This window comes from Metopolophium dirhodum, chromosome 6 (genome assembly GCF_019925205.1).
Source record: "Metopolophium dirhodum isolate CAU chromosome 6, ASM1992520v1, whole genome shotgun sequence".
Classification (NCBI taxonomy): Eukaryota; Metazoa; Arthropoda; class Insecta; order Hemiptera; family Aphididae; genus Metopolophium; species Metopolophium dirhodum.
The window spans coordinates 10,886,694-11,030,872 of NC_083565.1; the positions used below are offsets into that span (position 1 = coordinate 10,886,694).

The 144,179-nt window shown below is 35.2% G+C and overlaps 1 protein-coding gene across 1 annotated transcript; it reads left to right on the forward strand.

The window, feature by feature from the left end:
• The first annotated feature begins 1,514 nt into the window (after positions 1–1,514).
• Positions 1,515–59,566, forward strand: LOC132946795 (LIM and SH3 domain protein Lasp-like). The gene is made up of 4 exons (XM_061016872.1): positions 1,515–2,315; positions 19,832–19,917; positions 55,352–56,549; positions 56,901–59,566. Exons 3-4 carry the CDS (start codon positions 55,369–55,371, stop codon positions 57,595–57,597), a joined length of 1,878 nt encoding a protein of 625 aa, XP_060872855.1. The 5' UTR covers positions 1,515–2,315; positions 19,832–19,917; positions 55,352–55,368; the 3' UTR covers positions 57,598–59,566.
• Positions 59,567–144,179: the final 84,613 nt, after the last annotated feature.

The following is a 144,179-nucleotide window of genomic DNA, read 5'->3' on the forward strand; positions in this document are numbered from 1 at the left end:
TTCGAACTACCTATACAGTTATTGTATACAGCCAACTTCAGGTTAAATAGATAAAATAAAAATGATCATTGACTTCACTTTTCATTTATTTTCAACAACACTATATATAATTATTACGCGCAGTAAAACGATGAACAAATATGATGAGGTACTCGTACATTTTATTGTATAAGACCTATATGAATCCATGATAGCGAATATAGCAGTAGGACGTAGATATATATAATAATATAGGTATACACTATACAGACTATATTATATTTTATATATTTTAAAAGTTTAACCTACCTACTTATATATTAGGTATGGTATAATATTCAATAGAACACATTTTAATTTTTTGTTTTAATACACATTTTTTATAAATATATTAAGTATTGTAATATAACCTTCTAAAATAGGAAAAAAAAATCCTGGGGTTCTTTTAATGAATGGTCTCCTCTTCACGTAATTCATATTTGTATATATACTTGTCTATGTCATCCTTATTACTTATTGTTTTTATCGAAACGTGAGCAAAATACATAAGTATTCCTGAAAAAGAAAATTTTCATATAATAATACATGCTTTTGAATTCCATAAAATAGGTAAACTATTATTAAATGCTTATTATTTTTGAATATAGGTAATACCTATTAGGAGGTATATAATATTATGTTTGTTTATATATAGGTTACCTACAGGCGTATACTATACAGACATGTTGTATAAGAGAGCCATATGAAAACCCCACATACACAGAAGTTGCTGAATATATATATTCACGCTATTTGTGGCTTAGGAGTTAGAACAGTATAAAATATTATTATATGACGTTACATTATTAAGTGCGTCTCTCAGCAGCCAACGGCTCATCGTCGCACACCCAGGACGTATTTTATCAACAAGTGAGCATAATATACTACAGTAGCAATTATTATCCTAACAAGAAATAGGGGCCCACGCGAACGGCTAAATGACGCGAGCGCGCACCACCGGCGTCGGCGGCGCACTGCCGAGTGCCGACCGCGGGTTCGGAGCGTCGCGGTCGTCCTTCGGGGGCTTCCTCTCACCGGCACCACCGACACCGCCACCGCGGGCAGCACCGGCAGCACGCGGCCGTCGCGGATTTCGCGGGCGCTACGGCGTCGGCGCCGCGGCAACTCGCGCCGCGGCCAACCCGTCACCGTGCCCCACTGCCGGGCGATCCGGGCGCCGCCCCGTTTCGCCCCGCTCGCCGCGTGCCGGCCCCGCCCCGCTGCCTTCTCCCCCACCACGCGCCGAGACGACGGTGCACTCCTACGCCGCCGCCACCACCGGCCACTCTTCCGCAACGTCAGACACCGCGCCGCCGACTCCTCCGGCCACCGTAACTGGGCCACCGTGCGAGCGAGAGAGATGAGTCGCGTGTCAACCGGGCGGCGGAAAGCAAAAGTGTACGGCGCGGCGGCGGCGGCGGTGGCGGTACCTCGGCCGTTTGTTGCGGTTTATACCGCGTGCGTGTGCGCGCTCTCGCTCGCGTATACTATTATTATTATTATTGTAATACTGTAACTGACCGCGCGCGCGCCGCTAACGTTATTTTTTCGCGCTACTCGGCCCGAGTGGGATCGCTGCGGACGGACGGACGGACCGACGGACGGACGAACGAACGGGCGGCCGGTGGGGGGAACTCGTCGGTAACGGTGGCGGCGGCGGCGGTCGACGAAGACGCGCCGGGCGAAACTGGGTTGTCCTCCGGCCCGGCAGTGGAACAGACGCATCCGATACGCGAACAACACTCTCTCGACGTCGCGGCACACTACGCACACGACGCGCGACGACGACGATCATAATAGTTGTATAGGCAGTAATCGCGAATAATATCGATCGTCGCCGGATCGTTAGAATATCGGACCGCGCAGTGATCGTGTAAACCTCACACGGGTGTAATATTTCGTTCGTGTAAATTGTATAAGAAATAATAATAATAATAATAATCAATAATATCATTATTATTATTTATTATTTTACCGTCGGTTTATCGTTGTACAGCTGCAGTAGTCGTTATCGATAATATCGTTTTCGTGTGATTTCGTTTGTTTGTTTGTTCGTTCGTATTCTCTTTATCACATCTCTTGTTTTTACATTTTTGTCGATCGATCGGCGAACAAAAAAAACGTTTCGTGTTTTTGTGCCGTCCACTGCGACATGGCCACGCAAATGCTAATATTAAATATTCGTTACGTGACGGCCGTTTAAGATTTTGAAGTGTCCAAGTGTGTTCCGCGTGAGGATAACAACGACGTCACCGCCGCTGTATCCGCTGCCCAGCCGACACTCCACCGACCATCGGGTAAGAATATTTTTCTGTTTGCCGTTAGGTTATAATTTGTAATTATATTGTATAGATATTATTATTTGGAAACGCGCTGCTAGGCATCGATAATATAACTATAGACTAAATATTAAAAAATATTATTTTATTTGAAAATATAAAAAAATTTAAAAAATAAAAATTCACAAAAATCCATAAGTTTTCTCTTTTTTTTTAGAAAATATGAAATAAATATGTGAAAAAAATAAATTTTTTTAAGTAAGTAATTAGGTAAAATTAGTTAAAGTTAAAACCCACAGGAAAATAATCATACACGTACATACCTATTTTAAATAAAATATTAATTTGAAAAAAAAATCATTATTTTCCTAATAAATATTTACGTATATAATGTTATTATTGTTATATTATTTTTATAGGTAGGTACCTATTATTATACAAAATTGTAAATATAACTAAAATGCGATAAACTTTTTTATCAAATTGTTTACAATGAATTATATAGGTAGATCTATTATAGTTCTTATTGTCTTCTGAATATTTCCGAGGAATATAATATATTACCTACCTATTTAATTAATTAAATTTTAACGTCATACCTTTTTATAATTGTACCTATACCACGAATAATATATAATTTTGTGTTATGCATCATAATCCTATGATTTGGATCCTAATTAGATGTAGGTACTTCTAACTCACTGTTTATTTGTTGAGTACAAAATTCTCTAATAAATTATAAAATAGTACTTTATGATTATAAAACGTATGTTATATTTCTATTTCAAACCGTAGGTACCTATATCTATATATAAATCGTGATTTGAAGTTATCTGTCACAAGAAATATAGCAGACTGTCCCTCATTGCCATGAGCATCATATTCGGTTCACAAAAATTGTTTCCGCGGGCCACGAGACCCACACATTGATGCACAACCAATTTCTAAATTAAGATTGATCATTCTGCTTGATGGTCGTAATAAAATAAACCGATTACTTACTCAAAATCAGCGTGGCAACCAAAAACCTAATTTATATTTTTTTTGCGTGGCGTCAGCGGAAAGTCATGTGAACACCTCATATGATGCTCATGGCAGTCAACTTGTTAATATATCAACTAATAAAATAATAAATAGTAAAATATATTTTTAAATACTATTTAAATAATTTAAATGTATTAAATAAAATATATAATATAGGTCCTATTTCACTATAATTTATTAAATGTAGATAATATATTACAATCAGATCGAAGCTGGTATATATTGTAATTTATCGTTTCTATAATTACTATTTTATGCAGACTGTGAGGTAATAAAAAACAGAAAATACCCATGTGTATTCAATGTAATATACCAATAAATTCAACACCTTTAAAATAATACATTACAAACACCTAATGATAAAGATGCCTGAGAGCCAACGCTATAAGTATACCTACGCGCAGGTACCTATTAAAATTCAGATGAGCAATTTAATTTGATAGGATGTTATATATATAATGTAAAAGTGTAGAGCCAATATCACTCATCACTGCGTATAATATATAATAGGTACATTCATCGAGTTGTATATTTAATTAAGAAAATCAATTTGTAATTTAGATTAAGTATAGGTGTAGAGAACCTATATAACGATAGCCTCTGTATGTACTTAAAATAACGTCAATCTATTTAGGTAATCATAATATTATATGATACTATTTTTGAGGAAAACGCGCGTAATCGGTAAGTACATTATTATTATACATTGTCGAGGTTTTTCTCTCACTCCCCATCACTTTTTGTTTCGTTGACCGAGTTTTCTCATCCGAATTCACTTTTCCCAATCGTTATTGTTCCCCGTTGTCTCCGTTCTTATTCACGCGGTTCTTTTGTGTCACGAATGATTGATTACTTTTTTTCGTTACACATCTCGCAGGAAAAAATAAAAAATAAAAACAAGAATAAGAATAAAAACCACAAGCGTATTGAAGAAGCCGAGAAAAAAAAGAGCAAACTCTGTTTCGTAATATGCGCGTATAATCCACCGCGCGACTATTATATTATATACGTCGTTGCGCACAAAGAACAATACCGATTTACCGCGACATTTTCGGTCACATTTATAAATTCTTCACGAAAATATTGTTCTCCTCGCATTGTACAAAAATATATATACCTGCATAGTGTATTGTGTATAACACGCGATATCTCCCGTGGTTGTGCAACAGGACTCGATTTTTTCCGCACGGCCGCTCCCAAACGGCACGTTTCTTGTTCGACTTTGCGAGATCGGCTAGCGCGTGGCATTGTTTATACTCTATGTAAAATGCCGACGAGTCCATCTGCGCGCGTATACATAATATACATACGACGCGGAAAGAGACGAAACGTATACCTAGCTATGGGTTAGGTCAGGTTAGCCTCGTAGGTATACAGTGAGAAATAAAATGATACATTATTATTTAAAAAAAACATTAGCACACGCAGGGGGGGGAGGGGGTCATTGTTGGACGTACAGTGTATGTACGAGTTGTACCATACCGTGACCGGATCGGGTTTCACGATTTACGCGAGCCAAACTTTTATATGATACAATATTCCCTGAATGTTATAAAATGAATGGAAGAAAAAAATAAACACTTAATGAATAACACGACGATCCGTCGCGTGCCTATAATATAATATACTACTATAGACGATAATATTATGATAATATTATTATGTCGCTTTACTATAACATTCATTGAATAAAGCCATTATAGTTTATTTTACTGTACAAGTGTAAACAAATAAACAATAATCAAACAGTAATAAATATTAAGATATTACAATTAATATGGGTCTATACGTGTCTATACGTCTACATAAACGAGGCATTGTTCTTGGTTGCCGTCTCGGTGTGCCCCTATCGTAGTACAGACCGATCGGGGTTAATGATCGCCCGTTAATAATACGTCGCGTACCCAACCGTAAGCAACAAGTAGTGTATTATAATAATATTATTATTATGACGTCTCTCTCGGGGGAACATTTTTGCCAGTAGTCATTGTGCGGTTGCCCAACCGATTTCTCGTCCCGTGCCCACTCGGCTGGCCACCGTTTCGAAATTCGTCAAAATAATAGTACCGACAACAGTAATTCGCGCAATAATCATTTCGCGTCGATTCGGAACAAATACCCGACACCAATAGGTATAATACACTATGTATAATATTGTCATCATGTTAATAGTGATAATAATGTTGTTATTATTATTGCCACGCGCAAACAATTGGAACGTTTTTCGACATTTTCTCCGAGTGGAGAGAAAAACATTGTGTAGGCATATAAATATAATGTACCTTATACCTATTTGATGATATTATAGAAAATTACCAGCCACGCGATGGTTATCGCGAGTTCCGATTGTACACGTATATATATATATAAATAATACCTCCGGGGCGACGCACGAAACAATGGTTAATCCGATACCCGCGCCCACCCCCGCCTGCGACGTCGGAAGCTCTTCTTTTACGTCGTGTACTTGTAATTACGACATTATTTATTCTCCCGCGATGTGTGGCGAGTGGATAATTTCCACGCAGAGTCCCCGTGGTTGTCTCGCAAATGTTATTAACAATAATAATAATAGGTAGATATATATGAATATATATTGTATACACTATATTTTTTCTACTTTTTGAATATTGTTCGCGGATTGCGCGGCGCATGTGAATCAAAGTCGTCAAAAAGTAAAAACGATATTCTGAAATACTCCAGTAAACGCGTATTATCAATCGACGTTGCATATAGTTGTACATAATAATAGACAATACAGTACATAATATTACATCATATTTCGTGTGTTTTCTCACTAATAATACTGTATAGCAGGTTGCCTGCAATCTGTATAGTGCATACAATATATATATATATTCTATATATATACACGGTATATATACATATACTTTTCAGCGGATGAGAACTAATTTTAATACCAACAATGAATTAGGTACGCGTAAAGACTAAAATTAAGGTTAAATCATAAAACATTATAATAATATCATCGTGAGACGGTGTATAAGATTATAGTGTATAATATTATTTTTGTAGCAAATCGTCACTTACACCACCGTTAAAATATTACTATAACGTCCGCATTAGGTCAAGTTATTAGTATAATGTTACATAAATAATAGCCGGTAACAAAAATAATATTTATTGTGGAACCTACCTAATGATTTTTAATAATGATGAAAAAAAAAAAAGAAATTATCGAGTCAATGCGTAACTGAGTTTTGCGAACGTTATAATCTTCGGGTAGTACAAACAACGAAGTAATAATAAAGTAATTGTAAAAGTTTATAGAATCTCAACTCCGAGTACCTATAATATGTATGTCCAAAGTGAAATAATATAAACGCGATGAATCCGTGTCCACAAAAGAGCTGTCAGTCCAGCTAGTATAGAATATGATGCTTAAGACAATAACGAGTATAACAATCTAATTCTTTTGTCAGGATCTATTCATATTTTGGGACACGGTATACTTAGCTAGAATAATAATAATAATAATATATATGTCAAGTCATTATGTCATATACTAGGAAAATACTAGTTTATTCATACGATATGTATACGGCCAGATGTAGGTATAATACGTGCCGCTGAATATTTCCAATATAGGTACAATTTATATATGTGTAATAGGCGTCAGGCACATACTGGAAAATAAAAAAAAATAAGACATCCAAGACGGTGACCGACAGAGTAACCGAAAGAGAGGAATAATAATAATAATAATAATAATAATAATAATAATAACAGTATGATATTCGATTCTAATACGAGATAATATTCTATTTTCAAAAGCACATTACCAATTCACGGGATGGTAATTTTTAGGTCACAGACTACGAGTAGGCACCAATATATATATATATATATATATAAGTGCCACAATGCGTATTATTTTTTCCGATATTATAATAATATATACACACACGCGACCGATCGATTGCTCGGATTGGCATTATAAAAACTAAACCTATATATATATATATGTATAGTTATATATACACGAGTATCTGGCTCGCATGCAGATGATAATTTTGACAGTGGGCGGCCGTTGCATTATTGTCGTAACCGTACAATGCGATGCCTGAAAGTTAAATCGTTTACATAGACGAAAAACGTAAAAAAATAAAAGAAATCGGTAGTTATAGCATATACCACCTACCTATATGTATACCTCCTATACGTATCATAGTATAAATGAATTCAAGCCATTCCGAAACAACAGTTAAAGCCAGTACTCTAACCACACGTGCAATAACCACGTGATTTTCGGGATAGGTATACGGTATTATGGACGCATATTTAGGTACTTCATAAATTTTTTTTCGCATTACCCCAAATCGTAATTATAGGTACACCGTGCAGATTTGAAATACATATAGATACATGTACACACAATGATATTGCCGTGTTACCTGTGACGTCACATCGACTTGTATGAAATTAGATGAAAATTAGTGTGAAAAGGTATATATAGATACCGCTAAACGTTATATACACATATATATATATATATATATAAGTATATAAAGCATAATATATAATGTATGTAATATGTAATTTGGTATGCGCGTATTATATATTGTAATGTCAGTGGTAAGAGGTAGGGCGCGCGGAGGAAATAAAATGTGTTAAAAAAAATTGAAATCGACGAAATCGAAAGTGTTACAGATTGGCTCCGTTACGTCATCACGTCTATTATATATTATTATGTATATATATTGTTTGCCCATCGCGGTCGTTTAGCTACGGCACAAAACGAATGAAAAACGAGGGTTTTCCGGGTTACGAATAGCACTTCTGTTATATTATATATGTATAGGTAGTATTCGCGAACGTTAATAATTTCGTAATAGTTATTATTGACAAAAAAAAGTAAAAAGTAAAAATAATAGGTATATAGATACCTTAAATAATCTATTGCCAATATAGTACATAAGAATATTGTATGTGATTCTCAATTATTGTCGTCACCGTGTGCACTTTAGCTATACATATTGTATACAAGGCGATTAATTTAATTGTATTGGCTACACTATACTCATCTAATTCAACAAGTTTATATTAAGTTTGAACTTTTAAATATGTAGGACACTATAACACTATACATACACGTTAATTATAATAACAATAAATTAATTTTACACTTATTTTTATTATCTTATTATTTTTTTATTACCTACCTTTACCTATCTAACAATCTCTATTTTTGATTTTTCATAATCGGCAGCAAATAATTTTTTGATAATAATTGGTTTCTTTTTATATTAATATAATAGCGTTTAAAGTTTAAATTAGTGTTAAGTATATATAGTAGGTACTTAACCTTTAATTTTTTGATCCAGGCCAAATTAATTTTAATAAAAAAAAAAAATTATTGAAACCAGGTATTATAACATCTGCATGCGTTATGAGAAAAGTATATTCTTGCAGATAATGCTTTTTTATATAATATATTATATTTAGCATTTGCAGATTAAAAACAAAAGAACTATCAAAAGTAAATTAAAAACCCAAGAAAATGACTAGTATCACATTTTGTTGTAACATAATAAACTATTATATAAAAAAGTATTGACTTTTTTATTTTTCAATGAATATAATTCCTATAGAAACTAAAAAAAAACAAATAATATTTTTTTTAAAAAATTGATAGTTGAATAGATTTATAGATATCAGTAGTATTGAAAACTTAAAACATCAATTTTCCAGTTTTTTATGCTAATATTTTATATATTATAATACTATTACTATTCTGCTGAATCATAAAACAAAATGTCTCAATTATAAAATGTAATTTTTGTCGGTACTTTTATTGATATATATAGTTACCTATAAAGAAGTCAGCGAGTTTATTATAATGGATGTAAATGACACTTATCAGTTAAAACCGGTGGTTGGTGGGCAAGACTAGTGGGAATTATTATAGACTATAAGAGGTAGGTATATATACTATATAATAGCTGGTTATAAACTATATTATGACATTATGTTTTATTATACGCTTCAAATCATACGAACGAATTTTTGTTCCGAAAACACAAAATATGGCTATTGTTACATTTTAAATTTGCCTACAGTTAAATGGATCACTCGCAAGCATACTGCATAAATTGTGTAAAGCTATACACACAATGATATATTCTTTACGAAATCGCATCATATAATATTAATGATATGCTATACAACGCGTAGTGTATTGTAATATGTACAGATATAGGTAAACGTTCATTCGACGTACGATATCACGATATATAGGTAGGTACATCGATTAGTTACAGCGGTATAGGTATATAATATATATGATACAGATCATAATATTATATATATATGTATATATATCACGTAAACATATATAGTGATTTTATTTTGTAAAAACCTCGTAAACCGACTATAGACGGTTGCAAATTATTTCGCTTTCGCCTTAATTGGACGAAAGGAATGTTTCGCAAACTGTATCAAATCGAATAGCGTGGACGTTTTGCACTTGTGTTATTATTGCTATTATCGTTATCATTATCAGACGTGTCGAAAGTTTCGCGTTCCCGTATTATATGCATACGGTGCTCGTTCGCGATGCTGATGATAATAATAATAATAATAATAACAACGGCAACAATATTATTATCGTAATTATTATGGGTTTATAGTCGGATAACATATTATAATAATATTTGAATTTTTTTAAATAATGGTATATTGCCGTTTTGTTCGTGTAATGACTAATGAGTGTTCGGCACTGCAGCAATATAATACACCTAATACGTATATTATGATATTTACGCCGCGCAATATCAATAATGATGTGGTGTGCATACATCGCACATGTCCGACGAGCACTACTCTAATGGATATTATACTATTATATGTGTGTATAATATATGTACGTCTGCAAGCCGTCACTGTTGTCTTTACGCGCATTATTGCATATTATTATTATTATTATTATTATAACACACATACTTTTGTATCGGTGGTACGCGTTTATATTATACTGCACATTATAGCCATAAACGTGTACGTACTTGACTGTAACGCACGTGGACACGTGCACCGTAGCGCAATCTCGGCATTACAATAATAATAATAATAATAATATTATTATATGTGCCTACTATGTTACATAGTACCTATATATTCGTAAATTTATTTACACACTACACTTCGGCTGATGGTTACACGCATTGTGTTTATCGTGTTGATCCCGCCGGCAGTCGTAATTTCACAGCCAATTAGAGTTAAAAAAAATAATAAATAAATAAATAAATAATAAAATAACAGCAAAATTATTGTTGTCATTGATATTCAAATGAGATTCCCGAAAACTGGTCCTGACCGGGCGCACGCAATTATACTTCGCGTATAATATGTATAATATACTTACTCGCGTTGATTGATATATATATATTATATTACTTATATTTCTCTACAGTTTCCTCTGCGCGATATATATTAAACCAATAAAAATAAGTAAGATATTATAACAATCATTATGATATTATTATCGATGTCACGATGCTATAATTATAATTATTTGGCAGCGGCGGTTGTCGCGAAAAATATTATAATACATTTATATCACATTAGATATAAATATATAATACATTACACTGGACTTAGCACGCGCTAGTCCACGACCGAATGGAACATTAAAATAATCATTATATATTTTATGATTTATGACAAATGACAATAATAACGCCGTATATAGGTACACATATTAGTATCATACCACGCCCGATTTCCTCATTAACACCGAATCGTGTATAAGTATAATAATGTACAGACGTATAGTATATTGTGTATTATAAATTATAATATACCTACTATATTATGTTTTGCTGTTTTCTTAAAAATTTTTATTCAACAATTTAAAATCAGTAATTATAATAAGTAATAACTCAATAAATAAATACGATGATATAATATAGTATATACACAACATAAAACAGTAGATTTAATTTTGATGAGGGAAACTATCCATTGATAGCACCCTCCAGAACATGATTTTTATTAAATTAATAAATCAAGACACCATGGACACTGCAGCGTCGTTTGAGACGACGTGATGGATGTTTTGTGGTCAGAACAAATTCTTTGCATATCATATAATTATTATTGTTATTATAATTTTAGTATTCGTACGATAAGCACACGTGTATAATATATCAATAAATATCCTGTGCCCTATGGTGTTTACCGGATATCGGTTATAATATACCAATATAATATATCCTATGCCCTACATGGTGTTTACCGGATATGGGTTATAATATATATATTATGCGTATATATATACAGGTAGATACACGTCAGTTTTTGCCAGGGACTGGTTTTCACTGTATTTTGACAGGGGCGTAGGTATTCGAGATGTAAATCGAGCTACCGGTATTAAAATATTTATTATAAATGTGATTATACGAACATCAGGCATCGAACAGAAAAATATTAGCATAAAACGGCCGATTGATCAGCAACGCGACTTTCAGTTTCACCAGGTTTGATCGATCGATGTCCGGTCCATTCATCTTTGATCCAATTTACTTATTCCGAATAGGTGCCGAGCAGATAGAGAGAGACAGATAGAGAGAGAAAAGAGATAATCGTATGTAAAAATATATACATTTACGCCGAACCCGTGCTTTTGTTCATATTTGTTGCTGGTCGTTGGCCCCTTTATATTGTGATATAGAGTTAGATCATAATAGGATCGACCCGGGCGCTATATGTAGGTATATACACTATTATGCTAATGGTCGACTAATAGAACGAACGCGTATATACTTATACGTTATTCAAACTCTTACCTATATATATAATAAAAATATATATATACCTATATATTATAATATTATGCGCCAGGAACGAGTCTTATTATATGTCAAACATATCATAAATTATTGTTGTAAAATAGAATTTATAAAAACTGAGGTCCAATACAAGTCATGTCCAATACACATAATATATCATGTATACCTATACAATATTATTATTTAGGCATTGATTCTACTGCAGCGGGCAATAATATTATAATACGAGTACGTGCTTCAGCCTCTGTCACAACCCTGTCCACCTCTCCTTCCTATTAGCTATTAAAAATACTGCCGTTATATTATGCATGATGTATCATTCATATTTATAATGGGTACTACATAATGTAGCATGTACAATAATAGGTACTAGATACGATTACCTATATTATCTGTAGGGGGCGAATCTCTTCACTATTGTAATTTCTTTATACACTTACGTCGATATTAAAATGTAGTATCCTACTACAATTTTTTTTTTCGTATTCTTACATCATGATATTTATGAACAGCTTATAGCGAACGCTGGATGTCTCAAATACGAATTTTTTTCAGAATTAAACTCTTCAAGTCCGTTAAATAATATATTATAAATATTAATTATTTTTTATATTTTCAAATATTGATAGATACGTACACCTACCTACATAGATACCTATAATGTTTATTAATAACTATATTATACTTAAAAGTTTAATGAATATAAAAATAGAAAATAAACCTATTGTATACTCCATATAATATATAATATTATAATTCAACTTAGCTTGATGTTTTTGTACTATATATTATTATAATTTTTATGACATACGATTTGTGCACCATATATATAAGCCATATTTATAACAAATATAATTATATATGCATAGGTATATCTATAATAGGAACTCGAGATGTGGTTAAGTAATGGGTCACACGTGATATTATACATTTATTAAACAACTGCAGTACTAATAATTAATAAACAGTGCAAGACATTATTGAGTCTTTACAAATTTGATACAGTTTTGTGTAACTACTACAAACAGGTATACACATTATTATATACCTGTCATGCGTGGATGTTGTGTACATTGACTCGCTGAAGGTAAACACATTATTATGATTTTGTATATTAATTTTTTTTTATAAACACTATTATGCTATCAGATGTTTATATAACCAGTGATCCGGTAAAAATATAAACTGTTTCAAATGTATGTTCCACTGCACCGTCGTCCGTCAGTATATTGGAGATATTTATAGTTATACTTATAGGTACCTATAAGTTATAAATGTTTATAATTTATATTATATTATTATTATATATATATAGAAACGTATAACGACAGGATTTTAAGTTTTAACCGCACAAATATAAAACAATAAATCTATAAATTACTTTATTATTCAATTGAATTTAAGTTATAAAAGAAAACTTACAAATTATTATTTTTATAGCAAATGGTATGTATATTATATATTTTTAAATGTAGGTGAGTATACAATATACATATATATACCTACCTATCTAAGTGTGCGTTTTTTTATAACCATTTACATTATAATATAATATATTATATATGCATTTAAACGATCTAAAAATTCTTCGCACTGCAGTGCAGTATTATACATCAACACACTTAACTTTATTTTGCAGAATTTAAAGTATTATATAAAATTACAAAAAAAAATTAAGTACTTAATTATTATAAATTTTAACAGTGCTTTTTAACTCTGCAATCGTTCAGCGTTGCGGGCGTTAAAGTCTCCAGCACCTCTCCCTTTTATAACTGGTGCAGCTTAAAACTGGACTAAGCGTTATACATGTAATAGGTACTATAACGTAAAACGAATATTCTAACACGTCTTGTCGCGTTACGTAACAGTAATTACATATTAAATATATATATATGTACCCAGCAGTAACGAAAAAAAATGACACCGGTGACCGGTCGCCCCTCAAAATATTTCGTATATTGGAATAAACATTTGGCTCGATCACGGCCTTGGGAACGATGACGTATCTACGCATTACCTTAAACGAACGAAAGATGTTGTCTTAATAATATTTATGCACCGTTGATTGAAAATCGATATCAAAAAATAAAATGTTTTTTTACATTTTTACCATTACCTATATTATGTGTCATTAACCGTTTACAGATAATAGGTACATATGACGAGCAATAATAACGTGTGCGATGATTGTGTAAATATTTTTCTTTTATCGTCGTGTACGATCGCATAATAGGAATATGTAGGTATTAAATGATTAATTATAATTTCTCAATGATATCTTTAATTAAAACAAAAAAAATACACACACACACACAAGTACACGCGCGTGCGCAAAACGTAAATTTATGATCGTTATCGGAGAAAAACGTGTGTTGTACCTATACATAGTGCATACATAGGTATACATATTTATACGTTATATTCTGCCTGCAGTTGTGTTTTAAAGAAAGTCGTCCGTTTTCGCTTGCAGTACCAATATAATATATATCTATTTGAAAACGTTTACTTTTAAGAGGTACTTATATATATATTATATAATACTACAGTGATACAATTATTATACCTATACATACCATCTTTCATTCGTCGCTATTTAGATATATAGATTTATATTATTATCGATCAATTATCGTGCCCATCACTAATCAACTATGCCTACACGTCGACGGTTATATTACCTATAATTTCGTTCCAGTCCGCGTGATGCTGCAGCAGTTATAAAAATATTTATATAATTTTATGCATCATGTACATAAAGCCGTGCAGCTGCAGTTACACGTGCAGTACACGCCACGCATAAGGTGTACCCATACCTATATTATATTGTACCGTGCATTGCAGGACCTTCCGCATTGCGGTCTTCGAGCGGTAATTGATTTTCCGACCACCATACCATATGTACAATATAATATATATATGTATATAGCGTGTGACTATATTAACAGCGTATATTGCCGTGGTTCGACTGCCGAGAAAATGCGCGTATTGTAGGATATATTTATTGTAGGTATATACACAAAGTATGTAGTTATTAATTATGATTATAAACATTGCGCGCGCGGGACCACAAATCACAATAATACGGTTTAGCGACAAAATATTGTATTCGGCAGATATATAGGTAGGCACGGTATATATACTTTTAATGTTGACGGCGCTGGTCGATTAGGCTCGGTCAGTCCGTTTTACGCCAATAAATCTAACCGCTGGAAGAAAAAAAAAATAAATGAAACCCGATGGGGCCCCGTCAACATCAATTAGCTTTAAGTCGTATATACGTATAGATATTATACCGGCCTGCCGCATCACGCACGTTATACACAGGCACCTATACCACACGTATACGGCTGGCATTTTTTATTTATTTATTATTATTATTATTTTTTTTCTTTTTACTACCGCGTGATGGCGACCGATAGCATATAATATAATATATTATGATGCGTATAATGTAATGAGCAGCAGCGGCAGCAGCAACAGCAGCACTATCAACGGCAGCGAATTCGTATTATATATTATATTGGATCACGTACGCGGACACGAACGGTTAACATTCACGCGCGCTCGCACACACATCATGCGCATATATTCGGATCACGGGCCCGCGAGAGTAATGGAAAAATACATTAGCATCGGCGGTGGATTGCACGTCATCATGCTATATGTGTATTATAATAATAATAATAATAATAATAATATAATATGTGTATGCGAAACGTGTTATTACGCGGATTTCGGTATACAGATATACATATATATAAAATATTATTATAATATAATATATATTTTTTTATCTCGTGACCCATATAACGTGCGTGGTATTGGATTACGAGAAATACGATAGCGCGCGACGCAAGATTTACGCGGCGGTAGCGGCGGCGGCGGCGGTGGTTTTTTTTTTTATTTAATAAAAAAACAAAATGTTAATTTTTTTCATACCTACCGATCTTTCGCCGACCGCCACCCAGCGCGAATGCAATTAAGCCGTGGTAAGACTGCAGTCTTCCATCGCGGCATGCGACGGCAGGGCGTCATATTATATAGATATCATATATATAGGTTAGGTTAGGTATACCTGGTATATAGGTATACCTGCACACCGCGACTATTAAACATATATATATATGTATATGTATGTAGGTAGGTACTATACCTATTTATTGAGATGAAGTCTTTTGGCTAAGGGTCCAAATGAAACATATAAGACGCTTTTACTATTACACTTGACGGTGTTATCCGTTGGTGTGTGGTGACTATATTATAACATTATATATATATGTGTTTATTTAACATTATTTATTTACAACATTTATTTAATCTCACAATTCATACTAGTACAATTTTCGTACAGAACTTATGTAAAGGAGCAAGAATCTACTCTTAGCAATTCAGCTATTTGAATAATATGAGTGTATATATTACATTACATTACTATACTACACTATATTACAATATGAGATACTTTTATAAATTATAATTAAAAAACTCGTTACACTTACACTTTACACCGATAGTGGAGGTTCGCTGTAATATTTTATATAAGCAACTATACCTGAATCGTATTGCTACAATAGTGGACATACAAGTCAAATTGTAATTAACTATTGGTTTGCGATCTGTAATACCTTCGTATTTATTTGCCAAATTTGTATAATATTATTATGACGTAAGAATTGCCGGAATGGAATATCAGTGTAAATTTGGTCCAACGGTCAACGATATAACGAATATAATTATTATATATGACTATATTTGCATAAAACAGGAAACACATATAAAACCTATTCCTATACCTATCAATCAATTAGATAAATTCATTATAAAATAATCTTATATACGTATGGTATACAAATCTCGGCGATCTGCAACTATTCACGGCAATGTAATATCACTAGAGAAATAAAAACTGTACAACAATAATATATCGGAAAACCCGCGAGTCTCCGTTTAAATATAAAATGCGACCTGTAGGAATGTATGCAGTAATATCATGCCGAGCGCGCAACAGTTTTTTACGACAAATATTTTGTCGTCGGCCTGCCCGAGGCGAGAAAAACAGATTTTTTCTCGAAACCAGTTACGATCGCCTTAAACTAATATAGTTTAAAAGTAATAATAATATACAATAGGTATTTTCATATTGAAATAATATCGTCGGCGAAGCCGGTCAAATAAAAAGTAAAAAATCCAAAAAAGTTGTGTCTTCTATGTGTGCCGTGTGTTGTATTATAGCGGGTGTGATTCGTATTACAAATAATATACATTTTTCCACAATATATATATATATCGAAAGTCCTTACATATCATATAATTTTATACGCGTACTCGCGCGTATCATAATATAATTATAGTGGCTGTACTATCTCGACGGGCGGCGACGTGTTGACGTCGTAATATTAATGTCGCCGCCGCGGACGTTTTCTTCTCACGACAAGCATAATAATGTAATATACATAGGTAACGCGAACCGCGTTAATGACAATAATAATAATAATAATAACCGCGATATTGTGAAAAAAAAAATAATAATAATAATAATAAAACTGTGCCACCGAAACGTCATCCGCTGCTGGTACGACGCGCGCGTTAATAACCAATTAATACGTCGGTCTTTGCGTTCTTCGCCGTCTCCGCGGTCATCGAACGTGTTCATTAATCTCCGACGACGACGACGGTCGACGACCGAAGTGCTCGCGATTGTCTCTGCTGTCGGTTTGTAATAATATCGTTATCATACATAAACATGATAATAATATTATATTATGATATTATATACCACGGATGTCGCGTCGTCGATCTCGTATGATAATATTATGCACACTCGTCCACTGCAGTCCAAACAGCAACAGCGATAATATTATTATTATATCCGCGTGGGAAATGTTCAAAAATTATAATTATTTCAAGATTACCGTGTCGCCGCGCCGTTCGGACCACCGACGTTTCGTCAATCCGATTTTTGTTCGATTATTTTGTTATTATTTCGTTAACGTCTACTTTCTATGCAAAGTGAAATTCTTCGCGGTCGCCGTCGTAGCGGTGTCCAAAATTGGATCGATTAAACGGTCAAGCGAATTATAACGACGCGCGTGCGGCGAAAGCAGATTCTCCGAGAGACGACACACACACACGCGCACACACACACGCGCATGTGCGAGCGTATAATATTATATCGAACGGTTTCACCGATCTTATTATTATTATCGATCGCTATTATTATTGTTTTGCGCGCGTTTTTATATTATTTTTTTTTTTCCCATTCTTTTATCGTTATTATTTTTCTTTTTAATCTAATTAAAACCGATAATATTATCGCCGTCGTTACGCGTCGTCGGATCCACTTTCGACCCGGTCGATTTGCGCGTGGCGAACACATTCCTTTTGTCATAACACCGGCCACCGAATCGGGTCACAAATCAATATACAACAATAATATAAGAGAGCATGGTACTCTTATTGTACGATTACAAATCAGCCCGCCGCCGATGTGCCCATCGGCGAAACTTCGAGCGACAGCGCTGCAGTTTTGCGAATATCTATACAATACATGCCTATATATTATATTTTGTTTATATATATATATAGCCATATAGGTGTATATGTGTGTGTATTATCCCAGAGTATATGGTAGAGAGGACATCGCGCGGCCGAGTAATTAAACAATGTAATGGTTATCTGTCTCACAAGCATATTATAATAATATAGTAATATACCATAATATAATTGTACTGTATATTATGTAGAAAGATGCTAGGTATTATATTATTATTATGGCAAAGATCTCGGGAACTTCATGCGTCAACTGTACATTATATGCCGATGACGATGGTTTGAGATTTCAACGTTTCAAATCTAACTGATTTCAAAAAATCATAGTCACGGTATTTGATTTTGCTTTACGCCTCATACTGTGGCAGTGTGGCGTAGCCAGAATTATGAAATGGGGAGGGGGGATTAAATCCCCGAAACCCCCCTCGTTACGCTGCTGACCTCATAAAATAAGCATATAGGTACTCGGGAGGTTAAGTTCTATTAGTCATTAGTGCGTGGACTTCGTACATTATATTATTATGTTGTAGGTATGTGTTATAGTAAATAATGTGTGTATATTTAATTGTTTACGATGACAAATTGTTGATGGATCATTGCTTTATTAACAAAGTTATAAAAAGTAAATTTCTTTAAATTTCCAACAAACATTTTTCTCGTAATGTATCAAACGAATATTAGTGTTAAACGTAGGTATGGATCTTGAACTGTAAATCCGTTAAACAGTTATCAAAAGAAAATGAGATAAATACCAATAAATAACTGTTATTTAATTTAAGATTACTAATTATTACGGGGGTGAAATAATATAGACAAGTACTATATTGAAAAGATTAATGATATTTATTAGTCATTGTATTGGTGCATGCATTTTTTGCATCAGATGTAATATATGTAACACGATTTTAGTGTAAATAATTTCCGTGTGTGGTTGGTAGTCGTACCAGGTATGACATTCCCACGACGACGTTACGTAGGTAATCTCGTTTTCAATACTATACAATACACAGATTTTCAATTATTTGATTAGCTGGTATTATAATTTTGCTCTGTAGTGGTTTAATCGCTCAATATAAACCACGCGTTCGTATTTATATGGCCACCACTTGATTTTTATGTTTATGATTGCAGATAAACGCAGATATTTCGTATTTTTATTCGTTGCTGCGAAGACACAGCCCCAGACCACGGCGGTCTGTAGATGATCTACTAATCAGGTATGCAAAACACACAAAAACATAAAATCGATTTTATGTAGGTATATTATAATGTACGTTACGTACCTATATATAATACGCACGTATTATTATATATACCTATACAATATTATATAGGATACTGCAGGCTAAAAGAATTAACGATAAAATTATGGTCCTCCCGTAGTCATTATCATAATGCTGCTATTAAAATATTATCAATAACCTCGGGGCTCATCGGTCACACGTTATATTAGTGTATTATATAAATAAATTTCCTAAAAACACTGCGCGATCGTATCCTAGTTGTTTTTATTATTTTCTCCGCCACCGTAATTGCTTTACACCTCGTTGCCGAAACCCAACTTATTATATTGTAATGCGTACACACGCGTAGGTATATTATATTATACATATAGAGGTACACCCAAGTCCCTATGGTGCCGTAACGAATCGTTACGGCTAGTTTCTTCCTCCCGTTTATCATAATAATTTCGACGATACTTAATTTTCACATTATCGTTTGGAAAAAATGTAACCGATTCAATATCGGTCGTTACCTATAATATATTATGATTATTTATTTACTGCTCGTATTGTTTTTTTTTTTTTCATAATTTAATAAGACATAACTACAATACATACTATTATACATTACACACTCTCTAAGTTCATAACTTTATGGTTCGTTTGTATAAAAAAAAAACCGACCTATATTAAGTTGAAGAGCATAATATTTTCTTTGAAGTTCCTAAAAAAATGTGTGTTGCTACAGTATATATTATTAGCAAATACGTACCGAGACATTATAATATAGCCATATATACCCATAATATGTGTAAGTGCCTTATTACGATGCCAATACATTTTTATAATTTTGATAAATTATATCTTCTTCTTGAATGAAATAGATACGTTATTACTAATAATTATATAACCGTTGCACCTATGTGTGCCGATTGCCAGAAACGTCTGTATATAAATACCTACGAACTGAGTACACTTATAATATATTATAAACATACTTTTTATACATATATATATATCCCCAGAAGCCAATAGATACGATAAATTGTGGTAGGTACCTACTTGTAAAAATGTATATAGGTATTGAATTATGGTCTTTCGTCGTTCATTACTGGCCGCGAGAATATAGGTGTTATAATATTATTTTGATGTGAAAATTACGGCCGAAAAGTGGAAACACAACGCATTTTTATTCTTTTATATTATATACATTAAATGTAACACACACATATATACCTACTATAATCTATTATACATATTGTTATTATTATTATTATATGACTACGGACGGGCGCGGGCATACCGAGACTGGGATCGTGTTGCGTTAACGGGCTCGTGAAATATTACACCACAAACAGTGTCAAACCAGTATAATCGTTATTATACGTATTGCAGTACGTATCATGTACAAACCGTTTTTTAGGTTCATCTTGAAATACCTATAATATATAATAATATAATATATACATATATGTAATACGGTCTTTACGCGTGACGGACTGCAGTGCGGCACAAGACGCGGTTTTGCCCAGAGAGTCTTACGCCAGTCGCGTATTACAATAATATGATATCGCGTGCACACAGCATATTATGTAGGTATACATAGGTACGTATGATATATGCGCAATAATAAGCTCTGTATAAAAGTCGTATACGTGTGTGTGTGTGTATGTATATATATATATATTATGCTCACGGTTAAAAGGTAACGTCTGAATTTTAATAAGCTAATTATTATTACACGTCCTATGATTTACGCTATATTATATATATATATATAGGTATATAGATATATGCTCATCCCCGTTTGATATTTCGCCGACGACTGAGACGACGACGACCACTGTATATACAACGACTCGATTGCAGTGTTTCGGTATGTTAATGAACGCGAGCGCGGTAATTGCAGCCCGGCGATGCCGGTGCGGCACGAACGAATATTATTCGTGTGGCAAGTTCGGGTCGGAGGCAGAGCCGGTGTACACATACACATATATATTATCTTACACAAATATACATGTACATAACATTATGCACAAATTATAATAATATGTATATTACACGCGCTGCTCACACGGGCGCTCGCGTACCAATTGGCTCCCAATATAAAATATTATATATTACACTGTACGGACGTGGGTGGGAGATGCTGCTGCTGCTCCTGCTGCCGGGGCAGTGTATCCGCGCGAAACTAGGTTGCCCCCGAGCCATTCGAATACGCACACATACTAATATCAACCGGGCACGCCGGTCCGTGAAACCACGCGAAGATATCCTCAACGATAATAATATTATTATTATTTTTATTATTATAGGCAAGTATATGATATAAGCGCACTCGCGGTTTATTAGCGAAAAAAAATCAACTTTATTCCCCCCCCCCCCCCCCGACGAAATGTAAATCGGCGGGCGATTTCGCATCGTTTTTCACCGCGTGAAACGAAAAACCGACGACGATTTTCTTTTTGAATATCATGATAATGCGTGAGCGCCGTGCGACATCGTTGACATTACAGCTCGCGCGTGACACAGTATATATTACAAGCATATAGGTACGTACGATTTTCCATGCGTCGCGCGTCGTTTGAAATCGACCGAAAATGTTTAGCCTAAAAATCGCGTGAATTTCCGTTATCTCGGACGCATTTTTGTACATTTTATGTATCATCGCTTTTAACGCCGCGTCACGCAGACTGGTCATCCTGCTGCTGCTGTATAGTGACGACAATCGCACGGTATAATATAGTAGGCGTATATAATATACAGCATATTTTGTTACATATTATATTATTATATATTATATGCGCATCGTGTGCGTGTGTAGTTATTTGTCGGTCACTCTTCAAAACCTTCGGACGCATCAATCCATACGCATATACATATAAATATAGGTACTTTGCACTGCACCGCCGAGGCCGTCTACTATACATTATATAATATAATGATATCGGTTTAACGTCACGTTTAAAGTTGTCATCAACGTGACGTGATGACTATACAGTGCGCGCATAATGCTATACTTTATAGGACCTATATTATGGTATACAGGACGACCGGCGGTGCAGTAGCGAGGATTCGACGACTCACGAAGATACTGCAGATATAACAATATTATGTTACTATCAAATGTTCCCGTTTACTCGGTGTTTTGATTCGACCGCAAATGTCGTTGTTGTAATTATAAAATGAGAAAACGGAATTCCAACTCGACGTCGCAGCTGTTGCCGTGGAAAGCTGCGGCCCGCGGATAAACGTCCGTTGGCATTGAGCTCGCCGCGGTATAAGTACTCGTGTCGGGTATATATAGATAAAGTAAACACCGAACTGGGGCACGTCAACGTATTATATTATTATGCATATACACACATATATATATATATAGCGGCGATGGCAATAATAATAATAATCGCGCGCCGTCAACCCCTTCCGCCTATATTATATATACTGCACCGCCGTCGCCGGCCGGCCGCGGCTGCAGCGGCGGTGCAACGACATGCAAATGCACTTACCGCCGCCGGTCCAGTTACCGCACCGATGGGCGAGGATGCTGCGGCCGCTGCTGCACCGTTGCACATATTATTATGCGCCTCCGTTTAGGAATGCGCTCTGCACGCGCCTGGCAACGTTCCTGCAGCTCCGGACCAGGCTCGATTTATTTTTTATTTTTATTATTATCCGATATACACGTCGTACTTGCACACACACACACACACACACACACACACACGCACACACACGTGAACGCGTATTGTCATCATATATAAACGTATCGCGTAGTCGTGTGTAGGTATATACGTCGAAAGGAGGAAACGCGCTCAACACGACTGCAACATGCGTAAATGTTTCGAGAAGAAACTATATAGCGGTAGATCTCTCGCCAAAAAAAAAAAAAAAAATATATAATAATCACGTACATTTCGATTAACGACCTCTGGTCAGTAGGCGATATAAATATTATACACGCAGGTACACCATACGACCAATTGGAGCTCGTCCGCTGCGTTAGCTGCCGCGGTCGCGATAAACTTTTGAACCCGTCCGACGAATATTATACGAGTGTTATATTATTATTATTATCATCATCATCATCATCATATCGTTGTGTTACATTATAGTTTATATACACGAGTATGCGCTTTGGACGGTGTGGTTATAAAAAATAAAAATAAAATTTAATACACATCCAATCCAATTATAAACACTGATTAGATCGTCGCCAGTTTTAATTGAATAAAATGGATACATTTTACGTTTGCGACTATCTCTACTTTTGCTCGTACATAATATTATATTATACGTAAGTAGTTACGACCGAATATAAAATTGGGGGCGAAATCAAAAAATCAAAAAAATGCGCTCTGATTAACGAATTAAATACTTATGAAAATAAGATCGATTAACCAACGTTATATTATTACACTGCAGAATTCTGGATATTAAATAGTGTGATGCCGAGTGCGTATTTTTCGTCCGAACGCAGTCGTAAAATCCACGTCTTACCGAAAATGTTGTCGGGTTTCTGATCTAAATTAGTAGGTTTAATATCGGAGTATACGCAAACTCCTAGGTACGTGTTTCTTTTCACATTTCTATAATTATTCATAAGAATTATAATAACACACGCGCCCAGAAATATACAAACACGCACTCTCGCGTTGCTGCAGATAATATACACACAATGTTATATTATTATATTTTATTATACTATTCCCATCGGATTGAACTGTTGCCCGAGAATGCGATTGTACATCCGATTCGATTGTAGGTATATAATAATGATGCAATTGTGCATCTTGTTAAACATTTTTAATTAAATTAGCATTGAATGCCACTATGAGAAAACGTTATTCGTGTTTGTTATATTATAATTTCGCGTGTATGCTTATAATATATTATTTATTATATTATTATAATACTATCGTAGTGTTGTTACATATACAGCAACCAAGCTGCAAATGTGTCGACGGTAGAACACTCTCTCCTCGTAGATATTCGAATTCAACTTGCACAGTTGCACCGCGACAGTAATCTATTATTAATAGTCTACTCTGCGATCAAAAAACGACCATCGTTTCGTTCTGGTACCTACTAGTTTATATAATAATATTTTATTGTATTTCTTGGTAGTTTGAGAGTATACCTATGTCCGGGGCCACGTCTTTTGCGGTTGTTGGTATATACGCATTTCGTACCAAAAAATGGTCATCAGCCCTGATTTTGCGAAATCCTTTCAAAAGCCTTCGAAATACCTAACAATAACAGTAAATTATCATTGACATTTACCGCTACATATGCCATGATTGCCATCGCGTCACTGACGTCTAAACATGTAGGTATATATTATATACCTATATAATCACGAGCAATGCGCAGCATGGATTTTCTTCGACTCCGCACAGCAACAATAATAACATAACGACGATATTGCATTCATAAGTCTTGTGAAAACCTATCCTTCACCAGACGCGCACAAGACGAACACGACGGATGACAAACCGCACACCCACGCCAATATAACCGTCGCTCGGTGTTTTATTCGTTTTTACGTCGTTTTCATCGTTCCTGTCGTCGTCGGATCGATCGGTCTTTGATCGATGGACAACGTGCGTAGTTCCTATATATAATATAACACTTACCTATACACAGTATTTACAACGGCTGCGTGGGCATACTCGAATGCAGGTTATACTATACAATATATACGAGTTACATACTATTGCGAACTAATTGGACTGCACCGAGTGCGCGCGTCACGTCGCATATTATACACAATAATTACGCCGTGCGTACATTGTAGAAACGTTTCGCAGCTTTCGTGTGAAAAATCCGAATAGACGAGTCCGGACCGCGTTGTTCGTCGGGAAGAGATGGTAAAATAATAGTTCCTTTTTATGATTGATTTACGTTCGGACGACGCACGACGGAATCGAACTATATACAATACACTGCAGCCCGCAGGAGAGATGATGATGGCGGAGAGAGAGAGAGATTGCATCGTTTGCGCGACAACAATATTTTTACTATTATTATTATTATTATTATTATTACTATTATATTATTATTGACTTTGTTCGCGCGCTGCTGGTTAGGTAACACGCACGACAGGAGCACTGCATGCAAAACGGAATACGGTAGACGTCCACGCCGCCCGTCTCGCGGACTTTATTTATTTATGATGTTATTTTGCCCCGGTGAAAGTCGTCGAAAATTATTATTCCTTCTCCGCCGTTGACGTAGGTACATATATATACATAATTTATAATATTATATTATATATATACCTACCTTAACACAATGTTCGCGAGCAGCGGCGGTGTCGGCCGAGAGATCACTAATCGCGGATGCTGTGGCCCAGTTTTGAAGTTTTTTTGCGAGCGGAACCTTTTTTTCGTCCGAACTGGACGGCGGCGGTGGCGATCATCGCGCGTCGGTATCTCTACATAACGTACAGTCGACGTGCCGACCGGCGGAACGACGCCACCGCCCGTCCGCCCTCGTAAATAATTACAAATTATCTTTGCGGATAAAAAAAAAAAAAAAGAGAGAGAGAAAATTCACATAGCCGATATCGCGTACCTACATAATATATATATATATATATATATATAGGTATACGTATAATTTGTGTATCGGACGAAAAAATAAAATAATAAAAAATAATTACTCCGCCGCCGCCGACCTGTTTCGAGCCTCCGGGACACTATATTATATTTTACTCGCACAGACTCCGGGTCGTCTGATCACCCGCGGTCCGTCCGGTATACGCGTATATAATATCGCATAAGTGCGTTCACCAGTAGATACCTATATATAGGTATAAAATATATATTGTGCTCAGTCCGTTCTTCTCCGCCCAGTCGTCCACCATGTACCTATATGCATATATATATATATATATATATAATATTTATATATAGGTACGTATTTATAATATGGGTATACACTGCAGCTCCGACCGTCGCGATATATATGTAGTCCGATTATCTCCGAGGAATATCAATCGCCCCGGGGACGCTGAAAGTTGCGCACCGCGTAGCCGCCGAAACATATCTTTCCGCGAACGTTCGCCTAAACCCGATGTAGGTATACGTACATGTATATATATATATATATATATATATACATCTATATACATACACATATAATGTATATATATATGCACACGACTATATAATTGATACGTGCACCCGGCTGCTTTCCTATTGTTCTCTCTTTCCTGCAACCGTATTGTAATGTTATAAATGTATATTATGCGAACGAACGGCTGTATACAGTTATTTAACTCGGACGAAATCGTATTATGTTATTGATATTATACATCACCGCCGTAACGTATTTCTTGTTCGGTGCTTTTTTTTATATTACATAATCTTCGGACGATTTAAATATTTGGCCGGGGCAGAACGTATATATACCGCGGTGTCGTATTATTTCTTTGTCACCGATCCGCGCGGAATACATTCGGAAAATAAAAACGTCGAAAAAACTGTCGTTCCGATGAATTTTTTTTACATTTATCGTGGACATGCATAATATAATACGTACGTACAGTGTGTATAATACGCGCATCTATTTTGAACATTATACATTTTCGACAACCAGTCATGTGACTGTTAATCCGACGGCATATTGATCTCCCGAGGTTCAACAAACACCGTGCACCTACATACGGATTCATACACATAAAATGGCCTTCGGCGTTTGAGACGTTTTTTTAACGGTCGAGAGGACAATATTTGTATTCACGTCAGTTTTAAAAAAAAAAAAAAAATCTAGGTCGATCTTATCGTTTTACCAAATATATACTAAAAATCATATTATAATCTCTTGCTTATTAATTGTGTAACATTGAATGTGATTTTGGGTTATAGACCATTTGTTTAGCGCGATGAAATAATATTACATGTTTGCGACCCGCGTTGTTTATGATGTCGAATATTTAATGAGCTTAACAATATTATATCATTCGGAACGCGTATTAAATCCATGTGTACAATATTTCAAAAGAAAAAAATTTAGCCGGTAATATAAATACGCAAATCGGACAAAGATGACACTACATGAAATTTAATATTATATCATTATGTGTCGTATATATACGTGCTCGTCCGTTGTACGTTTTCGACAATCGGTTTTCGCGCCGGACGGACGCGAGACGCGACGTCGATCGTTTGTTTTCTTTTCCCGCGATCGCACCCCCACGGGCTCGGCCCACGTCGTGACCAAGTGGACACAATGCATCATACAATATATATATATATAAGTACCTAAGTACCTTATGATAAAATATGTGTGCGTGCGATAATACTGACGCAACGATGCGACGTCGTTAAAATCGTTTTCGGTCGTTCGAAATGCGTTTAGGCACATCATTATGAGCGCGTCGGCCGCCGCCGAGGATCGTCTCGCGCATTGTTGTCCGTGACCCGAATACCGTCCGGACCGTGGTGAACAAGCGCGCCAAAAAACGATTCAAAATCGGTTTCAAAACCGAAAAAATCCATTAGCCGTGGGTACATACGGCGACGGCGACGGCGGAGCGTGAGCCGTGACACGGTTTTTTATTTACGCGTTTTTTTTTCTCCTCCGCTCAATGGGATTCCACCGATATATCGACGGCTGTCAATCACCCTCGTCTGCGCGGCGTATAATCGCATCGGGCGACTATTAATCCGGCGGAATAACGATCTCCCGAGGTTCGACAAACAGCGCTGCGTAGGCAGAATATATCTTCATATATATGTATATAATATGGTAGACAGTAATAGTTATCGATTTGGAAGAAGGTCATTCAAAGGTATATATACGGCAGAAGACAGTCCAAAGTTAAAACGGAAAAAGATGACTATGTGTACTTGCCACGCCTGATGTTTCAAAAGTAAAGCTATAGAGAAAATGTATCACGATGAGTCAGAGTCATATAAGATCATGTTATTATAACTATATACTCAAGTGTTCTGGCATACGACGTGGATTTTTAATGTTTATGTTTATATTTTAAATATTTTTTTTTTGTTACAGTCTATGTTTTGAATTTCAATCGAATACATTTTTCTAATTGAAACTTTCGAAAACATTAAACTAAACAATTTTGTTTGTTCATATACGTCATAATCTACTCTCTATATAAATACATTATAACCGTAAACCCGCACATAATATGGCGGTCATAGCTGTTGCAGGCGTTTTCGAACTGCCACAAGAGGCGAACATTGTAAAATATAATTTGGTTTTATATTTGTGCGTTTAGTCAAATATGTTTTTGAACTAAGAACTTATTTTTCAATTGCTTTTTCGGGATTTGTTTGTAAGAGTCGATGTTTACTGCGAGTGCTACTACTAGGTAGGTATATATTATACACTAATCGAACACGCGTTGCCGATGAAGCTAAACGTCTCCGCAGTGCAACCCGTTTACTCGCAGGTATAGATTTGTTCAGTTTTTTTTTTTTTTTACACCGGATAGTGTAGAAGTGGAATATATCGGCCGAGAAAGCAGATACGCGATTTTTTTCTTTCGAAATCGTCGGTCGGCGATGAAGTCGTACGATAACCGTGGCGGCGGCGGCAGACGGCCGTTCAGTCAGCCGCCACCGCGGTGAGCCCCTGCCGCCCGCGCTTCACTTCGTATAATATATAACGCACATTTATATATTATATATACATATGCGTGTGTGTGTGTGTGTGTTGTTGCAGTGACGGCGGCGGTCCTATATACGTCCGAGCAGGAGACAGTTATAATCTCACGATCGTCCCGATGGCTTTTCCCCGGCGCGCCTATAGTATGTTTTTGCGTACCTGTTGCTGCACATCTCGCGGCGGCGCGTTACGGGACGTTTTTTTTTATACGCGGATATCGTTGCGCATATTATATTATAGGTGCATATATAATAATATTATGCGCTCGACCGCGCCGATATCGTAAGTTCGATCGAAAATTGTGCGAATTCCTTTCTATTGTCGTCGTACGGTGGGTCGTGTGCTGTGGCGTGCATATAGGCGGGCACCCGTGCACAATAATATATAACACATAATACGTACACATCGCAGGAAAACTGTGCAGCGCGATAACGAGCCGCTCATATTGCAATGTAACGATATCGAATCGATCGGGCCAAGCGATACGATATTGAGCTGCGGGGAGAGACGATTTACATTCCGGGCGGCGGCGGCGGCGGGATGACACGGAAACGCGAGCGCATAATGGATTCCGGAGCATTGACACCGCGCGCGAGCTACGTATATACGTGCACGGCGCATACCTATTACACTGCGATCGCCCTGTATGATATCGGTTTTTTTCGACGTGTTTGCTGTCGCGGCACAGCTGCGGCCGTCGGGAGATTTCGTCAACTCCGCGGCGCTGGGCCGTCCGGTACACGGCGTCCGGACGCTGCAGATTCGGCAGGCGGTGGCCGGACCGCGTGATGGGTGTATTAATATATTATTATTATTATGACATTACACGCGTAATCCGTACGGTATTTGCATCGGGTCCGGGCGCGTATATAATATACATTATGCGTGTATACATAATGATAATAATTGTCCACCGGGCGTATTATCATATACTATCGTAAGCGATATATCGGTAAATCACGTAACGCGTCTGCACGGGCAGGTGGGTACACGACGTGGGCACACGCGTATAAATATGTGTAGCGCTCGGGCGATAATATCGGACGTGCATTATTCAAATGGCATTCGGATTTCACGTGCACTCGCGCGTATAATCGGTCGGCGATCGCCCGAGACGGAGAGAGAGAGAGAAAAAGTTCCGTTTACCGTTATCCGAAATTGAATATTACGCTCGCCGGCTATATCCGACACACACACACACACACACACGTGCCCGCGCTTACGTATAATGTAATATACCTACCGCCTCTGTACACGGCGGCATTATGTGTATAACGCTCCGGCGTTCGAGGATAATATAGTCCGTCGTCTTCGTATTACCGCGCGTACGTTTAACTATATACCACGTATACCGCGCGCACCTATATCCCTACGATGGCTGTGCGCATGTCCGAGTAACCCGCACGGACGCGTATACACACGTTACATACGTATACCCGGTAGCCGACCGGATAACAACCATTGTTGTTATTCATCCCATTGTGTGTGTGTGTGCGCGTGTGAGCTGCGTCGTTGGACTTTTGCCCGTTTCGTATAATATTACGTGTTATTATTGCCCATTAGTTATGTTATAACGTCGCCGTTTTCCGTTTCGGTATCCGTATTGAAGCGCAAACTACGTGATATTATTATCGCCGCCGCCGCCGCGCTCTCGGTGTTATTATCGTTAGGTACCTACCTATGCATATATTATATTATATATATGTATATTTTATTTATATTATTATTAATGATCGACCCGAGATGAGGTGCTTTCACCGCGGTGGAGGCCGGGTCGGTTTGTGCGCGCGCCCGCGTGTGCTATCATATAATAACGATATAATATAGGTATATTATCATATAGGTGCCTCCGCCGACTGTTATATTGTATTATGTTATATTATTGCGGTGCGCGCCGTGTGCGCACATCACAATATAGAAAAGCGCGTGCGCGGGCAAAACACACGAACGGCGGCGTGTGCTCAAGATCGTGACGCCGCCGTCGCGTCGCCGGCGCGTGTGCTGGAAGTCGCGCACACGGCGTGTTTGCGGGGACGCGGACGCGCGCGCGTCCGCTCGCCGTGTGTCTTGGCGTGAACTGCACACGAGCGCAGAGACTCGTGCTATCACGACGGAGCCCGCTGACGCGCGTGCACCGTGTGCGCGGATGTGTCGTCCGTATTGTTACTATCATCGTCATCGTCAAAGAGGTTATAGGTGCGCGCGCTTTCGGCGCGGGGAGACGCACGTTAAATAATACGGCTCGCGATAACTGTCCGAATCGACGGCATTGCGGTCGACGAGAATTTTTCCGTTTTCGATTCGAAATTAATTTCCAAACACCGTTATATGGGTTGCCTATACTTGGCGTGTCACAATATCCGCCCACGTCGAGTCGAGTGGCGAGAAATTCTAATACCATAGGTATTGTATTTAATACGATGCGTATAGGTTGGTAATATCGATTTTCACACATAATATACACCCATTATACCGTCTATATTTAAAATTAGATACGCGATTTATACGTACACAATGTTATAGTATATGTGCCACTCAAGAGTCAAGACACGGGAATTTTCAGCTGGATTATCGAAAATAAAACACTAGATATTGTGCACTTGCAGTTGGGTCGTCATCTATATATTGTATTCCGAACCCCGAACGAGAGAAATGAGTACGTCAATTACATAGTTTGCTGTACACGCAGACAGCAATATAACTCAAATAATAACAATGGTAGGTACTTCGGAACAAAAACGTTTAGATGTGTTTTTCTATACTCTTGAGATATTACAATGTTGAAATCCCTGGGCTTTGACGAAACATTACAATTCAAATGTTGGAGAACTTCGACGTATATAGATGCAGTTTTCCGACCACTTATTCGCCAAATCCTGACGTCGCAGATGACCAGCAGATAAATAATAAGAAAGCTATTCGATACGATCAACATTTTTCGTCATAACTATATTAATAAACATGTTATAAGCAACGAGAATCATCATAAACTGTCATTACTGCATAAATCCGTACGACAGATTCACTCTAAAATTGTTTTTCATCTGGTGCACAGCTACTGCAGCTGAACTACAATTATTTAAATGGCGTAGGTACAATTTCGACAAGAGTTTTCGGCGCAATTTCGTGGACGATTATGAATCATATTATTATTGTTCGAACATTGAAATCGGCGGCGATGCGTTTCGTGGTGCAATGTAATATTTCAATAGAGGCAAACGGGCCACTCTATACGAATTACGATACATATATACAATCATATGTGTACGCGTATCATTACACATATCATTATCTATGCCTAGACGACGAGTCAAATCGCACTTCGAGTATATAATAATTATACGTCGAGATCGATATAAGAGGTGTTTAAAATAATGAATTTTCATAATAAGGACTCGTCAGTAAGTGCGTGTGTATATATATTATACGCGCACAATGTATAATATAATAGCCGCCAATGACCATAATATATAGTTACGTATACAATTATTAGATTAATAGATCCGTTGCCGCATTGCAATATACTTACAATATGCGCCGTACATTATTCTACGATACGCGTATATGTATACTGCTCGTTATGTAAAAGGAACGGCTGCAATGTGATATTCTCTTAATGGCTTTTTAATTTATTTAAATTTCGTTGCCTGCGAGTTAGACGATATAGGTATATCATTGTACTCGTGTACTGCTCACTGTAAACATTATTCAATTACCGTTATCGTTTTTTGAATGTTCCGCCGCCACGCATCGACGATTTAAATGGATTATGATTAATGTATAACATATCGCGTGTGCAGCGGATAATGTATTCAGCGTTATACAATATTGAATGCATCATCTGAAAACGCCAAGTTGAATTGTCCATTTTCAGGACTGATTCTTCCGAAAGAAAAATGTGTGCCTACCTCCTACCTGTACACGGTTTGATTTGACTTAAATGTTTATAGAGAATTTCAGTGCTATATAAAGAACGGGACGAATAATCGCGTGTAAAAAATTGGAGCGCACGCCATATTCGTTTGCTATATATGCGTGTGTACGTAGGTATACGTATATTATTGTATTCGCACTCGGAGCATGCCGGCAACTATTTGTGAGAGCGCAGAAATTATCTCTCATATAATATAATACAATATATATATATATAGGCTGCAGAGCCGGCAGTGGCGGTGTAACAATTGTAGTAAATCCTGCAGGAGTTGAAACTGCCGTAGAAGGATTACACTTTATTCTTACACGAGTTTATTATACAGTTCCATTTCCATTAACACGGTCGAGACGAAGGGTAGTGTCGGGAATTCCTCTAAACTATTTTAATCGTCCGCGTCGTTTTATATACTTTGTCCGGTCACGCAACAACGACGGCAACAATGTCGGAATCCGATGCCAGTTGTAGTCGTTCGCCATTACAATATAATTGCGTTGCGGCCCGAAAAATCGCATTTGTTTTTTCGAAAACGATTAGCGCTCGGCGACGCTCTCGAAAAAGGCACGTCGACGTGCAAAAGTGACCCGATGGGCATTATATTTGTGATGCACATAATATAGAATTCGAAAGACCCGTCGACGTGCGGAGCAAACGGATTTCTATTCGAGCGCGACGGCCAGCGATAATTAATTTTTTTTCTTGCTCGTAAAAAAATGTATAATAATTTATTATATTATTATTATTATTATTCTCTTTGGTCGCCGCCGCCGCCTCTGATAAACCTCGCGTCCCTACTTATCGTATACAAAATCGCTCGTAAAATATTATAAGTAGGTATACGAAAAAAAAAATATCAACAACACGCATAATATGGGTACGCAGAGATGAGTGTGTGACACACGCTGTATGTGAAACAAAACCACCCGCGGTCCGGCACTTTATAATTTATTTCATTGTTTATCTACTTGTTATACTCGTATAACCCACTTGTTACACTCGAAACCCACTCGTGCGGTATGGCGTATCGCTGCGGATACGCGACTACGGTGGCTAAAACTCAACGGGTCGTAATTATTTATCAGTTTTTCATAACATAACAATTACATTCAATTCGATGTTGGAAATCGGAGAACGGTGGAATAACACTCCACGTATGCCTACAATGATAATACGCATATAACATCATAATATACGCCGTACACCGCATGCATGATTTATTACTCGTATCGCGCCATCGCGAAGAAGACGGACGTGAACCTACCTATAAATATAATATATTTATATACAGCAGAAGTCATATAGTGGTATTATATAGTAATAGTAGTAGTAGTAGTAGTAGTAGTAGTAGTAGTAGTAGTAATAGTAGTTGGTATAGTATCTAACTTAACTGCGTACATTGTAACCCGTTCGAGACTATATAATATAGAGGGGACGATAACCGCACTGCATAATAATAATAATAATAATAACTATAATAATGTGTACTCGATATATTATAATGATTACACTGGCTACCGCTGTTGCGAACTGTGCGTACCTACTCTCGTTTTCGGGCCGCCGTTCTGGGCGGAGGAGCGGGGGGGGGAGGGGGCGCACACGTATATCATGCACACGCATATTATAAGTGTATACCCACGCGTAATATTATGATAATAATATAATAATTACGAAAAGCAAAACGATAATGATAACGTAATAATAACGCGAAGGTGAACTGGGGTTAGTATTTATGAGCCGTGTGTGTGTGTGTGAGTGTGAGTGTCCGTCTTCCCGCATCTGCTGCTCCATTTTAAGACCAATCAAGGTTGACGGGTCGATCCTCAAATTGTGCGGAGTATGTGTGTATAAATAAAATATACCTTGTACATATTATTATTATTATTATTATTATTATATTCGCGCGATGTGTACGCTTTGGAAAACCGTCTCAAGGACGGATGCGGCGATATTGCGCGTGTATAATATATATTATATTATACAATATTACTGTCAAGGTAATAGGCATGTAGTTTACTATGATATTGTTATTGGTTATTACATATTAAATAATATACCATCGTTACAATAATAATACCTGCGGCTGAGTCGTCGTGTTGAATTAATCATTATAGTATAGCTATAGTATACGGTATTGCACGGAAAAAAATGTAGAAAATTGTATTTCATTAATCTGGAAATTGGATAACGCGGTCGAGAGAGCCCTAAAGAATTCGCGATCTATACCTGTACTGTGATGCTATATTATAATATACGGCGTAGTGCATATCGTTATTATTATATTGTATATATATATATATATGCGTCGTGCCTACTTCTTCTGTCCTACCTAGATACATTATACTCGCGACTACCTATACACTATACGTATACACCTAGGTATTGGTTATAATATCAACGGATATAGGTAACGCGGTGAACGACGAAATCGAGTGACCGAGGGAAAGAAGAATATAATATAATATAATAATAATATAGGATGATGAAAAAAAAAAAAAAAAATCGCGCGCATAAAAACAATGAGTATGCGCGCATGCACGTATAGGTATATTATGCTTACACCGAGGAGATACACGGAGAGATAATGTTCGAAGTTTTCACGGTCCGTCAAGCGTGGCGCAAGAAAAAAAATACGGTCATATATATATATACGTTATAAATCCTTTCATCGTGCTTTCTCACTCGCCGCCGACGTCTTCTCCGCACTGCAGTGCCTCTATACAATAAGATATACATGCGCGTGATAGGTACCGTGCAGCCATAAATTGTGCACACTCTTGGCCGGCGTGCTGCCGTGTCGACTTCTGTGATAATATTGTGCCCTGCACACCGACCGAAACGCAAACAAAAAAAAAATCAAAAAAAATCAAAACAAAACCGAAAACCAATTAATCGTTTGGAAAGTGATGAATTATTATTATTATTATTATTACGTGGCTCAGTTTAAAATAATAATTATTTAATACGCCGAGTGTGTGTGTGAGTGTGAGTGTATTTGTGTTGGACTACAACCGCACACACAATGATTTTCTTTTCGTCCGCATACGCGGCGGCCTGTGTAAAATAACTACGTTAATTATTATTATCATAACCGTCGCAGCAGAGCTCGATCGCGTGCAATCGACCGAAACGATTTCGCGGTTATATACTGCACACACTCGCATCGGATATATAACACTACACCTATATATATATATATGTTATACACGCCGTAGATCTCGGCCGATTCAGAAATCGCGAGCGAACGGGTTAGGTTATAGGCACGATAATATTAACATTTCATATTATATATTATTATACGGGCCCGAGACGGTTATTTTTCGATATCATTGCGGCGCGAGTGAGATCCAGCGTGTGCGGCTTATGGAAAACGAAAACCGGCGTGGTCAGGAGGTCGTCGTCGTCGTCACTACGCCTATATATAAAAAAAAAAGAAGTTAAATCACGTGTCGTTTTGACCGGTGGACAGGACGTGGACTGGTACGGAAGAGTATAACACGAGTATAACGATAATATGATATTGCTCTGTTATCGTGCGTGTATAGTGTTATTATAATATTGTATCGTTACGTGTTATGATATATTGGGAGACCGTCCTCGATCGAGTTTTAACTGGAAAACGAGTTCGAAACTTACTCGCCGCAGAAGAGATTTCGCCGAGTAGGTGTCGCTTTTACCACGCGCTTACACACCGGTGCTGCCATAATATTATAATATTATTATACCATCGTACCTATTCGTACACATTATTATGATATTATGGGTACAGGTACTCTAGCGGCGGCGTTACAATTCTATAATTGCGATATTATTAATATATCCACGTTGATGATTATACACAGCAGCGCCGTTGTATAATATAATAAATATTATAATAACCAACTGCAGGGACACGCCAACTAGTCGATGTACGTATATTTGTATGTGTATACGTAATTGACTCGATCTCATGCCGACCGGACCACGGAATAATAACATATTATACCTACGAATAGGAGCAAATCGGTTAGCGCGTATTAATTACGCGTACACCTGCAGTGTGACGACAGACTGAAGGCGAACCGATATCCAACGGATATCGGTGCACCGTATAATATAGTGTCTATAGTAATATTATCATAACACCATAATGTTATTATATTATATTTATTATTATTATCATCATCATCATTGCGAAGTCGCGCAAACGAGATCCTACTGCAGATTATTAAAGTCGCCGTGGAACATCGTTTTCGTAACTGGTGACGACGAGTCGGACAATAAAAATATATAGTGCTTATATTATTTATACCACTTTTCGGGCGTGTCCTTATTCTCTTACCAATAAAATATTAAATCTTTTTTTATAATTCTATAAACTTAAACATAATATACAATTCGTTCCAGTTATTTAAAAAATAAAAAGGTTTACCGACAAATTATTATAGCCCACGATGTATGCATGGACTCTATAGTTTCGAAAAATCTAGACGGACGTTTTTATAGACACCGCGGCAGATTCAACTGTCAATAACCAGAGCCCATCACAGATGATATTATTGAGACTAAAACAAAAGTAGTGAGTTCCAACCAAAAGTGTCTCCGTGGAAAATTCATCAATTTGTATTATTTAAATGTATGACTAATAACTATATAATATTACGACGTTCTTCTAAACGTAGCTATTATTATTACGGGGGAGGGGGGAGAGGGTGTGGGTCACACACTCACACTTCCGTAAACTGTTTTTTTTCGTTATTTGTTGGTTGGCGTACGGCTTTTGTTTCTAATGGGAACCACCCCCTTAAAACTGATACGCCTTATGCGTACCCGGCTACAAAAATCATAAATCTTGCCTTAGCTTCAGTACCTACAGCAGGCCGCATAATATACGATGGTAATATACACTGTTATAATATGTTATGACCATAATAATATTACGTGCTATGCGCTGCGACTGCAGCTGCGGCCGTATATCCGCTATGTCTGCAGCATCTAAAGCAAGAGTTCGGCCGAGCTTTTTTAGGAGTCTCCGAGTGGGCGGCATTATATATGTATAGCAGGCGGTATAGTTGCACAACCACGCCGGTGCACCGCGATAACCTGTTAGACTCGACGAGACACACGTTGCAGCGGGAATGGCGTGTGTTCACACTTTCCATCTGCAGGTAATAATAATAATTGCTCTACATGATGTTACTCCGTATACTATATATATATGTGTATCTATCGGAGTATCGGACGGTCTCATATTATATTATATTATTACGATACAACGCCGCGTAATATACCTATGCATGTACAATATACATAATAATATATACCTGCTTGCGCATAATATAGGGTGCCTACACCGAACATTCGAGACGTGTATGTATTTATATGTGTATGGGACAATAATAATTATTTATATTTTACACGCGTGTTAAACAAACATAAGCATAATTATATGTGAAGAAAAAAAACTGGTTGTGCGCGACGACAATTTATTATGCATGCGCGTTAGGTCGTGGGACAAGTGCCGCCGCGGTGCATGCGCTTAAGATATTATTTTATTAAATTTTTTTCATAGGTGTATAATATTATAATATATTGCGACGATTGCGCGTCGTCCACTGAGAGAAATAGATATAGATCGGTCCGGTGTCCGCGAGAGTGCACGGGTTGAGGAACGGGGCGATAAAGAAAATTAACAACGGAAAACGGTCGTGTATGTTATTATAATTATTGATACACGACGTACGGAGATGGATCGGATTCGTGAGTTTTTATAATGTTACCCATAACGATAAAAAATATGACCATAATATACCTATCCCGATAGTGCGGAAGTGCATCGTTCAAGTATAATGTACAGCTGCAGTCTCGGTGCACTACAACATTACGCGCCTGTTACCATTATTATTACCTCTGTACATAATATTATAACACGCTGTAATAATATTATAGTACGCCGAGCCTGCAGGGTACCTACGCCAGAAAATTATTATTATTTGCGCACGCGGTCTATGCGTATTTAAGAATCTTCAAGGAGGTCGGAGCAAGGCCGCGGGGGAACGGGATGTCACCGAGCCACCGTGCGGAGCAACGACGTGTTAACCGTTTCTTTATTATTATGTTATCAACTGTTATCAATACGTAACGTTTTGATAAGTAGGTATAATATTATTGGTATATAAACACTCGAGGACTCGCGATCGCTGTGGGGGTCGGGCCGAAATCTCCTGCGCAGCAGCCCGCAAACACGCCACCGTGTTGGTGCAGTGCACGCGGATAAGTTACCTATTGTACACCGTGATGTATAGAGCTGGTATAATACGTGTGCGTACACGATAATGTATATTATTGTATTATATGCGGTACGCCCCGTGTTAATTAACGCCCGAGAATGCTGCAGTGACCTACGACTACGACTACGACGACGACACGCCGCCAATCCGGTCGCGTCTGGTTCGCGGAGATCGTGTGTAGGTACTTTTTTTTTAAAAAATATATTATTATAATAATAGCGTACGCTCGTATAATAATAACAATAATAATAATAATAATTATTATTATTATTATACGTAATTATATAATTCGCTCTCATTACTGCGGCGGGCCCGTAACTGCGCTGCTGCACGTAGTTTAAACGTAACGATGTGCGACAGTGTGCATGCGGCGGGAGAATCGCGCCATGAGGAATAAAAAAAACGGAGATTTTTTTTTATTTTACTCGATTTACCGCTATAAATCTCTGACGGACCTTGTTAGGACGAGATATCGTCGTCGTCGTCGTCGTCGTCGTCGTCGTTTTTTATAACCAAACGCTGTGGACGGTGCGTCAAATAATATAATTATATATTTGTGTACCTACATATAGAGACCGACTGCGGAAAAATCGCGACGACGCCGAAATACGACTTTGGCCTCGGTCCGCCGCTGCAGCTGCGCTGACTCCGTTCGAGCCCAAAAACTGAGCGCAACAACCGCGAATCGCACCGATCGGATGACCGTGTGTGACTGTAAATCACAGCTATGATAGTGATTTTGTTAATTTTCAACGAGTCTCTCGAACGTTTGTCGCGCACACGATAATATTGCACGTCGTCATATTATTATATGTACACGCGCGTATGGAGGTTTTCGGTGTTTATACGCACGTAGCTAAATTTTATAGTTTTATACGCAATAAAAATGACGGTAAACTACCGGAAGGAGAAGCGCACGCGCGTGTGCGAAACGCGGATCTGTTGTGTGTATATTATAATAAATTATATTATAGTAGGCGTTGGCTAATGAAATAAATTACGCGAGCGGTCGCGCCAACAAAACGGATACGGAGGCACGTACGTCGCGCGTATAATAAATAGATTGTGGCGGCGGCGGCGGCGGCAGCGTAAAATATAACATTTTGTTTCATGTGCAAGTACGCGAAAAAAAAATTATTAATAATGAGAAACGGTCGCGAGCACCTTAATTATAATACGTCGTCTCCGCTCGCCATGTGCATGATGTTAGTCATCTGCAGCCACCCGCAGCGTCGCCGGTTCATCCGTCGGTCGGTCGCATGTAATAACGACGATAATAATAATAATAATAATAATAAAAAAATTATTATTAATATTATTATTATTGTGGTCGTCGTATTCGTTTTCCATCAAAACGACAACGCTCCCGTCCGGTTTAATTAATTCAAAACGTATAAACAAAATAAATAGGTACCTATATTATAATATATAATATAATATAATATACACGTGTCGTCGTATATTCCCGAAGTCGTTCTGATTTCGCGTTTAATCGCCACCGCTATTTTATTATTATGATTATTATAATTTATTATTATGAATACATATCGACGGGGAATCGTATATCGGCAGATGACGAAATGCGATCGGTCGTCCGGTCGGTGGTCGCGGCGGTCGTCCTCTCGGATCATATAATATTATAATAATATTACAAACCCATACGCGAGCGGCTTCCACGCACCGAATAAAACATTATTATAATATTATGATAATATACAAAGAGGTCGGACGGGTGTACCTGTATACTTGGGTTTTTTTTGCATCGACAAACGACCCTGTGAATACTGAATACATATATTATTATAATATTATAATATACTTTGACGCGGGACAAGTGGCTTTCGCCGGCCATGCTGCAGTATTCACGTGTCCCGCCCGTGATATACCGAATTATAATACGATGACGGTGACGAAGACTGCATTATACGTACGAAACATCGAGCATAATATTACGTATTATGTTAATAATTGTACCTGGACGTGTACCTAGTCCATGGAAATGATAACAATAACCGTCGACGGGACTGCGGAAACTCGTGTTTAATTCGTCGGCGGGGAACGGAAAACAAACAAACGGCGACGGCCACCGCGTCTCGGATATGATAATATAATCAGCCCCGTAAAAAAATCAACGGGAGATCTGAGCTGAACAACAACAGCAACAGCACGGCGTGCTTGTGTTAGAACGACGAAAACATAATATTATTATAACATACAATAATAATAATAATTACGATGATGATGATAATAATAGCAACGATATTATATTATAATATTATGTGTATCTACGTGCGCGCCTCGAAAACCCGTTTGACGCATGTGAACGCGTATACTTACGTATTTATGATATTATAATGTTTGCCATTTTAAACATTTATATATATTTTTTATTATTATTATTATCATCATCATCATCATCATCATCGTTAATCCCGCGCCGGCGATTGATCGATTCGTGCCGAACACGTAGAATGTTAAAATATACATTATTATTATTATATTATGCGCATTAGCTGCTGCGGCGGAGTGTTGCGAAAAAATAACATCGATCGCGTAATAAAATATAATGTATATCTACAATGTCGCGATGACGCCCGACGGACATCGCGCCCGGGAATAATAATAAATACTGAGGGCCGATGCGACGACCCTGGCGGCCGGTGGGCATTTTTTTTAAAAAAATTTTCGTAACCAAGTCGCGCCCATAATAATATATTTATACAATATTATTATAATCCGCTGACGCACGAAAACCTTCACGTCGCATACATTATAGGTATGCTAATATACGTCACGTTAAAGTGCACGGCACTATTACCTATATATACGATTAACGACGCCTCGTCATCATAGCACCCCGGTGGCTCTGGAAACGTCACTGCTACGTCAAACACATAACAATACAATTATTGTGTATTATTATAATGTGACGTGTAGAGAATTTCGGATCGTGAAATTTGTCCCGAGAAATTCCGCCTCGGAAGAGGATGGCTGCAGCGCGTACCTACACTATATTATAATATTATACCTAACCACGTCCAATCGATTCGCATTCTCTGACACATTGACGACGACGCACGACTGCGGGTCTTCGGAACTGGTTTCGGCTGACTCGTACCCACATTATATATTATAATATTATTGTAATCGAAATATTTACTCAACCCTTATTATGTATATACGACGACTCAATATTATAATTTATAATAATGTACCGCAGTGCTGCAAGAGTACCATATTAATATTAACAGTATTACAGTGTCGATTTAAAATATAATATAGCTACAGTCCGTACGCGTGGAGCTATCGTCTGTTGTAAAAGGTATATTATATTATTATTTTATGGTAATGTCGATGTGGAGTGAAAATGAAGAATAATATCACATATTATTACTGCGTATGCAGTCGTTAAGTCGTCGAGGAGTTAATCTCGCATTGAGGAGAAACCGCCTCTGCACCGCCGCCGGAGTAGTCTTCGTTGGATTTCATCAGAATGTCACAATGTATCGATTTAAAAATCGACTTGATATAGTATAATATAGGTATAATATGTTATAATATACGTGTGTAAAAAATCGCATCGGTGGCTAAAGTCAATAATATTATAATAAATTATTATTTTTCCTCTCGCGCGGTTCCATCATTAGCGCCGTCGCCTTTTTCAACTGCTGCACTGCTCCGTACAGCGGGCCGCGACATGTTTACGCGCGCGATAAATATGTATGACGAGGAAAAACGAAACCCAACACGGCGGCGGAGGAGAAGAAGGGAAAAATCGATCGCCACACCAATTAGACGGGTCCGCGCGACGGAAAACGAAAGTGTGTCCACGACGGTCGTCGGGTCTGTATCGATATTATTATACAGCGACTCGCCACTATACGACGACAATAATATATTGTAGCGTACACACGTAGAGGTACGTGCCCGCGTAGGCACTCTGCTAGCGATCCCATAAGGTATAATATAATATATTTTAATGCAGCAGGCATATTATATATTATATGCGTGTGCCAACGTGTGCAGTGCAAGCTCCGTCGAGTGTGATGGACCGGCGGCGGACTCGACAATATAATATAATATATTATTGCGTATAATATTATGTGGAACGCTTCGGCTGTGAACTCGACCGGTCCGCGTGAATTATTATGTGCTCGCGCGTGCAACGCCTCCGTAGTTGTGGTCTCCACACGTTACCATAATGATAATAATATAACACACAGAGATGAGATGGCCGCGTCCAGGCCCGCCGGGGCGGTCGGGGTCCGTCGTCGCGGGGAGGAGGAGGTGCAGTGTGGAAATTTCGAATTCCGCGAACGCGCCACACGGCTATTTACGGGGCTATTTATTATTACTGTATTCGCGAGAATACGGCGCATGAATATATGCGTCGCAGTGCATGTGACGCGGTCAACCGCAGCTTATGATAATAATATATTATTATAGGTACGATATCGTAGTATACAACATAATGTCATTATAATAATATTATTATGTGCACTATCGCAGTGATGCTTTTCGAATTTCTACGCGCTAGAGAGCTGCTGCTACGTGTAACACGCTCGCCGCCGCTGCGTCTGCCACGAATGGACGGATCATCGGCGAAAATCGTTAAATCATTATTATCGTCGTCGTCGTCGTCGTCGTCGTCGTTCCAAATATATTATGTGCACATGATGTGCGTCAGACGCGTTATAATACAACCCGTACACTAATAAATCGTCAGTCGCATAATATTATTATTGTTCATTTCATGGACGATGTACCGTAGTATATTGCGGCACATTGCACATCACGGGTGCGCGGAGTATAATAATTCATCGTACAACCGAAATCCAGTGATATATAATAGTTCCCGACTTTGATTTCTAACGAGTTTTCGCGGTGTGATTATAAAGCTCGAAACTAATATATTGAGTACTACGCGCTGCACGGGGTACACACACACACACACACACACACACACACACACACACACACTATATTTGTATTATTATTACGTTTTTATATTGTGATTTAGCCGAAACGTCAAGGCGACCGTTTCTTTCATTTCGCGGGTGTACATTTAATGATAAATCTCGACGGACGTTCCGACCGCGCGTATAATAATATTATAATATACCTAATACCTCTATGGTTTGTAACATTTTCGCGCTTACATTTCTCGGCATTATATTATATTTTCGGTACCTACCTGGGAACACGATAATATTATACTCATCGCGCAACAGGCAATAATAATAGACGTGCGAAGATGACGATATGATTTCGAGAACGCAGAAGTAGTTAATATAATATAGCGTACACGATAATATATAAATTGTATACAGGTGATGCGCGCAACTGCGTCGGCGGCGTCGGATGAGACGCGAGAAGTGGTGTTGTGATAATGGAGATGGGGGGGGGGGGTGGTGGTGGAGGGGCTGGGGAGGTGGAGGCGAGACGGACGAGAAAAAACGGATCGGTAATGTACGCCACCGAATGGTCTCATTAAGACGAATAGAATTTAAATTGCCAACCGAGTGATGTTGACCATTAGGACGGGGATTGTTGTCTTCGAGTGTATACCTATAATATAATATCTGTTGAACATAATATATATATGTATATATATACAAAGGTATAGGTTGGCAGATATACACCTCCATGGACATATATATATGTACACAGAAAATACGTACAAAAAACCGTGTTAGTTTCGTTTTGTTTGGCGTTGTACCGGATAGGTAGGTATATATATAATATTATACACTTTACTTGGCCGCACAGCTTTAGTAGTCGGCGCAAAAAGGTCATCCGCGGCAGCTGACGAGAGCACAGAGTATACATAAACATATATAATATAATGTGTGTATACGTGTATTACAGAGAGGGCGATGCTCGATGACCGGGGGGGGGGGGGGTGGCGAGGGGGTAGTGCGGAGGAGTACATACACACAATAATATTATACGTATGGTGGGAGGTCTATATATCACCGGGCGGCTGACAGCGCCGCACACACCGGAGATTGATGGCATATCGCCGCGCGGCCGCGAGAACCGTTCATTCACAACTCACCGATCGCCCGTCCCACGACGACTTCGGTAATGATTTTAATTATAATAGTAATGATTTTATTATTATTATTGTTATTATTATTATTATTGTTGGTCATCGTCATCGTCGTCGTCATCGTTGTAGTCGACGACATTGTGCGATAACGCCGACGAGTGTCATGATCAAGACGCGTGCTTGAAAATACCGCGAAGAATCAAACGAAAACGCGGAGAAATTGTTATCGACATATTTAAAATTTCATAAAAATATAAAGAATAAAAATAACAATCAAAACTTCATGATTATAAGATTACTAACGTAGAAAAATAAGTATTATTGTTTACTAGATAATTTTTCTAAAAAAAAAAAATATATGTATTATTATGTATTAAAGTAATAATATAACTTTGTATCCTTAGAATAATCTAAGACAGAATATGACACTTCATTTAATTATTCTAAGAAAATATTGCCAAGTGTACCAACAATACATACCTATATCATGCAAAAGTGGTCATATATTGCAAACTTATATTATATACATTTACAAGCCTCCGAGCAACAGTGTTTTGGAATAGTGCCTACTGGTAACTGGTTCGAAAATAAATTATAGACTTTCTTTTTTAATTAACCTTTGATGATAATATTATTATTGAGTGTAACTGTAACATATTCTCCTATTTTATTACACAGTTGTAATACAACACTTCGTCGCTGCCACATGTGTAGTCGCGACGTCAATCACTAGTCAGCTTAGGTATAAGAAAATGTCGGCCACATTATGTAAAAAAAATATACCTATACTTACCTAAAATATCAAAAATATCGATGACCTCTGTTTATGATTGAAGCAAATTTAAGAAATGTTTCAATCAAATTATTTTCTTTTTAAAAATCGTCCACGAATAGTTCTGAATGGATGTGGTGAAATCGATAATAATGTAGTAGGTATATATGCATCAACTTTAAAATAATACTAATTTCGTATTTCGATTCTCGGTAGTCGCTATACCATGGATATGTCTTATATCTGCTATAGTTTACTGAAACCGAAGTGAGCTTATAGATAACAATGTGAATATTTTCAATTTTGTGACGTGAATATTTTGCGATCGCGGAATTCCAAATGTGTTCCCGAAGGTATCTCCCGTGCGTGGTCGTCCACTGCACACAGTGGAACGGACATTATTCGTAAATTCATAACATAATTTATGTATATGTATCACATTATTTTTATATGTCTTGTCGATCGATATAATATCAATCTATAGATCGCCGTCGATCTTTGAACGGCATATTATACGAGTAGCCGGTATACACGGGAAATCGTCGCGGTCGTCGTCGTATATACCACGTGACCTGAATGATGTAGTTTTGATCTACAACCATCCTACATATGTATACATATATCTATAAGAAGCGGGTACGTATATTATATATACAAATACATATAATATATGACCGTTTCTCTTTCTCCTTTTAGCCGACGACTGTATATAATGCGCGATACACGTTTAGTGCGCGTCGCTTTCGTCCATACAATATAATATTATATGATTTTATACCCATATATATGTTTATAATAACATAACGACGCCCACGTGATGGGGTAAGACAGAAAAAAAAAATTAAATTAAATGGTATAATCTCGTACACCGTCTTTCAATCGGAACGATACGCGCGGTTTCCGTCACTCGCGGCGGCGGCGGCGGCGGCGCGTTCACAAGTAGATTGCGATAGCAAATATATTATAATATAATATTATTCTTAAACGTAATGAAAATCTCCGATCGATCGGAAGCCCCGGCGGTTGTGGGTGAATCCTCTGTACCGGCGGCGGCGTACACTCTTATAATATAATAATATATTGTACACACGGACATGTGTACACGGGCGAAGCAACCGGATTCTGCACCGCGACGTGCAGCGGCAATAAATCGTAAACGCGCCGCATATAGCAGGCGGATGGCTCGTGGGCGAAAATCGTACGTTTTAATATCGGGCGGCGGCGGTGGACCCGGGTATAATATTATGTTATTATTATATTATTATGGAAAAAACAAAACAGTTGTTGTTTGGAAGTAACGATATGTAAATGGCATGTCGAACAGATTCATCGTGCAGCGGGTCGTAAATTTCTCGTCTCTCCTCGACGCCGCCGCCGCCGCCGCCGCCGTGTTACGGCAGCAGCGGAGACCCATCCGAATTAAACCAAAACGTGTACTGTAGACCGTATTATATTTTACTATAGAATTTGTGGTGGTACGTATAGAAGGAATGTTACGACCGTCGTGCGCATAATACTGATATTATTATACTATGCATATTCGTTTCCGTACAAGAATCCGGGTTTTTGGAACCCCGAAGGCGGAGACGGTCTCTCATATACGCGTATTACACCGCGATGGATTCGGCCGCGGTTGCGACCGAGCGACGACGCTCCGATTTGATTTACGGTTTTCCGCTCGCGTTTTCCCCGCCAACGCTGCGCTCTATACGGGCACAGCAGCCCGCGGACAATGTACTATGTGATATAGCCGTAATGTAAAAGTGTAGTGCGTTCGACGAGCCAGTATAATAATAATAGTGTTGTGTATATTATAACGATAATTATACGCATTGCCGGTGACATTGGCGTACAGTTTTAAGACGAATTCGGTGTGTACATATTATGAAATATTAGTTATGATCCATGTACGTGGGTGGAAACCGTGGCCGCAGTCATTGCAGTGCGATAGTGTTGATTTTTTTCCCCTCGGAAATTTTACCGAAGTGTGCGTATAACTTTATGCGTAATGTTCGATAACTCACGTCCGAGTGGACAAAACCACGTCAAGTATATAATATTATTATAATACAACGAAACAGCGGACCGCATGCGTGAATGTAACGAAACAGCGTATAGGTATTCTCTATCGCCTCCCCGCGCTTATTATCATATTATAATATATATTATTATATTGTTGTTGTTTTGACACGACGTGCGTATGAAATATATCGCGGGACACGAAAAATATTATAATATACGTGCAGCGGATGTATTAATAATATTGTAAAACAACGGCCGTAATAAGTATGATAACATAATATTATATTATACGGGTAAGCTACAGTATCGTTTTTGCACGTCGCCGCGCGCGTATAGTTAAATACCGTGTACCGCGTATACGGTCACTGCAATCCATTTACAACAATAATATAATAATATTATCATGATATCCGCGTATCGTACGCAGCGGAACGGCGGCCGTCCGTCGAATCCGCTCCCAGGCCCGCCGCCGTAATAACTTTTATCAACACTTTTTTTATTTACCCACTGTCCGGTGGTCTGGACGCGTGCGTGTGCCTCCACAATAATAATAATATAGTCAATGCGCCGTATACATTTTATACCGTACGACCATACGTCACGCGCGTACGGGAAACGAGTGGTTTTTTTACGGTTCGCGATTATTAGTTTATTATTTCATCTCGAAACCGCTCTCCGCGGACGGAAAAGGGAGTGTATAATTCTGTCGTGAGTCTATAATATTATAATATCGTCATGTGCAGATGAGGTGCCATTTAGCGCGCACATTCAAATGCGCCACGACTGTAATATGATACGTTACCGTATTATGATATTATAATATCAATTTTATTTTATCAACGGCACCACACGATAATATTTAGTCTAATCGAACGTGCGAACTCTGTTGATGCGCTTAACAACGGTGTTGGCGTTCGATATTAGCAACACTGTTCCGAGAACATAAAAAACGTGCAAAAAGAGTTCATCAAAGTTTGAAAATTCGAGAATATAGGTACTTGTTTGTTTCAATGTCGACAATTATTATTATACACTACACCCGTAAAATATTTCAAATAAGTTTTTGTCACATGATAGTATTATACGTGTTGTAATTCGCTTTTATATTATATACCATTGTATATTTTCTCCGAGCGTAATAACAAATACCTTCTATATACTGTCTTGTTTTCCATATAAATTACAATCAAATAGTCAGCACCTAATATTATTTTTTATGGGTAATGTCATTCATGGACCAGTGCTATTTACAATATTAAAAAGTATTAACGTCATCTAAATAATTCATTATTAATGTCATTGAAATCAAAGTTCAAAACAAACGTAAACACCCAGATAACTAAAAGATGGCCCAAAAAAACTATCAATGTCTTGAAATATGTTTAAACAAGAATATAGAGCAAAAGATTTTTCAATTTATTGATTTGGTGTTTCAATAATAACTATCTATATACGTTCCCATTATAAATCTACGCGTAGTATTCACCCAATAAAAGCACTCGTGCGAATACACTAAATCTTCAGCCCTAGTTCGTTGTTGATAATATAAAATAAAATGTATATCTAATACAATAACATTACCTAGGTTCGGACGAAAATCGCACTCGATTTCCGTAACAGTTTTTCCCGTGTACGGTATACCTACTGCTTTCCGTTTTCGCCTTCGAACACAATATATCAAAATAGGTATACGGCGGCGGCGATGACTGCCTTCGTCCTTACAACGACATATATCATTATTATCGTCGTCGTCATCGTTGTTATATTATAAGACTGATCGCATTTTATACCAAATTCAGAAAAGAAAGTTATACAACGTACGTGGTGGTCCGACGTGAGGCGGGTACGTGATCGCGAAAAAAATACGAAAACCGAACGTCGTCGCGTCTTCCAGTTTTCATAAGGCCATTGTCATAATATATAATAATATCATTATTGTTGAGGTCGGAAAATAAGCGGATTTCGACACTCGTCCGGCCGCGGAGTGTGACGAAAACCGAAATTGCTAATTGCGAGGATTTAAGCGCATAATATACCCACCGACTATCATAATACTGACCTAATATCTACGACATCAAAATACCGGCGGTGAGGTTCTCACCGATATCGACTGCGTTATCCGCGGTGTGCCATACGGCAGCGAGTAAACGACTACCACTTCGACGACGGTCGCAGGCGTATAATAATAATAAACCGTTCTAGTTCCCAATACAACATAAGCGATATGAGCTAATATAAAGAACAATGATAATATGGCCGGTCTTGTATATATAATAATAATATATAGGTATGATAATAATAATACAATAACGAGATATAACATAATCGTCGCGGTTGTGTTATTACGTAACAGCGGCGAGAAAAAAAAATCCGTCGGCAGTTTGTTATACTAGCATTACTATATATATATTATACACATAGGTATATAATATATTATTATATAGGTACGGTATCGAGCGTGTACAGATGTAATAATTATTATTGCGCGAGTATAACGATCGCGCGTATAAATACGGTGTTCATCATCTCGTAAAGTACATTATGTTATTGTGTCGTATACCTATAGGTATAATTGTATAAATGTACAAAATATATATATATCTATATATTATATCGCGTATAATGCGATCGTATTATTGCGCGACGCGACCGGTAAAATAATAACCGACTCGGAGCACGTGCGCGACGGTGTACGGTAGGCAATAATAATAATAGCAATAATTATTGTCCGACAACAATGCCGGTCGTATATTACACGGACGGCCGGGCAACAGCAGCCACCTGCAGAACAGTGTTGTGCAAGTGCACCGCGAATCCGTGCGATTATTATTATGTGGGTATCATTTTTTCCACTCCTTTCGATTTTCGGTCTTTGCTCGTCGCATTATTATCGTTTGTTATTGTGCCGTACACACTGTATACGTTATCGTACTGGAGCTGCGTGGAAATAGCCGTCTACAACTGTACACCGCGGACGACTCGCAAGAGAGAATAACGGTGAAGAACTTGCGTCGAACGGGCAAAGTTTTTTCACCGATTTTCTGGAAATTTTCAACGCGTTTACGATGGCAGCTTTCACGTACATATTTACATTTGTTGACGTAGGTATATAATATTATGCACCTTCAAACCATCAATGAACCGACTTCAAAACACAACAAATGGGGATACAGGCAAACTACCTATATATATATACAACCCTTATATCCAAAATATATATAATATCATTCGACACGTTTTAATGTTACGCGAGATATTACGATATGAAAATCATTTCCACGAAGACACTGATTTCCGGCATATTGTATTACGGAAAATTACCGTACGAATGTACAATAAATTATTATTTTTATACTTATGTATACTGTGATAACACGACGTCATATTGGGCACTGATTCTGTACCTAATTATACTTAAAGTTCATCGGAAAGTTTCAGGATTTCGAATTTATCTAGTTTTCAGTCTTTACCGATATATATTATGACGTCTTGTACCATACCATAAGTAATACAATATCACTTCGCTTATTTCACTTGATTCGTCTCACCCACACATGACAACGTGTGTTTTTTTTATCTGCACCACGTCATATTATTATGTGTGCAACCGCACATTTCTGATCGATTATTATTCAGTAGTAAATCGTGGGTCGAGTATAATTAATAATTATATATAAGTGTATATTGTATATAAATATATATATATATATCATTAGAATTTATAAACGAGCATGGATCGATTATATAACGATATAACGAGAATTTCGTCGGATTACACCGATAATACATTAATGTACGTTGCGATGTAAGTAGGTGGTAGGTATCTATAATGATATACGACAGGTGCTTGTATTTGTTTTTACGATATATTATATTTTGAACGTAACGCTCGCTCGGCCATATATAATGTATATTATTACGCATTTAAGATCGATAGTAATCAACATAAAAATATATTCGACGTAAAACAATATTATGATAATTTACACTAAGTCGGCTGCAGCAGGTCTCTTCTGCTCTATAATACAACAGTGGCAGTCTGTCAGAGTTCGGCTGACTCGACAATTTAATTGTCCCGGGACGCATTACCATTGATTATAAATACTAGCATCTATGGTATTACCTACGCATTCAGACCGTGTCGTCATCGGACTACATGATAACCGCCGTAGATATACCTACCAGCAATGTATCGAGTAAAGTAAAAAATATTTTATTATTCTTATTTTTCATGCGTATACTGCATGGTTTTTTTTTTCGCACACACCTACGTCAATCACACAATAGATACCTAATACACAGGAGATAACTGGATTATACCCACCGAAAAAAAACGGGACAAAAAGCTACCCGTTTGAAGTAAGCCGGGGTCATGATGTTCAAAAAATTAACAATCCTTTTTTAAACTCGACCTATATTATGTGGTTACAAATTAAAATATATATTTGTATCGTACGAGTTTGTTGTACATTTACACACAGGATGTAATGGCGTATAGGTATATCAACTCGGTCGAGTGTAATATAACTTTGGGTAGATACTAAAACAATATCAAACGTTCCAGATAAAATCTATACGGACAGGCAATTATTTATGTGTGCCATCTACTCTAATCAATATATTATTATTATTATTATGTGCCTGCAAACATATTGTATGTACACCACGGCCTAAAAATATGATATTACGGGCGGTAAACGTTTTGCCACTTACGATCGTTGCCACCGCGAAAAATCAAATAACACTCTACACATCGCTGTGATTTTGAGATTTCATACTCGAAACGCGCCGTTTTATTACGCTATATAACATTATATCGTCTGCTAGCCGCACGTGCATCGTCCGGGTGTGATTTCCAATCGCGTCACGACGACCGTCGGACAATTACTATAATATTATTATTATTATAAAAACGTTCGTACGACAAATAAATAATTTATATTATATTATTATGTATACGAATATGTACTGCGGTGTGCGGCGGTCGTGTGGTCTGATTTAACGAGACGTAGATCGATCGATCGATCGGCTTGTCGCAGACCTCGTCCCGGCCGACTGCTGCAGGGGAGCGATTCCGGATTCGCGGAGTCACCGCGGTCTAGTTTTCGTCGGGATTCGCCAAAAAACGCTCATGCACAATGTACAACCTACCTGCTGTAATAATATAATATACTGGTTACGAGAGCGGCGGGTACTTGGGATTTTGTCGTGGATTATATTATTATTATTATTATTATTACTGTTATATATAAAAAGGTTTATTTTTTTTTTTTTTTTTATCGGCCGAAACCGATTTGGAAATGCGATAAACGGGTTTCGTCGCGGGGCGCTCGTTAGCGAAAAGTCCGCGCGGTGGACGACGTGAAAAAAATAAAAACGCCAAAACAAAAATTGCGATCCGCATTCAGACGGGGAAAAAAAAATAACAAATAACGTTACATAATTGGAAGTTTCTTCCACAATAATAATATAATGTATAATAATATATTATATATATATATATATATATATATATAATACACGCCAAGAGAAAATCGGAGCGACGACGAGTAGTTATTTATTTTTATTTTTTTTATTCTTCTCCTCCGTCTTCGTCCCCGTCAAACTTGGCGAATTTAATAATATCACGCAGCACATGTACCTACCTCTGTTATGGTACATACCATATGTACCTCTACACGACGACGACAACTACGACTACTGCTGAGACGACGTATGTGCACTTTCAAACACGACATGTGATAATTCTCGGACGGGCTACCGGGTTTACACGGACCGAATTTTTGCGCCGCTCCTCGTTAAAATTGCAGTCGGTCTCGTCGTCTGTCGCCGTCGTCGTACAGTCCGTCCAGACGGCAATTATAGACGCGTTTGTGACTATTGTGTGTGTGTGTATGTGTGTGTGTGTGGTGTGTGTTAGAGAGCGTAAGTGCACCGGTGCATCGGGCGGCCACATTGCGTCACGTTGTGAGCGGAGAATTTATTAAATCGTTTTATATTGTACGTCCTGCACACACATAATGTGGCACCCCTTCGATCATCCCCCCCCCATCCCCCGCGTTCATGGATTTTCCGGCCGGATCGACGAAACAATTACACAAAGATAGACAAAAAGTATCAACTTTTCGACTGATCGATGTCGCACACGATTCCGCGATGACGGTAATATTATAACACGTCACTTTCGGCGCATCCGTCTTTATAATTATATAAGTCATATCGATGTTCCATATTGTGCATTATTTTTGTTTATTTAAATCGCGTTATTTCATAGAGCAGCGACGTTAAATCGGGTGACTATTAGAAACAAAACTTATTAGTATAGTTATTACGTTTCAAACAAATATTGATCACCAAACTGTTACTTATTCAGTAACAATATACATTACAAATATCTCCTATAATATATTATAGGGCCTATATTCTGTGTCCGTATACCTTAACCGTCACACTCCTAAAGGGTAAAACACGATAGTAATATTATTTAAGGTATATAAAGTAAAATACTAAACAGCGGCGAATCGCGTAATTTTCAATAACTTGATACTATAATAATGTGTCGGAACGATTTACTAGGTATCTTAAAATTTCGAATTAGATATTTCCCACTATTGGCCTACAGACATTATACGGACTAAACACACTAATATTAATATAATTTGTGTATTTTAAAAATTCACAGCGTATTATAATAGTATCCTTACATGTGACACGCAATGTAATTTTTCTTTTTGATGTTTTCGCAGACGGCGTGGCCAAAGTGATGAGCGTGGTGGACACGTCTCCTCCGGCGTGGTACACCTACTACCCACGACCCGTGGTCCCATCAGTAGCGCATCCGCGCGACCCGTCCAGCATGCGCGAGAAACACTCGAGCCCGCGCAAGATGGTCGCCGTTCCCGCAGTGGTTCCGTGCGTGTCGCCCAAACAGGGTTCCGTGTACCCGGCTCACCACCATCACCATAATCACCGCCGGCACCACGACCAGCCGGACCACCGTCATCACCGTGACGACGACGGCTCCGCCGCCGACAATGACGAGGACGAGGAAGACGACGACATGATGCCGTTTGACCTATCGCGCAACGGTGGCAGCTCGCCGTCATCGTCACCACGGTCGCCGCTCCGGTCACACCGCATGTCGCCCGCCGCGTTCAAACCGTACGACGGCAGTGGCGCCGGCGTCAACAACGACCAACCACTTGACCTGCGAGTCGAATACAAGAAGTCACGCCGAGGTGACGAAATGGAAGACGAGAACCAGAACCTGATCATCAGGACGCCGTCCCCGGAGGACATCGAAGTCGACAGCCCAGGACCACCGTCCGCTGGCCTGCAGCGTTACGCGCCTCACCACGTCGACCACAACGACCGCGGTGCCGTAGTCCACAGCCCTTGTTCGTCGTCCGACAAGGAAGTTAACGTGACCGACGACCACCATCATCACCACCAACACTATCAACCATCCCAACACCATCAGAACCAGAACCAGCTGCAGCAGCACCAACAGCAACAGCACCTACAGCAGCAGCAGCAACAACAACAACAACAGCAACAGCAACAGCAACATCACCGACGTGGTGGCATAACCGTCGAAGATGAACGACATCATCACCAGCGGATGGTAAACTATCCGGTGCTGTTCCCGCCACAGCCACTTCACCCTATGATGTTAGAAGCTATATACAGGGCGGGCGCTGTGGGCGACAAGTCTCGCATGCCTTCGTCGCTGGCTGGTTACCAAACGGGTGGTGGTTACCACAGGCCGTCGCAGCACTATCCGTTCATCAACTCGCCACTGCTCAACGGGCACCATCATGTGCCGCCGCCCACCTACGACGTTGTCAGACAGCCACCGCCGGCTCCGCTGCCACCACCAGTAGCCAGATCTCCACAGCAGAAGTCGTCAGCGTTCCAGGAGACGTCTGGCAAACCGAAAGACAGGTAGGTCGATGATGACAATATTAAATAAAACAACAACAAACGTAGCACGCACACTTCGAGTTAGGTAATGGCGCGTTTGGTTGCAGCGCCTTAGGTTATAAAGGGGGATGAACAGTTGTGCGCACAGCCATCGTTTGACGGGGGCAAAGTGCGAGAGGAAAACGTGGACCTGTTTAAAAATCGGAACCAGGACGTGTTCTACGCATAAGAGTGTGCAGGGGTCAGGAAGAGAAAAATATATGGGCGCTCAATGGTTCATTGAACCGTACCTGTGCTCGATCGGGTCGCGGCAGAAAAATAAATATATATTATTTCATACTAAAAGCGTTGTGCTTTCGTTCTGTGCAACAGGTACTCATGCAAGTTTTGCCAGAAAGTGTTCCCGCGCAGCGCCAACCTGACCAGGCACCTACGGACGCACACGGGCGAACAGCCTTACAAGTGCAATTACTGCGAGCGGTCGTTCAGCATATCGTCCAACTTGCAGCGGCACGTGCGCAACATCCACAACAAGGAGAAGCCGTTCAAGTGTCCGCTGTGCGAGCGGTGCTTCGGGCAGCAGACCAACCTGGACCGGCACCTCAAGAAGCACGAGGCCGACGGGCCGACCATAATGGACGACCGGCTGTCCTCGTCAGCGGCGGTGGTGGCCGCGGCGGCCGCAGCTGCGGCGGCTGATCGGAGGCGCGCGTCCCGGGGCCCCGGCGCCGGCGACGAATCCTACTTCGAGGAGATCCGATCGTTCATGGGCAAGGTGAGTGAGGACGGCAGCAGGTTCGCCGCAGCGGCCGCAGCAGCAGCGGCGGCCGCGGCCATCGGTCATCGCCGTGGCGGACACGCACATCCGGCCGGCGGGCGGCGACAGTCGACGACGTCCGCCTCGTGCCCGTACCGCCGCGGTTCGGCGGGCGACGCGCCTCCGGCCGAAAGGTTCTCGTCCCGGTCGTCCGCCTCGTCGGCCGGTTCCACCGAATCGTCTTCGGGCGCGGCCGACGCCACCGCCGCCACCGCCGCCGCCGCCGAAAAGGAGTGCGTCAACAGCACCTGACCCTCCGCCTCTGCGGACACGGCCGCGACGTCTTCCCATCGCGATCGTCACACTGTCGCTGCTACCACGAACACGGTTACCGCCACCGGCCGCCGACGACGCGGCTGAGTCCGACGACTACGACGACCACGACTCGTATAATATGCACCCCGCAGGCACGGCGAACGGATCTCTGCGGGTGCGTAAACGACCCCGCGAAGCAAATTTTTTTTTTCCGCGTACGTTGTATCATATAGTCGTTTCATTTGTTTCTACGCAATTTTCGACGAGGTAACGAATAATATTATATAATATACGAATCACATAATTTCTAATACGATATTTTCTAGTATTTTTAGTGTAACGTGTACATAGTTTTTAGTTGCGGATTGTATTATTATTATTTTTTTTTATATATATTATATAGTTTATCATATTATTAGTATCGCGTGTAAATATTTTATGTCGTAGAATCTACACAGGTTATTAAGATTTACATATATTACATTTTTGTAAACTCGCTCCTCCCCGCAACCGACTGCGATCGTTCTGTGATAATAACAGGTATATCGTCGCGATTAGCTCTTCGCATTCGATAGGCATGTAACGTGTCAACTGCGACAGTTTTACTAGTTTTTGACAATATCATCAGCGGTTCGTATACTTAACATGCCGAATCCATAATAATATTTTAATAATACGTATATGATGTTATTCTCGTTTTGAATATGTTACGTTATATTTTTAGTTTCGATTTTGGCCCACCGCGATCCACACGCTTTCGTTTCGATCGTAAAAGAATTTACTAAAAGACTTACAAATATATATTCTATAATAATATTAATTTAAAAACTCTAATAGCAGTTTAATAATCTTAAAAAGATAGTGTCGCACACCAATGGACAATGACGACGAGTGATTACATAGGTTCGAGACAAATGTCGGGATTTCATCATTTTCGGCGTTAGCTCAATCCTGCAACAGGTGTCCCGCCACCGCGCACCAAATCGTTTCCATCTCCGTGCGTTCGCTCGAAAACTTTACGCAGAGAATCGGTGACTGAAAAGTCAAACTGCAATTTACTCGCGTTCTACACGGAAATGTCATCTAAAACGCAGCACGCACCTCTAAATACGACACCGAACACGGTCGATAGACGGCCGAACTGGGAGCGGGGGCGAAAAAAGTATCTCGAGAGATATCATGCTTTACAGACTTGGTGGTGCGCTCGTGTCAAACGAATCGGACGACGACGGCTGTACAGGTATAGAGGTAGGTAGTAGGTAGGTAGGTAGGTAGGTAGGTAGGTAGGTAGGTAGGTATAGTATATTAGAAAACGGTTTCTCTATCGGCCAATAGTGCATTTCGCATTACCATAATATTTAAAACGCGTCGAGCAGGATGCTCTAGATTCAGCTGGTGTGTGTGTATGTGTCTGTGTGTGCAGGTCGAAAACCGGTCGATGAAATCGTTATATACGGTTTGTTTTTTTTTCACTCGTAACACACGCACGCACACACTCACGTACCCACTTGTGTGCGCGTATTATTTTTTTTAACTTCCAGTTCGATAATATACGGTTTTCTCGCTAACCGGTTCCCCTGTGCGACCGCCGCCGCTTCGGATGCTGCGCTGTGCGCGGACACGAAAAAGGAAAAAAATTATCAATTATTATTATTATTATTATTATACGATTATAATATTGTGTAAACGTGTGTTTTGGTTATTATTATTTTGTTTGCTCTCAACGCCCGTGTTTACCGACGGGCGCTTATAAAATCACGGTTATACTTCAATATTGTAAATAATAAAAAAAAGTATTATTTTAATAAATACATATTATAGAGTGAACGTCAAAGTTCGTCTGTGAGTATAAAAGTATGTACATAATATAATTATGTTAATTTTCTCGCTTTGGGGTGTTTCGGAGGTGTTTCTGTACGGAATACGGTTAAAAACTACAAAAATCCAAAAAAAAAAAAAAACAAAACTAATGAGAAACGATTTGCGTCCACCGCAATGTTCTGTAATATTTCTTAAAATGTTATTCTATTGATTATGATGAAAAAAAATAGATCGTATAATGTATATATTATATTATGTATAGGTATCGTTGAACGGACGACGACGACGACGACGACGGTAATAATTATAGATAGACGATTCGAATAGTAATAATTATAATAATATGTGTTCAGCATCCAACCAGCATATATCTATATTCTATGTACGGTACACGCAGAGTGCTTAATAAAATATCGCAAAGCTAGTCAAAAAGACGATACGTAAAATGAAATCTGTAAAAATAGAGAAAACGATATAAATAGTCTTACTTAACGGATATAATAAAAACAATATAGGCAATGTGTTAGATTATAATATATATATATATATAACATTCGATTATAGTACGTATACGATCGTTTTAATTTTAATAAATATATTTAATTTTTTGTTATACGCTTTAAAATATTATAGAATATACTATTATGTTTTTATTATTATATACTATTTTCTTAAACGGATCTAATAATATTAATAGTACACGATATATAATATTATATAATAATATAGGGTAAAATATATGTATTTTATTTTATTTTTTTGTTTTAACGAGATTATATTTTATAGCATCTTGTGTGTAAGTTACCAATATAATTTTATGCGCCTTCGTAATACTGTTATCTATTATATTTTTTTTTTTTTTTTGATTATATATTTTTTTTGTTAATTTTTAGTTTTTAATAATATTATTAAATTTTTAAGATTGTTATTTGAATTTATTGAAGAAAACAACTCAAATTTATATATTTTTATTAAGTGTTATGTTTAAATTTTTACTATTGTAGTTGTAATAAATACATACATAATATATATATATATATATATTATATGTGTATGTGCGTGTGTTGAAAAATATACAAATATATATATATTATATACGATTATTAAAATATAAACCAACTTTTGTTTTTTTTTTTGTTCTTTTGGTACAATGCAGATATATTCTTATAATAATGCGATCTCAAACACACACAACCAGTCGCGCGGTGTACCGCCTGCAGATTACAGTTTGTCCAATATATCATATTCTTCTTATTATTTTTTTCTCAGTCTTTCTAGTTCAATGAATGGACGTAATGTGATGTTTTTATAATGCACTACCTGCAGTTGTTTTCACACGATTCAATACGATGTCGATGTCGGATGGTGACGAAAAAAAAGGGGAAAAAAAGAAAATAAATAGAAAAAACAGGTTGTCTTCTATTTATTTCAAATAAGTCCCGGTGGCGTAGAAAAAGAATTCATATGTAGAAAGAAAAAAAATACGCCTGTTGTACAACACCAACACTTTATGGAGACCCGAGTATAGGTAGTTAGGTACGCATACTCGGTATAAAGTTACGCGATCTAGTGTACGTATACCGCGACCATATAGCTGTGTCACACGCTTGTTTGTGACGATACAATAATATCATTAAACACTTGCGGTCCGACAATAAGTGAGTAAAATACCTCCATCACGTCCATGAGAGATCGATACGGGATTTGGCAATTTTATCGTTATTCTACGACACGTGTACAACAGGTGGTCTCGACGGATTTGTTATGGTTAAGTACACACACACACACACACACACACACACACACACACACACACTGAACTTCCTTCCAGCTCGCCTAAAATTGTATATTATGATGTACTTTAGTGTTCGTACGCTAAACGGAAAAAAAATAATAATTTTACTTTTAAAATATAATTAGGTAGGAGGTACTTACCTTCATAAATTAACTCATCTGTTTGAGATAGGTCATGTGCCCATATTTATTATATTATTATCAAGAAATGCCACGAATACAGAAGTTTTTATGTTTTAATATATATAATTTGTTTTTGGGCTGGGTACAACTATTTTTTTTAACCTATTTTCGTAACGCGTTGTTTATTAGTGCCACTGAAACCAATTTAACAATTATAAAAAAAATGTTTTTATTGAATTCTCAACAAAATGTATTATGCTACTAGATATTTTTCCACTGTACAGTGTAGGTACTATACTCGAAAATATAGATGTATAGTCTATCCTTATTTTTCCTTGCAGAGTAAAAATATCTAGCTAGTAGCATGCTACTTATAACAATTAATTATATATACAAACGACATAGTTTTATATTATAACCAAAACAATTTACCTACCTATACATTTTAGTAATTATTGCTGCAGGTATCTCTGAGAAAGTGTTTAATAGTTTTTCCAAACGGGACGGCTCCCATTGGCTACGACAATTAATACGCTCAAGCCCGGTCCTTTGTATGTATTGTGATCTGTACCTATATAGGTAAATGTTTTGTATGCGACAATTTTGAGCCACAAATCTAAAAAATTTTATTTTCGGTTCCAAAAAAATTATGTATAAGACATCTATTGTAAAGGACGGTCGTGTATATCGTGTATATTGTCAAACAGTGAAAAGTGCATCTCCGATTAATTGCATTTATTCCGCAGTAACTGTAACCTCGGATGTCGATTGATTTTATACTAATGATAACTGATAAGTCAATGTAGAGATGGAACCGAACGGAAAAGAACCGGTTCTTTGAACAACTCAAACCTTTATTTTTTTTTTAAAAACGAAAAACCGGAACCCGGTCAAGTACAGAAAAAAAATATATTCCAGGTAAAAATCATGACATGTTGTCAAAATAACTAAGTTCAGAGCCCAATCTCTGTCGACCGTGATGTGTAATATAGACAATATAGACCTATAGTATATTATAATTTTACTTGATGTGGTTTTGTTTTTCATGACATCGGTGGATGTTTACAACGCATGCGTCAAAGGAACTAATTATTTAATTTCATGCCAAAACGGAAGTGGGAATCACTATTATACTTAGAGATGTTTTTAACGAAACACCCTCATTATTTTGGAAAGTATTAAAATATTTTATTTTTATAATTATAATTTTTAATCTTTAACTTTTTGACAACTCATTTTTAATCATTTCCTAAACAGAATTTTTTTTTAGTAATTCGATTATAGATAATATACAACTATGTTACTATTAAAGTAAGTTATAGCAGCTATAACTTGTATAAGTGATACATTTAAATAATGAATTATGATTATCGGGGTTAAAAACGAATTACATTTTAATCGATGATAAACGAAATATTGTTAGCTTATATCATTACGACATTATCATAAATATCGAATTATTTTTACAATTATACTTGTTATTACATCGCACGTGAGAACTTTTTCATACCCAAGGTAACATACATTATAAAGACCAATATTAATAATTTACATGTTGAAAAGAATCATCGTCTTGGGATCTTGTCGATGAAACATGTTGGTCCCCATCGTTAAAATGATTTTAAATTGTATACTGCGGCGAGAGAACAATTAATACGCTAATATAGTATGAATAATGATATGTCTAATAGCTAATAGGTATGCCTTTTTACAAAGCGATAAATGATAATAATAATAATAGCACACGAAATGTACACACACGACTCCGGTTCGTGTATTATTTTCTAGTGATTTTTAATCTATTTGGCTGCTCCGAACCGGACTACAGAGTGCAATGACGAGCGATATCCACGGGTCGCTTTGTCTTGGATGGTGATTTGTAGATACTCCTAGTGTGACGGCTATACGCAGTGTTTTTTTTTTTTAAAAATTAAATCCTTACTACCTACTTATAATAATTTATCGAACAATGTTTAACCGGTATTAATTTTTATTAGTAAACATTATCATTTTAATTAATCGCTGTGTATACGATTAAAGAAATGTTTACAACTCGTATAGGTACTCTCATATATAGTTATATAGTGCTACAGGGAATTAACATTTGAATGAATATGTTTTATCGGTCGTTTTAAAAAATATATACAACGTCGTTAAACGTAAATAATTGTGGCCTGTGGAGTAGCAATAATTTTACAATTAAAAGTTAATAAAAAAAAAAAAAAATACTATAAATATTCAAAATAATTGTAATTCGATAAAGTTGTCTGCGTATCATGTCTGCATTTCTTATTTTATATTTTTATACGATTCGATGAACTGATAGTGTGCAAGTTATTTTTCATTCGGTCATTTTTTCATCATATAAGGAATAATATATATAATATTGTGGACAGTCGTTATCCGCTCATTTACCATTGAATCATGTACATAGAGACGGGCAGTATATATACGTGAGAAAACAATTGAAGTGTCTTAACGTAAAACAATATTCCGACAGTTGATGCAGTTAAATTCCATGATTATTAATTTTGAACATTCTTCAACAGAACATTTTCAGTAATTCTAGAAAATGTGATAATTTTGAAATTGTAATATAAAATTGAAACATAAGCATGTTACCTATACAGGACTTAAAATGATTTCCTCAAATGTGCAAATATCATATATTATCTAATAGACAGTGCATGCTTACACAACGTCGATACTCGGTGATTGATCGTGTTGGTGTTAACGATTGAAGTTTTTAGTGATGCATCGTAAACATTATTATCGGTACCGTCCTATATATGCGTATATGATATGTAGATGTTAATTAAATTGGATACGATATATATTGTGTTGTATATTATATTATATTGTACCATACGGTATTGCTTACGATTAAGAGTCTATTAGATTAGATATTTTATAATTATTGTCTCGAATTTATTTTGTTTTCGTTTTTTTACATCGTCCATTGTATCATATACGATCGTTTGTTCACAATGCATCTTCAATGTAATCAGCCGATTAATTGAAAAACAGCTAGGCACATATTTATAACAGTACAGAGTGGCGTAAGATGTGTTCGTCATTCATGGCAGCTTTATAATCGTCGGAGGACATATTTTTAGTGCACGGTCCTATAGTTGTTGTGTCTTTGACGATAAAATGTGTATTGCACGTCACTATATACTGTTAAACAATCACATACTGCTGTAGTGGTTGTGGGGAACTATGGCCTATGGGGGTCAAAATATATAGACGAGATGCGGTCGAACGGTGTATTTACAATACGTACCTATATATAGTACCTACAATCAATCTAAGACCTAGTCTGATCGCGACTCTCGGTCTATTGAAGATGTGTCCAATTATTACAATATTTTTATAGGTAGATTTTAGTTTACTGGAAAGTATGGTGATACTATTTCAGGAACTTTCGTCGTCTCAAAATTATAAACGATATCCGTACAAATACGAGTGGCCCAGATACGGCCCGCGTAGTTGTTCTGCACCGGGCGTGATCCATTATTCGACGTCGTAGACACTCTTTATTTCAAAAAGTTTATAATTGTATAGGTAGTGCACACTGACGCTCGTATGTTGTAGTAACCATTTTGACGGTCACCTGCGACGATTTCGCGATTCGCCAATCGGATCTACGACAAGTAAAAAAAAAAATTAAAGTTATTGATAAACAGACACACCGGACTTCCGAGATCTCGACGAACCGATATCGCGCGTTCGACCCGCTGTAGCCGCGACGAGTGTGGGCAGGCTGCTGCGAGGAAACGGTCGTGCGGGAAACGGAACGGTCGTCACCGTGGCCGGAAGGCTGTTGTACGCGTATAATATAATATATTATACGGCGGATTGGTCGTAAAACGGTCGGACGGCGCTCGGTCGTCGTTCGCGTGCAGTGTGCATAATACTCGTAATAATAATAATAATAATAATAGTAATAATAATGATTGCAGCGTTACAAATAACGCCGGGATAAGTCCGTTTATGAGGTGTGCACTGGCAATAAATTTCGCAGCCGCCACGCGGACGACGACCATAAATTATCACACACACACACACACACACGTATAGAGTTTAGTTACGTACCTCAAAGTATATACGGGTACGTGTACTTATAAGTTATACGCAATTTATATATTATTATATATTATATTATAATATGTGTATATACGGTTGGCGCGCAGTGCTTTCTTTCTCTCTATTTTCCCGCATAGCACTGCTGCACACGTATGTGATACAGGTATCAGGTAAGTACCTACGTCGTAAATATAACAAAAAATAAATTATTATTATTATTGCCGTTGTATGACTAGGCCGAGTCGAGCGATTTTCGATTCATCTTGCGACCGCGAGACGTCCAGAATAATTTTTTTCCGGACTCGCGGGCAATAACATTATTATTATTATTATTAATAATATCATTAGGTATACAATACGTCCTATTGTGTACGAGGAGGCAGTCTAAACGACGTACGTTTTCCGAGCCACCGCCAAAACGATTCAGCTATACAGATATATATATATAACAGTATATAGACTGCAGTTAGTATAATATAGTTTGTAGTTGATGTGTTTTTGACGAAATATTGCTTGCGACACGCGTTAATATCGTGTCAGTGCATGGGTAATTTTTTTTTTTGTTTCTCCGTCAAAATTAACATTTAACATCTTATAGGTCGATATTGATTCCAAATATTATTCGACTCGGAATAATAATACTGGTTATGGCACAAGTGGCTAACGCGTATATGGGATGTATCGCAATGATATCAATAGTTTTTAGATCTTATTCGTGAATTATTTATTCATTTAAATAAAACACACTCAGTGCCTACACATTTGACGGTGTTGAATGGATTTTATGTTTAATCGTTTAAACCGTTAGAACGAATTTATCACGATAGCGTTTCTACGTGAAAAATGATCCCGCTTTACATTAAGTAAATAAAAATGACGCGTCATTAGTTATTTTGCTCATTGAACATTTTTTTTTTACACGGTAATTGCCATATATTATCATGATATAATATTATTGTGTATATAATTATACGCGCTCGATTTGTTAATACCGATATCGGTGTACACCATGCTTCGAAAACCAAGAAAATATGGTTTTAGCGGTCAGAGTTCAATTCGGAACAACACAAATTTTCAGCGATATTTATTTATACACAATTATACGAGAGTTTATAATATGATTTATAACATCATATCTGTGAAATTCCCCCCCCCCCCCCTCTTCCCCGACTAAATATGTCAATATTTTGCAAATTCATTTTTAGAATTTGCAAAAAAGTCATTTTGGTAACGGACAGGATTTATTTTTTGAGAGGGTTGTGCACTTATGCTGATAATAATTTTCATGAAATCACATATTAATTTTACTATAGAGGAGATAGTAATTTTATAGAAATTAATTTTTACGAATGGAAACATTTCGTTGGTGTGGCCCATTCTTGTGTGCTCCGCTGGTCATATTTTACGCATTGGAAAAGAATATGATTATGTCAGTATGACACAGGCGATAATATTATTAGTACAATAATTATAGTTAATATTACAGTCAAATATTGTTTAGACTGCATTACTATTTAAAAATAAAATATTTATAATATAATATTATAATATATAGCTTGTTTAAATGTATATAAAATGGTAGGTATGACTGTTATGTCATTATATAGGTATAAATATTACCGTTAAGTTGGTTAAGTCTTTCCTTTTTTATGTGAAGTATAGCAGTTGTATAATGCGAGTAAGTTAATCTTATTATTTTAGTGTTTTGGGTTTTTTTCCACGTAGATATTCGTATATTCCAATGATAATATTATGTAAACTATATTATGCAATATTATGTTTGTGTCACGTAATAAGAGTACCTGTATAAGACACAGAACCGTATACCTAACTCAAAACGTGCAGGTTGGAGCTGCTGTACCAAGTTCCAGACCGCAGTAATTAAGAGTGAGTCGCTTGAGTTGAATATTGCCGTGACGGACACCAAAAATATATGGATAAAAAAAAAAAATAAACGACTAAAAAGTGATTATTTGCTACTTTGACGAAAACTAGATAAGAGTAACTATAGTAGTAATTTATTACAGGTTTTCTTAATAGTCTTCGCAAGTCGTAGTATTTAAATGAAATAAACGTATCAATCATATATCTATATTGCTACTGCAGTACTATTTTTATGTACCTACCTATACCTATTTAATAATATGTTGTGATTTATATAATGATACGTATCAAAACTGGCACAGTGCGAGTATAAAACATAATTAGTGGAAAATATTAAACGTGATCGGCCCATCTCATAATAACTTGTAAATTGAATGATGTTATTATTTTGATTTACTTGACACTCGACTAAGACAATCGGCACTCGAAACTATAGACACTCGAGACCAATAATAAATAATACATGGCCAAAGATTTTAGATTCTGAGTGGAGCGTTGGATGTACTTATTAGTTTTGCAAATGTTGTTTTTTTGTGTCTGACGAGCTATAGCACGTAAGAAATAGTGAAGAACACTTCAATGTCCAGTACTCCAGTGTAGTTTCTCGCAGCAAATTTGATGTAATTGGTATATTGCCCCTAAAAATTGGAAAATTCCAGTTCTTTAAAATGAAATCGGGAAAATCGAAATACAAATTACAGGATAACGGACATAATCATACGAAACACTATAGGTTTTGATTAAATGTTTAGTATTTTTGTTGCAATCAATAAAAATATTAAATCATAGATATTCGAAACTTTTCACCATAACGCGTATTTTTTAACATTTTACCAATAAACACATCCATGACAGTGACGCTATTACTCAATGAGGTAATTTCGAAAATGTCCTTAGGAATAGAGTAAGTACCTATACTGGATTATTATACTCCATTGCAAGTTCCCGGTTTTTCGATTATAAATTTTTTCAAAGTTCAATTCAATTTTAATATTTTAGAATAAAATAATGTATTTGGCACGTTTTATAGTTGTTACCTTAAATAATATACGTACCTAATACCTATACGTGTCTACCACGAAGATATTTAGTCATTATTTATATAATCTTTCATACGTAGGTACGTTGTATAATTCGTTTCTTGTATCGTATATTTTGCCCATCGCCGGTGTATGAAATACCAACTTAATATTATTATAAACATTTTTTATATAACAATATTTCACTTTTACTCTATTTTAGTTTGTACATAACGTGTCAACCTTCAACAAATTAATTACTACCTATATCGTATAGAACATTATGTGCTATTGGAAATCAAAGGCCGAAATACTTAGAACAATAATGCAGATCTCTGGACGGCGGTGCACAATATTCATCTGGAATGTCCATAAAACGCGATTCTCCGGTCAATCGGACCATTATGTCGTTTTCCGTTGCAGATGTTGTGCCGTCGTTTAAGGCCTGTAAGACTGTAACATGTTCAACAGCGCAGAACACAAGCGCGCGAAAGAAAATACAATTAAAAATAATACTCAGGTGGACGAGGACTTTGAGTTCCTATGCAGTAATAAAATAATTGTTGTCTGTATTCGTGTACATTATGTTGCAATATCTATCGGGCTTGCACTTGCTACGCAACAATATTATACGTTTAATGACCAGGTATCGGTTGATGTGAAGTATTTAATAATATTTGATTTTAAATTGCTTGCGATTTGACTCATTTATTAACGACAAACCCGTGATATGTGAGATACTCGTATAAAAACCATATTAAACTATGGTAGTTTATTAAATCAGCTTGAGCACTATTGATTTTTATTTTTATTCGTATATTCACGACACGATTTGCAAATTTGCATTTAGTATTGAATGAACGGTGATTTTTATGGTTTCCAATACATTTTACTTTAGATGTCCGCGGACACAAGATTTGATTTAACCACTAAATTCAACAAAATATTGTTGCGATACAGTTCGCGATACAACTTAGGAAAAAAAAGTGTTTGCTCTTAAAGAATAATTTTTTGAATATTATTTTTTTTGTCACGGTATTATGTAAGAGTTAACTGTTTAATGGAACTGATTTTTCGTTTGTGGCATAGAATCATAAACGACAACTATAGTATAACATATTTAGATATTTTGGATAAACTTTGAAAAATCGTTTTGAAAATACATATGATTTTTATGGTGAATCCGTGTGACCAAACCATTTAAACGTATGGGCAGATACTTTGATACCTTGATTCATTCCTAGATTTTGAAAAAAACCAGTATCTTCAATATTTCTACACGTGTTCATAATATATATTAACAAGTGAGCATTCTGAATTTTTTTTAATTACGAACAGGTTCCGGATGTGTTAATGATGTATTGAGAAGTTTCTGAAGTGTTGACGCCAGAATATTTGAAAAGCACTTACAAAACTAATCTATACCGATTTAACGTTTTGGAATATTTAACATAAAATATAACGTGAAAATTGCTAACCTGCAACGTTGGTGATTGCCAAATATTATACAAAAAATTAATGATTTATTATTATTAGACATTACAATTAACCAAATCACGTGATTGCATTATGTATCATAAAAATAAAATTTACAAATTGAGGATACTATATCTGTAACGGTATATTCGTTACTGTTATCAAAACGATTGTGACCAATCAGATTGCTTTGCACAGATCTTTTAAGTTAATGTCCCATTGGTCGAAAACAGAACCCCCACTATCTATTATTTATAATTACTATCGTATGGTTCACTTAAAACAGTTAAAACTTTGAAAGTTTTGTACTCCAACCACTGTCGGTGGTGGTCCTGTGAGGTCCATCACCCGTTGATATATTTCGGTGAACATATGTAATTTTACGCGAGCATCAGCGTTCAAGTAAGGTAAGACATATTCATTATTTCGTTATCATTAACTACACCTGAAGTATCACATTTTTTTTCCGATTTGTATTAAATTTAAACTTAGTCTTAAACGACGCGTGGTGTTAAAATGTTAAGAACATTTTTTATTTTTGTGTCTTTAATCGGTAAATTGTTCATACATTTTTTTAGAGTACTTACCTATTTATAAAAGATTAGGAGAAAAGTCACGTTTATAAAGTGTGCTCCCTAGTTGATTGTTGTGATGAATATTTAAGCATTTTATAACATATGTAGGTTTTTGGTTAACAGTTGTCTTTGATGAAAACTAGAGGTAACCACGATACGACAATTATTTTCCTTCGACATCGATGAATCAGTTCAGAATATTGCAGGTTAGGTATTATAATTAATAATATTATTATATTGATACACTTTGACAGACATTGGAGACGGAAAACGAATGCTGACGCAATGCCTCGAAATTATCGCGTAAGTGCATCAGTTTTGTTACAACTTATTATAAATTTATACGGCAATAATTATTGTCCATCATGGTTTTCGTTCAAAAACTCACCTTTGGCCGTTCTCGGTTGCCCACGGCAACGAAACGGTATAGTATATTGTAATAATATAATAACAATATAATAACTGCTGGTACAATAAGGTATATACTGCGTCATGATAATAACATTATCGCGTTGTTTCTCAAAATAACGGATACGTAAAATGCGTGTATATAGTGTAATAACAAGGCCGAGTCGTAAGAAAATGCGTCTTTCGCGGTCGGCGGCGGCGTCGTCGTCTTCGACGTGATTTATGTTGTCGCTATACGGTGTGTTTTATCTATTTCGTTTAATTTCTTTCGTGGCCATCAGCGGGTAATCGGTATAATCACACCGATGATGATATCCGCGGATCTCTGAGCTCGGGCACCGTCGAAACAACAACAACAATAATATTATTATTGTATTATTATTGAGAACCCGTTGCAGTCGTCGCGGCCGGATAATATTATATAATTATTACGAGTCGTCATACCATGCGGCTGTTTTAGCGCAATCCGTCTCCGCCGAGTGCGTTTCAATATCTCCACGAAAACGGAATATGCGCATAATATTATTGTTATCATTATAACGAGCTTTTCAAAAAGTTAAAAAATACGAATCGACCGTTGTCGTCGTTTCGACACGCACGGGACGAGAAGAAAAGAGACAATATGGTGAAACGCGGACAATCCTGCAATCCTGCAGCAGCGCCCCGACCGATTTGTTTTGTTAAACCGGAGTGTACCCTTAGCTGGGCTCGAACTTCGATGCATTTGTTGTATGTGTTTTTTAGTTTTCGTTAATTTTTTTTCACATTATATTATAATTATTAGAAAATAGGCAAGGGATCGCTCCTTGACTAATATGTTATAATTTGGCAATTTTTATTTTCGACAAACTGTTATACTTTATTTGAGAACTCTTCAACAACTCCCCACATGGACTTGGAAAATATGTTAAATTAAAAAAAAAAGTTTTTATGAAACTAATAAATAGGGTTTGAGACTTCTTGAATTTACATGTTTTTTTTTTTTTTGTAGTAGTTGTAGATTATTCTATGTAAGTTATAAATTTGTTTTATGAAATAGCAAAATTAAATACAAAGTTTGAATTTGCATATTTCGTCATATTTTAGGAAAAGTGAATATTTGAGTGATCCTTAGCATATTTGTGCGTATTTCGCATTTTTTTAAACTTAAATGTACGTACAATTATCGGTAAAAATCATATTTGGAGAACATTAAAAATATTATGTTTGGGTAGGTACCATAGGAGAACATTTTGAAAGCATATTTCGATATTTTTAGTGCAAGAAGTCATGAATCCTACTAGTTCACTACAGCGTTGCATCATTTTCAAAATCAAATTAGGTAGTTTCGGACAAAAATTGATAACAAAATCGATAAATAATTATGATAATAGATTGTGTATATGAAATGAGACCCATGTCTAATGCACATTCCTATACTATGATATTATGCCCTATAGTGTCGAATTTCAAAATATTTTTCAATTAGAATCACGTGGTCGGTAATATAGAATCATAAATTTAAAGTATTTCAAGTTGTTTAATGTGTGTTTAGTTTTCAATCTGTGGGATCTAACACGGGTGCTATATTTAAATTTGAACAATTTTGAGCATCGTTATGTGTCTCTCAGTGCAGTGGAGGAACAACTTGGTGTTGCCCCAATACGATGGTCAAAATAAATACCTTACCCGTATAAACTTGTTGATCACATAATATTTGGTGATCGTTTATAGACTGATATTTGTACACAAACGTGTTACCGTCGGGACTCTGGTGGTCCTGTACGCGTTTCCGTGCTCCATTCGTAATCCACTGTCCGAACGACGTTCGGTTTTTTTTTTTCTATAGGTATATAATAGATAGGTACGGTCTGCTGATATTAAAACATTTAAAACGCATTTATTTTCACCGTCGCGATTACACGGCCGTCGTCTTTGGCGAGATATTTTGACACGTCGTCTCGCTCGGTGCTACGATTTTTTTTCCTGCTTTTTAGTAGTCCGGCCGTTAATTATACGATTATTAATTACTATCGCGATTTGTATCATTTTCCAAGGTTTTTTTTCACCGTTATACTGACAGCGGCGGCGGCGGCGGCGCATTAGTTATCGTCGACAGAATATTTAATTTATCATCCGCCAACCACGTAAAAGCATTATTTAACATAATATAACGTAATTTAGGTACATCATTCGATGCGATTTGATGATTACGGCAATACGGCTTACCTATGATAATTTCCCTCCCGAACACTTTTCCGAGAATGACTATTTGTGTAACTATATGAAAAAAAAAAACCGCACACACACACAAGTTACTCAAATATGATTCGTGTATTTGTTGTATATCGAAATTATTATTGTATACCTGGAATCAGTGGCGTGGACATGATTTCTGAAAGGGGAGGGGATAAAAAAAAATAAAACGACATAGCTAAATGGGAGGGAAAATCCCTCACCCTCTCAAAACTTTTTACTTAGGTAGTAAAATATTTAACAATAAGGAATAATGAATTCCATCTGAGTTGATTCAAAATTCACATCAAACACAATATGGAAACCACCTCGTTTCACACTTGGTCTCAGATTTATCCAAGTTTCAAAATGATTTCTTATGCATACTAACTTGTGAGCCAATATAAATCATAAAGACAATTACAAATTTTTTATCGCTGTTATTAGTCAGGGTAGATGTCATTTGTACACTCGTGAGGTAAAAATATTTTTTCCGATTTTAGTCTACTTAAACAATTAAGCAGTATAATGGTTATAATACAAGGAAGTTAAATAAAATAAATATCTGTCAAGTGCAATAGGTTATATTGCAATAGCTATATTATACCACTAGGTATATAGGTATAATGATATACATATATATATATGTATGCATTAAAGAAAAGTTGTCTTTGGGTCTCCATCGTGAAATGAAGATCATTTAAATAAGACGCGTACAAATTATTTAAAATTATACAATTTTGGTCGATCTCGTTCAAATTCAGAGTAATATTAATAAACGTAAGTTTTTTTACATTTCACTAAGTTAAGTCACTTTTTTTTAAAGTGAACTTTTAACTTTACGAGTAAACGAAACAATACGAGTAACTTTTAAATTGACTTAACTTTATCGTTTTAAAAAAACTTAACTCAACGAGTTAAGAAAAATCGTCAACTGACCCAGCCTCGTGAATATACCTATTTTATACATAATATAGCGTTTCGATTATTATTGACTGACGAAAACCATTAGAAATTGACAGCATACCATTACGATAAAATAAACAGATATAATAATAAAATCAAATACCTCCACACGACGAACAGAATTCATAAAACCGTTTACACTTTAAGAGCCAGATGTGATCACAGTAATTATCGTTCGGCTTCATTATTAATATTCTGAACGCTTTGGTATAAATGTTCTCACACAAGTCGGTTAGTCGGTGGCGGCGGGTTCCGGTCGGGCGAAAACATCAATGAACTGGTTTTCCATACCACGATGCTGCCGGGGTTTCCAATTCTGCGCGCGCGATTCCACTACAAAATATGATATTATTATTATTATTATTATTATTACGTTCGACGTTTGATGTATAATATACATGTGGTCAGCGGTGGTAATTAGTCGGCGAAGAGCGACGGCGACGGACGGTGTTCGACAACCTCCGACGAAAATTTACATGACTCGGATCGAGGACGCGTATTATAATAATATCTATACCACCTATGCTAGGTATTACTCGGAGTGTTTGATATCTGGTTCCAATTATATCGAGGTCATTTGGCGCAACGCGCGCTAGGGCGTAGTAGATGCGCTGCGGGATGATGGAAGGAAAAAAAAAATTATTATCGAGTCGTCCGGAAGAATAAGACTGACGGGCGAAAAAAAAACCGTAATAAAATAAAATTAATATTTTTAATTACAGTTTAGGTATAATATGTATAATAGTATTATAGTCGTGGTACTAAACGGCGGCGGCGGTGTTGTACAGTCGGGCGGACGAGACGACGAAAGATATAGAGGTACGTCGAGACTCGAGCGACAAGACGCGCGTTAACGGGATTTCGAAATGTTGACAACGACCGTATTTTAATAATAATTATAATAAAACGCTATTAGTATATTATACATACCTATATATTATGCATAATACAGAATTAGGTACCGCGATGGCCCAACCGGCTACTGCCGTCGCGCAGAGGCGTGTATTTTATTGGATTTCCGTGACCCGAGTACGAATTTGATATATTATTATGTCCGCTCAAGTACGCGCGACGACGGTCTACCGGGTCAGTAGGTACATATTATTATTATTATTATTATGATATTATATCATAAAAATATTTCCTAGTGTCGGCATCGTTTTTACTACGAAATCCTCTATTTTGATTTGCATTTAAATAATGCTATAAATATAGTATACACGTGCGCGCGCAGCATATAATAATATAATATTACATTGTATATGGATAATAATTCTAAGATTCGTTCTACAGAACTTTTGATCGATTTACCTTCGCCATTTCCCTGCGATAACGGCAATTGGCAGAACAAATCATTTAATAACATTAATTTATGATCATTAATTTAACAGACACTAACTAAACGTTATAATTATCGTGCGGTCTATTTATGAAAAAAGTGAGACAATAAAAAAATAATATTTTCTTTACTAATAAAGGGGTAATTCAAGATAAAATATTTATATAAATACCTACATAAACATGATATATTATTATAGTGATGAAATAGGAAATAGGTAGTAATTTAATATTAAGTAGAGCGTTTTTAATGAGTAAACAAATTGTTCGGATGATCGTTATGCTTTACTTATTACTTAATACTCCTAGGTTGTTTTTTACAAAATAACGAAAACGAATTTTGATTTTATTATTATCTAATTAGTAGGTACTAAATAATTTTTTTTATTGTGACTATGTGACGACTGGCATTATATAAGACGTGTTTAGAGTGTGATACCAAAAACCAACTCCAATGATCAACAAAAAACCCACTTATTCAGTAGTGCCAAACTTATAAACATGAATTCTGGGTAAAATGATGCAGCTACAAGTCTGCATTTACTGTGTATGGAATATCAATTTATTAAACTTCCAAAGGATCGAAATTGCAATGCATATTCATCATTATACACGTAATTTGGTCTATTACATTTAGACTCTACATATATATTCTAAAATGTATAAATGACTAAACAAGTGTTTATCCCTTATTCGTATTAAGCAATCAAGCAAATAATTCCGGGGTGAATTATTACAAACTACCGTGTCGTGGCCAGACCTAAACATATAGGGTTCGGTGCCCACTACCACCTTATTTATCATATTATGATAGGCCTGCCAATAAAGGACGCGAATGCCCGTCCGACTGACGCCAATATGTTTTTGATTTTCTTTTCACTGTGACGATGGTGTTATATTAGCCCAAAGCTATGATATAGATCGTACGTAGTATAATTTTTTGTTTATGAAAAAATTATAAATTAAAATACTACGCAGTATTGTCAAATTATGTTGAATTCACGAGACTGTAGTGTAGATATTGTTGGCATTGCAATTCTGTCTGTTAAGATTATTATTATTTTACTTTTCGTTATTCTTGTGTTCCCTATTTTATGGTTTACTGGAGTCTTAACTATCATTAGGTGTTTTGTGGTACCGTGGTAAACGGACATAATCAGTAATAATACGTCATATAACACAATATCTCTTCTTAATATTATAGTCACCCTTGTATGCATATAACTACCATAGTATGTATTTGGCTATAAAATAATATATCATAAGTTGATATAAAATACGTTTATGTAATCTAGAGCAAGTCAATTATTTTTGACACTTTGAGATTAGGTTTGAAAAAACAAACATAATATTATAAACAATATAATATGAGTCAGGTACTACATTAATATATTAATATATATATTGTAACCTTATATTATATAAACAATAAAATTATATAACTATCTAAGATTTATATCTCTCAGAATAACGACACCACATATTTTTATTATTTCCATCGGGTAAGTCATATGACTCTATATGTTGCAGTGTTCAGCATCTGATGACGCGGATCGTTTCGAAACTTCGATGGTTATTCGCTATACAATTTATAATTATTTCGCTACACGCATTAATGCGCTCAGCGAATGAAATTAACCGATAACGTAATATATTATTACAACTTCCATATAAAAAGAGCGTATACCTATTTAAAACAAAAGTGTTTAATATCTTAGTACCTAAGTAAAGCGTTTAATAACAATGCTCCTACGTAATTTGTCGTTATTCAAATGATCAAATTGTATATTATATTACTATTATAGGTCTGTATTAACGACCATCGGACCGCCGTTTAGTCAAATGCCATTATTGCATACTGTCTGTAAATCATATTATGACATAATATCATCTATGCCATAGGGCATAGAGCCATAGAGGATATACGGTGCTATTGGTTTAAGCGATGAAAAATATCTGATCATTTTTTTTTTCTGTTTTTGTTATAAACGTTTCCTTTTCAAATTGAAAGTTATCCAAGTTATTCGCATAATATACACATACATTATGTATTAATAGTGGTCTTGTAGTTACTTTTCTCGACATTAATTACTTTAATATTAATATATACCATTTAAATAGCTTGAAACTAAATAAACTCACTATTGATATAGTCAGGACCTTGTTGTAAGTATATACCCATACTGCAGGCTACTGGTTTTTTTTCCATGGACAGTTATTTACAGTTGTAGACGAAAATATAATATATTAAGCGGGACATATTCGTTACAATAAATTCGGATTAAAAAATCCAATATTAAATTTACATTCGTATTTTTCTATACATTTAATATATAATAAATCTTTGTGTTTTGTATTTTTTAAACATAAAACTAATAATATATAAGACTGTAGTAAATAATATCTAAAGGTAATGATCGGATTTGCATGTACTTATAATTTTTATACTTTTATGCAAATATTCACTTATAAAGGTAAAAATATGCAAGAAAACATACAAAATATATATTATTGTTATATAACAAAATACATTTTTTTTTTTTTTAATTGTATAGATTGTTTACCTATAACATCAATGCATATTATAGATTCAAGATCGTTTTTCAGACATTGAATATTATTTTTAATTTTTCAAAATTATTTCTATACAAAATTTTAAATTCTAGCTAAGTATTCCGCCGCGTATAATGATTTTCTGTAAGTGTCAGAGGGTTATTTGATAACATTACATCATACAACTGTATTTTATGCGAATCTTTCAGCAAAAACATTATGGCTACAACTAATTAAATAGTTATATAAATTATACATTTATTACATGGGTTACACACATTTTGTATTATGAAAAGTATCTATAATTTGTTCAGCGATCCAGCGAACTTCAAATAGTCATGTGCCTTTGAAAGTCATGTAATATTAAATGGTGCTGCAACAAATGACATCAACAAAAAGTTACCTTCCTTCATTGTGCCATAAAAGTTTGATATAATTGTATCAATTCGTTGAACCGTTTGTTTCATCCAAAACTTTTATATTAAAATAAGATTTAAAAGTTGAGTTAACATTTAATTTCCCAGTGACAAAATTTGCCACATGTCTATATGTGCTATCATCAAAGATCTGTAGTTACATCAACATAAAAAAAAAAAATGATAAGAGTTGATAATAATATTTTGAATTTCCTGTGTAGCATCATTGTAACATCAATCAAAAACGAATTGTTAGTTTCTAAGAAAATTGGAGCGTTGTAAACGGCGAAGTCAATATAAAACAAGCAGAATTGATGTACGCCACTTAGACGTAGTGTAAAATATAACCTTAATTCATAGTAGATACCTATATTGTAAAACGACCAAAAACCTGCCCCAATAGAAGTTAATTAAATATGAAGGGAGTGCACTGCTTTTTTAGCAATTATTTTTTTATATAAACTTTGAAAACTGGAAAATAATATACCTAAATGAAAATGTTGGAAACGGTCACGAAAAGCAACAGATTCATCGTACCTGCATAAAGAAAACTGTAATATACGCGTATAATATTCCATTTTTTTTAATTCTCAGTTGTAACCATTTATTTTAAGACATAATAACGCGTGTAATTTATATGAATAAGCGTAGATACACAAAGTAACACGTATGGTTATTTTTAGTTTACTCGCCTTCGCGTGCGTGACGACAGTAACTTTCATTCTACGTCCCAACGAAATGCGTTCGTATATGGTCTGCTGCAGCTGCCACCGATTCGACCCATACACACACCCCATGTTACCACTGCACACGTGTAACACTGTACGATTGTGCTAGTAAAGATTTTTAATACCTATACTGCGATAAATTATTGAAAATAACTCGTTAAAGTCGGAAGACCGTCTCCCCTGGGAGGATCGAACCTCGATTCTTACAAGCGGTCCAACAGTTGGCCGTGATGGACGTGTTCATCGTCATAATAATAATATAAAGGCATAAGATTTGAAAACCGCATAATATGGACACATATTTTTTAATATACCCCTATAACTGGCGTTACATTACTTACTGTATATTATATACGTTAATCCATAGTGTTTTAATATAACGGAAGGTCTGCGTGATTATGTATACAATGTGATATCTAATATTTATGCGTTATTTGATGATTCGTGTCGGGGCTTAAGGAATTCACGAGCTCGAGGTGTGAATCGTCCCAGGTCCGCGAAGACGTTGCAGACGGGCGCAGCATTTCCTTCATCTGATGCCCGGAGGCTCCAAGACACGCGCTTATCTCTATATTATTAAAAGATTAATTTGTTTCCTTTTGATCAACTCGGATAATTTGCGACCACACCGTTGTGTACACGTGTTGAAACACACACAGACACATGCGTGCGACATTAAACGATACAGCGGCACACCGTCCGATACTCCGATTTACAGGTGGCTGAAAAATCACGAACGATTTTCCGGTTCGTTCGTTTCGCTTTTCCACACTGTCCGACCATGTTAACGCCACACAGATAATAGGATCAATTAAACACACACGCACATACATGCACACTCATAGCAGATTAGCAGTGAACAGATGGGTCCTATGTTTTTTTTATGGTTCACCAGGAATCATGTACTTATAGTAGTGTAAACAGTGGCGGCGCCAGAATTTCAGTACCAGGCGGAACAGGCTGAGGCCAAATATGTACTTGATATAATATTATGCAAAAACAATAGTGATGGCAGGCACTTGTGCAAGGGGAGGGGGGAGGGTTACAAACCCTCTATTGCCTAATTTTTTTTTACACGTAGTCGTGTAAACTTACTAGAACAATGAGTTGTCATCAAGATTAATAGTAATTATTTTTAATAAAACATCTATTGATGTAAATAATTTTATATACTTAAAAAAATAATTTAAATACAATACTATTTACTATAGTAATTAATGGCGTGTTCATTTTATATATTTATTTTTTAGTAACTCCTCGATAAAGAAATCCAGCGCACGAACCTGAGTGGTAATGCCTACTCCCTAACTCAAAATTACACCCAATACTAAGCACACTATCAGCCATCAATTATTGTAGTATGATTGAGTATAACTATTAAAAAACATAACTACAAATATTTTAAACTGACAATAAATATTATATTATTTTGTAATACCAATAATTCAAATATACAACTCCTCACGCAATGAGTGTTCTTTTATTTTAAGTATTTAATAATTACTTATTACTTTCGTATTCAGACGCTGATAAATATACGTTACCTATGAGGTTTGAATGCATAGTGCATAGTGTTCAACCCATTTAAAACGTTGTGTACGTCATACATTACGACTCAATATTTTTGTATTCTTTAAACCATGAGATAACTTTCAATAGCCGATAATAATTTATTTTAAATTTAAACTTTGGGGTGGGTCATGACCAAAGGGGGCCCAAGACTTTTTAGTGTGGCCCGGGCTCACCCTGGCCTACCCCTGGTGCTACCACTGAGCGTAAAGTTATAATATGTGTACTTGTAACTATACTACCTATATAATTATACTATATTATATGAAATGTGTAAAACAATACAAAATTACCTCGGAAAAGCAAATTATATTATACGCTTTGTTAAAAAAATGTATTAAATAACTTTGTTTTTCACAATGTTTAAGTAATTGAGTCGAGTAGCTGGTTGTTGTCCGATGTTCTCTGGGTGCATTTCGACCTTTCGCCGCTAGTCCACAAGTCATAATCGTTGTAAACTTGTATGGATATTTGTTGTTTGCTTTTATTCGAATAAATATTACATGCTGGCATGGCTGCTCATTATCGCATACCTCTAGACACGAGACAGGTCGTCGCAGAGGGGTCGACGCGTTCTCATAATTTTTCCGATAAATTTACTCGCGTACTACTCGCTTGTGCCACGTAGCTCTGAATTAATAATATACAAGTAACGTTAATCGGAGCCGACATCTGTCGGGACTAGAAAAATTAACATTATCCAGTTAACATTTATTCGTCCCGCGCATAGTATATATTTTATAAAGGTTTTTTTTTTTTATGTACTCATACATGTTTTATAGGTAACACGACCGTAAGTCGAAATCTTTTGCGAGCAGACGAACTGCCGGCGGGGCGGGGAGGTGATATCCGCGACGAATTCGCGAACCTGTGTGTTAACCGCGGCTGTTATTATTATTATTCCACCGTGGATGAGTAAAACCTGCACCAGAAACGAGAAATACCTTTATACATAATCCCATTACCTACGTATAATATGACACGTTTTTCAGAGGTATAATACGCGTTTCTTGTGGTTTATTCTTTCATTTTATAACAGTCGTCGTTTGCCACATGATAAAAAAGTGAGTATTTTTTTTTTTTATTGAACTTAAGCCCGGCAACTAGGGACATTAGCTGTTCAAATTCGATTGATTGCAACAACCACGCCACGCTAAGCTACTCGTGTTAACTGCAGTATCTAAACATTCGATTCGTCTTGTTCAGTGTGAATTTAATGCATTACCAAGTTATATCATAATATTAAGCAGTTCTTGTTTGTTATCACTCTGTCACCATCCGTTGTACCCAGATATTTTTGTTTAAATACTGTAACAAAACATTAAAATAAGAGTAATTAATAATAATACGCCTGTATTGTTACAATTAATTATTGGTGTACCTACTACAGTTATCATTATTTTGATTATAGATATTTTAAAATTACAATATTACAATTTTTAAAAATGATGATAACCAGGAAATTCTCTTCTGCTGTACCTATATATTATAATAGGAATGTATTTTGACATTGCAGAGTAGGTCACCATAACGCGTGTATTAAATTGTAATTCAATACTAAATCTTTGTAAACGAAAAACAGTTCTGATATCTGAGCGAAAAAAACGAGTGGATCAGCAATGATTTCTAATCATAAGTTATGTTATATTACTAAAGAATATATTATTATTTCAATATTTTCTTAATTCAGTTAGTTTAATTAATTTTTGACAACAATATCGATATAATTATTATAAGTCAATATAAATTAAAGACACGGTAAAAATTATGTGAATCAGTTCGTGGCTGACGTATAAAATGCTCAAAGGTGGGCTGCAAGTTAATGAAAATAATTAACTGTGGCAAGTTAAGTTAATTAAATTAAATTGCCTTCAGTTAAGTTAAAAGTTAACAAACAAAATATTTAACTAGATAAAACCTAGGTTAAAGTTAAAATAGAAAATAAAATTAACTTACCTAAGTTAAAAAAAAAGTTATTTTTATACGTGATAGACGCAAAATAAAACTACAGATCATTGTTAATGTTTAAAATCTATATAGTACCTACATTATTTTTTGTTCCACTTAGAATATAAAAGTGCTGAAGTCATAGGAGCGGAAAATATTTCAATTTCAATATACTGTAATGATCTGGTATTTTTCATTTGAAAATACCTAATCGTTCTCATTTCAGATCAATCTATAGTAGGTATACCTGCAGGAGATAAACTGTATAAAATTAGTGCATACATGCGACCATGCTACCGATGCACATGATATATCATAATATAGGTAATATAATGATCATGCAGTGTAATAATATAATATATACCTATGATGCATACCGAGTTCGTATAAGTAGCGTGAATAATATATGCAAAGATATAAATTGCTTTCTAACATAATAGGTATTTATACAATAAATTTAAACACCGTCGTTTAGTTCTGAAAATTGGTTACAAACTTACATACAATATAGGTATATCTTTAATATAAATATACATTATAACATCGGTAACATAGGTACCGATATGCGTAAAACTCTCGGGCAATGGGTTAACCTAACGCCGAGTCGTGCGTCAAAGTCTCCACGCGCCCCAGTGCGTATAATGTACCTGTATATAATAATATTATATATTATAATATAATATATACACGATGTATCTAACTGTATGGATTACAACGCATGACAGGGCAAACCATATAATAAAAATAGTTATTATACATACCTAATATGTCCAGAGGATATTATATTATACATTTTACACTAGGAACTATATTATTATGTGCATTGTACGCGTATTAAAGTATCGTTTAAAACGAAATAATTTACTCCAGCGCACGAGCATTACATATAAATTATATTATTATTATATATCACATATAATTATAATACGTGTGAGTAAAAGGTGCCTATTATACTATAGTTTCAACACACAATAACAGGAAAATCGTCTGCGTGTCCTGTATAATTACAAACTGGTCACAAAATTCAATTCGTACAATCATAACTATTAATATCGTCGTGGACTCGCAAATAACTCAATTTTCGAGGTCTCGTTCTTTGGAATATACCTGGCTGTGATACCAGTTACAGGTACCTATAAATTATATATATATATATATATATATATATAATATATTATATAACTGCACATCAATACAACTGCCTAATATACATAGTACGGAATTCTTGTATTGCAGGATATTTATATTTTATATATATACTATAGCTGGTACATACGTGTTGCGTCCACTGTTTTTTGAGCGAAAAAAGCAATCTGAAGAAAAATTCTTAGTGTTGGGCTGTCTACAGTTTTTAAAAATATAACTGATATTTTAAAATGTTTTATATTTTGTTTTTAAAACGCTATGACGTTAATAATTGTTTTTATCAAGACCTATAATGACCTATAAAATATTACGATCAAAGAATAGATAACTTTTTTAATTTCGCTGGAAAGTAAATTTCAACCGTCAATATATGGGCTGAGTTTTCAAACTGATTAATGTGTATAATTTCAATCGTACCTATACCTAACGTCACTTTGCCTATCGCCTAAGCCTACGGGATAATCTAGCTAATCAGATGATTTTTCCTGCCGAAATTCGAGCATTTAAACCGTTTCTACTCAGCGTCGAAGACTGAATTAAACATTATTTAACCGTTTTAATTCGTATGAATATTGTGTGTAATAAAACCTTAAATCGCTTATTTGTACCTACGTATTCGGTGAATTACCATTTTTAGTATCAATAATATTATATACCTACATAATGTACTCAATTATATATCCATACACTTTTTCAAAATATTATTTATTAAAAGAAAATCAGTGATCTGACTGTTTATATATTGCATATAATTAACAAAATTGATCACAGAGATGACAATATTATGGTATGAAGAAAATACATTAGAAGTTTTGTTAAAAAATAAAATAAAATAGTTATTATATTATTATATACTAATATATATATGCATTATGCATAAATGTAGTAATGTATAAATATGTATAAATAAAAGTGTATGGATATATAATTGAGTACCTACATTATGTAGGTATATAATATTATTGATACTAAAAATGGTAATTCACCGCGAATTTAAGATTTTATTACACACAATATTCATACGAATTAAAACGGTTAAATAATGTTTAATTCAATCTTCGACGCTGAGTAGAAACGGTTTAAATGCTCGAATTTTGGCAGGAAAAATCATCTGATTAGCTAGGTTATCCCGTAGGCTTAGGCGATAGGCAAAGTGGCGTTAAGTAGGTATACGATTGAAATTCAAATTTAAAATGATTTTGTTTTATTATATATAAACAATAAATACATACCTATATATTTATATAGTTTATAACTTTCGTAAATTATTTCGTATGTTCTTCGTATTTCGTATTTGCAAAGCCCGAGAATTTTTTTGTCGTTTAGGGGGGGGGGGGGTGGAGAAATATCTAAAAAATGGTATCGCTCCTGGTACTTGGTGCTTTGAATGTAGGGTTTCGAAATAGGTCACGCAAATTCACGCCAATTGCACGCTAAATATTGGCGTCATTACATTTTAGAACAACAATAAATGATTTATAATATATAATTAATGACAGAAACGATTGAAAAAACAACTCATCGCAAAATGTACCTAATCGAGACGAATGATATGGATCATAATTATTATGCGTTCGCGGGTGAACACTGTTCACTAAAAACGTGGTTCGTATAGGTGTACCTATATTATAATATGCGTACCTAATGATATATTACACTCGTATATAAAAATAATAATATCGGGCGATGGTCCGCGCTATCGAAATATGAAAAAATCGATTAATTCCTCCGCGTAATATTATGTACATAGAGTATAATATACAATAATAACATTATATTATATTCTCTACCTGTTGCTTCTACACATAATATACAAGGTATATATAGTAGGGTACGGCGGCGACGATATAATAATATATGGGCACTTGTTAGAGTTGCTGTGGACGTTTGTGCGGATCTACAAAAACGGACGGTCGCGATGACTGCAGGGAGCGAACAAATCCGAAAAGACATAATAATAATACGTCCCGTCCTAATCCATTCATAATGGACTAAACGCCGTTTAACCAGTTCGACCGCCGGCGGCCGGCCCGCCGAAAATACACGTACAACACACAAACACACACACACACACACACACACACACACACACACACACACACACACACACACGTATGGACATTATAATAATATATCATTCGATATTTTTTTACGTCTGCTGTCCGGCTGTAACCCGTTCATTGTAATCGCGCAATTGTATATAACGCGTAATTATTGTCGTCGTTACAATTATTTACAAAACGATATTATTCCACGCGTACTGTAACGTCTATATCGCGCGAAAGCGCATGCTAGCCAATACCTGCATGTCCCGGTGCGTATTTATCAATTTCGTGTCCCGCGCGTGTACCGTGCGCACATATTATGATTTTTTTTTATTTTTTATTTTTTTTTTTTTATTGGTCGTTAAGTCCGGCAACTATGGCCATTAGCTGTTTGTTTGTTTATTTTTAGGGTAGGATACTGTTGGTCGGTAAACACGTGTGTGTAGTTTTTGGTAGATTTTCAAGTAGGGGCACCCGTAGGTATCTGCCATGCCCGGGCGGGGGATGGCGGCACTTGTTCCCCGGACACCGTGACTTGTCCGAAGAAAAATGCCGCCCATGGCCGAGGAATCGAACTCTGGTCGACTGCGTCACAGCCGACGCCTTAGTCCGCTCGGCCACTCCGTCCCCCTATTATTATTATTATTATTATTATTATTATTATTATTATTATTATTATATTATAAATTAAAGTGATGATAATTATAATTTTTGTCGGTTTGACATTCGATGAATATTATGACACGTGTTTCAAAAACTCGCGGAGAGGTCACAAAAGAAGACCACATCGATGACGCGGATAGACCGCGAGCGATGCGCGGTATTCCTGTGCGGTAGTTATGCACGTTCGATATAACATTTTTTTATTTCTATTTTTTAACACTGTAAATAATAACATTTAAACTTTTTTGAAAACTTCAACATGGCCAATTTGTAAATCAGATTTTTAGAAAACTTTCGACTGTGAAAACGTGTATCTATAAATCGAACGTGGTTTATTTTATATGATTTTTTAAAATGTCAATTTTTTTTTTTTTTGAAGCAAAACTCGTTTAATTCGAAAAAATATTTAGATTTTAACAAGCACCTATTTCAAAATACTCATAAAATATTTAAATAAAGTTTATACTTTTTGAATTTAAAATGTTTTTTACAACTGGATCAACTTTACTTGACAAAAATATTTAGTTTCAGTATTAACGAATAAAATAAAAGCTATACTCGTATCGCAAGCATCTACAAATAATGTAAAAAAAAATTTTAAATATTATAATTAATAAATAACGGATAAACCGAGGGGACGAAGAGTGAAATAATTCTGGATACTCTTCTTGCAAATTGCAATAATATATCAAAATAGACCTATCTATGCCGTATTCCAGCGGTTCTCAACCTGTGGTACGCGAAGAAAATCTTCCTTTATAAAAAAAATTGGTACGAAATATTATTAACATTAAATATTATTTGGTTTATTTAATGTTTATTTGATGGTGTGGATGTCGTTTGTAATCGTAACAATATTAAGATAACGATATTCTCTTTAATATAATATAAATCGATAAACTTTATCGGATAAGCCAGACAAAGCGTATTCTTATTTTACAATTATGTGTTTTTACCTTGGTTTCGTGAGTTCCTTCGGTTTATTCACGAGTGTCATACGCGTTGTTTGCATCAAGTGTATTTTATATTAAAATTTTATATTTTTATGTAGTTTTTTCGTACTTTTTTTGATATAAAATTAAATAAAATGAAAATATTTTTAGAAAGCGAAAGCGCAAATACTAAAAAACAGAAAACGCAGGCGAATCGCAAATATGACGATAGTTACTTACAATTTGGATTCGTTGTAAAATTTGGTTCTGAAAATTCTACTCCGTTACCTCAATGTGTCAAGAAACACTTTCAAATCAAAGCATGAAGCCATCGCTACTTAAGCGCCACCAATTATCGAAGCATCCAGAAACAGAAAATAAACCCATTGAATTTTTTCATAGAAAATTAACTGCATTCCGAAAGGAATCGAAATGCATGTCTAGTTTTACAAACTTTAATGAAAATATCGTTAAAGCATCTTATTTAGCGAGTTTAATTATTGCTAAAGATGGAAAACCACACACAATTGGGGAAACACTAGTGTTGCCAGCAGCAAAAGAAATCGTGCGATGTGTTCTTGGAGACAAGGCTGCAGCAAAAGAGATTGAAAAAGTGTCACTTTCAAACGATACTGTCAAAAGAAGAATTGATGACATGTCGTCAAATATAAAAAATAAATTATTGCTTTATCTGAAAGATTGTAATTTCTTTGCTCTACAAATTGATGAGAGTACTGATATGGCGTATTCTATATTATTATATAATATATAGGAAGGTATCTATATATTACCGCTACACGTCATGTGAACGGTTAGTATTACCTATATATTATATAGATTCCTTATACCTATTAGGTGTTCTCTACAGTAATATACAGTCGCATCGGTTATAACTTATAACACTATGTACCTGTTGTTGGGTCAAATAATACTGTATAAATGGAAAGTGTATAATATAATGGTATAATAACATAGTGGTCTGAATTTGTGCGATATCGTGTGGAACTCGCGTACTTACTGGGTGTTCCAAACCCGAGCATATTATGATGATATATTCCTATTACAGTTACCAGACATTTACGAAAATACGAAAATCGACTATATTTACAATCATTGGCTGGTATAATATTTTATACCTAGACAGTATGGCTGCAGTAGATCAATAATTATATTTTAAGAAACGCGAGAAAATCCAGGGAGGTCTAGCTGGCGTAATATTGATGTACAAATACATATAATATATTATATGATTCGTGCTAAAACGATGAATATTTTGCTTATTCCGATAAATGTATTTAAGAGATAGGTAATCATAAGATTATGTGATTTTCGCAAACAGCAACCATTATACCGATTTCATCTCAATCTATCACCACACTAACATATATAAAAACAAATTTTAATATTCCAAACGACCTTGTCGGGAAAAACATTAAACGAAGTATTTAGTCGAATCAATAAGCATCTAAATTGTATTACTTTATTATAGGTATTACTGTTAAATATTGTGTAAATAACTAGTTTGTAACCTAACCTATTATTGAAAAAACAATAATTTATATACTATTACGTTGTAGTGGCTTTAAAATAAAATTATTACTGACTTAAAACATTATGATTGATAAACTCAAACACTATAGAAAGCACATATTATTATATATTGACATATTGGACAAGTGTCTGATTCCGTGTGTTCGATATCATATTTATTGTGTATACTTTATACCTGTACATAATATTATTGTATTAAATTATAAAAGCACAACAACTCAAAACATAATATAATATAGCGATCTGGTAAAATTTCGTCAGCGTCAAGCGAGCAGTGGAATTTAATATAATATTGTGTGCTTGCTATTGAATCCCGTCGGGCATATCATAATAACGATAAATAATAATATCAAACGGCATTTCGTGTAAACGCCTTTCGTTTAAAAATCGACATATTATAACGTTAATTGCACTTATATGTGCGGCGAATAGAGCTAACGTGGTCCGCGTGAAGGCTTCAAGACTGTCGTGCCTACCTATATATTTAATATTAAAGCATATAAGCAATTATAAGTGTATATGAATTTAAAATATCACATGGCAAAACCAAATTATTAAATTTGAATCTGAAGGTGGGTTTATGCGTCTTAAACGATATCCCTGGTCATTCGCTCATTATTTGTACGGGTAATTAGTATTCGATTGGGAAATATAAATGAATATAAACGACTGTCTAAACCCATTATATTACGGTCGTTAAAAATAAAACGGCAGGTAATCACAAAAACATATGAAGATGCGTGCTCCTCCCCCACCCCCTTTCCCTCACATTGGAATATTGTTTGATTTTTTTTTTTTAACAAACATTTAGCATTATAATTTGCATATATTATTTGTATTGGTTTTGTAATTTGAATGCTTTTGGCTTAGGCGTGATATTAAAAAAATAAAGCCGGTATAAAATTACGTGTCTCCATGTTCCGTGTTCGTGCCGCTTTCGTTCGGATCGAATTTTATTATAATTGGTCATAAATTTACCGTCATCATGATATCAATTTGTTTTATTATTCTCGTTTCCTTATATCTTATAATAAATTTATTATTGTAATATATACGTCGCCTAGCCACCTAGACAATAATAATTATTGACGTGAGTTTGAGACAAGTAAGGAAAATGAGTAAGCACGCGTGGTCTTCGGTCGATTCCTGGTTTCTATACATGTACAATTTATTATTAACAGTCCGAAGTAAAATACTTATAACCAATAATTATGTTTTGTACAATATAGGTACCCCATATACATTTCCCAATCAAATTCAATATTATATGTTTAAATTAATATTGCTAAAACAATAATTTGTACCAATTCATACATTATAAACAATATAATATGCAAGCGACACGAGATAAACACCGACACTGCTATATCATGTATTATGCAATATTATGTTGTGATAATACCTATTATTATTAACATGCGTTAGGTATAACAACTCATATTTTATTGAATGTATAAAATAAAACTATATTATGGTTATATGAAAACAATAGTAATATTATGAAATCCCGTTGGAAAATTATATCGTCAAACAGGAGCGCGCCGTTTATTTTATTTTAGCGGTGGTCATAAACTCGCAGAGCTGCTGCAGCAGCTAATAACCAACAAAATCATATTTTTTTATACGTACGTATCCGAAGCGACATATTTTTTCAGAGTTGTATGAAATAAATTAAGTATTTTGTCGTGGCCGATGATAGGTATTATATACGGCTGTGCATTAAAACAATAATATTATATCGATAGTAATATTATTATTACGGACCGTTTATGCTCGGGTATAGGTACACTCAAGCATAATATTATAATACGTATATTATATTATTATCCCGGTCTACTGAAACGCGATGAGTTTCCCACACGGTGCATAATATCGCAATACGTTATATCCCACTCGTCATTAATATTGTTGTTATTATTATTATTATTATTAATAATATTGTATTATATTCTCGGCTACTCGGCGCCGTCAGAGCAGACGACGACCATCCATATCCGCCCTCGTCCGGTTTCACCGCAGCACTTGCTGCACTTGTACGACAGCTGGCAGTGCAGTGAACACGCTTTTTCGTCGTCGCCTGCATCACCGAACACACCGACAACTGCAACTGCAACTGCAACTGCAACAACAACAGAAACAACAATAATAATTAATAATACCGTATCGCCCGTGCGCGCGCGCGTTTGGATGAAATACATAATCATTTTACATTATTTAACATTAATATTGTCGTCATTATTATTATCTCGATATGCGCACACGGCGTAGGTACACGCCACTGCAGTGGTGCACTATCGCCGAGCGGTCGTTATAACTGTGCACGAATATTATAATAAACTGCATCAGGCAGGTACACGTCCGCTTTCGGACGACGGGCGTGTATATATATATGTGTGTGTGTGCGCGCAGTCGGTGCATATTCGCTTAATAACGATTCGCGTTGGACGACCGCCACGATAAATGCATTTCGTTGCGACTTTAATATAATATATTGTAATAATAAAAATGATAATAATATGGATTACGGTTACGCGAGCGAATAATATAATATATACAGGTGTGTATACCTACATATATGATATAATTAATCGCCGCAGACCGGCGACGGCGGACGTACCGAATTAATTAAACCATCACTGCGGACATAATTTTCTCGCCACTCTGTATTATATATATATTATATATACGTATACTACACACACACACACACACATACACATAGAAATGCGCGTGGTCGTCATCGGGTAAAACGTACTGAATTATACATAATAATATATAATATTAGAATATTGTATGCAGGCAGGCGGAGATGCTGCCACTGCACGTGGCAGTGACGCTTATAATAATTAGGGCTCAGATGTGTATGCACTTAAAATGACTCCTATATGTATGCATATATGCACTAAAAATCATAATATATGCATTTTTAGCTAAAAAAAAAACCACCAAAATATGCACAAAAAACATCTTTAAATGTTGTTTGACGGTAAAACGACATTCACATCCAACTTGAGTTTCATGCACTTTATAATATAAAACCAAGCCATCCATAGAAAAACCATAATTTCTGAACTCGTTTTAAATTAAAGTAAAGCTAACGGCGGAAAAATACGATGATCGTCTCGTTATATTTTACGTTAATACGTCGTAGGTAGATTGTATTATAGTTATAGGCATGTTGTTCGGACTTATCTAGATAAATAGTTACAAGACATCTAAACGTTCATCTTAGATCATTTTTTTACTAATCTAAATAAATTCGTCTAGATACATTTTTTATTGATACAAATCGCGAAACTGTACAAACACATTTTAAATATTTATACAGATTCTCAAACCAAGTTTATGGCTTATAAATAATGTAATTATTTTTATGTATAACATTATTATTATTAGGTTCCTAGTGTCCAACTAAAATATATCTAAATTTAAAACCCATTTAAAAAAAAATTGTATCTTTTTTTTATCTAGATAATTATGAGTTAAGTTATCTTTTATATCTATCTAGATACATTTGAGTTGCATTATCTTTATCTTTATCTAGATAAAAAAAATACTTATCTAATCCGAACACTGGTTATAGGTACTCTAATGAAAAAATAATTAATAGACATATAGTACAATTAATTGTATAGTTGTTTTAATAGTTCGTTAGTTCAAATTGTTTTTAAAAAAGTTCGAAAATGTAGTGAAATATTCTTTAAATCCAAAAATGTTCATTTAAAATACAAAACCATTAAATATTCGAAAATAACAATAGTATTTTTTGATTCTGTAGAATATCAATTAAATTTGTATCCAGGTCAGCATTAAATTGGATAGATAAAAACAAATATGCAATTTCATAAACATCTGAGCCATCTAGCTATACTTATAATACTTCTGCAATGTCTTACGGACTCTTACCTATAATATCTATCAATATTGTCAGAAAAGATTTTTGTCTAATTATTGTGTTTTTGCTATCCATCTCTTTCCCCGTTTCGACAAAAACCGATAAACAGCTTCCACAGTAGGCGACTTTGGGTTCAAATTTTTTATCGATCTGTATAAATTATTATAATACAATAGGTAATCTGAAACTTAATTTAGTATAATAATCGCAAATTTTAAATTATCAGTTTAGTTATTTTTGTGTACTTAGTGAATGTGAAATATAATAAAAAAGTATATACGAGGGCAAACGGGGCAAGAACTACAAACAGTCGACTAAACATAAATATCGCGTTAAAACGAAAATCTATTCTAAGGACCAATTCGCGTATTTATACGTAGGTCTATGCTCCCTAATATTATCATCTAACTATGACACTATGAAGCTTACTACAATTTCCGATCTCATCACGCATTATAGACACAAAATCGTAATAAACTATCTGAATAATTGTAATAATATAATACATAGTAATAAAAGTCACAGGATTTGGGAAAGATACAAAAAAACATCAATGGTTGATTTTACCTCCAAACATCGTCATCATCCATCGTATGATCCAATATTTATGTCTCAATATATTTCTACGTACCATAAAATATATTTTTCATAAAAAGGTCCGAGTAGTGCCATAAATGGGCGATCCTTTATCCTTTATCCGGGTAAAATGTCTACAAGTCCAAAGACCTGGTTGTCGTTCCAAACACACATTTTGATATTGTGTTTATTTTTATCTTGGCAAAAATAATTACTAATAACCAGGGCTAGGATTTATATGCAAAAGCATGTTTTTTTGGCGACTTCTGATTATTGATTTTGTCAGTAATGTCCACGAATCACCTCATGATGAGATAAATGGTGGTATTTTTACTTTGCATGTTTTTGCATATTTTGGATGAAATGCATATTATTGCATATATTGAATAAAATGAATATTATTGTACATTTTGATTATAAGAATGCGAAAAATAAATGTTTTATAGTAAATTTCATAATACTTGGTTTTTTGTCAAACATAAATTTTATTTTTATAAATACAATCCTATGGTACAATAGGTATGCGATAAAAGATTAAATAATATGACATTCATTTTCGAAAATTTGAAAAAATATGTGATCATAGCATGTAACACTCGTAGTGAATGTGAATTATAAAATTTATTTCTAAATTATTTTTTTTTCTCAATTATATTATATTAAGGCGCCCGATGCCGATGCAATTTTGTCCTCAAAAATATATTCTGCGGGAATAATGATACCACCTTATAGAATCAACCAAATTTCATAATTTTTTATTTAATTGCTAGAGAGAAATATTCTACAGCCCGCATCGATCTCTGTTTTTCAATATTTCATTCTCAAACTTTATAATATGTCTAAAAAAATACAAGATAAAAAGCATTTTTTTTACAAATTTTTTAATACATTATTTGAAATAAAATACAAAATCAGAGATTGGTGTGGGCTGTAGGAAGTCTTCTTCTTTCAGATAAAAAAAAAAGTCATCAGAATCCGACAATTCTACAAAGCTTGAGCGTTATTCCCGTAAAGTCGTTTTTTTTCGATATAATACACCCTATCAACCCCCCCCCCCCCCCTAAATAGGTATCAGGTAGTAGATTAGTGTAAAAGTCTTATAATTGAAGTGACAACTAAAATATAAAATTTAATTTTCAAATTTTATAGAATTGTGAAAAATTTGAAAAACTGGTAACGTGACCCTAAAGACAAACAGCTAATCACTGATGTATTTCAACAAAAAAATATTTTTTTTGTAACTATATTTTTGTGTTTATCTTATAAAAATTTAAATGCATATTTTTGCATATTTTGGTAAATAAAATGCATATTTTACCGTTTTTTATTGCATACAAATCCTAGCCCTGCTAATAACTAATAAGTAATATCTACTTTACATGATATGTTACAGTTTTAGGCCAATACGGAATACAACAATACATCGTTCTCCAAACCCATACGTTCAAAATCAAACGATTAAGAAATAAAAATTAGTATAATAATATATATATAAATAATCTTATTGCACGAATGTCCTTGCTTCGACGGTTGCAAATTCACCAATAACTCAGACGGGATCTGACGATTTCGTCAATCGGTTTTCTGTGGAAATAATTGACAAATCAGATGCAGAAATAACGCAAAGATAATAAGACGAGCAGAACGCCGCAGGACAAGTCTCGTCTTGCAGAAGATGACTGCAGCATAAAGTTACTTTATAATTATTGTCGATGAGTTTTATCTAAATCCGCCAAATACAAAGCTTAAGTCACAGGCGACCAACGACAAAAGTGGCGTTCACGTCGAAAAAAAACATGAGCGACCGAATGAGTAAAGGTGGGTTTCCACTACTTACGTGTACGTGTGTGTGCAAAAAAATACTCTTCTGTGATTGGTTGGTAAGCTTTTGGTGTACCAGAGTGTTATACGTTCTTACCACAGCCTTAACCATGATACCATGAAGTTGGATCCAGTTCAACTTTTCCGTGTACACGGCTCTATATTGGTAACATAGAATATAATATGAGGTAACTAACATGTTACCAATCCTAACCGATCTAACCCATCTAACCGATGGGAAACGTTTGTGAGACCATTCATAGCGAACGGATCCGGTCAATATATGCACGTACTGACGCACACGTACACGTATTTAGTGGAAACCCACCTTAAAAACGCATATTATACGCACAACTTGGGTACCAGGTATCTGCAGGTACTTGAAATATTATATGCGGAATACATATATTCAAGGCTGGGCAAGTTAATGATTTTTTTTAACTCAGTTAAGTTAAGTTAATATGCACCAATAACAAAAAGTTAAAAGTTAAAAGTTAATTTAACTATAGGTTAACTCAGTTAAGTTAAAAGTTAATACACACTTTTTGTTAACTTTTTATTAAGTTAAAGAAAAGTTAATTTGTTTATAAAACGCTAGCGTACTTAATTTTTTCCAACCCAAAACTAAATTATAGGATATAGTGTTAATACTGCATATTTCCATATAAGTTAGATTCGTATGATATACATTTTTAACTTTGAACAATTTACGATACATATTTTTTGACATGAAAACGAAATAGACTGAAATAGTGAAATATTATAAATTTAAAAACAAAATAAATTAACTTAACTTACTTCTTAAAATGAAAAATTAACTCGTTAATTTCACGTTTATTAAGAAAGAAATTTAGTAAGTTAACAGTTAAATTAATGAAAATCCTAAAGTAACTAGTTAAGTTAAAAAGTTATAATAAAATTAACTTTTTAACTCGTTAATGCCCAGCCTTGCATATATTATGAGCAAACATACGTGTATAGTACAGGTGTATAGTATATAGTATGGGCGAGTGTGTATAGGCTTGACGTTTCGGTCAGAGTCACATAATATGTAATATTATAATAAATAATTATTTTATATCATACGCGTATAGAAACGCGGCTGGAACGGCGCATTATAGATAACCAAATCGGGTCCGGTGCAAAAGAATGATTTCCGATTTCGATTTCTGTGATCGCTGTCGTCCTATCGTGCGTGCGCACCGCACAAAAGCCAGTCGCACCGTCCTCTTTCCCGACGATGACGCCGCGCCGATCAGTTCCACACACGACACTGCAGCCGGATGCGATACGTTCGTGTCTTAATGATGAACACCACTATAAACCGTGGTCCACAATATACACGCCCGTACTAAACACGGCACGTTTCACATTAAAGGCATACCTAATACGAAATATTTCTAATTGTAATCAGGTTTTCAGTAAAAGTAAAAGAACCAAAAAAAAAAAAAACTATATTATATTATATCAGAAGGGATCTGATTTCGCGTGAGACCGCCATCTGTAATAAAATATAATACGCGTCAATACTAATTATTGTTATCATCTATGACACGTCATTTTTTAGAGATCCCGGCCATCTATATAATATTAAGTTATTGATGTATACCTAATTGGTATTAAAAGCCGAAATAATTGCATATATTACATTTTGTATACTATAACAGTCCGTATCAGTTATTACATAATAATATTCAAATTATATAAATAAAAAGTATTGAAAAATATGGTTTCGAAATTTTTTGGTCAAGAGTACATAAAAACAGTTGGTCTGCTGAATAGGTAGTAGGTTTCGAGTTTCGACTGTTCGTCGTCATTGAGTAGGTCACAGTAATGTATGTGTTCAATTTTAATTCAATGATAAATCATTCCATACGAAAATAAATGACCTGAGAGGAGACGGTGTGTCAGCCTCTCTATTTCTAACAATATTTTATAATTTGTTTATATAATTATTATTAATTTATTTTTCTCTTAGCAAAACGATAATAATATTCATGATAATACAATATAATATTATTTTTTATTATTATGTTGAACTAAATTTACCAAAATTAAAATCAAATACACAATATTATTAATTATAATAATATTATATCATATAGTATAATAAACTATACATATATTATCGTTATTTTAATTTATATAAATCAATACCGATGTACCGATAAGCACGGTGTGAATATCTTCAAATTATTAGGTAGTCTAAATATATTTAAAGTGTCATTACCTATAGGTATGTACAACCTGTATAAAACAATATAATATGTACGTATTGGTAAAATGTTTCAAGTATCTACGAATAAACTTTTTTAAAATCGCTATTTTCGTTCAAATATCCAAATTTTTAAAAAATAGAACATAAAATGTTTAAAAAAATTGTTCCAAACTATTTTTAATATTTTTAATTTGCTATAAATACTATTTAACTAGTATAACTACTGACATGTCGTAAGAAAATCAAACGTACTAAGACATATAATGTTTTTAACTTTAAGTTTGATGATACGTAATAAAGTTATCAACACAAGATTGGTTCTACTAAATGTAAATTTATTTTCCACTTCGATCGGAGAAAGAAAAACAAATATTGCTCTGAAATTCTTAAAAAAATTTTATTTTTTTTTTTTATGAGTAGGTAGGTAGCTTCATTTTACTTTGAGAGTTGAGACACCAATGTTTTTAACAAATAGTTTACGACTAGTCTGCCGCTCAATCATCTCGTAGATGTTGATTTTTCATGTCATCAACTAATTGAATCCAATTTAATATTTATAAATCTGTTGGGCTTTGTATTTTACGCTATTTCGTTCCGTTTTTGATATAAATTCAAAAAAAAAAACAACTACAAAATAATAATATTAATAGCATGCGCGGTTGGTTTTTTGATATATTTTATTCGGACGCGTAAATTTATTATTTACACTTTTAACTGTGTAACCGTGGTGGTGCTGTGCAACTCTTGACGAACCGTTTCTTCTCTTACACCACAAACGTCACAAGTTCAATACTTCAATAGTTCAGTATTACACGTAAGTAGCAACAGTGAAGGCATTATCATTACCAAATGCCGACCAGCGATAATTCACACACACACACACACACACACACCAACTCGTGCATGAATAATGCATTTAAATGATACATAGGTACATCTACATATTATTATAATGTGCTGCAGAAAACGAAATTACTCGATTTTAAATTCCGAGTAACTGAAAACGAGTGCAATAACAGTTTTTGAAATGCAGCTCAGTTCTATTTTGTAGTGCATCGAAACCTGTTCCATTGAGTTTCACAAACATAAATCAAAATCTTTCATACGACAAAAGTACCCACCTAAAACAAAAAAAAGTAACAACATAATAGGAGCGTGAACCTTTCTAAAAACAATTAGCGCAAATTATATACTTTATTTATATATATTTATGTTATGTATTAGTATGTTTGCGTGTGTGTGTGTGTGTGTGTGTGTGTGTATATAGGTGGGCCGAGTAACACTACCATATTATGCTAATCATCAAACATATCATGTATATGGAAACTTCAGCAATCACAGTAATATAATTACAAAAGTAGTAGAAGATTTTTGCGTGTTAGCGGAGTAAGTTTGAATTTATTTCTTTTATGTATTACCATAATTTATTCAACGACGCACTATATTATTTATGTATATATATATATATATATAGGTCGTTGGCTAACGTCTATAAGCTCTTGATACGTTGACATTAAAGTCTCTCCGTACACAAACACACATATAATATAATGTATATAGAATAAAAATCTGTATGCGCTATATCGATAACGCGTGCAGTAAAATATGTCGCTAGAAAAAATAATAATATAATATTATATTATTTATTACCGGGCACCGGTGCAGGTATATAATATGTATACGAGTATAATATAATAACAATATTGTGTACCTGACATGAATAACGATAACGCGTGTTCCTAAAACACGAATATGCAGCGTGGTAGTTGTATATCAAATAAGCGATATCGGATACGAAATTGAAACTCGTCGTCGTCGTCGTCTATTTATTTCGCGTGTTCAAAACGGTTTTCGGCGAATTCAATAAATCTCGTTTGCCGGTCGAATGTGCGCATTTCACGTATTAATGGTAAAAAAAAAATAAAATTAAAAAAAAAAAATACACGTTATTTCGGCGGTACGTTTGTCGCGTCGTGAGTTGTGCGTGTAATGATCGCTACCGAAGTTCCACAATATTAAAGATTATTTTCAACACTCCGAGCAGTCGTCTCGGACGGAAACATCGTCGGATATTGTCAAAACAACGTCACCGTATTAATGATCCGCCTGCATTGATGAAAACTATTAGTCGTCGCGTTTAGCCCGCGCGTACCTACCGACGAGTGACATTATGAAACACACTCGGTCCGCGACATTGACAATAATAATAATATAATAATATTGTGATAATAACAAGTCGTGTACACGGGCGAAAACCCGACTTACGCAATCGACGACCGTACATTATTATTATTATTATTGTCATGTTATAATGCGTCATGTATACGATGGAAATCGCGTGCAAAACGTCTGTAAATCATCGGGCGCGAGCGGAAAAATCCGACAACGCGTACCTTTAATAAATGTCAAAGACGGCTGTGTGTAGGTACATTTTACACGAACCGAACCGATCGTTAGGTTAGTAACCTAACCTAACTTTTTTGTAGTTTCGATTCTCGCAATTGAGCCGTGTTATTAGCAATACAATTATATCGTACTATTTATACAGGAATAAGCACATCGTACCTATAGATCTACTTATATTTACATGATAGGTACTATATATATATATATATACGCGCTACGCATGGTATTATGTGCGTTTCTTCTTACGTACAGGTCAGTCACAAATATTCGGGTTACGGAGGCTTGTATATGGAGGTCACATTCAGACCGGACATTATAGAGCGGGACCAAATAAATATTTACACTACTCAATGGATCTTAAGCGAATTTCTGATGTAAATCATCGGGCGCGAGCGGAAAAATCCGACAACGCGTACCTTTAATAAATGTCAATGACGGCTGTGTGTAGGTACGTATATTATATTTTACACGAACCGAACCGATCGTAGTTTCGATTCTCGCAATTGAGCCGTGTTATTAGCAATACAATTATATCGTACTATTTATACAGGAATAAGCACATCGTACCAATAGATCTACTTATATTTACATGATAGGTACTATATATATATATATATACGCGCCACGCATGGTATTATGTGCGTTTCTTTTTACGTACAGGTCAGTCACAAATATTCGGGTTACGGAGGCTTGTATATGGAGGTCACATGCAGACCGGACATTATAGAGCGGGACCAAATAAATATTTACACTACTCAATGGATCTTAAGCGAATTTCTGATGATCTTTTATCCAAATGCCATTTATGTGCAAATATATAATGCAAATTATCGTAATGCCATTTATATACCTAATATGAGTTTAGGACATTTTAGTAGATACCTCGTTATATTATAATTGCCGGTCTTAAATCAAAACAAAATACTCGTGTTCTAATAAATTAAATCTTATACAAACTTGAATCAAGTCACTTGACAAAATTAAATGTTCTTTTTAATCGAAACATGAATTAAATTATGTAAGATAATATAATGTGGTTAGTATACTCACTTACCATAATATAATATAGTTGGTTGTTATTGTTAAAACAATATTTTGCTATTTAATTTTAAATCTTTATTACAGTTGTTACTGGTTATCATCATATCATATCCAATATAATACATAAGGTATCTACGTAATAACTTATAATAGGGACTATTAATCTAGTTCTGTCTGTCTGTGACGATTTGTCTCACTGTTAAATTTATTGATTCATGTGAGATCGATTTATAAATTTATTATTGTGATTGAATTATATTAATCGTAATTTTGTTATGTCTTATACGCAGTTTTGTACGCCGCGTTTAATTGGATGGTCTTTAAATATTTGAATTTTGATACTATGATCTAAATTTTAAAGCTCTGAATCAAAGACCTTTCTATTTAGATATTTAGATTTTAAAGGCAGTTTTAATTATATTTTTAGGCCTTGACTTTTCTAAAAACGTTTTCAAATAATTTTCCTGATATTATTATATTTATGACAGTGTTACACAGATTACAGATCGATTCACGAACAAAACTCTTATAATATAGTAGGTATTTAGGTTATATTTTTTCCCAAAAAATCTGTGTAAAACAGGTATCCTCAACTACAGTGCAGGCGTCATCTGGACCACACAATATAGGTACCTATATTTGAGTATTTAAAATTCAATATAATTGTGATTTGGCCACCTTCTTAAATTGGATTTCCTGAAAAAATAAATTTTAGACAGGGTTTGTGGTCCGCATAAAAATATGCGGTATTAAGAAAAAAAACCCGAATCGAAACTGCTTAGTATTAGGATGTAGTACGTAATATAGTACCTACTAATAATATCAATACTACCAACAATACTTACAATAATAATATATGCGATACCTAAATCAGTAAAATATAATTTTATTCTCAAGCTATAATATCTTTAAGTTATAAAGTGCCCTAGTATTTACACAAACATTTACCAAGATGGTTTTTTTTTATTTTCTAAAGCCTCAGGTCTAAGGCCGTTGGCTGCATCAAGTATATAAAACCGAGATGTTTAACACTCCACAAACATCAAATTATTATGATAATCTATAAAAATAAATTACCGAAATTTAAAAAATAGTCAGAAAATCAGTATTGTCTGTTGGCTCCGTATCAGTTAACTTAAAACTGCGCGATAATGATAATTAACCATAAAAAGTTAAGTTACAACAATAACAATTTTAACTGCATACGTCAATAGGTTAAAAACAAAAATAATTAACTATAGTTAAGTTAACAAAAAAATTAACTTAAACTTTTTGACAAGCTAATGCCCCACCTTTGCAGTCATATACCAATGTGATATCATATTATATGTTGCGAGTTATTTTGTTTTCGGGGTCCACCACATCCCCAGCAGGATACGTGCTATATAATATAATATTATTATATATAATTGTACCCATATTATAGTATGCGCGTGGCCGAGAACGAGGGCACGCGCCCGCGAGACCTTGCAGCAGCTGCCCACCCATAAAAGCAGCCGGACCACACGGATCCGTTAGAATATTAAAATATATTATATAAAACAATAGTAAAAATCGAAAATCCGAACCCGACGGCGAACGTATACATACACGATATTATAAAAACAATAATAATAATAATAATAATAATATTATGTCGTTTGTTGGACCTGTGAGTGTATTATGAAAAATGTATTATAATCAGTACAACTGTTACGCGCGTCACGTGGGGCTGAAACATCCGAGTGGGCCATAAATCTGGAGATTATCGGTCCAGATACCATACACGCGTTTACTATAAGAATATTATAATTTAATGTAGCTATTTGCATACTATCGTAGACGTGGCGCAGTGCCTCTCCGACTGCAACTCTGATTGGTCGTATTTTATTTATCATTTTATTTTAAACAAACAATCGACCCGCAACGTTAACAATATAATAATATAATGCCACACTAAATCATTGCGCGATATACATTACGCGCACGCGCGCACTTAATCTATATGGATCGTTTGTCCGTGCGTGCGCCAGGGTGTCAATATATATACCTTTGTGCATATATATATATGTCATCTCACCGTCTAGGTTCATTAGCGAAACGATAAAATATATAGCTACCGGCCGGCTACTATTTTTTATAACAATATATGTATATACGGTAAGACATAGAATATAATATCCGTATTTTACGTTATATTACATAATATTATTATAACGGCTCTCCATAGGACGCGACGGTGGCGTGTTTTAGAGAGAAAAAAAAAATCGGAATTCTTAGGCATATAAAAATGTGTGTGCCACCGAGGCGATTATCGTGCTATGGATAAAAATAATTTCTCGGATAATACGCGTCGTCGTGAGGCGTATAAAACGGAAACTAATTAAATATTATACAATATATACAATATATACGAATAGAGGTACCAATACGTCCGGCGCTTTAGTGGCCGGTGCTCAATGGCGTATTATGCGTACACGTTTTATGCGCATAACGTGCCTACTGCGAATCATAATTTACAGCGTTTCCATTTGTCTTTTGTGCTCGTTTTATATTGTTAGGTGTGTATATATAATATATATAGATAGGTAGGTATGTCCATTATCTAGCAGGAGAAAACTGTTGACGTTCGAATAACGCTTAAACAATGTATAATATTTTTAGCCGATATAAAAAAAAAAAGAAAAGAGAGAGAGAGAGAGAGACCCCGATTATCCGTCGTCGCATACAACCCATATTTTTCGTATCATCGTCCAATAATTATTAATTCGACAGTGAAAATCACCGACCCGGACGACCCAGTCTCGTCGGGGGAAAAAAAAAGTGACCTGTATATTATAATGAACGCTATTTTTATGTCAGTATACTTATAGTATATAATATGCCCTATACGCACACCGCATTGCGGCTGTACATGCCTACGTGATGGTGTAGAATTCTATGTGACCGACGAAAAAAAGATAATCACGCGATGTAGGCTGCAGCAGTGCGCTGACTGCAAGTACCGGAACCACAAAAATATAAACTCCTAGATTTTATTTACATTTTACACTACAGACGAAGTGATATGTAAAAAAAGTTGTACACCAAATTTAATGTTATCATGTAGCTAAGGAAAAATCAACTATACGATACAGTAAATGGGATGTGTCATAATATAATATAAGGTACATAATATAGTCATATCCTCATAAAAATACGCTTATATGTAGGTAGATATTGATTCAAACGTCCGATAACTGTCTATTTCATATTAATATTTAATGTATATTATATTAATAATATTATGTTTGTTAGTATATATTTTTTTTTCTAATTCGTCGGGAACGTGTATCGTAGTAGCTAGCAGTAGCGAACCCAAGTGAGGGGGAGGAGTCAGGTCCGACACCCCAATTGAAATTTAACCGTTAAATAATGTCTTCAAACAATTATAACTTAGTGTACGATAAAACAACATATTATACGGGTATATTAAGACATAATAGTACCTAAACATTTTTAATTTTAAAATACTCATAACTATTGCTTAAAAATTTAAATATCGAGGCAACTTAGGTACGTATGAAATTGTAATTACCTACATTTACTGATCCGACAAAACAACATTGTAATACTAGTATACTACTCAAATGTTATAGTTGTACTATAAAATACATACAAGTGCATAAGTTTTCATTTATTACATACATATTTGTCAGCTTTTTAGCTTAACATAAACATGAGACGCGTATGAGTAATCCATCAGTCGGGAAAAAATATATATGTATTGCGTACTTGTGTGGAGAACGAATGAAAAAAAAATAAATAGTAATTATTGATATTAAGACCACTGCCCTTTTAAAATAATATCACAGTTGCGCCACCGGTTCGTTGTAATAACGACAATCCGTCCGGAAAACCGCAAAGTCCAGGCTAGCAACATGGCGTTTTCGTTTCGGAATAAATATCAAAAACCTATCGTAATATTATTATTATGATGTCCCCGATGAAGGGACAACAACGAAAATAATATACCGATTGAAATGGCGAATGATGGCAATGGGCGTAATGCGCAGTACCTATACACGAGTTGTACCTATATGTATATATATATAGCTGCAGGTACAATTTCCGTGAAAAGCTGCGCTTGAAAAAATCGAGACTTACGTGTACTATCATTACTACGATACGCCGGCCATGCCATAAGAACGTTTATACTGCTTTGCGGTCGTGTCATTATATCGCACGGAGACGATAATTATTCCTATAAGTCCACGCGGGGCATTTGCCATTTGCCATTTGCCGCTGCTCGGAGGGATGAAATCGTAATTTAAAAAAAAAAAAAAAAACACGTTTGTTGTACGAATGCGACGCTATAATAGTAATAATATTATATATTATCGTCTGCAGTATATATAATGTTATTATGTACCTACAAAGTATAATATTATTATTATACCAATTAGACGGAAACCGCTCGTAAATCTCGGCCGGCCGATAATAATTGACAGCCGATATTAGTTATAATATTTTCTTTTTTTTTTTTTTCAAATTTATATACTCTATTATGATTTATTTTCCGACGAATAGGTATACGATTCCGACGCATTGCACACACACACACACACACACACACACACACACACACACACACACACACACACACACACACACACGCACACACACACGCACACACATGCGATATTGCGTATAGTCCTCGTGTTATTAAACGTTGTCTGCTGCGCACGCGTGCGCGCGGTCGGCGTTTTCGATCCGTTCTGGTCCGGCAGCAGACCCGCTGCGCGACGTCCGAGAAAACGCGCCATCACTCGGCGACGTGCCGCGGCGATGTCCAACGGTCGTTACAATATTTTAATGCGATACACCGATGGTACACGCCACGCTGATCGGCGAGGTTAAATAGTTACCAAAATTAACTAGTTAAGTTAAAAAGTTTAAATTAAATTAACTTTTTAACTGAACTTTAACTTTTTAACTCGTTAATGCCTAGCCTTGCTAATCGGTACTCCGAGACGGGTAGAGACCGAGGATAAGGATCGTAGACTGTGATGTCGTACAACATTACTATGTGTACTTAAATAAATTTATATTTTAGTAATACATTTTAGGGCTCGGATTGGAATATAATGCGTTTGCATATTATTTTTGACTCGTTTCCGTCGTATGCTGTATTCCGGTAGTATGTTTCACGAAAGCGTGGTTAAAAACAATGAAATATTTCGAAAATTGAATAAATGTGCGACCCAACAATTAAAATGCACAATATTTGACGAACTATAATGAAACATCGATGAACATTTTTTTATTTTTTGTAATAATTGCAATGTATACATTATACAATATGTAAGGAACACATTATCCAATTACTCTAGCAAAATACCTATACTTATTACTTCATACTTATACCGCACAGACAATAATTCAAAATCCGTCAATGTAAATCCTAATATGCCTATGGTTATTATTATAATAATATAATATTATGTTTATACTTTTATAGTGAACATATGGTGACAAAATATAATCTGCTTAGGTACATTACATTTGAACGATTTCAAACGATTTCCTAAATCATATTTCCCACGGAATCTTGCAAGGCAGAGTGATATACAAATCAATACGTGAGAATAAGTATCGACAGTTCGAAACAATCGTTTTCACAAGGTCCAAAATTCCTACTTATTACGTATATATGATAAAATAAACGAGATACATGTATAATAAAATATGTGATAATAAATAATAATATTCTCAGGTACCTCTAATAGTGTAATACTCGCCGCAGAAAATGATCACAATAATTCAATTCGCGTAAAAACCGATATATGACGCGTCCGGTCGGCTATACATCGGTTATTATTTCATTTTTTTTTCACGTATAAAATAACTATAATAATATTATGTCTGCGTTATGTTCGAATAGCCGCCCGTTAAACTCACTTTCTCGCTATAAATTTATTCAACACGATAAAAAAAAGGTACAGCCTTATTTAACGTTCTCAATAACACTATAGGTAATAATGTCGAAAAACTACACATTTTTTTAAAATTTAAATTAGGTACTACATTTTTAATTCATTTGGAATCATGTCATACGAATAAATAAACGTAACGTACTAATTTATAATGTATGACTTATTAAAGTGAACAAATTGGATATGAACCATTATAAACGATTTTTTCCCCATCGAAAACTGCAGGTTTTGGTTGTAGGCCACTGCAATAATTAGTTTCAAAAAGGTACGAGGTATTAATTATAAAATATTTTTAGTATACGGCAAACCAAATAAGTTGTATAACAAAGTGGTTCTGATTTTTGACAAGGCATACGTAATGAGTGTGAATCGGCGAATGGAAAAAAAAAAGTTAAAAGCGGAAAGATCCATAAAATATGAAAAACAATCAGAATAAATGCGAAATAAAATGTCTCATTTTCTAAATTATTCGGTGCAGTATATATATTACAAGACGCATTTGTACATCACTTTGCTCCGTTTTTATACGTCCAATATGTGAGTATACAATTATTGATGTAAGTCCCGAACCCTGGAATTATAATACAAAAAACAGGGACGCGGCATATATTATAATATACATATTATGTAATACACTAATACGTATCTCAATATACAGGGTGATAGGTGATTCATAAAGCGTAAAACACTCACTATCTCAAAAAGTATTAATGTTTTTGAAAATATTTTTTTACATAGTTTCAAGTTGTTAAAAAAACTATGTTTTTATTAAAAAATTATATTTTTAAATATTTTTATCTATATAATTTTTTTAGTTTTTTACTCTTTTGAATGACAGCATAGAGTTTTAAATTCATATTCCAAAGCAGAATATTTTTCTAAGTATTTTGATTCATAAAAATCTAATTTAGGGCGAGTAGTCTATGAGGTATAAGCATTTAAAGTTTAGATGGGCGGAGTGGAGTGGTATGGGGTTACCCCGCAAATGTGTGTCCACTACTCCGCTTGTCTAAACCTTAAATACTTATAACTCATAAACTACTCGTCCTAAATTCGATATTTATGTATTAAAATACTTAGAAAAATATTCTGCTTTGGAAAATGAAATTAAAACTCTATGCTGTAAAGAAACTCAAAAGAGTAAAAAAACTTAAAAAATTATAAGGATAAAAAATATTTAAAAATATAATTTTTTAATAAAAATATTGTTTTTTAACAACTTGAAACTATGTAAAAAAATATTTTCAAAAACATTAATACTTTTTGAGATAACGAGGGTTTTACGCTTAATAAATCACCCTGTATACACGTATATTACGTGTATACAAATCGTCTGTGCTTATATATGTGTGTGTACAGCATTTGTAAAATACATGACTAGGCATAGCCGTGGTTAATAGAAATGAGAGAGATTGAGCGAGAGAAAAATACAATACGTGGCACGTAGGTATCTCATATGGATACGGCGTGAATGGATCGAACACTGCTGACCGATCCGCGATGTACCTATATACAGCTGCAGGTGAGACTAAATTTTAATCATTGTTGTCCTGCAATTATATACAGATATTTATACAGTATAGTAGTCAGGTATAATATTATATGCACATACCGTAATTATGCACATTTGTGTACGATATAAGGCACTATAGGTATATATAGGTATATAAATATATATATATATGCATGATTAACGCACGACTCTTAGGTAATTATTATGATCATCGTTGGTCCAAAATGTATATAATGACTGCTGTGCACGAAAACCGCTTTTTGACGACTCTTTGACAGCTACTGCAAAAGTCGCGTGTACTCCAGCGTTGGTATAATTACGGTGAACGCGTACCTACATACGCTGCAGGAATTTCTCACTCGCCGCCGATAATCGACGACAGTGTTGTACTATCGGTACACGGGTAAAGGAAAAAAAATGTATGATAATATAAAAAATTACCACGTTTACAATACAGCCGTTAAAAAATGCTACTTGTCGTTTTCAGAAATCTGCAGAAAAAATAACGAAGGTATCGAAGGTAGGTCATATCATATAGGTTAACATAAAAGATGGGTCTTAAAAATAGGTCCTTAGCAACGAGACAAAGATCGCTCAGTATTTAAAACTCACGCATTATCTATAGAATTATAGGTAGGTATGTGTTGTTATTAGGTGGAAAAATAACGTTAAAAAATAATGTTTTTTGTTTTTTTTTTTTCAAAATCCCAAATTAATAAATTTCTATAATAAATAATCTATTGTTACCGGCATCCTGTATTCCTTTATAATTTTATACTATTATAAATGTAGTCCGTGATGAATAAATAATTTTATATTAAATTGATTATGCAGATTAACAAGTGTGAATATTATATTACAATATTTTTGAAACATATAACCGAGTCCGATACAAGTATAATACAACACTATACTACAAACTGTACTATTATAATATGTCTCTAAAAATATATGATTTAATAATGAAAAATATAATTTAACTATTTATGTCTACTAAAACATATGTATATAACCTACAGGTGATGTCACGCGAAGATTTACGGATTTGGGCAATGCGTAGGTTAGATTCCATTCCGCTATAAGAGTTTAGATTACAATAAATCTTCGCGAAGCACCCTGCAGTAGACCGCTTCAGGTGACAGCAATAAATTGCTAGAACGGTCGTGGTTGTACGCTTGCCTATATAATGATATGCACGCGTGTGTATATAGATATATATATACCTTTTTTTCGACAACGTTGTGAAATTATATTATAGGTAATAGTCTTTAGCCGATTGCCAAAAAATATCAAATCGGAATATCTCATTTCATCATTCGTCGAACAAAACGTACAGACGACGCGGTACATAATAAGTAGGTATAGGTACCCTATATACAGTCACTGTACCTACCCATAATACGTGAAGAGTTGTTTGCATTTTAAAGACTAGATTTAGAAAAAAAATTAAAACATCAAAAACGGTATCATGTAATAACGTAATAATATTGTAATAAAATAGTTAAATATTTCATTACGGTCGGCGCTTATTGTAAACAAAAAAAAAAAACAAAAACAATAATAGATCTTGACGAGATTGTGGCGAGACTGTCAAACAGTATACAGCGTACATTTGTTCCGACCATGGTCAATGAGCTAAACGTTACGCCAGCTGCCGAGGTGAAGCAACTTTTTTTCTCAGCCCGATGGAATTCGACGGATCGATTATCTCGTATAAATATATCTCGCATGATATATATATTATACCTTCCATACTTTGTTGTGCACCAGCAGCGATATGCGCGGTCGTTTTATTTTATTTAATATTATAATTTATAAACGTAATCGTTTCGGTTTTAAGCATCTTTAATATATAGTGCCATTTACGTATTTATTTTTTTTCAAGATCTCTAAACTAGTGTACCGTCAACCGATGACACGAAGTGGTTTAAAAAAAAAAAAAAAAAACTGCCAATCGGTATAATATTACATATTATAATTTAGAAACGTGTACGGTACATATGTAATACTGTGTATACCTATATATTATATTATTATGTGTAGGTATACGACTCTCTCAAAACACACACGAACGACGTACATATATTACCTACACGAAGAGATTTAATACTGTTCTGCTCGCGACGGATGAATAATTGTAAACAAATTAACTCACGTGTGAACGACATGATAAAATATACTATATTAATAATGAATTAGATCGTTTTTATAATATATTATATTATAACGAACCGAGCCGGACGTGTCGCTTGTACTGTCACCGGCTGCAGCTGTCGCATCGTCTGCATCCAAGTGAAACGCGTTTGGTATTGAATTTGAGCGAGTTTATCATTATCGTAACATTAATAATTATTATAATAGCTGCAACGACGAGTGTCGATAAAACAAATTGACGGACGCGTGCGAAAAACGGCACGCGGAGACTTGACCCGGCTAGAGTTGACATTTTTTTAAATTGAATTTTTAATTTCCTACTTCAAAACATAGTGCCAAACCACGAACTGCACTAATATTGCGCATAACAATAATAATATAATAAGTTATTACAGAGGTATTCAAACTGGCCTAGGGGCGTCGTGAGAGTCGGCAAAGAGAGCAGCGTCAATAAGCACCAGAAACCAAAATTAAAGTAGGCCATTGCATGTATAATTAAAATAAATATCATTTATAATCATTAAATCGATTGTGGAAACAATAATGAAACACATTACGCGACTATATTTTGAAGTTTTATTTCCGGTACTTAAGTCACTGTTATTATCACCCATAATGGCCATAATATTATATCCGTATACTGTCTCAATTTTTCACAATAATTTGGGAGCCGTAAAAATAATAAATATTGTGAACACACAAAGGAGCCGCGGGATGAAAAAGTTTGAATACCTCCGTGCTACAATATTATTATAAATATAATGTCGGCTGTATGTCCGTATACTATGATGTATGAGAAATTGCGAGGCAGGTACGTCGCGCTATTGGAATTGTCGGATTGCGTATACAGCACTACAGCAGAGTACGCCGCCGGGATATTGGTTCGAATTGTTATCATAAGAGGAACTAGACATTTTCATTAGAATGAGTTGTTTCCATAAATCAAGTGGTATGGGGTCGGTGGAGACTATCTAATAGGGAATGGATTCCAGATTCCAGTGCCTTTCATAGGAATTTTTTTATTTTTTTTATTATTTTCACACCATTCTCTTATTTCAACAATCTACAATTTATAATCGGACAATTTACAGAAAGTATTAGTAGGTTGCTTATTAAAAAGAAGATGTTCTTAAAAAAAAATAAAAAAATATATCGATTATAAATATATATATTTTTATGTTTCCTATATCTATACGCTTAGTTGAGTTATTGGACACTGATTGTTAGTTATAACACTCTATTGTTAAACACTTGTGAGACCTTGTCGGACACTTGTTTTGTACTTTATTCATGGAGCATGATAAATTTCCTTATGGAGTTCACTTACGATATTATTACAGAAACATAACAGTACAAAAATGATGCTCAAATACATTTCAACAATAAGTATACCTACCACATGAAACGTTGCAAGACGGATTTTGTAGAGTTTTATATAAATATAAATCATATGAAACGATATTATAGCTATCTTAAAGTACCTAACAATATGTCCAAAAAAGGTATCAATACGAAAAGCCTGCAGTCTCGAACAAGTATAATATACTTATAGTCTGACAAGTCATGTGCCGATGTGCCATAATCTATTGTTTTTGAACGGCTATCGTTAAGTCTTGTTGCACACGTGAGTATACGTCACCCGCCTTTGCCACACCTCCACAACGGCGATCACCATTCAATAATAATATATTACGATGATCTGCAACAATGGTTTCATCTACATATTATTATATTACGGTCGCATCGCCGCCGGTGTTGTGCATGCGGTCGGCCGCTAATCGCAAACGTCGAAAGTACCTGCCTATAAGTTATATTTTACCTACACACGGTTTACGAGTCCGGCCGTCGGCATACTATGTTTTTTACGTCGTTTCAAAGGTCTGCTTGCAGTGGAGACGAGCGCACCGAGAAAAACGGACGTGTGCGATTTTTTAAGCGTATATTATTACGGGGCAGCGGGTAGCGCGTGTGGGTCGAGCAGGTATCGATAGATTTACACATACATATCGACGGTCGGCTGGCGACGGAGAGATGACCGTGTGTGCGCTGTACAATATACGTATGGACGTATACGCGTATAATGTTTATGCATTGTTATATTATATATATATATATGTATTGGTATATAATATGAGAAACACTTATAAACATGTGTATCCGGCCGGCTCGGCGGCGGCGGCGGCGGCGGCGTCAACCGCGGGCATCGGTGCCGTTAGTCACTCACGGCACGTTCTGCTTGTTATATTCGTTTTATTTAATAAAAAAACAATTAAAAGTCGACACATATACAGAGGGACGACGTCGGTCGGAATTGTTCAGCCGGCGAGGCGTGCTCGGCAAAACAATCGCATTATTATTTTCCCGTGCAGGTATATTATATTGTCGCAGCGGCGAACGCGCACACGCACGTCTGTGACGCGAGCGAGCGCGCGAGTGAGACGCAGACGGAGTAGTGAACCGCGGTCGCAGGCTATCGGAATCGGTGTGTGTGAGAGAGAGAGAGAGAGAGAGAGAGAGAGAGAGAGAGAGAGAGAGAGAGAGAGAGAGAGATAGAGAGACAGACAGAGAGATAGAGAGACAGACAGAGAGACATACAGAGAGATAGAGAGACAGAGTGAAGAGACTCGCGATCGACGACGACGACGACGATGATGATAATAATAATGCGGATAATCGGTTGTGCTGCAGCGGGGACGCCGCCGCGGCCGATGTGCGTGCGGCGACGGCGGACGACACTGGTATTGAATCTGTAAACGCGAAATGAAAATGAGACGGCGGTGGCGACGAGGCCGGTAGACTCGGACGCGATAGAGCAGGAGAAGAAGATGAAGAAGAAGAAGAAGAAGTCAGATGAAAAAAATAAAAAAATAAAAAACGATTACACGTAATTACACGTTGTAATGGCGAAGAGACTGTGGGAATCCGCTAGATCGATATATAATATATTGCTTTCGCGCTACACTACATTTATATATATCAAACGCGTATACGTATACAGAGACGACGACTCGTCCGAGTGAAGACGCTGCCATTATAAAATTATCGTTATTATCATTATTATTATTATGTACACGCTGCAGCCACCGCCGCCCAGATATATTATACATATACAGGTACTTATATAGGTATATTAAATATGCTTTCAGCCTGCCCGTATTGTTTATTGCTTTGTAGAGCGTTTTGCTCTAGTTTCGTCGGATCGACGGCCGATCGATCGTTTTATCACAATTTATATTATATATTATAGTCGGTCGTCGCGCAATACCGTCCATAATTAATAATTGTTATATTATACTGTTTTTATACGTGGCCGCGATGATTATGGTCTGCCGACGGTTTTTATATCTATTCTACCCATTATTGTGTTGTAGGTACACTTCATTTTTAAGCTCGGCCTGCACTCGGCCGTGTAGCAGCCACTCACCGCTAACACGCCACTCCGCGAACAAATGCAAAAACACGATAATATTATCACACATATTATTATGTATTTATGCACGTTGGACATCTTCTTGGTATATGACGTGGAAGGTTATCATTTTTATACAGCTTATAATTGAAAAATATATTAATAAATATTAAATAAGTTATTAACCAACACTACTAAAATCGACGGCATTTAAGAAAATATTTGAATTTTGAATTTTTCACAGAAATTGTCTTGTAATAGGCGTCCAGAATATTGAATTCCACGCTGTTTTGAAATAAACTTCACATACATGGAGCTGATATGGAAAAAAAAATACCTTTAGTAACTTACGTGAATATACAAGTGTGGTAAGTCAAGCCTTGCTTAAAAATCTGTAAGCGTGTCTGATAAAAAAAATTACATGCGAATCAACAGGTTAACGCGGTAATCACTCATCAGTCATCATACATAATATTATATTTTTATAATAAAACGTTTGTAGATCGATTATACCTATTCGTTATATATTGCAATTATTATTATACGTACGATCACGTGTGCAATACTACATACATTATACATAAAGAAAAATAAATCGATGGATTGTTTTTCATAAATTCGCTCAGAAGTCGACAATTTAAAGAAGACGACGACACCGACACACCGTGTACGTATATCGATTAACGCGTAAAATCAATTATTTATAAGGCCGACTCACTTGCACAACGGCTAAACGTGTTTTGCCGCGCGAACACTGCAACGACGATCTATAAATTATGCAGCTGCAACTTGACGATGATATTATATTTTATTGTCTTTTTTTTTTCGAAAATCTTAATTGCCAGAGAATTTCTTTGTTATGTTGCATTTACTGTGTACGCACAACCAACTACACGCATATTACGTATGAATGACGCTATGTATGACATGACGGCGTCGATCGAACAAAAGTCAAGTACACAAAGTTTCAAAATATACCTACTGTTGTCCTAGCTGCTACGAACATTTTGCAAAAACCTATTCGATTGACGAATCACACGTTTCACTGCATATCTGTATTGGACTTTAAATCGTCAGGTTCTGCAGAACAAGATTAAAAAACAATAAATAGTAAACAATAAAATAGTCCAGTAAACAAATGGTTCCGAATAAATTAAAAAAGCTCAAGAAAAAATTGGTTTTAAAAAATGTTTTATTATTTATTATTTTGTAGCAAAATTATACAATAAGTAAAAAAAAAAATATTTTAATTGTTATTATTATTAATTGTACCTACATTAGATTTACCTAATATTACCATTATTATACAATATTATTCCATACTCCTTTTTTTTCAACAACTGTTTTATAATTTTAAATCAAATTCACACTATCCACTATATTATAATTAGCTACTTAGTTGTACTTAACTACTGTTAAGCTTAAAATATTACTGTTACAACGGTTGACTATGGAGACTATATTTTTATTTAAACTATTGTTGTATTGTTAATAATATATCTCAATTATCCAAGGATAAATTTAGATGATAACGTTGTGTGTAAAGCTGTCTCTAGTAAGTTGATTTTAAGTATACAGAAAAATAAAAACATATTCGAAAAAATTACCTTCGGTTTTTTTTTTTTTGTTCATTCGTTTTTTTTACAAATATATCCTAATAAGACATAAGTATATACGAAACTATTCGATAAACACAATCAATAACCTTTTATGTTATATGGTATTTACTATGTTATTATACTGGGATGTACCTATATATAATAATTACAAGGATAGAATATCACCTATTTATTGAATTTATGTTTAAAGAAAATTTGCAAAAAATATGATTTGGTATTATCATTAATTATAATATTTTTATCGCCAAAAAGTGAATGGCATAATAAAATGAACTGGAATAATAAGAATTTGGAGTGTATCTTGTATTTGATTAAGCAACAACCGTTTACCTAAATGTAGCACAACGCCAAGGTCATTATCGACGGCAGTCATAATTACTATGATCAGTTTTTATTGACAATTATTATACCATCATTTATAGATAAATTTGAAATCGCCAACGCAATGAACGTGCCGTATAATTTTCGGTATATTAAATCGCATCGAGAATTTGACGACCAATAAAATAATGACTATAATATACCATTGTAGGTAATTGATCGCTCAAATAATCGTTTTAGACGTATAGTTTATCGAAAACCGTTCAGATTATTATATTAATATTATATTGTTCTCGGACCGAGCGAAACGTGTTTTTTGATTAATGCGTTCAATGCGAGCAAGCAACCATCTTCGAGTTTGAAGGTATATTCAGTAAATGGCACACTATAATAATGGCATTATACGTATATTCACGACAATATACTGCCAGTGCCAGTTAAGTTAAGTTATTTGAAAATTATTAAGTTAAGTTAAAAGTTACTCGTATTTTTTTGTTGTTAACTCGTTAAGTTATAATAGTTACTTTGAAAAAAGTAACTTAAATTAGCGTGAAGTTAAAATTTGCTAATTTGCAAAAATAAAGAATTCCAGACACATAATATGGTTTACATTAGATAGTTTTTCTTTACGCCCAAGAAAATGACTGGGGAAATTTAAAACGATACATCACAGTAAAAACCCATTCAACATTTTTAATTATTCTTCGGACGAAAATTAACTTAATTTGGATACTTTTGAAATAAAATTAACTTGAAGTTAACACGTTAGTCTTAAATAAAAGTAACTTATTAAGTTAAAAGTTAATTTGAAAAAAAAGTAACAAGTTAACTAGCTTAATTTTAACTTCTAACTCGTTAATGCCCAGCCTTGTGTATTAGTATAATATTAATATTAATGTCAACGTTATAATATTTTCACATCGGTTTTGGGCCGATTGCAAAAAAACGATCCGAGTCGATATTATTATCATCGCGCGAGCGCGCGTGCCATATGACGCGTTTGTGACGTTTGTGTCATTATACGCGTGACTGGCGTGAGTATAATGATATTATTATTATTATTATTATTATTATTGTTATTCTGCAATCTACAGGTCTTGTAAATTGATTCGTCGAATAACACGGCGTGCTATTATACAGATATCAGTAATGCGCAGTAGCTCGACACTTCCTCTTCCGTCGTCCCGTGGCAGTCGCCGCGATCGTATATATAAAAAAAAAGCTAGACCCGGTCTTTTCCGTAAAATTGCGTTTTTACCGCAGTCAGCCCAATTACAATAATATGTCGTGATAACGCAGTCAGAGCAGGTAAATACGTGAAGTATAACGTAAACCCCCCCCCCCTCCCCTCCCAGTTTAAGCTACAGCCCCGGGCTTTTGAATGATTTTGCGATGAATTTGTTATAATCGTATATAGCTATGTAATTTTCAGAAATTACATACCTTTAGTTTTTCAAGAAAAAATCAATGATTTCATTTGCGGATGGACGGTCGTTGAAAAGTTATGAGTGATTTTCGAAAACAGCTGGTATAAGTTTACACTAACGGCCAACGCTTTATCGCACATTTCATTAACAATCCAAAATGATGGTCCATTGCGGTTTGTTGGTCATTTTTAGAAAGGTTCCGTCGTTTGCTGAATCTCAGTTTACTTTTTGCTACGTTTTAAATTATCACCGCTAACTTCATATCAAGTCCATCAAAGGGCCCACTATAGTGACTATACTACTATATGTTATACAATATTATTATTATCTTTCTTTAAGCTATTCAATCAAACGTAGTTTAGCTTAGATAGTTAAGAAAGATAATATAACTAATAATAATACATTTATAATTTATTATATAATATTATATAGTTCCAATATTTTTAAAAAAGTGTTTGAATTAATGAGTTAATTTGGTTTTTTTAAATTAACAATGTAGTCATACATTTTTAACTTAAAATTTCAAAGAAAAATTGTATCAACTAAAAAAAAACTGCGATAAATCATTAATTTTCTTATGTAATTGTCAAGCTATTGAGCAAGAAATTGGACATTATGAGGCCTATGTAAGACGCCTCATCGTTGACCCATAGGAATAGCACGACGGCCTGTGTCGCACAGTTATTAAAACAAATTACTTGATAATATACAGTTGTCATACACACCATTTATTACATTAAACAGTTAACTAAAAACAATAAATTGCTTGCAATTTAAAAATATAAGGTATTAAATATGATTTTAATTCAACAGATAAATTTCAAGAAAAATAATATGCATAATATATGTTATTAAATTAAAAAAAAAAAATATTATGTTTATAACTATTCATTGTTTATGTAAATATGTTAAATCTCGTAGGTCCAAAATGTCTCGACTCGGCGCTGTGTGCCTAGGTACATAATATAATATTACCGTCGTTATGAAATAATATTATTATTGTATACATCGTACGAGCTCAATAACCTATTCGAGTGATATATTTGCGGTTGACGAGCGTCGTATATAGGAATCGTGTCGATAGTAATATAGACTGTTTTTGGACCTCGCACAACAAACACGGATAATTATACGCGTCGTAAAGTTGAATATAAAATATTATATAATAATAATAATAATAATATGTAAATCCGTTGTGGACGAGACCAGACGAGCGGGTCGAGCGGGGAAATCAAAAGTAAACCGATAGGCCGCGCCGTGATTTTTCTAATCGCGTTTTTACCGCGGTCGTGAACGAGGATTGGATTTCACGTACGTTAACAAGAGTCGTATGTGATGCGTATATATTATTATTATTATTATTATTATGTACCTACTCATATATATATATACACACAATATACATTATACATGGTATAGGTATACTGCAGCGGAGATGGAAAAAAGCCATCCACGCCGTATAAAGAAATCGACTTTCTACACGGATCGTATTAAATTTTATCTGATCTAGTTGAAATTCAAAATTGTTTTCCGATTCACCTTAACACGCGTCAGTGTCTACGTCTTATCGTTTGTCCAAGATACCGCAATGTACCTATGAGACGTATACGCGACCGCGGAGTGCGTTGCGTAGACGCCGCTGTAGAATTTTTATTAGTTATAATTAATGTGTTCACAGTATATATTGTATTACCTATACATAGCTCAAACACTTAAAGTCACGAGTTCCATACCAAAATCGAAACGGAACAGTAGACTGGACATTTGATGGGATAATAATGGATTGAATTAGTATTTTTAATTCACTATTATTATGCAATTATTTTGTATTTGACAGTTTGAAACAATGTACAAAGAAAAGTACAAAAGTATATGTACTAACCTACTGGTAATTTAATAACTATTTAGTATGCATATTTCATATAGATATGTTATATTAATATAAGTTGCATAGTTATCATTTTTCTACTAGGAATATCTATAGCTTGAACTTTTAGAACTTTACCAAATACTCCTTCACCAATTACCTGGTCCAAAATAAGAGTCGACTACTTGAAACTCGAAATTGAGGGTCAAAGTCCTGTTAAATAACGTATGATAACAATCGTGTAATAATAATGTCCATTGTGTTGTATTTATCGTACTTATAGTAAAAGTATCTCTATAAGGTACTGGGCTGGATTGACATTCTTCTTAATCGAAGATTGGCAACAGTTCCTCGAGTCTTCTGACGTTTCTGTTCGTTTTATTACTACCTACCTAAAATGAAAAACTATATTATCATTTGATACTAGCAGTGGCGTAATTGCACTTGCCCCCCCCCCCCCCCACCAGAAATGTTTGTGGGGGCAAAAGTATCATTTTTCCCCTCCAAATAATCCACATTTAAAAAGTATTCTTAACAAGACTGTTAACATAATATTATAATATTAAAATATTTTTTTCCTCAAATTACTTTATAAAAGTTTATATTTATTTTAGGGTTCTCTTGTTGAATGTTGACGTAGATATTGTCAGTGTTACTTTTATTGCAATAATCGCATTATCCGTGATTTGTGAACACGTTATTATCTTGAAATCGCGATTATCACTACAGGAACGGCCGAACGGGAGGTTAATTTTTTGCCCCCCCCCCCCCCTAGATTTGTATCTGGATACTAGTACACAACTATCATAATAATAATATAACTAAGTAGTGAAAACTAAAATTCATCTCTTTCTGCCATAATACATAACAAGTCTAGTTGTTACAAATGCAACTACTATTACTATATACGACTATTACCATTACTGTCGCACAAATTTCCAAAAGTTTCTAGTTCAATATTTAGTGAATAAAATATAATATCGCGAGGGTAAAAATATAATGATAATAATCATATGAGTAATTAAAATGCTATGATTATGTGTAATAGATGGGCTATACTTGGTGTGTGCGCTAGTCATTACGGATTCATTTTGGATTTTTTGAATTTTCAACGGTCCAGCGTGAAGTTTAGTTTCACACATACATTTTACAATTGCTTCACACGTACCTACGTTCACCCTTAGCTCCCGAAATCCCAGTTTTACATCTAATTTCCAGCGCTAAATAATAAGTACTTCATCTTCATTAAAATAATTTTGTTAGAAAATACATATACTATATAGTAACTAATACTAAATTAAAGTTATAATTACTGGTATAGTCTTTTATGCAAAAATGCCTCATTTTTTCCAGGCCATCACAATTTTCATCTAGACAGTTATTGATATCCGGATTCCAGGGTACAAGTTGAATAATTTTCAGTGTACATAATATTGGGTAAGGGTGATACCTAGGTTTAGGTATACTATAACAGTATAGCCTTAGTGATACTTTGAAATGGTTCTGTGAAGATTTGATTAAATACTACCTACCACCCATTTCATTATCTATGAACAAATTGTGTTGTTAACGTTTAAATATTATTATTTAGGAGTACACGTGCCGTATGCTATCTACCGGTATATGCTATCTACAAAAAATTACTACTTGTGTGGTATGCTATCTACGCGAAAAAAATGTATTCTTAACTTACCTTTCATAGGAGCTTGTAGTTTTACAGTTGTTGTCATTGAAATTATAATCGTATTATACAAATGTATCTTTTAAGTCTCTTCAAAAACTTTCCAAGATTCGATCGGATGGACTGAACTCCACTATACTTCCTGTAATTGCCTTTCGAGTAGGTTTTTTGCACCACGTGATCTTATATTACATTTCACTTTTACGTGTCTCCATAAACACTCAATTGTTTGTGTTCGAGCACCTGTATTTAGGAAACGGTAAGTAAAAATGTAATGTAAGTGACTAATCATAAATGATTATAGTTATTTACAAGAACTCCATTTATTATAATTCAATCGTGATATTAGGTAAATAGTATGGACTATCATAATAACAATATGAATGCACTTATAGTAAAATTATTAATAATTATGAAAACAGTATGAAAATATCATCTAATATCTATCCTATTGTATCTACCTTGGTCGAGCACGAGCATTGTGTTTTCAATTTTAACAATTATTTAGTGACATTTTGATTGATTATAAAAAACTTTAGAATTCAATTAAAATTCTGTTTAAAAAAATATATAAAAATGTTATACAGTATAAGTTATACTTTACACACCCATCACACCCGGCTGTTCCACATGAAATATTATATATGTGACTTGGCGCTGCGCAGTAACTGAAACGACCGCTGTCACTAGTTCTCGGATGGGTGACCACCCGGGTTCGTAGTGCGCAAAAACCTTACCACACATAGGTACACGTGTTCCTAACCGACCGTAAAACCATATAAAACCAAAAATATATACTTAGTCACTAAGTCTTAGTGATACGACTTACTTTGCTCAGAGTAGTTTTTCGTATGTAATAGTATATATCATCAGATTATCAAATTCCACACATCTTCATTACACTACTTAATTACGAGGTACATTCGAAATCTACTATACAGAATACCAAATTATAATTTATTAATTCCAAGAAAATTATGAAAATCAGAGAATTAAGATCAGTGTGCATACAAATCTATTGTTATTACTTATTACGTCTTATAATTATTACTATAATTAAATCTTTTGTTTTAACTTTGTTTTTGGCACCTACCTAATTGTTATTATTTTATTAGTTTATAGCTATCATGTTATAATTTTACATTTTGCTGTTGCGTTAATACCCAACTCCTTTAATTTTAGTTTCAATGATTTGAAACTTAAATATATTATTGTGAATCTGATTTTTTTGAAAATGTTGAGCGTTTAGCGTTGTTATTAAAAATGATATAATTTAATAATTAATATTATGATCAATTTGATTTAAAAGCCAGATACAAACACTTTGTAACTATTATGTATGTATTCATATTTATTCCTATTGATAACCCGTATTACCTTCAATTGAACTGAACAGTATTATAAATCCGGTATCCTTTCTTCAATATTTTAAATAAATCTTCTACGATTATTCCAGGATACGGAACCGCTCCTAAAGTGAATAATTCCTCAAGTTAGATTACAAAACTCCAAAATCAGATCTACAATTGTATATATGATTTTTTAATGATTCTGGGTACCATCCATTTCAGTGGAACTATGATAAATGTACGACACTCTATCGAAGGGGTGAAAACCACTCGAGATCGCATACAAATATATTATAATATCTGTAGGACGTCGTGGTCGTCGTTGTTGCACCGTTACATAGTCATAAGTAGGGTATAATAATATTTACCATGAGGTATTAGTATTATTATGCATTTGATCGATGATTTGTATGCGCATAATATGACCATAATATATGGTTAATATATGTATATTGTATATGCTAGTAACCAGTAACCACCATACAACTGAATACATATAATATTATTTTGACGTGAATTTCGTATATTACAGTTCTAAACGTATAGTTTTGTTTAAACCGTAACTTTACCTATGCCTATTGTAATTCAATGTAGATGTGTATAGCGAGTGAAGAGAAATACAATTATATTCCTATCAAATAAAAACCATTCCAATCAAGGGCGGATACAAGGGGGGGGGGGCAATAGGGGCAATTGCCCCCCCCGTTCACAAAAAAAAAAGTATTAAATATTCGATTTTGTAATTGTGACTAAAATTTTGTTCGTGTAAGTTATTGAGAGAGGGTTGTAATTGTATTTACCATGAACATTTAATTATTTTTCAATCCGTGTGAAGAAAGACTGTCAGGATTAGCGATTATTTATTGTCATAGAGATGAACATGTTGACATAGATGAAGTCATAAACGTTTTTTCAAAAAATAACAGAAAAAAAGATTTTGTAATTTAAAACATTTTATTAATTTGTATAAATATATAAAATAAACTTTTTTCATATATACTGAATGTTTCGTATATTTAAATGTATGTAAGTACATTAGGTACCTAGTTAAAAATTAAAATTAAAAGTAAGTGTATTATAAAACAGTAAGTCCCGTCATAATCACCAGTATGACTGATTTCTGTACACAACTAATGTCTACTAATAATTAGACAATTCCTATGCCTCACTATTCTTATTAATTAATTGTATTCATGTATTCATATATATATATATAGCCAGGTTGCCCCCCCCCCGTTTAGGATCTCTGTATCCGCCCTTGATTCCAATAGGTACACTGCATTGGGTTTTTAATTGGTTTGTGTGAGGATTCCTGCGGATTCCGATCGATAACAAACATCGGATCCTGATAAATACAACAATATCATATTAGATACAGTATACTTGCAGCCATTGATAAAGGGTTTTATCATTTGGGTACTCATGCTGAAACTAAAAACTTATAGTTATTCACTCCGAACCAATTTATTACACGAAAAGGAAAAAATATTACCATGTTATCGATTATTCCGGATAGTTGCACAAGCATAGTAGACCTGGGCAGGATTTAAGTCAGTTGTAATTGTCCACCGTGATTGGCCTAATTAAAAAAAAAAAAAAAACGTACAACCAAACAATTTAAATGACGTGAGTATAGATGCCGTGGAATTTTTAAATTATTTCCTCTAATATATTATGACTTACATTAAGTAATAATATAATTATCAAAAATCATATTTTTGAATTGGTAGACAGGAAAAAAAATTATGAAACACTGTAAACATAATACGATTATACTATTATTATGCGAATAACTGCGACCCTATACACGATTTGAAAAAAAATTATATAATGTGTTATATACATCTAAAATACATCAATTTTCTCGACCCACGAGGTAGATGATGAAAACGTTTAATATAGTTTACATCACATTACTATATCGTTACTATATTATGTATATAATATGTGGTATGCACATACCGAAATACGACATCATATACCGCAGGAACGTTCAATGTCGTAAGTCGTCGTCGTCGTCGTCGTCGCCGCCGCCGCCGCCGCTGATCAAGGTCGACGCCGATGTTATTGGGGGCCGTGGAGGTGGTGTGCTGTTTTTTGTTGCGCAAGAACTGACCGCTGGACCATATCATTATTATAATACACATTATAAAATCACAAAGTTTTACGTATTACATACACGCACACAAACCAATATCGCACACGGGACCGCCGCTGCAGTTTAAGTGAAGTGTTTGGGAATCGATGTCATATGGCACCACCACGCACATAATAATATTATGGCTTTCGCGAATTCCTCGCAAATTATCGGTGTCCTCTGAGAATGTTTTCGACACGACCACTGGGCGGCGGTGACGCAATGTTTGTTTTTTTATTTTTTTTTTGCAACAACTCGTGTAGGTGGTCTTTACTCGTCATCCTCTCTGCAGCCCCTATAGCTCCTCGTGATAATCCTTTAGGGGCAAGTTACTTGCCACGAGTAACCCCCATCTTACTCGGATGGTACGGTATTCAAAATGCTCGGCGTTCAACAAAGGTTTATGTCAATTTGTTATCCACCAACCAATCAAATTATAGGATTATAATACGCAAACGTATAGGTATTATTACAATGTTTATACGGTCTGTTATTTTTTTAGAAACAATAATATTATCCTCACTAAAATTAAAAGCAAAAAAAAAAACCCTATAATAATTAATAAAAAAAAATAATATCTACGATTCAATCACAAAGAAAAAACTACAAGTTGACAGGACAGGAATTCATTAAATAATAAGCTGAGAAATACTGAATTTTATATTATCCGTTAACATCCACTTATCTAAGTTTTTATTACTGATAAACTAGGCACTCGTTTGAATCTAGTTGCTACCTTAGGAGGACAAAAATAAAAATTCCCTTTAGGTAGTTTTTAAAAACGTAGAGTAAAACAAAAAAAAACGAGATTTCTTACGCGATACATGTTTTCAAAAAATTTGCTTCTGTTTTTTTTTTTTTAGTGTAATCCAAAAATGAATATCCCTAAATGTTTCCTTTTTATTGATATTATAAGTTATAAGCATCAGCGACTATGGCCATTACCTTATTGTTGGTGGGTTACGGTTGGTTGAGGAACACATATATTTGGGGCGAAGATTCGTCACTATAAACCCGAGTGGTCATCCATCCGGGCACTAGTGACTCCGGCCGATACTTGACCTCAAAACACGTCAGTGACTGAGGCCAACCACCGAGCCACTGCAGCCGTCCCAAGCTAAATAATGTTTACGAGACCATTTTCCAAACATGATAATATTTTCAATATATTTTAAATCTTTTTTACCTGATGATAAATGTTTAATTTTTTTTTCAACTATCGTCAATAAATCATTTTTCACATAAAAATACAGAGGAACGATTTAAAATTCTGTAGAAATATTTCCAAAAACGTTAATAGTTTTTGAAAAAATTAGTTTTACTGCGTTTAAAATAATCGTCCATTGTACTGAAATGTGTTACAGAAACGCATAAGTTTCAGAACTAAGTACCTACCTAAGAAACGTTACCTTTCGCGACACGTTGGTAGGAAACCTAAACGTTCATATTGTACATTATATTATTCATAACGATACATATTATACATAATTTTATACGATATACAAATATTACTGCAATAGATTGTTAGGTATTCATTATTCGTATTGTATCAAGATCTTCCCAAACGCGTGCACTGTTTTAAAATTATAATACGTTTAATGTTTATTTATTGCTTTTTTACACGAGTATAGAATATATACCTACCTATAACGCGTTTTCGTGTTTTTTTTTATTTTTGTTTTTATTTTGTAAACCTTTGCACTCTCTAAAATGATCTGTCACGCATTACTATTCGTTTCGGTGATGTTATTCAAATTCAGTTTTTTTTTTTTTTTTCGTAGTATCGAGAACCGGAGGGGGTACTGCGTTACCATTACGTCCCCTCATTAGCATTACGTCTCCTCAGTTTACTATTATGATTATTATTATTATTATTATCACATTTTTAGGATCCGAGCGGAGCAAGGAAGCAATAATTGATTTTGCAACTATGTTTTATTATTATTCTGATATTGAGTATTTTATACAGAGTGATTCACCAAGCATGATCATCCCTATTTTTCCTTTTATAATGAATTTATTCAAATTCTGATTTTTGAAATTTTTAAAAATTTCTACTGAAAAATCATTTTTTCAAATTCTTGAATGCTTTTTACGATACTAAAGTTAACTATTCTTAACTCCTGTATCGATTCAAAATTCTATTTTCAAATTCCCCATCCCTTCCAATATAAAATATTTAGTGGATAAATATTTGAAATTGTGTATGTACCTTATTAAAAATTTGAACGAGTATAGTTTTTCAGCAATTAAAATTTTTGTACTTAGGATAATAGTCCTTGAAAATTGTTTTTGAAAGTCAAGGTAGAGCTTTTGGCGCTATCTGTCATAACACCCGTGTAAATTACTGTCTTCGCTCAAAATCGATTATCATAGGTATACAAATGATTTCATATCATTGAATTCAAATTTAACATATCCACTTCAGTTACCCAAGCGAAAACTAAAGTACAGCAGAGCGATACCCACCTTTTTTTATTTTGTAAACCCAAGCAAAATATTTTTCCGAGAATTTCTATATATGTAATTAACTTAGGTGTAAATAGCTTCTAAGTTCATACTAGCAGAGTAGCATACACCAATATTCATTATCACAATCACCAATCAATTTCAGGGAATGACATGCATTAAAATAAAACAAAAATTGTGTGTTGCATTATTATGTCATCTCATTATTTAAAATCATTGAATACATTTTATTACCAATCATACCTATACTATTTAAAAAATAAATTAACTACTTAATAAAAAACAATGTATACATAACAAAATGTTTAATATTAATGTTAACATTTGATAAATATGAAATAATATCATCGAAAAAATTTTAATTTATTTAATGTATGGAATATATTGAGAAGTCATAATTCATTACTTTCTTATGAATATACCTTTAGGTCTGCATATTTTATCACTTCTTATAATAACCAGGTCAACATTCAATTTCACAAAATTAAAGAATTAATTTCTAAAGAATGCAAATTGTGATCGATTAACTGGGCATTGAATAGGTACAATTAAATCAGTTGATTTAATTATATCCTTTCATGAATATTAAAAAAAAAAACTCCTTCAGCATATCTGAATACATTAATTCCATACAGGAGTCATCACTCATCACTATTCATCAAACAAATGTTGTTCTATAAATTACAATAAATCAATGAAATTATAAAAAAATTAACATATGTATAAAATGTCACGCACAACATTTTTTTCTACTAACTAATTATACCGTTATATAGGTAAGTATCAACAAATCATGTTGATAATATATACGACGCACGCGATCAACAGTAGGTATAAACGTGGTAATAGGTATTTATATCTGCAGGTATGCGAATTACTAAGAGCGACGGGCGCACGCCGGTTCGCGAAGAGGACCTCCAGCAAAGGCTTCTATCAACAAATGAAATGGCATGATAGGAGCTGCGAGGGAATAAGGCGAGGGGGCTTGCTCTGCTTATCCGATATCGGCCAAGCCAGTTGTAAAACTTAATGAACACACTCAGGGGTCGCCTGGAGTCTACACATGAACACTACCGATTGCTATGGAAAGTAGTCCCCGGCTTCCCGAGAGTTTCGTAAATTGTTGTATGTCATTAACTAATTAATAAATGAAGGCGATGTTGCCGAAGAATTCGCAAGAAGTTCCGACAACATCGTGACCACAAGAAAATAAAGAAGGTATTTATAAACCTGCCTTTGATATATTTTTGAGTTTAGACGTTCAAATCCTCTATGGGAAAAAATGATTCGTATATAAGTATATATAGCTATATTTAAAAATGTGTTAATTACTATAAACAATAATATTATGTACTATATAGTGCACTACTGTTAAACCGTGTAAACACTGCTATAGTATTTATAATATTCTAACGTCTTGTGTAGGCACTGGTCGTAGCAGTCGATAACTTGCAGAACGCTTCGATATAGACCCACGTTATTGTAAGGCTAATATTCTTTGAGCTAAACTTGAAATATTTTAGTATTTTATTCGTGTACTATGCGCTATACTATGCCGTTTCGTTGCGTGCTGTGCCTAAACGCGTGTACACGAGAAGAGAAAAATATATTCGTATTGTCTCACACGATGCAGAAAAGTGCGCGCGTGATTTTAAATATTATTATTTTTTACCATAGACGTATGTACACAATCGGATCTTCCACGATAATCAATAACGTCCGTCGTATATGGGACGAAGTTTTATGTCACGAACCAGAGTCTGTGCAGCTTTCTTGTACGAACTCGCGGCATGGCGTCGATCTCTAAGCGCAGTGGAAACATCGACGTGGAATGTGTAGATCCATTGGTAAAATACGAAAAAAAAACTTTTGAAAATGTCAACGTAATCGTCAGACAAATCAGTAAAATCCTTTCATGGTGGAGCTGCAGCATACTATATACGAAGGTACAAAGGTACCGTCGAAATGTCAAGTCCCTATAGCTATTATAGTTTAGGCTCTATACGTTGGTCAGTAAGGGCACGTTTAATTACATATAGAGAATATAGATAATATCAATATATTATTTAATGTTATCATTACAATCGATATTACATATTGCTATAGTATTTGTACGTTCATAATATTATTATTATCGTATTTATTTACAAGACAATAGAGTAACATAAATTTAAATAATAATATCGTACGATATTAATAAATTGTACTCGTATACCTTCAGGCATAGCGCCGAGTGACAATATATTCACACATAAATATAATGTCTGTTTGGTCGAACAGATTTTAAACCAACACATATTATCATTACAACATATTAAAATATAAATTCCGTTTCCGCGTTAATGAGTTTCGATTTTATCAAGGATCACGCACGTCGTACAGTCTATACAGTGACTTTACAGACATTCCGGCGGAGTTTTCCGGTTTCGTTCAGGGACCGTCGTGGTCTCTCGACACTAATAATAACATTATGTTCACCGTACGTGTTAATATATTATTACAATAGTGACGGGAACCGTTCGTACCTGCGCAAACGACAAAGACGGCAGCGGCGCGATCGCCTATAATATACACACGCACGTACGGCGGTCGGCGGACGTACCACGCGGCTCCCGCACTAAACGCGGTATAATAATATTATAATAATAGGTATATAAAATAATATAATATATAAACTCATATAGCTCACGATTAACCCCGTTTGACCCGCGCGGTAATTACCGCAAACACAAGACCGCTGCGTGCGCGCGACCGCCGCAGCTTTTTCTCCTATCCGTCCGCGCGGACGTGTATTATGTATACATATATATTATATATATATATTTATATATATATATACCAATGTTCTATACACCGTGAATTTGTATATATATATATATACATATTATACTCACCGCGGTCTCGGTAAACAGTACAACGACATAATACATCCCATACGGGCGAGCGTATATTGTTGTACGGGTGTACCTTATATATTATTATAATATAGCGTTTATATTATTATATTGTGCTGCACACATAGGTCCTTGCCGCGGTCCGCTCTCTCCGCCGCCGCGGTCTCTTTGTGTTCGAGTATTTTCTTCTTGCGAATATCGCGCGGCTGGTCTCACCGGAGGGCACGCGCGCGCGGCCATCGTCGTTTTCGGCGGTCTCCGCGCTGATTTATAACATGGTTACCGCGGCGGTAACCACCCGGCGCCTAGCCCCTCCCAGCGTGAGCCGCACCCCGTCTGAAAATCCAAACGGCCGAACCGCACCCGCGCCCGGCCGGTGGTCGTCCGACGGTAGTTTTGACATAATTATTTATTCAATATTTATACGCGTTTCAGCAATTTCCGTTCGCCATCACGTCTGTACTCTGTACTCGCGTTTCTCTATAATATATGCATGAATAATAATAATTATTGTTACACGACGATATCGTAATATAATTATTATTTATTATTATTATGAGTAATTATAAGCAACCGCGCATATTATCCATATCATTTTTTATATGGCTGAAGCGGTGGGCTATCCCATTGTCGATTTGTATACCAGGGGTTTCCAACCTTTTTCGATTCTTTCGATTTAAAAAAAAAAAATGTTTAAACGACTCTGGTAGTGATAATAATAAAACAAACACATTTACATTGTTTACTGCGGATGTGGCTTCCTTGAGCGGCGAAATCGGCGACATCCCTGGCATCCGCGACGTACACGTTTAAAACACCTGACCTACATATTGTACCTTCGATATCCATTAAGAGTTATGAAAAGTTAAAAAATGTAGTATGCATTATTTTATCAAATTTGACCGGTTTAACAATATTTAAAGTTATAGTATATAATAATATGATCATCAATCATGACAGAATGTAATTCAATTTAAAAAAAAAAAAAATTTGTTGACCTCTCGCAGCGTAATATAGTGATGTCGGCAGTGACTTAAATTACTATATTATTATTCTAGTATTTTAACAAAGGGTGTAATATATTATGGAGTATTAGACAAGGGGTGGGTGTATTTTAATAATTTTTAGATACCTACACCTTCACTCTTTGACATGTTACATCCATGTATAATATTATATACTATTATATAGATATTGTGTGTACGACGACGAGAGGCCGTCACGAGACGCCAATTATTACGACGTCGTACGCGCGTGCGCGTTTCTTACGGACTCGGTGGATACCTATGCGTTATGCCGAGACTAGAAACGTCCATAATTTATAATATATTAATGCATTTTCTATTCCGACGTCGTCGCCTTCGTTCGTGTACACATATTATGTTATATTATACATTTATACTCATTGACGCGAGTGCGGCGCGCGTAACGACCGGGCGTGGGCGTGCTGTATGGGCTCATCGTCGTGTGTGCGGAGGACGTGCGAGACAAAAAGCGAGGAAAAACGAGAACAACCGAAACGTAATTATACCGCGGTTACTGCACGGTTGCGGCGCGGAAGAACTGACCGACGCGGCGTGATTAATAATGATAATAATAATAATGATAATATTCTCCGGTCGCTCGGAATAGGCGTGACGATCTCGCCGAAGAATATACACGCTCGTGCGGTATTACGCGGAGTGTTATAACTATATTTGGCCGTCGTGATTTCATACTTATAACAAGTTATATAATATTATGATATTATTATTGTCACTACGCAACTGACGTCGTGGGCATCGTCGAAAAGGTCGCCAGAGACCGGTGCGAGGTTCCCCGTGCATAGGAATCCACGATTGCATAGGTTTATCAGCTTCGGTTAATTTATAAGTATGCTCATGGCGTAGCTCATTATTATAATAATATGTGTAATTGCCGATTCCAAATGAAATTCGTTTGAGAGGACGAGAGTCTGTGTTTTATTGCCGCGTATAACGTACCGAAATATATGACGTACGCGCGTTCAGCAGTTCTGATTTTGTGTCGTTAGCTCTATTATTACAGAGTGCATTTACCCTATATTATGAAACTTAAAGGTAAGACATTTATCTTCGTTCTCTCGTTGGGTTTTCACGATATTTCAAGATTAAACGAGTTGCTAGCATTTTTAAACATTGACATTTTAAAAACTCATAACATAGCTTGCTTAATAAAAAAAATATCGTGAGCATCCAACGAGAGGACACAGATAATATTCTTACACTTGAGTTTAATGACCAAAATTTGGTAAATTTATCCTGGTATAACAAGTAACAACACAACATTTTAATTGCAGAACGCAGATTTGCTACGTTGTCCGTTTGTATAAGACGTAGACAACACAATATGTGACCGAAATTAATCTTAAGTTAGAGTACATATAGGTATATTGTTAAGTAGGTAGGTGAGTTCTGTTATAAAATCAAATCTTTATTATGATCACAAAATTATTACATTATTATATATAATTGTGCATAATGTTATACACATACTTCAACCTTATAAGATCAAAGCGGCACGTGTTAAGCTTGTCTTAATGAAATGCATAACTTAATAGAGATAACAATATTAAGGTTAAATACAATAAAATTATGAGAGGCACTCGTTAAAATAAATTTGAATATAAATTAGGGAACCCGATGTTCCATAAAAGTGTAACATAAAATATGACGTGACACACCGACACGCCATATCGCATCATCGTATTATATTATTATAATATATTATGTGTTTATATGTCTGTATTTTGTTGTCAGTTAAGTTTTTAATTCGTGTAAGCATTGTCATTTCAGACATTGATTGTGTAACGATATTATATATAGAAGCGACATTTGTTTTGATTCGATTCAAGTATGAAATCAACAAATATTTTACACGCTTGCGGATATCTCGATGCCCTATTGTACATAAATTGCGCTGGGAGATAAACCTAGAGGTATGTGTTGGCGTGTACATTATTTATGCCAGCACCTCATACATATATATATATATATATGTAGGTATACTTTAGCTATCTTCGTGCATTCCAAAATACACATATCTGGTTTGTATTTTTTGTATACCAATTGAAGCCAATTCCATTTAAATACCGAAAAATATTATACCTGATATCATTATCATACAATTTATTACAATTTATATGTGAATCGAGAATATTTTCGATGTATTTTCCTGGCACAAAAATTGGTGTAGGTATATACACGTCATAAATCTGTGATAAATCCTCCGGCGCTAAAGACATTGTGTATAATTCGGTTGATAATCTAAAAAAATCTGTGCAATTGACGAACACCGATTATTCCATGCCTAATATGCCGCTTTCTGATCGATTATCATTACTAAACGTTGTGCACCAGCTGCAGTGATTATAATAATATGGGTGCCTACCTACGACGTTCTTTTATACTATATACCTACCTATTTTAATATTATATATTATGCGCCGTCGCTGCTCAAGATTTTCGAAACGCCTAGGCCCTCCTAGGCCAATTATGTGCGTTACAGAGGGGGGGGGGAGCGATTGCCGGTTTCCCCGAGCGCATGGTTTTTCACCTCGTTGACCCACGCGTGTGCAGGTTTTTCACCTCCTTGACCCGCGACGATCCTGAGATATGCGTATTATTCGATGCTGCAAAACGACAATACGCGTTACGTGCCCGTGTTGGGTGCGCGCATACACTATATACATATAGGTACGAGACATGATATAATAATATTATATTGTTATATATTATTATTATTATTATTATAGCACGCGTACTATTATAATAATTGTCACTTGTACGCCCGCGACGAGATATCGATCGCGGATTTCCGAGACCCGATTTCGACGGGGCGCTCGCCCACGAAGATTAATATAATGCCCATAGGTTATGATATATAATAATAACATGTACTATATGCATATGCCTGGCGTACGACGACACAATAATTGGAAAGTCCCCGCTCCGACGTGAAGCCACGAAAAGGTCACGTCGTCTTCGGTCGCCGTCCGTCGTACGCCGTCGAGCAGTAGTACAATAATATGCGCATAATTGAACTATCGCGTACCTATATGCGTTACGATAATACATTTTAAACAAACATGATATAATGAAATGTAGGTACAACAATTATTATATTATGATAATATAATACGAGACTGCGGCGGCGAATAAAATAATAATAATAATAATAATAATAATAATAATAGTAACAGGACGGACCGACACGAGTCTTAAATATATAAAAACGCATTAAATATATATTTATGTAAAGGCACCTCTGCGGATCTACCTCACAATATCATAGTATACCTGGCCGGGCACCATCGCGGTCGTCGCCGTACTTAAATCCTGCCGGCGTGGGCGCGGGCGAGCGTGTGCGCGCCAATTGCCCGGGTGATTGATTGGCCGAGCGGCCGGCGGGGAGCCGACGTCGTGGCGTACCCACCTGCGGTTCCATTCAACGCGAATATAAATTTGAAACGACCAAATAATAGTAATAATAATAATAATAATAATAAACCACGAAATAGACGACGATCCGACAACGCACAGCGACGACGACGGCGATACTATAATATTTATTAACATCGCATTATGTATAGCATATTATAATATTATCATAATAGCGTGTACCTACCTACCTACGGCCAGGGTCCGGGTTTCATGTTATCGTTTTTAAATATTTTATGTTGTCATTACTGTAAAACAATATAGCGGTGTGCTCGAAATAAATCCGTTTTGCAAATCGGGGTGACATCATTACATCAATTCTGAAATATTTATAATGCACATATTTTAGCATGTATTTCGTATATTATATGGATGGGCAATAATTTTTACGGTTAAAGTGCAAATTTCAAACTTCGAACGCTCTATTCCGCATTTAATAGCTATACCTACTTGAAACTGTATTATTATTTAAATTATTTTTTGTTTCTAGAGAAAACTGATGAGTTGATAATAATTTATGAAATGAGAATAATATGTATAATAATTCTATTATAATGCTGCAGAATTACCAAGGTATTATGCGATAATTGGTATTGAATGTAACCTATCGGTAATTTTACCATCGTAAATTATATTGCATACCTAGTTTGCATTTTTAGAGGATTATTGGATATTTGTTCATAAATGCATATGACATGCGTATTTAATATGCTTTTAGTAAATTAGCTATTTTAATTTAAGATAAATACATTTTAGTAATTTTAAAGGAGAAAAAATCGTTGACAGTGTATCCTAGAAAAATATTATTAAGATATTGTCACGTTTGCAATATACAACATGAGATCCGGAGCACGTATTATAGATAAGATATTAACAACAGTATACACCACATACACCCGCGTTCCGGCATAATATTTTGATTGTCTTTTTTAAAGTTTTTTGAGAGTTTTAGACATTATATTTTAAACAATCTGTAAATATTTGATTAAGAAAAAATAAATGTTATAAAATGTTGCATTTTGATTTTAAAATATTAAAATTATAATTATTTAAATATTTTTTTGTTTTTAATAAAATATCTAGTATCTTATATATCTAGTCTAAGAGTTCCGAAATTGTGTACCTTGCTACAATGGGTTGGTATAGTCAACCAATCCAGTCGCGTTATTAGCAGAACCCTAGTTAGGCGATTTTTGAGGCCTGGGGCTAATTTTTTGGTTGGGGCCCCTTATCTTCAATTATAAATTCAGGTTTTTGGCTAAATCGCTTTTATACATTCAATTTATTTTTTAAGATTATATATAAATTATACCATAAGTCTATATATGGGTAATTGTTTAATGTCGATTGATACAAATAAAACGTTTATGACTGTATTACAGTTATATGGGGTCCCGAGTCCTAAGTAGGTAGCTCTGGTGATCGGATCTGTTCAAAGCCGGCGGGGGGGGGGGGGGGGGCGGTATATTTATTACATTAAACATTTCGACCGCTTTCCCGCGTTCAACAGAATTTTCGTCGGGGGTTTGGGGACTTTCCTCCCGGATTTTCTAAATAACTCACATAATATTATGGAAATTAATAAAAAAAAATGATTTTATTATTTCATACTATATATTGACCGCGTGCATAAGACACCACACGCGCACACGCACGCGGCCATGCGCTTGCGCACTTTGGCGATGTATAATATATAATAATATACACGCTATTGTGCGCTCGTCAAGTGTCAACCCGAGTACAATGACCACACCGCGTTTCTCGCGTGTACGTCGCGGCGACCGAGAATTCCATTAGCTCTATAATCTATCATGAGGCCGAAAATAAAGTATAGAACATGGTGCTTCGTTCACGGACCACTGGTGCAGCGTGTGGGCAGCATCCCGATGGGTCTTACACGACCGCGATGGAGAATTATTCGGAACACCGACGGCGTGGTATTATTTCGACGGGAAATTCGACGACGACGTTCCAATGTGTTATTATATATTGTTATCGTGTTTGCGTGTCTGCCTATATATGGCTATATTATGTATTATGCTCATTTCCCGCATAATTATAATATTATCATATTGGTATTACGGCCTGTAGCACGTGGCGAAAATCGACAGGTGATTTTTTGCAATCGACGCGACGATATAGTTAAGCAACTGATTTTTTTAAAAAAGTTTTGCATCAAAATTGTTAATTCAAACGAATAATTTCTAAATTATTAAACTTGATGTTCCAAAAATGTACTTGAATACTGTACTCGTTTAATTTTTTATTTACATGCATCAACATTAAAAAAAAAAAAAAAAATAATAGTCTACTATATTACAATAATGAACAAAAAACTGATATCAGTATTGGATATTATAATATGCAATGGACGAAAACCTATCGTAGGATATTTAGTTAATTTATTCATTTTCAAAATAATAGCGACCTCTTTGATTTAATGAATTTGGACGTCCAACCTAAAAGTATAGGTACGCACTACATACGCTACCACAGTAGCTTAACCACTCCTCCCACTATGGGGATAGGTCATTCTAAAATTATTAACATAACGTATAATAATGTATACATGATAATTTGTTATCGATAGTTTGTGATTGTAACCTTAGTAAGAACCACTTATTTTATTATTATTATTATTAGTTTATTTTTTAGCGAAATAAACTTATGAGATATTATTAAGTGAGTACAGTTTAAGACTTAAAATTTATTTTTAATAATTTTGTTGAGACTGGTGTTACAGGAGTCGACTGGCCCACTGTACTAGGGCATGGGACGACCCTTCATACTCGAACTGGTTTTTCCAGAACATGTATCCGGGACTCGGGCTTTGAAATCTATTCAGAGTCCCTGGAGATTTAGTTTGGCCGGATATCGGAAAATCTGAGTACGGCTCTGCCCTTCATTAATAATAGCGCCAAGGGACCATATAATTGAGCGGTAGCACGTCACCTTAAATCTTTATTATTCTCAAGTGTAATATCTGCAGAAATTCATGAATTTAATAATATAGTACTATATTATATGGTTATCCTTGATAATATATTACATTATTGGTGTATAGTTTACAGTTGACATTATGAATTATGATTCATGATATAACAGGACAGGTGTTGTTTTAAATTTAAATGTTTCAAAAGATAGTCTATTCGTATAGAGATCATTTACAAAGAATATAATCTATATGGATATCCATTTAATAATATATTACTTTCAAGGAGCTACGGATGACTACTGTATTCGACTATAAAATAAATACTAATTGCTCCTCTGAATTTGGGTCAGGTCAGTAGGTTCGTACAGGCCCAGTCCGCCCCAGCTTTGATACATGTTGGTGTATGTGTACTGTAGATATTTGACAGTCCATTATTATAAGGCACTAAGGCATCCGGTTAGGTTATATTTCGGTGTGTCGTTCTTCGTCGGATATTGTACATTACGATCGGTACATGTGAATATTTTGCACAGATCGGACGCGCATTATCGAAATACGCAGCTTGAAATAATAGCGCGATTTGTAAATAACATTTTTATGTAGGTAACTTTAATTTGTGTTATACGTTATTAAACTGGCATAGGTACTCGTAATATTATTACATAGTGTGCCACGCGCATTGGTTCTGTATAACCTTTTTCGGAAATCATTATCGATTTATGTATAGGTAACCCGAACGAGCCGATGCGCAGTCGTCTCTATCGACTAGAGATTTTACGTGGCGAAACCATATTATTATAATATACGCGTCCTGCACCGAGACCCAGAAACTATATTATAATAATAATATCTATACGCCTCTCGCTCGGCGTATTGACGTATTGTAATAATGATATACGTTCGTTACCTTGTATCGTTAACACACACACACACACACACACACACACACACACACACGAACACACTCCCAAGAGCATGCACTTGACTGCAATTTTTTTTTTTCGGCTGACCAAAACGCTATCGTTTTTCTCTATCAACCGTCCGTTGCGCAATATACAAAGGGCATAATGTCCACACGACGTGCACGTGTTCATTGTGCATGCATTATACGCGCACAGGTATCAATTTAGTCAGTTATTGTAATACACTAAATCGGCGGTAGTACTGCAACGTCGTTTGGGGGCATACAATATTATCGTATTTCCAAATGGAATATTATGACGACAAGCCGACGATACTGGCCGAGTGGTGCTGGTGCATTTTTGCATTATAATATTACGTTATGTCCCCGCGCGCGTACCTACATTATACCGGTAATGTTATATACGTGCACGTTGCACACGTGTTCGCATTTCGCTGCATGTGCATGTGCATGTGCATGCGCGCGTGTTTGCCCACAATATATAATATTGTAATACCCGACAATATTTATAACAGCACTTCCGTACGCCAAGACGTGTGGTTATAATTTACTACCTCTTCTCCGCCACGGACGTACAATGTATACGCATAGGTACAATAATTGTATGGTAAGACTCGATATTACGTCTGTTTCGTTGCGTTCGCGCGAACCGCACAATATTATTTACTCACAACAATAATAATATATAAAATAACCTATACATGTTGTTATATTATGGTCTCGCGGTAAACGCAAATCTCCGCCGGTCTAGAGTTTTGACTACAACACTGCAGTTGTACACTCCAGGCACCTGCACCTATATATATACACACGAAACGATATAGGACGTATCCGTATACCCATTGCACGCGGGGTGTGGCTGGCGGTATGCCCGCGGCTCGTGATGCGGGAAACGTACGGTTCGGCGAACGTCCTCTGGGCGATGTATTTCATTATAATAACACAACTTGCAACACTCGTCTTCGTCTTCTTCTTCTTCTTCTTGTTATTATATCCATACGATAATAATAATAATAATATAGATACACGACTTGTCCTTAGTCGAAAGCGGTCGCCCGGCGGAGATTATACGTTAAACGGCGATACGGTACTATCTACACAGTACTATCTGCCAGGCGTATAATGTGCGTATACGACCGCAGACGATCCGTCCAATTTTCTCCGAAGGAATTTCTGCGGCGCGCACTATATCGGACTTCGGATCGCGTCGGACTAGTTTCTCGAGTCGCGGGTACGATATTTTGTCAACACAATTTATGCGTATAAACGATGTCGTGTCCGCGTCGTTAGATTTATTCGAAATTATTCACGTCGAGTAGCGGGCCGCAGACGACTGGGCACGGCGGCGGTCGCTCGGAATAATATTCTAAAACGCCGAATATTGACCGTCGTATACATATACTGCATACGCACCTATATCATATAGTTATAGCGCTTATAACCGTATCGGTATGAGTACTATTATAGCCATATCTGTACATACCCACTGTGCGTGTTTCGTTTTATTGTTCTCCGCCGCACAATTCGTTATCATAACAAACGAGAAACGCACGAGAATTGCGTGAAATACGCTCAACTCCGAAATGTGGCGTGAATACGTTATTGTACCTATGCAACGTCACGAGGTCCCTCCCAGCTAAATCTATCGTCCGCCGTCCGAGTGGGTGATAATCACGAGTAAAATAATAATTCGTGTAAGAGCCTCCGTACAATTAGATTTTAATGGCTCGCGGCGTACGTACATCGCGCATGACATTATATTATTATAATATACAACAATATATTATATTATTATTATTATTATTATTACCGGGCCGAAACTCGTATGTATTAGCATACAATCGCCGCGGCAGGACGCGAGCCCGTCGTAAATTAAACTGTTAACGACGCACGCGCGCGAACTTCTGTACCATTATAATAATATATCGTTTTGGTTTGATTCTGTTCTTTGAAATTTTAGTTTATCGCCACGGCAGCCGTAGTTGACGTCTGAATAATACGTTTCCGTTTGTAAATCATAACATTCATAACTAACCGCGGCGACAGGCGTCGTCCGCACGGCACGTCCGGTGAAACGACTCTTCGACGACGGCTGTGAGACGGTTCGACGTAGTTATACCCATGCGCGGCGCATTGTAAAATGTTATTTTTGTTATTATTATTATTTATTCCATTCTATCGTTCGGTAGTGTACTGACATTTTCGAATAGAGACGATAGTGCCACGGCTATAATATCGCACCAACCGTATATTTTACGAGTCGTCGCGGTCCCGGCGGAGGCGTGACGCGCGTGTCAATAATAATACTCACCTATGTACAACTTCATTTAACCTATCATTTTTGGTCAAATAATCATATTGTAAGCTAATAACCATGATGTCGATGCTGTAACAATAAAAAAAAAATAAAAAAAATACTTACCTATATAACCGATAATCGCGATGTATTGCGCGTGTTATCTGCACAGATTGTGTAAAAATGTCTTATATGATCCGTGGTGTTATCGTCAGCGTTATTCCCGAATAACATAACGCGTGTCTAAACGGTTTTCACGACCGTGAGGATACCAATGATTTGCGTCGGTTTAATTTTCGTCTTCCGGTTTCGATAATAATTGCATACTTACATATACCTGATGATAATATTATTGTGCTCTGGGCGCCAGCAAGTAGGTACACCGATCCAGATGATTCTCGTTACATCATAATATTATAATATTGTTGCATCAGATATATTATATACAATAAGTGATTCACCAAGCATGTTCGTTCCCGTTTTTCCTTAAATAATAATAACTTATTCGAATTCTGATTTTTTTAATTTTCAAGTATATTTAAAAGTTGAAAATCGTATTTTTAAATTCTTGAGATTTTTGTACTTCTCAAGCCTTAAAGTGTGTTATGCAGTGATACTAACTTCTGTTTTTAAAATGACAACCCATTTATGATGTAATGATAACAAATTTTACTATTTGTTGGATTATTTTTCGGAAAGTATTTATGTAAGACCTAACACAAATTTGAATTGAGAGTTTTTCAGTCATTAAAATATTTATGCTAAGGATAATAGTCTTAAAAATAATTTCATATAAATATGATATAGAATATAGATGCAATATTGAACCTACTATTATATTACTATCTATACTTCGACCATTTTCACAAAATATAAATATTGAAAGGTTTTATTAATTACTAAATGTCCAATTCACCATATACCTCATTTCTTCCAAACCCATATCATGGATCTATATATTATATCCTTAGTACACAAAGTTAAATAACTCAAATACTACTCGTTAGAATTTTGATTTTCATTATATGTCAACGTTTTCTAAAAAATATGAACTTAACATTGACAGAATAAAAGGAAGGTTAATATTTGAAAAACGGAAGTTTGTATTTCCATAGGACACTCCATAAGTATTACAAAAAATTAAAAAATATTGTCCTGAGTATATTTAAAAATCCCAAAAATTAAATTTTTAATAATTACATGATCAAGCTGACTGCTTTGTGTGTCATAACATGTGATACATATCAGACTTTCATTTATTGACCTACCATGTTATATTATAATACTCACCAATTTTCGAGATTAATTATTTATATCTAGGGAATTGCCTATGCCAAATACTCTAATAAAAATCCGTGTATCATATAATATTCATGATACTCATCAGCCCCGGTTAATGAGACTACTGAGTGCATATCATATGATACTCAAGTATATGATACTCAAGTATATGATACTTGCCATTCATGGCAAGATCGGTGAATTGGTAGGACAGCCAACTTGTCATTAATGAAAATACTAAGGGGTGAGAATGCTTAGGGTAAATCATCCTGTACAGGTACTGTTGAATTCGCCCGCAGGTCCAAGCCACGTGTCTATTCTGCAACACCGGCTATCCGACACGGTTACGAGATCGTGAATCTCTAAATAACAACAACAATAAATAATTATAATACTATAAGTAGCGGTGCCCGAGGTGGTTACGAAACCATCGCAGAGTCCGCAGTGTATACTGCGGCGGTGGACGTTGGATACGGCGCTATAAATACAGGGTGATCACATTTTATCGTCGAACGCACGCAACATTCATAATATAGTATACCATAACCCAACCGTACCTTGAAGCTACAGCGAACCTCGTCCTACCGCGGCCGGTTAGGTTAAGAACATCGTGTCGGATGCGTTCTGCAACACAATAATAATCACTCTGCGTTCACGTAAACTGTAAAAATAACACTGCCACAATTATTATCGTTGTTTAATAATATTATAATAATATATTTGTGGTATAGGTGAACACTGTATATAATAATATATAAACCAACTATACTATTACCGCGTTATCGTTTGGAGAGTTTTGTTTCGCTGTCGCCGATGTCGTTTTCCTTTACCGTTGCACAACGCGAAAACCGTTCCGCGTTTCTGTCAGACCACGGTGTAATAATACGATTATTATTATTATTATTATTTACATTGTACATTATATATTATACACGGCACAACGACGATGCGGTCGTCTCGCGCGACATCGGACCGGAACAAGTTTCGTTGTGTTCGGTGTATTATTATTATGCACGAGTTGAAAAAATAAACAGAAGAGAGATGGCCATCAAAATTAATTTTTTTAAAGGAAGTTTCAGAGAAAATATTTTTAACTCATTGTACCACAGAAGGCGAATCCACATTCACTTGCCCCTGTGTAAGAAAATGGCCACAACGAAATATTGATCAATACAATATAATATTATATGATTATAGAATAAATAGAAACAGTAGAAAGCAAAGTCTGCAGTGTAGGGATTTACATGCTAAATTATATGTAATGAAAAATGAAAAAAACTGCGTTTAAATTATTCCGTTTTATAAATTTACTAGAAATGATGATATAATATATGCTCACATGTTAACATTTTTACCTCAATGGTATGACATTTTCTGAACGTTTATTAATTCTTCAGTGGGTAGAAATGACATGACGAACTTTGACAACGCCAAAAAAAATTGAAATTCTAATTCTAAAGTGAGCATTCTTAAATTATATTCAACGTTAGCAAACAAATATTTTTTCTATGATCGAGTGACGTATCAATATACACAACTAGAATAAAATAAAATACTAATAAATGTTATTAAATAATAATATTAGTGTTTTTCATTGAGATGGGTGACGGACCTTCAATCATTTTTCAGCAGCACTAATGGGGATTTCTACACCATAGCATACAGTAATAATAGGTATACTGTACACAACATATTAACGTCGCCGTATTATAGAAAGGTATATAATAGAACATTTGAGTTGGTCGTGAAACTCGGTATACTATACCTATATATACTGTAGAAATAAAATGTTTCGCCGTGAAGCATCTTTAGTTGCTGATGATCATAATATATATTTATGCTAATGAAATAAATTTGAAATACGATTTTTGGTGTCTAATATGTCATATATCCTACTTAAAACATAATTAGCCAATTTATTATTTAGACGGGAGTACTGGAGCAGGGTGTATAACACGAGTATATATTAAACATATTACATAATATGTATACATATATATAGTTTTACCTTATAGGTATACCTTTATATACATATATATATATATTATATATTTATAATATATAAGTGCATATATAATGTATATGTGCAAACTTGAAGTATCCGAAGACAACCACGGTTAGGCACCGGTATGGCGGTATATATACGATAATAATACGAATAGAGTACCGTACGGTAAACTTTGACATTATAAAATATTGTAACGTAAATATTAAAACGTTCCGATGTAGGTATAAGTAATATTATTATTATACAAAATATATTATATTATGCGCATACTTATTCGAAATATGATACATGATATATTACTGCCAGTACTGCAGCAGACACCGCGTCTACGTTTGCATTAAATGGACTGTATATAGTACATATTTATTTTTTGTCAGTACATTTTAATTCGACAACAACTAGTAATAGGTACCTACTATATGCCAAGTGGCAATACCTAAACTATAAATTAAAGTGATATCTTCCACGCAACTGTGCGCGCGTTAAAGTCTCCGTTGCATCCGTCAGGTTCAGCATAAATACAGCATTAATACCTACATTATAAAAATTAAAAATACTCCTATATATTATAATATTATAGGATAATAATATTATATTGATATAAAAACAACATAATTATTGGATTTTTGTCGTGTACATATATTTTAATACCATTAATAGTTATAAAGTTGCAAT

Bases quoted from the DNA above. Each gene is read 5' to 3' on its own strand.
- LOC132946795 (XM_061016872.1), top strand. From the start codon at position 55,369: ATGAGCGTGGTGGACACGTCTCCTCCGGCGTGGTACACCTACTACCCA. The intron at 56,550-56,900 runs GTAGGTCGATGA...TCTGTGCAACAG, and splicing joins TCTGGCAAACCGAAAGACAG to GTACTCATGCAAGTTTTGCC.